The sequence below is a fragment of the Staurois parvus genome, unplaced genomic scaffold, assembly GCF_062004578.1.
Source record: "Staurois parvus isolate SC_StPar_1 unplaced genomic scaffold, SC_StPar_1.0 ptg000261l, whole genome shotgun sequence".
NCBI lineage: Eukaryota > Metazoa > Chordata > Amphibia > Anura > Ranidae > Staurois > Staurois parvus.
In genome coordinates this window covers 5,493,672-5,637,850 of record NW_028318057.1, presented here as the reverse complement: position 1 = coordinate 5,637,850, position 144,179 = coordinate 5,493,672, and the positions used below count along the sequence as shown (strand labels likewise).

General features: G+C 43.2%; 2 protein-coding genes across 2 annotated transcripts; both read left to right on the top strand.

Moving 5' to 3' along the window:
- The first annotated feature begins 40,544 nt into the window (after nt 1–40,544).
- Nucleotides 40,545–100,243, top strand: PPARD (peroxisome proliferator activated receptor delta). The gene is made up of 6 exons (XM_089681200.1): nt 40,545–40,661; nt 52,176–52,321; nt 83,791–83,929; nt 92,570–92,766; nt 93,637–94,087; nt 95,286–100,243. Exons 1-6 carry the CDS (start codon nt 40,652–40,654, stop codon nt 95,531–95,533), a joined length of 1,191 nt encoding a protein of 396 aa, XP_089537326.1. The 5' UTR covers nt 40,545–40,651; the 3' UTR covers nt 95,534–100,243.
- Nucleotides 100,244–108,849: 8,606 nt separating this feature from the next.
- On the top strand, nt 108,850–142,922 carry LOC149459439 (putative E3 ubiquitin-protein ligase makorin-1). Its single transcript, XM_089681114.1, has 8 exons — nt 108,850–108,896; nt 110,615–110,734; nt 114,624–114,856; nt 135,759–135,874; nt 135,975–136,159; nt 136,250–136,360; nt 139,888–140,026; nt 142,463–142,922. Exons 1-8 carry the CDS (start codon nt 108,850–108,852, stop codon nt 142,631–142,633), a joined length of 1,122 nt encoding a protein of 373 aa, XP_089537240.1. The 3' UTR covers nt 142,634–142,922.
- The last annotated feature ends 1,257 nt before the right edge of the window (nt 142,923–144,179 follow it).

Below are 144,179 nucleotides of genomic sequence, written 5' to 3'. Positions count from 1 at the left end.
TTCCGTTTGCCCGTTGGTCTGTGGGTGGTAAGCGGATGACAGTGACAGCTTGATTCGCAATGCTTCACATAAGGCTTTCCAGAATCTTGAGGTGAACTGGACTCCCCGATCTGATACTATGTCTTCGGGAACCCCATGTAGCCTCACTACTTCCTTAATGAATATCCGTGCAGTCTCCGGCGCCGACGGTGTCTTTTCCAGGGGCACGAAATGAGCCATCTTTGAAAAGCGATCCACGATCACCAGTATTGCAGTGTAGCCTTGAGATGGTGGGAGTTCGACTACAAAATCCATGACAATCCCCAGGCCTTGGTTCTGGAAGGCTTATTCCTTTGGCAGGTGGGACAGGTCTGGACGTAGCGCTCGCAGTCCTTGACCATGTTTGGCCACCAGAACGAGCACTGCAGAAGCTCCTGAGTCTTCGTCACCCCAAAGTGCCCTGCCAATGGATGGTCGTGGCAGTGCCCCAGGACCAAAGTTTGAACTCCTTCTGGCACCACGATCCAATTTTCCTTCCAAAGCAGTCCATTGCAGTTCTGGAGGGGTGACCCAGGCGGGACTGGCAGTCCAACGGAAGCGTCCATCAGTCTGGAGCGAAGTTCCGTTTGCAGGGCGAGGAAACTTCCGGACGGTAAAATTGTGTCAGGTAACACTGTATCGTTGGGGTCCTCAAACATGCGGGACAGAGCGTCTGGTTTCGTATTCTTTGACCCAGGTCGGTGCGTTATATGGAAAGTAAACCGAGAGAAAAAAAGAGCCCATCTCGCCTGGCGTGGTCTCAGTCATTTTGCCGTTCTTAAATACTCAAGGTTTTTGTGATCCGTGAATATTAGGATTGGGTGTGTGGCTCCTTCCAGGAGATACCTCCATTCTTCTAGAGCGGACTTAATGGCCAGGAGTTCCCGATCTCCAATATCATAATTGCGCTCCGCCGGTGTCAGCTTCCTGGAGAAGAACGCCACAGGATGCAGTAGCTCCTTGGTACCATTCCTTTGGGAAAGAATTGCTCCTACCGCGTTTTCGGAGGCGTCCACTTCCAAAACGTATGGGAGAGAAGAATCTGGATGGCAGAGAATGGGAGCAGAGGTAAACAATCTCTTGAGCGTGTCAAACACGGTCTGAGCTTCGGAAGTCCATTTAAAACGGATCCCTTGTTTAGTCAGTTGCGTGATTGGGGAGACCAGCCCTGAGAAGTTCCTGACAAACTTTCTATAAAAATTTGAGAATCCGATGAAGCGCTGTACCCCCTTCTTATCGGTGGGTGTTGGCCAATCTAAAATTGCCCTGACTTTCTGGGGATCCATCGCGACCCCCGCGGGAGAGAGGACCAGTCCCAAGAACGTTATTTTACACTGTTCAAAGCAGCATTTTTCTGCCTTGGCGTAGAGCCCGTGTTGGCGTAAACGTGCTAAGACCCTTGCCACATGATCCCTATGAGCCTCCAGTGAGGGTGAAAATATCAAGATGTCGTCTAGGTAGACAACCACGAAGACATCGAGGAAATCACGAAAAACGTCATTGATGAAGTGTTGGAAGGTGGCCAGTGCGTTACAGAGCCCGAACGGCATCACCAGATATTCGAAATGACCGAATCTCGTACGAAAGGCTGTCTTCCATTCATCCCCCTCCCTGATACGATACGAACAAGGTTATATGCCCCCCGCAGGTCTAATTTAGTAAAAATTGTTGCTGACCCTAATCTCTGGAGGAGCTCGGGAACCAGAGGTAACGGATAACGATTTTTTACTGTGATCTTATTCAGATCACGGTAGTCTATATAGGGCCGTAACGATTTGTCTTTTTTTTCAACAAAAAACAACCCGGCCCCGGCTGGGGACGTGGACAGGCGAATAAATCCCTTCCGAAGATTGTCATCAATATACTCCCTCAAAACTCCTGATTCTAGTTCAGATAAAGGGAAAATGCGACCAAACGAAATCTCAGACCCGGGTAGGAGGTCTATGGGGCAATCGTATGAACGGTGCGGGGGAAGAATGTCTGCTCCTCGCTTACTGAACACATCTAGGAAATCGTGGTAGGCCGGAGGGATAACCTGAGAAAGATCTGTATCACCATCCATGCACAGAAGAAACCGGGGGGCCACGGACCCTGGGACGTGGCAGTGACCCCGGCAGTATGGTGACCAAAATTGAACCGTTCCCTTCTCCCAATCAATCTGGGGGTTATGGGCCCGCAGCCAAGAAAGCCCCAGAATAATTGGGAAAAGGGGGGACGCGATGGCATCCAGACGGAGGAACTCCTGATGATGGTCAGCCACCGTGGTAAAAATAGGGGGCGTCTCCTGATCCACCACTCCCGATTTTATGCTAGACCCATCTGCCAGGAAGATGTTAAACCCCCTTTCTTTGGTCTGGAGGGGGATCTTTTGTCAGTGAGCAAAAGTAAGATTTATAAAACAACTACATGCTCCCGAATCAATGATAGCGGTCACCGACAAGGTTCCTCCGGGGAGCTGTAAAGACACAGGGATTGCCAGGTAACTAGATTGATCACCCCTTTCTGTAGGTAGAGGAAAACAACAGGAAGCAGACTTACTCATTTTTGCAGGACAGGAGCGCACCTGGTGACCAGCTTCCCCACAGTACAGACATCGGTTCTCTATCATCGTCTCCTCTGACGTTCCTCGGCCGATAAATTGGAACGGGCCAGTCCCAGTTGCATGGGTTCCGAGGTGTCCCCTGCTTCCGTGCTCCGGGTATGGTTCCCTGGGGTTGGAGCTGCTTCTCTTGGTGGAATTCATGCCACCCTTTGACCCTGGCTGCTCCTTTCCAGGCGACGCTCTCTCAGTCTGCGGTCAATTTGGATGGCCAACTCTATCAGTTTCTCAAGAGAGTCAGGTAGGCCTACTCGTGCTAATTCATCCTTTAGCGACTCAAACAGCCCGATGCGGAACTGGTGACATAGTGCCGCATCGTTCCATCTGGTATCTCCCATCCAACGCCTAAAATCGGACGCATACTCTTCGGCTGCCCGGCGGCCTTTGCCGCAGAGAGTATAGGGTAGCCTCTGCGGAAGCAGCCCGCTGGAGGTCGTCATATAGGACAGCCATGGCCTGAAAGAACTCAGTCACAGAATCAAGATGGGGGTCGCGCTTCTCCATCAGGCGGTGAGCCCAATCCTGGGGCTCATCCTGGAGGAGAGAGATTATAAACCCCACCTTGACGGTCTCAGCGGCGAATGTGCGGGGCTGCAAGTCAAAAAATAAAGTGCATGCGTTCCGGAAGGCCAGGAAGCGGCTACGGTCTCCACGGAATCGTTCCGGCAGGGGAACGCGGGATTCGGGAGCTAGGGGTGCGGCAACTGCTCCCGATGCTGGGGTAGCGGGTGACTCCGCAGTCGTGGCACTTGGAGCAGGAGGAGTCTGGGTGGCTAACGTCTCCATGCGGTCCTCAAGACGGGTGCAGCGGCTGTGAAAGTTCTGTACGGCCTGGGTCAGAGTCGCCAGGTGCTGGCATATATCCTCTAGAGACACCGGTCCTCTTCCTGGCTCTGTCATGGCCGCAAGGTACTGTTATGATCCGCCAGGTGGTGCCTCTGGCAGCCCACTTGACAGACCTACCCAAAGCGTGGAGTCTAAGTCCCGGTCTGTGCTTTCACCAGGGCCCCTGATGGTGGGGATGGACTTGAAACAGACCAGGACCAGGTCACGACCTCTGAGCAGGCCCACCAGTGGCAGAGGGAACCTCCGGGGATGTATAGGTACCGGGAGAGCCAGATGTGAGGAGGATGGCGGGACCTAGCAGGATAGGTCACGAGCAGTGGTCCCGTGGGGTAGGCGAGGTACAGAATCGTCAGGCAGAGAATCGGCAGGTCACACGCAGGGTCAGCAGGATAAGTCAGTCCGTAGGTAGGTCAAAACAAGCCGGGAGCCAGGAGGGGAGAAGGCAGAGTAGTCAGGACAATCCGGGTCAAATACAGGAGAAGGCAGCGTAGTCAGGACGATCCGGGTCAAACACAGGAGAAAGCAGCAAAATCAGGGTCAATCAGGGTCAATAACTAGGTACAGGATCCAGGAACACAGATAGACCTTGCGGCGATAGTGACAGTGCAGGGCATCTTTAAATATTTCGCCCTGCACTGTCATTGGCCGTCCAGGACGCTCCCCCGGGCTGTCATTGGCCGCCTGAGGCGCGCCCGCGGCTCCTACTGCGCATGCGCGGCGTCCTGTCATCTGCAGCTCGCCGGGACCTGGTGCTTGTGTCCCGGCATGAGCCGTTGCCAGTGCGCGTGCGCCGGCCAACAGGACGCCACGCTTCCTGACACAGTGATTTCACTGGGGGACATTGGGCAGCCGCTACCAGAACCGGAAAGCTGGTCTTCCGAAAGCTGGTCTTCGGATGGTACAGCAAACAGAGGATTCTGAGCCAGCTGTGATGCTACCACAATGTGCAGGCAGTATGGGTTACAGACTCCCTTGGATGTAGCCTTTCAGAGCAGCCCAGGGGAGCTGTCATTCCTAGGATACCACCTCCATGGACGGTACAGACCGGCAGTCTGTGTATCCTGGTCCGCCCACTGCAACAAGCAGGGATGGAAATACATTCCAGCTTGCTGGAGAACAGAACTACAGATAGGACGTACCAAAACTGGTGTCTGTGGGAATAGGAGGCATAGCAGTGATTGGTCTTACTAGAAGGAAACCACTGGGAATTAAGGGTTTGATTTAAATATACCCAGGCTATTTCAGAACAACTACTCAGATAACAAGAATATGGATTACATATTCAGGGAAGGCAGGAGATAAGCAACAAGAACATGTAAAAATATTTTTGCCCAGAGTTCTCCTTTAAATGTTAATAATCTTTAGTCTGTTTTACCAAACAACCTGAGAATTTTATAATATGTTGGCATAGATAGTCTTCTATTGTATACATTTTGAGGAAATTGGATAACATCAAAGCTCTCTTTTGTACTTTAAGCCACAATTAGTTCCCCTAAAAATCAGTACAGCACCCCCCTGACCCTCAGAGGCATAGCGCTGACCCTCAAAGGCAGGGAAGGCTGACATTTTGTTTTCGTGCAGATCCTAGACCAGTGAAGAAATGTGCGATTAAAGAAAAGTTGGGCGCCAGTCAGTTTAAGTACATCTTTGAATTCTTTATTGGGGAACTTCATAACTGGGAGATAGGACATAGGGTTTAGAACATTAATGTCAAAACTATATTAGAAAAGAACTCCAGACTCACCAGACCTTTTCAGTATTTCACAGTGCAGAATCAATAGGAGCACAAGCCGGCACTGGTTATTAGAGGAACAGGTAAATATGGATAGTCATGTGATCTTCAATAGGTCAGACAGACTTGCCCCTTACGTACATTCTAGTACCAGGTGCCTCCAGTAGCCATCCAGCTTCTCTCATTCTCCTCCTCAATCAGCATGTGAGTCCCCTTCTAGGCTTGAGGCCTAGTCAAACCTTTCCCGCACTTAAGCATTACCGCTCCCAGGCCAAGCCTGGAGGTAGACTGTACTAAGATGGAGCACATAGCAATTCTCATGAATATATACAGTGGATATAAAAAGTCGATATACCACTATTAAAAAAGTCAGGTTTCTGTGATGTAAGAAAATGAGACAAAGAAAAACAATTTCAGAAAAATTTCCACCTTTAATGTGACCTATAAACTGTACAACTCAGTTGAAAAACATACTGAAATATTTTCGGTGGGGGGAAGTAAAATTAAAAAACTAAAATAATATGGTTGCATAAGTGTGCACACCCTAAACTAATACTTTGTTGAACCACTTTTCATGTTATTACAGCACTCAGTCGTTTTGGGTATGAGTCTATCGGCATGACACATCTTGACTTGGCAATATTTGCCCACTCTTCCTTGCAACAACACTCCAAACCTGTCAGATTGTGAATTCATCTCATGTGCACAGCCCTCTTCAGATCACCCCACAGATTTGCAATCCGATTCAGGTCTGGGCTCTGGCTGGGCCATTCTAAAACTTTAATCATCTTCTGCTGAAGCCATTCCTTTGTTGATTTGGATGTATGCTTTAGTCGTTGTCATGCTGAAAGATGAAGTTCCTCTTCATGTTCAGCTTTCTAGCAGAAGCCAGAAGGTTTTGTGCCAATATTGACCAGTATTTGGAACTTTAAGAATGCACTTGCCAAGCATGCACCACAAGACAAGAATTCCCCAGTGATTGGTTGGTGAGCTACAAACACACACTCATAATATTCCCTCATTAGCTGTCCCACGCTACGGCCACTACACAATGTGGTAGGGTCTACTCAAGCTTAATGTCACTCACTTGCTTTGTGGGAGATCAAAACCCATGAAACGTCTAGGACATGTTTGGAATGTTGAGAACTTGGGCTGTGCAAAGTTTCAAGTCAATTGATTGAGGCACATTATGGTACGTTAAGCTCTTTTTACATTAAGCTATTCACATTAAATGTTTTAGCACTGTAAAATATAGCTTAATGTGAATAACGTTTGGTGTGATATACTAAATGATCTAAAATTTTCAGAATATGTTGCTCTAGATAGAGTCTTCTATTGTGTGAAGTTTGGGGGAAAATGGTCAACATCTAAGCTCTTTTTTGCACGTTAAGCTACATTAAGCTCCACAAAAATCAAGCTTAATGTCAGCCATTTTCTTTCTGGAAGGCTGAAATCTATGAAACTTCTAGGACATGTTTGGGATGTTGAGAACTTAGGCTGTGCAAAGTTTGAAGTCAATTGATTGAGATTTAGGCAGTTTATTACACGTTAAACTACATTTAAGCCATTTTCACATTAAATGTTTTAGTCTGTCCCCAAATTTAATCTCCAAACACGGAAAGGTTTCTTCCCAGTAAGAGCTGTGAAAAGGTGGAATAGACTCCCTCAAGAGTTGGTTCTGGCCAGCTCAGTGGATTGCTTTAAAAAAGGCCTGGATTCTTTCTTGGATACACAGAATATAACTGGTTAGTATTTATAGGTAAAGTTGATCCAGGGAATATCCAATTGCCTCTCGGGGGAACAGGAAGGAATTTTTTCCTCTGCAGGAGCAAATTGGATCATGCTTTGCTGTTTTTTTTTTTTGCCTTCCTCTGGATCAACTGTGGGTGTAGGATTATAACTTTTTTTTTTTTCTATGGTTGAACTGGATGGACTTTTGTCTTTTTTCCGCCAGACTAACTATATAAAGATAGTTGTTGGTCCCCACTACTGATTGGTAGCCAGCGAGATTGGCTCCATTTCATGTGACAATATGACAGCCAACCACAATGGCCAAATGATCACGTTTCTGCTCCCCAGGCATAAAGACCCTATTGAACAGACCCTGGGGCTGGGCAGGAAGGGGTTAAGGGTTTGTTTACTCTATATGAAGTAGTACACATTTTTAAAAGCAGTATATTCAAGAAAAAACAATACACTGGCACATAAAGTTCAGTGAGAGAAAAAAAAGGAGCTCTGTGATGTGCTGAATCGCGCACTACACCACTTCCTACTGCAGTTGGAACAGAAAGCTGCTGGAGAGGAAAACGCTACGCTTTACCTCTTCGCCAATTTTCCTTTGTGTGTGAATACAGCCTTAGGGTTTGTTAAATATCACTAACATAATTAATTGGGGCTCATTTAATCTGGCTGATACCAAAGACTTGGGCTCATTTAATTCTGCTGCTAATTTGGGGCTTATTTTATTTCCCTGAGACAATTCATTGAGTCCTATTATTCTACTGACACCGATTGGTGCTTATTTTGCTAACACGGACACCTCTTTGTGTTTATTTTACTAGCATTGACCCAGACAATCAGCCCTTGTTTTAATACCATTGACAACCACTGTGCTGCCTGGGTCGCTGTACAGGAATCTAACAAACGTTGACTCTTGGGCCAATTCTGACATTTTTTCATATATGTAAAAATCTGCATTTTTTCCTATAAAATTATTTAGAACCCCAAGCATTATATATTTTTGAAAGAAGAGACACTAGAGAATAAAATAGTGGTTGTTGCAATTTTTTATGTTGCATGAAATTTGCGCAGTCATTTTTACTACGGACAATTTCAGAAATAAACACTTTAATGAATTTTAGTGCAACTAAAAACATAATACCCATTATTTTAAAAATATTAAATAGGATGTTATGCTGAGTAAATAGATACCTAACAAATCATGCTTTAAAATGAAACCAGCGACAAGCTATGGTCCCTAACAAACTCAATAGGTGATATTTTAAAAGCATTTACAGTTTACCAGTTTAGCGTTACACAAGATTCTGGTGCTAGAATTAATGCTTTCACTCTGATGTTCATGGTGATACCCTATGTGTGTGGTGCAATCACTGTTTACATATGCACATGGGACTTAGGTATGTGTTCACATTTGTGTGTTAGCAAGGGGGGGGGGAGTAGTACTTGTTTAAAATGTTTACACTGTCCCTTTTATTTTTTTTATCAACTTTATTGCTATCACAAGGGATGAACAACATCCCTTTTGATAGCATGGGCAGTGAAAGGTACTCCTTACTGAGAGATCTGGGGTCTGTTAGATCCCATATTTCTCCTCTGCCCTCATTTGATCAAACCGAGATTGATTTGATCAGATGCTTTATAAACCAGTAGCGGCTTGTAAAGATCAAAAATTGAAATGGCAAAATCCTTGTCACTTTGGGGTTCTTACATCACAGAAGGGAGGTGGGTACTGATGTACCTTCCTCTCCTCCCACTTCAAAAGAGAACCAAGTGGCAGTGGTACCAGGCTCTCCGATCACATGGGAGAGCCCTGGGAGAGCCCTTTAAAGGAGATGGGTGATGGCGGGAGGGGGGTCCCCTTCCGCACCCTGTAGAAGTGATCAAGCAACTGTATAACTGCTGGGATCACTTCTACAGTACTGTCCATTTTGGGTTGAAATTTTTACAGCTGCAACTATCATCCCAGTATATCGGCTTCAATCCAGGCATGTACAGGTACGTCCCATGGCATTGAAGTGGGTTAAATAATGTTTATGTGCTACTTTTTAATGCGTAAATAACTGAATCTCTTGTACTTGAATTGAATTTCTGTGTACATGTTATGTCACGTACCTGGTTGGGGAGCCTGACGTGGAGAGAGGGCGTCCTCTTGCAACTCCTGCTTGGAGCCCCTGATAGTGGGAACAGAGGGCGCAGAGCCAGGAGTGGCACGAGTGCCGAGTGAATCTGGAGCTGGTGGCAGGTAGCTGGAGACCCCGGAGATCCGGATGCAGGCCAGGTGCGGGTGCAGGAACGTACGTGCAACACCAGGCAGGTATGGTGGCAATCAGGATGCAGACTGGGACTGGACACCGGAGCGTGGATGCAGTGGCAGGCAGGTATGGCAGTGACCAGGATGCAGGCCAGGTGCAGGACCGTTCGTACAGCGGCAGGTAAGTATGGCAGCAGACAGGATGTGAGCCAGATGCAGGACCGTGGGTGCAGCGGCTGATAAGTAAAGCAGCCATCAGGATGTGAGCCAGATGCAGGTGCATGTAAGTGGATGTAGAAGAATCAGACAAGCCGGGTCAGTATTAAGCAGGCAGATCGAGTATAAGGGAGCAGGCAAGCGGATGGTCAGGGATAGCCGAGGTCGGTGCAGGCGGAATTCTTAGTCAGGATCACATCAGAATACAGCAACAGGATCAGGTAGTGCAGGGAACATTGTAGACCAGAAGGCATTGATCTTACTGTTCTGCAGGTTTAAATAACCCGCCTGGCATGACGTGTACGCTTACTGCGCATGCGTCAGTTTCCGTGCTACTGCGCATGTGTGGCCACACACTCCCACGCCTACGCACTTGCACCGCCGTGGCTTGAGGGGATCCATTGCCGTCCCACGGCTGCATGGCAACAGGATCCCTGACAGTGCCCCCTCCCTAAGGGCAGCCTCCGGATGCCCAACTGGGCCAACTTCTCTGGATGCCTGCGCTTGAATGCCTCGATTAATTCTTTAGCATGGATGTTAAACTCCGGCTCCCAAGAATTGTCTTCAGGACCATACCCTTTCCATTTAATTAGATATTGGAGTTGGTTCCTCCTTTTTCTGCAGTTGACAATGGTTTCAACCTCATATTCTTCTTCGCCGTCGATGATTACTGGTTCAGGTGGCCCCAATTCCCGTCCTGGGAAAGGATTCGAGACTGTAGTCTTGAGCAGTGATACATGGATACAGTGATACATGGCTTTTCAGTTAATCTGGTAATATGAGCTCATATGCTACGTCATTAATTCTCCTCTTTACGGGGAAAGGACCCATGAATTTGGGGCCTAACGTCTTTGAGGGACAGGTTAACCTTAGATTGGCTGTTGACAACCATACCTCTTCTCCATGTTCTAGGACCAGGTCTCCTTTCCTTTTTCTGTCAAAGAACTTCTTATTATCCAGTTGGGCTTTTGAGATTGTCTCCTTTAGCATCTTGTTATTCTGCTGCAGGAATTCAAAGGTATACTGGACTGCTGATATCACTGATTCAGGTACTAAATTGGAAATAAATGCAGGATGAAATCCATAGTTCAAGAAGAAGGGAGATTGTCTTGTGGCCGAGTGTTTTGCATTATTGTAGGCAAATTCCGCCAAGCGTTAAAGTGATACCCAGTCATCTTGAGAAAAAGATGTGAAACATCAAATATACTGCTCCAAGGTCTGGTTGGTTCTCTTTGTCTGGCCGTTGGTCTGACGGTGATAGGCAGAAGAAAGTGAGAGTCCCACCTTCAACTTTTCACAAAGGACTTTCCAAAATTTTGAGGTGATTTGCACCCCTCGATCACAAACGATGTTCCCTGGAACACCATGGAGCCTCACCACCTCTTTTATAAAGACTTGGGCTGTTTCCACTGCAGATGTTACTCCTCTCATGGCAATGAAGTGGGCCATCTTGTAAAACCGATCCACTATAACAAAGATGGCTGAACATCCTTCTGATGGTGGCAGCTCTACAATGAAATCCATCGATATCATCCTCCAAGGATGGTCAGGGACTGGTAGAGGCCTCAATAATCCCCAGGTCTTGCTCCTATTGCCCTAGTTCCAGATGCATGTGGTACAGGAGTTCACGTAGGCCTTGCAATCCTTCTCCCACTCAGGCCACCAGAACAGACGCTGTACTAAGTCTAGGGTCTTGTGGACCCCAAAATGTCCTGCCAGCGGATGATCTTGACATAGCCCTAAAATTGCCAGTCGGGTAATTTCAGGTGCAAAAATTCTGTTTCCTGACCATAGCAATCCTTCTCTAGAGGACAGGGTTATTCCTGGAGGGCATAGAGCCCCAAAAGATGCCTGCTGGATCTGTGAGAAAAGATCAAGTTGTAGGAGGCAGAAGTTACCTGTTGAGAGCACTGTATCAGGGGTAGGTGGATCCTTCGGGTCATCAAACATCCTAGACAGGGCATCAAGTTTGACATTCTTGGAGCCTGGTCTGTAGGTGATGTGGAAGCTGAATCTAGAAAAGTAGAGTGCCTACCTTGCTTGTCGGTGTTTTAGACGTTTTGCCGTCTTCAGGTACTCCAGATTCTTGTGATCGGTGTAGATTAGGATGGGATGTGCTGCTCCCTCTAACAGGTACCTCCATTCCTCCAAGGCTGATTTGATGGCCAGTAATTCCCAGTCCCCTACATCATAATTTCTCTCCGCCGGGGATAATTTCCTGGAAAAGAAAGCAAAGGGTGAAGCAAAAGTTTTAGACCTTGTCGCTGTGATAAAAATGGCCCCAGCAGCACTTTCCGAGGCATCTACTTCTACCACAAAGGGTAGTACTGGATTTGGATGGCTTAATATACAGTTGCAAGAAAAAGTATGTGAACCCCTTGGGATTACGTGGAGTTTTGCATGAATTGGGCATAAAATGTGCTCTGAACGTCATCTACAGTAAGTCACAACAATAGAAGAACACAGTCTGCTGAAAATAATACTACACAAACATTAGATGTTGCCATGGTTTAATTGCACATAACATGTAAACATTCACAGTGCAGGGAGAAAAAAGTATGTGAACCTTTGGACTTAATAACTGGTTGACCCTTCTTTGGCAGCAATAACCTCAACCAAACGTTTCCTGTAGTTGCAGATCAGACCTGCACAACGATCTGGAGTAATTTTGGACCACTCCTCTTCACAAAACTGTTTCAGTGTAGCAATATTCTTGGGATGTCTGGTGTGAATCACTGTCTTAAGGTCATGCCACAGCATTTCAATCGGGTTGAGGTCAGGACTCTGACTGGGCCACTCTAGAAGGCGTATTCTGTGCTGTTGCAGCCATTGTTTTGTTGAATTACTTGTATACTTTGGGTCATTGTCCTGTTGCATCACCCATCCTCTGCGGAGCTTCAGTTGGCGGACAGATGATTGTACGTTTTCCTGCAAAATGTCTTGATAAACTCTGGAATTAATTTTCCCATCAATGACAACAATCCGTCCAGGCCCTGAGGCAGCAAAGCAGCCCCATTGCAACATCTAATGTTTGTGTAGTATTATTTTCAGCAGACTGTGTTCTTCTATTGTTGTGACTTAGATGACATTCAGAGCACATTATATGCCCAATTCATGCAAAACTCCACGTAATCCCAAGGGGTTCACATACTTTTTCTTGCAACTGTAGGTGCTGATGTAAAAAGTCTCTTTAATGATTCGAAAGCATCTTGAGCTTCTGGTGTCCAATGGAATCTAATTCCCTGTTTGGTCAGTTGAGTGATAGGAGTGATGATGGCCGAGAATCCCTTGATGAATCTTCTATAGAAGTTGGCGAAGCCTATAAAGCGCTGTACTCCTTTTTTATCGGCTGGTGCAGGCCATTCCAGGATGGCAGAAACTTTCTGGGGATCCATTTTGAAGCCTTCAGTGGATATAATTAGTCCGAGGAACTGAATGCTCTGGTGTTCAAATTTCTCTGGTTTAGCATAAAGTCCATGTAACCAGAAGCAACCAAGGACCTTCTGCACATGACCCCGGTGAAGCTCGATGGATGCAGAAAAGATCAGGATGTCATCGAGATACATGATCTCGAAAACGTCCAAGAAATCCCTGAAGATGTCATTCACTAGATGTTGGAAGGTTGCGGGAGCATTGCATAGTCCGTAGGGCATAGCTAAATATTCATAGTGCCCGAACCTGGTATGGAAGGCTGTTTTCCACTCATGCCCTTCTCTGATCCTTACGAGATTGTAGGCTCCTCTTAAGTCCAGTTTGGTGAATACAGTCACCACTCTGAGCCTCTGGAAGAGTTCTGGGATTAGTGGCAGAGGGTATCTATTCTTTACCGTGATATTGTTTAATTCCATTCACACATGGACGGAGGGAATGATCTTTTTTTTTCAACAAAGAAGATTCCTGCTCCAGCTGGAGAGGTGGGAGGGCGGATGAACCCGTTTTAGAGGTTATTGCCAATGTAGTCTTTTAATGCCTCCAACTCACCCTCTGACAGCGAAAAGATCCGACCAAAGGGAATCTCAGCTCCTGGTAGCAGTTCGGATGGGCAATCGTAAGGTCTGTGAGGTGGAAGACTGTCTGCACCAGGTTTACTGAAGACGTCTAGGAAGTCATTGTATGCTGCCAGGACCATCTGGCCTACTTCGGTATCGCTTTCCATGCACAACAGAGGTCCGGACTCAGCAGGAATTTGAGGAAAGCAGTGCTCATGGCAGTAGACCACTTCACCAGATACCCAATTTACACCAGGGTTATTGGCCTGTAACCATGGGATCCCCAAGATGACTGGAAATAGTGGTGAGGCAATGACGTCCAGGCATAAGAGTTCCTTGTGACCAGATGGAGATATTATCACAGGGATTGGGATCGTTTCCTGTGTGACTGCCCCAGATTTAATGTTGGATCTGTCAGCTAAAAATACTGTCAGTCTCTGAGTTTTGACCCTTAAAGGTATCTGATGTTGCTGAGCAAAAGTTGTGTCAATGAAGCAGCTGCAGGCCCCAAAATCAATTCTAGCGGTTACTGGCAAAGTTCTTCCCGAAAGCTGAAACGAGATGGAGATGGTGAGCTGAGCAGGGTTGACAGCGGGTATTTTAGCAGGCAGGGTGGTCAGAGACTCACGTGATTTTGCAGGGCAATTCTGCACATAGTGTCTGGGTTCTCCATAGCAGAGGCATAGGTTGCCCTGTCGGCGGTGTTGCCGTTCCTCTGGAGTGAGTGTGGTTTGTAGCAACCCTATTTGCATGGGCTCAGATCCGTCCGAATTAAGTGTGGCAGGGCTGGTTGATGCCATGCTTGTTGGAGGTGGTACCCTGGGCAGCATCCATGTGGGTCGGACTTGGCCTGCGGATCTTTCCAACCTTCGTTCCCTAAGTCGGCGGTCAATTTGGATGGCCAGATTGATAAGTTCCTCCAATGTATTAGGTACTCCGACTCTAGCTAGCTCATCTTTTAGGGGTTCGGCAAGACCTAAGCGAAACTGGTAACATAGGGCAGCGTCGTTCCAACTGGTATCAGCGCTCCAGCGCCGGAACTCGGTTACATAGTCCTCAGCTGCCCTGCGACACTGCTGGAGAGCGTGTAGTGTGGCTTCCGCAGACACAGATTGCTGGGGATCGTCATAAAGCTGTGCCATAGCTTCAAAGAACCTGCTCAGGGAGGTCAGTTTGGCATCTGCCTTCTCCAGCAAATGGTGGGCCCATGCTTGTGGTTCGCCTTGGAGAAGTGAGATCACAAATCCCACTTTGGTTGCCTCTAGGGAAAAGGTGCGGGGTTGCAACGCAAAATACAGTTCACATGCGTTGCGGAAGGCCCTGAACTTGTGGCAGTCACCAGAAAATCTCTCGGGTGTAGGTACCCTAGGCTCAGGGGGCAACATCATCACAGTAGGTCTTGCCATGGCTCCTGGAGTGACAGTTGGAGAGGGTGTCGCTGTGGTGCTTGCAGAGGATGCAGGTGGAGATAGGGCCTGGAAACTGTCCTCCAGATGGTTGTATCCCTCTTGCAGGCCCTAGACGACTTGTGTCAGTGCCGCAATATTATGGCAGATTTCTTCCAGAGGAGAGACCCCTCTCTCAGGCTCTGACATGGCCTTCTGATACTGTCACGTCCCTGGTTGGGGAGCCTGATGTGGAGAGGGGGCGTCCTTTTGCGACTCCCGTTTGGAGCCCCTGATAGTGGGAACAGAGGGCGCAGAGCCAGGAGTGGCTCTAATGCCGAGTGGATCTGGAGCTGGCGGCAGGTAGCTGGAGACCCCGGAGATCTGGATGCAGGCCAGGTGCGGGTGCAGGAACGTAGGTGTGTAGGCAGGTATGGCGGCAATCTGGATGCAGACTGGGACTGGACACCGGAGCGTGGATGCAGTGGCAGGCAGGTATGGCAGTGACCAGGATGCAGGCCAGGTGCAGGACCGTGGGTACAGCGGCAGGAAAGTATGGCAGCCGTCAGGATGTGAGCCAGATGCAGGACCGTGGATACAGCAGCAGGTAAGTAAAGCAGCCGTCAGGATTTGAGCCAGATGCAGGTGCAGGTAAGTGGATGTAGAGGAGTCAGACAAGCTAGGTCAGTATTAAGCAGGCAGACCGAGTACAAGGGAGCAGGCAAGCGGATGGTCAGGGATAGCCGAGGTCGGTGCAGGCGGAGTTCTACATTGTAGACCAGAAGGCATTGATCTTACTGTTCTGCAGGTTTAAATAGCCTGCCTGGCGTGACGTGTATGCTTACTGCACATGTGCGAGTTTCCGTGCTACTGCGCATGCACAGCCGCACGCCCCATGCGCCTGCGCACTCGCACTGCCGCAGCTCGAGGGGATCCGTCACCATCGCACAGCTGCACAGCGACCGGATCCCTGACATGTTACTTTCAACATCACTGCAGAACTGATTGTATTTCTGTGGATTTGTTACCGTTGGTGTCAGTGTGGAACTTATGGTATTTCTGTGGATATGTTTTTTGTGGTGTAAGAATGGAACTGAAAGCGTCTCTGTACTTGTTGTGGTGTCAGTGCCGAAGTGAAGGTATCTTTTTGCAGTTGCTGGTGGCGGTGGAGGCTGGAACATCTATCCTATGAAAAAGAGGATTTAGTAACCCCTGTACTTTCAGAGATGTTGGTTACTAAAAGAATTGTCTGCATAAGAAAATCTGCATGTTGATATGGTGAAGTGAGTTACTTTTATCAAATTAGCCACACCCTTTTTAAATAAGACACACCCACGTTCACAACAGTGTGGTTTATGCACCACTACTCCATTGTCCTAGTAAGCTTTTTCCTGGGTTTACATCTCTGCTCTTGTACCGTATATTTCTTAGTATGCAATTTTATTCTCGATCTTATAAACACTGTACAGTGCATTAACACTTCTCTTGTTCTTTTGCAGTGATGCAGTTCCTAGTGGCTGCTCCATGTATGAACACTGTATAAATGTTGTACTGTTGCTCCGCTTTAATGTTCACTGTTGGCGTTTATTCCCTATGTATGGATGCTACACATGCTTGTCCCGTTGCCATGGTCTAATTTTTAGGGTCCTTTTTCATTTTCCCTGTATGGACAATGCACATTACCATAGTCCTTGTGGATCCTTCAGTGTCTGATGTTATTCTCTATGTATGGATGCTTTACGCTATAATTTGTCATGTTCTGTTGCCATACTGTACTTCACAGTGTCTGATTTTATTCTCTAGGTATGGACATTGCATGCTAACATGGATCTTCTTCAGCTGCTATGGTATAAATTTGAGTTTCTTGTCTTATAGTCTATGTATTGAAGTTGCACACAATCACTAGTTCTGTTATCATGCTGTAGTTTTAAATGTCTGCTGTTATTCTATATGTAAGGATGGTGCACAATCGCACCATTCTGGTTCTAAGCCTTTGAATGCTACACAATATCCACTTCATTAGTTCTGTTGCCATAATACCCAGCATTTTTTCCTATTGTCTACGTATGAAAGCGGCACTATCAGTTCTCCTGTTCTGTTGCCATAGTGTAATTCTCAGTGTTTGCATTAATTCTCCATGTTTGGATGATTTATACTACACGACTTTAGTTCTGTTGCCATGGTGCATTCCTCAGGGTATGCATTTACTCTCTATGTATGGACACTGCACAGTGCAACTTCTCATGTTCTGTTGCCATTGTATAATAGTCAGCATCTTTTTCTTATTATCTATGTATGGATGCGGCACAATATTAGTTCTCTTGTTCTGTTGCCGTGGTATATTTGTCAATTTTTGTTCATCTAATTCAAGCAAGAGAAATAAGTAAATAAAGAAAAATCCACTGCTCAGCTGCCTGCTTTTATCTATTTTGGCTGCCCGCATGAACAAGCCCTTAAACAAACTAGAAGATTATTATTATTATTAATATTATACAGGATTTATATAGCACCAACAGTTTGCTCAGCGCTTTACAATATAGCGGGAGACAATACAGCAACAATAGTTCAATACAAGAGGGTTAGGAGGGCCCTGTTCCTTGGAGCTTACAATCTAAGAGACTATTCCCTTGTCTCCAAGACGATCTTTATTGGCAACAGTCAACTCATGGAAGTCCCTACATGCATGTCTTAACAGTGGATGGTACAAAAAAATAAAAACAGTGCTGAATACTGAAATATAATATTCTATCTAGTGTTTTTTATTATGTTTGAAGTCAGTAATTGCATCTTATGTCTGCATGGGGTCAGCACTGTTCTCTTTCCAGTTCCAGTTAATAACAAAAAAGATATACTGTATGTAATCGTCATAGAGGCTATGTTGTATCTTAAGGTGGTTGTAAAACTTGGCCATTAAAAAAAAAAAAAAAAAAACCATTGCAACGCAATGGCATAGTGTGCTAGTACTAGTCTTGTTAGGGAGATTCGCAGGTCCTGTTTACCTTTATCATTGAAAGTGAGAGTAAAAGAAAATCCCAAATTTTGGCTTATCCTCAGAAAAGTAACAGATGGGAAATCTTCCAATGGGGACACTAATTCTGGTGACCTGGGGATCCCCAAAACATTCCCTTAATTTGGAAGGATTTTCTCTCACTTCCTGTATTGGCTATGGGACAGGAAGTGAAGGTAAATCTCCCCAATGGGACACAGCTGGTAAAAATTAACCTTACTTTATCCAGATTAAAGAAAAACTAAACTTTTTTGCCTATAATTAATTTTCAAGGCTAGGATCACACTAGCTCACAGCATAAAATTCAACATTTTACTGTGCGGGCTAGTGTTGATGTCAGTTCCCACAGTGTATCACACTGATTACTTGTTTTTTTTTTTCATTGTTTTTAACTTCATCTGCTATGTAACACTTCTCTCATGTGTGGTTCATTGTGCTGCTGTTTGTTTGTCAACTTTTTAAGAACTCTACTTCATTAGAAAGAGATAGAGGAAGTTTATATATGTAGATTCATAGTTGCCAATATTTGGAAATAATTAGGAGGGACATTCGGACATCTTGAAGGGCACATGAAGGAAAATGGCGGTGTTGTATTTTGAGCATACCAATGCAGGCTAGATATAATCTTTTTGCAGTCTGGATGAGACCCGCGGGCTGTAGTTTGGAGACCCATGATCTAGGGCACCAGGGCCACTGGGGGCAGTACTTGGCTGCCCAGACCACTATGAAATCCAGGCCACCCATTGTCTTTAATAGGCTTATAGAGCCTAATAGTTATACACTGCCACCCCCTCCACCCACCTTCCTTAGTTTTTACATGTTAACTTGAGTATCACCAAGCACACTCTTTCTGCCAATAATGCTTTCATACATCATTCATTGCGCACAATGCCACCCTCACATGCCAGTGAGTTGGTCTATGTACCCATTATCAGCCTGCACACCACTTTGCTTGGACCTCTGGATCCAAAGTCTGCATTAAAATGTACATATATTTACATTTATTAAAGCTAACTACAGACAAATAGCTCAATACACAAATAAAATAATCATATGGGAGCTGTTTTACCTGCCAAAGTGTTTGTAGGTTGTCTATCTAGTTCTGAGATTTACACAGCTCTGCCAAAGACATTTAAATTAACTAAGGGCAAAACCTTTTTATATTAAATTTTATAATCCCTGTCAGATTTTTTTCTATCGCCCTCTCTGTCCCATTGTAGAGTTTTCCCTTCACTTCCTGTCCCATAGCCAAACAGGAAGTGAGAGGAAATTCCTGCAAATTAAAGAAATTTATTGGGGACTTCAGGTCACCAGAACTAGTGTCCCCATTGGAAGATTTCCCCCCTATTACTTTTCTGAGGACAAGCCAAAATTTAGGATTTCTTCTACTTTCAATGATAATGATAAGCAGGACAAATCAGGAGGATAAATCTCTCTAAGGGAAACACAGACAGCAATACAAAAATGTCCTAATCTCCACTCTAGCCAAAAATTTTTAAAAAATGTTTTGCCTTTAGTTGTACTAAAACCGGGTACACACTTTAAATTTTTTCATTAAACTCAGCGGGTTGAACAAAAAAAAAAAACTGAGAAGGTTGCTGGACTAACTTTGCAATGTTAGTACAGCAAGCAATCTCCCCGCTGTGCTATTGTGTTCTGACTGAGGGGGAGCACCCCCCCCCCTCCAACAGACCATGCAGCCATTGGTTCTAAGCGCTGATCAGATGTCGACCGCCTGCTAGTTTGTCAGCATGCTCATTTAACAGAAGCCAGTCATGATATTGTAAGCTCTAACAAGCAGAGCCCTCCTCTTGTACCAAATTGTATTGTAACGTCTACCTTCATTTTGTAAAGCGCTGCGCAAACTGTTGGCTTCTGAGATTGGCTTCTGTCAGACAAGCAACTGTATTCATGGGCTGAAAGTTGGCAGTTTCTACTGTAACAGCTGATTTCGGCCGATGTTTGTCTCATATGTACCAGGCTTTATGTCAGAGCCTGGGATTGAACCTGGGCCTTCTGCAGTGAGAGGCAATGTTTCGCCTCAATGAGCTACCTGGGATACTGGACAACACTCTGCCTGATCTATTGGACAATCCTGCCTTGTGCCTTGTTGAACCTTGAACTCCTTGCTCCTCCTATGAACTTCCAGATAAAAGCCATGTCCATGCACTTCCTCCTTGCCAAATTATTTTGCCTTCCCAGCCAATATCCTGCTTATCGTTCCTGCTGCCATCTACATCTTTGCTACTGACCTTTGGCTTGCCACTGACTACGATTCCGCCTCATCCTCATCTGCTACCATTTGTGACCAACCCTTGGCTTGTGACTGACTCCGCTTCTGTTTGATCCCTAATCTGTTTGATCCACTATTGGTTTTCAGCTTGCTCATTCCCTGGTGGAGTGATCCTGAGATCTGCAGCCTGGTATTAACACGCAGCCAAATTCATCTCCACCACTAGGAGCTCCGGTGAAAACCGGTTAATACTTACACCCCGCACCTCAGATGAGCCTGCGATATTTCCCAGAGTGACCCGCTGGTGCACCGATCCTGCTGATTTCAGGTAAGCCTTTTACTGCTATAGAAACTGGTCTCTGAACCTGACCCAGACCGTGACACTTTAGCTCTAAGTACTTATACCACTTGCAAATACAAAAATGATGTAATAAACAGCATACACAGTTGAAATACACATATGTGAACGGTCTTATGTGCCAAAAGATTTGTAATTCTGTCTAGCCACTTTGGTGATTTGTATATCTTTGCCAGAGTTAAGGATTATACTGGTGTCACCTCCATGGCTGTAGCCTGATGGTTAGAGAATTAGAGAGCAGCAACACAGTGATAAGTTACCAAACATGTTATCTCCTCCTGCCAGCATGTTTCTAGTTACCATTCATTCATGCAGTAGAACATGAATATCTCCTATGGCTCATGCAGACTGGGCATTAACAACTCTTCTTAACGCCATTCTCCTGGTAGGAGAAAAGAGGTGTCAAAAATGTTCCTAAAGCTGCATTCTTCAAACGCAATTAGATAGTCTCAGGGGTGTCAAGCATTTTGCCATTCATTAATTTCATTGGCCAGAATAATAATTTATTCTGACTTTTGAAATTAATGAATGCTCAAGCACTGAATATGCTTAAATTGTATTTTTTGCTCCCTCTTTTGATCCCTAATCTGTTTGATCCACTACATTTATTTACATTACATTTTTTTTAGAGGCCCCTGCCTCTAAATGTCTGTGAATGCATAGGTGTGCACGGACACATAGGGGGTAGATTCACTGAAACTGGTGCTTTCCGAATCTGGTGCAACTGTGCATGGTAGCCAATCAGCTTCTAACTTTAGCTTGTTCAATTAAGCTTTGGCAATAAAACCTAGAAACTGATTGGTTTCTATGCAGAGCTGCACCAGATCTTGCATGCTACAGTTTTACCCATAGTGTGTACACACATCTTCTTTCCACTTTTCTCTGTATTTATTTTGGATCACTACAACCAACTTCAGTAGAACCATTTGTTTCCTTTTTATCCAGATTGCATCCAGCCACACACCAGATGAGGCACCTTTTGGTTACTTTGTTACACTGTTATCTTTGTGATTATTCTTCAATAGCATCTCTTTATCTTGGGAAGCTAAAAGCATCTTTAATGACCATTACCTGTGTATACATGAAATTTAATCTGAGATTTTTAGTGTGAAATGGTGCTACCTTTTATTCTTGTACACAGGATTATAAAATAGGAGGTGCTTGCTTAAAATAATAAAAGTCCAGTGGAGTGCCTTTCCCTACACCATAAGAGCAAATGGAAGTCTTATAAGAGGATGCTGGAGGATGCTGGATAATGCTTATTTTTCAATCCAATCTTCTCCACCACTGGTGTTAAATAGTTGAATTCCACACTCACCAGAAAGTTTTGACCCCCTGTTAGGATGGTCAAACAGAGATAAGTTCTCCAAGCCTATCCTCTCATGGGGTAGATCTTCAGACTTTCCTTCAATCAACAATATCTGGCAAACTGACTCAATAAAACAGCAGATAACCATAAAAATCAATTAAGTGTAGTGTTTATTAAGATCCTTGGTACCAAACAAAATGTATTAATGTCACTCACATGATCAGGTGCCTAAAAATCCTGGCACCAGTTAATACATCCTAGATAGATTAATGGAGATAAAACAAAGAGCAAACAAAAATGCTCCTGCGCTTTTGGATGGACTCGATGCAGGCTACAACCACATTAAGAATGTCCTGGAACATGCACACCTTGCTGCCCACAATAGACCGGGGAAATCCAAATATACTGAATGAGGAAAGAACAAAGAGAGGGAGCACGGGCCTAGTGCATTACCATGAAAAATGTTTAATAAGAAATAAAGTAGGTGTTGTACTCACAAACAACAAAGTCAAGGCACGTCATAAAAAAACAGCTGGGTCAACACCGCGCTGAGTAACAGTCCGCAATAGGAAGTGTAGACATCCAGTAGGCTGCCGCGTTTTGAGGGCTTGCCTCTTCCTCAGAGCCAACTGACCAAATGTCTGCTCCCTCTTTTATATGCTCACTACTAGTTGAACCAAAGGTCACATGGGCCGTCCTGGACACTCCCCTATGCAGGTGGAGGAGTCACAGGGGCAATTGACATAGTATAAGTAAACACAAAAGATCTCTAAAAATATATAAATAAAATAATTGAAACTAGTGACAATCATAAAATCATAAGAACCATAAGAAGTGTGCAAATAAAAAAAAAAAAAATAAGTAAAAAATTACACACATATATATTAAAAATCCTACCCTGGTGATGCACTGCACTGCTCGCATTTAAATAAATGGATGGATGAATGAAACTACGATGCTGCCTAGTGCTCTGCTTGCCATAGACAACCATGGGACATGGATTTAATGGAGAGAGTAGAATCCAGCAGTGACACTTATCAATTCATAGAAATGCAGCCTACAGGGTGTGTACTATTATTCTAGTATAGTCATATGTGATGAAACTTAAGCATGTGTGTCAATGCAGTGCACCATGGATTGATATGCATATGCAATACTATATACGGGGACAAAGGAGATGGGTCACTAGTATAAACATAAATGTTACTATAAAATGTTACAAAAAACTTCTTAATATGGTTTACAAAGTTTAAATGAAATAAGTATTGTTACAAAATAGTATAAAATCTGGTAAAATTGGTATAATGTATGGTATACGTGTGTATGCATAAACATGGAAGCATAAGAAATATAAAATATATAGGAAATAAAAAAAAAATATGTAAAAGATATATACTGTATGTGTGTGTGTGTTATAAATAAGAATTATATATGGATGTCAAAGGTGTTATGGAAAAGGCATCTGTATGATGAGAAAGCAGTGCTTGGAGAGAGCTCCCTGGACCACATACGTGTGTGCGCGTGTGTGTAACATGTACATATAACTTTTCTTGTAAAAAACATGTATATACATACATACTGTAACGGGGTTAGCTCGGCAGCGGGTGTGTGTGACCCCCTGGATGGGTGCACAACACAAAAAGACAGGCACAGTACAACAACAGTGGAGGTGAAAACAAACAGGTGCAATTTATTTACAATATTTACAGAAAAATGGTAAACCAAAAAGAAACATCAAAATAAATCCTGGCCAACTTGGCTACTTACTGCAACAACAGCTTTCCCTAGCTACCCACTAGGTACAGCCTGCTGCTCTACCTAGTTGCTAGTACTTGGAGGCTAGCCACACAGGCTTTGGTCTCTCTGCACACAGATAACAGGTCAGCTCCCCAGACAGTTCAGGCACAGATCTGGTTCCAGGTTGGAGCAACTCCCTAAGCACACTGGGAAGTTTTATACAGGTGTTAATGAGCCCACTACCTTCAGCTGGGCTCATTACCTCAGTGCTAAAGGACTCAGCACTTCCCTCTAGTGGTACAAATCCCCATAAAGCTTGAACCTCGGACAAATATATCGTCCATCCAGGACACAACCAGGTGATTTCACCTGCCTACTGTCACATACCCCCCCCCCCCTCTTGTTTCAACCTTGGGGTTGTAACACCAGTAGCCAGGCAGGCATGTACCCGGGATAAAGCATCCACATTTCCCATCTGAACACCAGGGCGATGCTTCACCGTGAAGGTAAATTCCTGTAGGGCCAGAAACCACCTATTTACCCTTCTATTGGTCTCCTTATTTTGAGCCCTCCATTTCAAGGGAGCGTGATCTGTGATCAGGTCAAAATGTCTGCCCAGCAGATAGTACTGAAGGGAATCTAGGGCCCACTTTACCGCTAAACACTCCTTCTCAATCGTGGCGTAATTTTCCTCGTGAGACTTTAGCTTTCGGCTGAGATAGATTACTGGGTGCTCCTCCCCCTGCCAAACCTGGGACAGCACTGCTCCTAAGCCAACATTGGATGCATCCGTCTGGACCACAAAGTCTTTTGAGAAGTCTGGTGAGTATAGGACTGGCTGGCTACATAAGGCCCTTTTTAAAGACAGGAAGGCTGCTTCAGCATCAGGGGACCACTTAACCATGACAGACTCCTTCCCTTTTGTCAGGTTGGTTAGGGGTACTGCCATAGAAGCAAAATGGGGAATGAATCGCCGATAGTAGCCAGCAATTCGTAGAAAAGCCCGTACCTGCTTTTTGTTATTTGGGCGTGGCCAATTCTGTATTGCTTCCACTTTGTTTATCTGAGGTTTTATTACCCCTCTCCCAATAGTGTACCCAAGGTACCTGGCCTCCTCCTGTCCAATCGTACACTTCTTTGGGTTGGCCGTAAACCCAGCTTTCCGTATTGAGTCTAGCACAGCCTGAACTTTTGGCAAATGTGAGGCCCAATCTGCGCTATGGATAATCACATCGTCCAAGTACGCTGCAGCATACTTCTGATGGGGATGAAGAATCGGATCCATTTTTCGCTGAAAGGTGGCCGGTGTATTCTGTAACCCGAACGGCATTCTTTTATACTGGAATGACCCTTCTGGGGTTACAAATGCAGTCTTCTCCTTTGCTGACTTAGCTAGGGGAATTTGCCAATAACCTTTTGTCAAGTCTAGCATTGTCATGTACCGGGCTGCTCCCAGTCGGTCAATTAGTTCATCTATCCTTGGCATGGGGTAGGTGTCAAATTTTGTAACTTTATTCAACTGTCGAAAGTCGTTACAAAATCGCCAGCTCCCATCTGGTTTGGGCACCAACACTATGGGGCTGGACCAGTCACTTTGGGACTCCTCTACCATCCCCAAATCTAGCATTCTCTGTACTTCCCCACGTATTGCCTCCCGTCGAGCCTCTGGGATTCTGTAGGGTTTCAGTTTTACCCTTTCCCCCGGTGGGGTGATAATGTCATGCTCCACCCCCGAGGTTTGTCCCGGCAGCTCAGAAAAAACATCTGTGTTGCGGAGCACAAACTCTTTAGCCTCCTGTTTTTGAATTGTAGACAGCGTGACTGCTATTCCAACCTCCGGAACCAAGCAGTTAGATGGCGCTGGTGACAAAACCTCAGCAACTAGGGATTCCCTGTTCCTCCAGGCCTTTAACAGATTAATGTGGTAGATCTGCTCCGGTTTCCGCCTTCCTGGTTGTCTGACCCTGTAATTCACCTCACTCACTCTCTCAATCACCTCATATGGGCCATGCCATTTGGCCAGGAATTTGCTTTCAACCGTAGGGATTAGCATTAGCACTCTATCTCCTTCAGCAAACGACCTGGTCTGGGCCCCCCGATTGTACACCCTCTGCTGCGCTAACTGTGCTTGGGCCAAATGTTCCTTTACGATAGGCATGACCTGGGCAATTCTATCTTGCATTTGGGCGACGTGCTCAATCACACTCCGGTGGGGAGAACTCTCACTTTCCCAAGTTTCCTTGGCGATATCTAACAGCCCCCTTGGGTGTCTCCCATAGAGCAACTCAAATGGTGAAAACCCTGTGGAGGACTGGGGTACCTCCCGGATGGCAAACATCAAATAGGGTACTAAATAATCCCAACCCTTTCCATCCTTATCTACCACCTTCCTTAGCATTTGCTTCAGGGTTTTGTTGAACCTTTCCACCAACCCGTCAGTTTGGGGATGATACACAGAGGTGCGCAACTGTTTTACCTTGAACAGTTTGCACAGCTCTTTCATCACCCAGGACATAAAGGGGGTTCCCTGATCCGTAAGCAGTTCCTTTAAAATACCCACTCGGGTGAACACAAGGAATAGCTCCTTAGCTATTGTCTTGGCAGAGGTATTTCGGAGTGGAATTGCTTCTGGATAGCGGGTGGCATAGTCGAGTATGACCAACATGTACTGATGCCCCCTAGCGGATTTCACCAGCGGACCTACCAAATCCATGGCAATCCTTTCAAAGGGGACCTCAATGATGGGAAGAGGTACCAGTGGACTACGGAAATGGGGCATAGGGGCCGACTTTTGACACACAGGGCAAGAGGAACAGTAATTTTCTACCTCCTTAATGACCCCAGGCCAATAGAACCACTGCAGTACTCTTTCCCGTGTTTTCTCTGCCCCCAAATGACCCCCAAGGATGTGTCCATGGGCCAACTCCAACACCAACTTCCTGTAGGGTCTGGGCACCACCAGTTGCTCAATGGTTTATTCTGCCCCTTGAGCAACTCGATAGAGTAGGTCCCTTTCCACAAGGAAGTATGGATAAGCAGCAGTTTTCTCAGGACTCACTAGTTGGCCATCTACTTTTACTACATTTTCCCGGGCTTTTATCAGCGTGGGGTCTTTCAGCTGTTCGGTGGCAAAATTTTCCCTATGCACCTCTAAGTCCGAGAACTCCACAACCGGCAGATTTTCATCTGAGGAGGCGGGCTCCTCCCCAGTTCCTTGGGTCTCCCCAGCTAGTACCGACAAGGGGAACTTGGGAGAGACCTCACCACACTCAGACGCTTTCTGGGATTCACCTTCCTGGTCTGCAGGGGAGACAGTGGGGGGGGTCAGAACAATCCTAGAGTTCCCAGAATTTTGGAAAATCCCTCCCCACAATGGCATCATGTGGTAAGTGAGGTACCAATCCTACCTGATGAGACAGGTTACCTTTGGGGGTCTCAAAAAACACAGCCACGGGATACTCCCTAGTGTCCCCATGCACACAAATCACCGCCACCTTTTTATGCCCAGAGACCTTTGTAGTGACCATCTCCTCTCTTATCAAGGTTACTAGGCTACCTGAATCCAGCAACCCCACAATATTATTTCCACTAACAGTCATTTTGCACAAATGTTTCTCAGTGCCCAGGCTGGCCGTGCATACTACTGTCGCAAACAGCGACTGACGTCTATTGCTCAAAGTCACACTGCATAGGCTCATCCACCACTGGGCAATTAGCTGCAATATGTCCCGGCAGCGGTAACAAATAATTTTTTTCACCGTTTCTTGCGGCCTTGGCCTTCCTGGCCGCTCTTGCCAGACATTGGGTAATACTCCCACCCTCTCACTCTCTCCACCCTCACCCCTTGTAGTCATCTTACCCGCCGCTGGGGATGGTCTGGTCTTAGAGTGGAAAGTCCGTGAGTCTCTGGAAGAGGAGGTCAGGTTCTCAGTAGCCAAGTATCTCTCCACTAGATCCACCAGCTTGTCTGCGGTTTCTGGGTCTCCATGGCTGACCCACTTTTGAATAGTATTAGGCAGAGACCTTAGGAACCGATCCATAACGACACGTTCCACAATTTTTGGGGCGGTCAAAGTCTCTGGCTGCAGCCACTTCCTGCTCAGGTAAATGAGATCATACATCTGTGACCTGGGAGGTTTCCCAAGCCGAAAAGTCCAATTATGTACCCGCTGAGCACGGACAGCGAGGGTAACACCCAATCGGGCCAAAATTTCCGCTTTTAGCACATCATAGTTTTTGGCCTGGTCTGGCTCCAGGTCATAGTAAGCTTTTTGCGACTCTCCAGTTAATAATGGGGCCATCAATCCAGCCCACTATTCTTTAGGCCACTTTTCCCTTTCAGCAGTCCTTTCAAAGGTGGTTAGAAACACCTCCGGATCATCCTCTCCAGTCATTTTTGGCAATAAACGGCCCACAAAAAATGATGGTGTTTTACCAGAATCATCACCAGCCTCAGTCTGCTGCCTCTGCTGGAGCTGCTTCAAAACAGACTCAATTTGTTGCTGGTGTTTCTGGTCCTGTTGCACCAGCAATTCCCTATGGCGGACCTCTGCTTGTTCCAAGGCCTTCTGCTGGGCTGCAATGCTCTGCTGGAAACTTGCATTTGCCTGCTGTTGATTGGCATTTGCCTGTTGTTGATTGGCATTTGCCAGAGCCAACTGTCTGATTATCTCCTCCATGCTGGCCTTTAGTTACCACAACTGCCCGCATCCTCCAGCATATGTAACGGGGTTAGCTCGGCAGCGGGTGTGTGTGACCCCCTGGATGGGTGCACAACACAAAAAGACAGGCACAGCACAACAACAGTGGAGGTGAAAAAAGAAACATCAAAATAAATCCTGGCCAACTTGGCTACTTACTGCAACAACAGCTTTCCCTAGCTACCCACTAGGTACAGCCTGCTGCTATACCTAGTTGCTAGTACTTGGAGGCTAGCCACACAGGCTTTGGTCTCTCTGCACACAGATAACAGGTCAGCTCCCCAGACAGTTCAGGCACAGATCTGGTTCCAGGTTGGAGCAACTCCCTAAGCACACTGGGAAGTTTTATACAGGTGTTAATGAGCCCACTACCTTCAGCTGGGCTCATTACCTCAGTTCTGAAGGACTCAGCACTTCCCTCTAGTGGTACAAATCCCCATAAAGCCTGAACCTCGGACAAATATATCGTCCATCCAGGACGCAACCAGGTGATTTCACCTGCCTACTGTCACAATACATACACACACATATATGGAAACTGAATGAAAAAATGGGTGACCAATGAATGACCCATAGGCACAAGCCCCTGGGAATGCGGTCAAGCGCATGCGCCTAAGGGTGACACAATAAGTGTGAAGTGAGCAACCTAATGTGTAAGGATGCAGGGTAATGGTAGCTATACTAATAATACTATAGTAATCATAGCTGATGAAAATGAATATATCTATAGCATACATCTGTAGTGGATGGTGTACCCACTATAGGTCACAAGGGAAATATTGGAACTAGCACTAAAGAGGGGGGGCGGGAGAGAGAGAAAAAAAAAAGGAGAAAGGGAGGGGGTTTAGGAGAGAGACAAAGGATGAGAGTAGGACTATAAGGAACATGTACAGCTCAGCAGAACGTACCTATACAAAACATGGGGTCAGTGAATGACCCCATGTATCTCAAGATCTTCATTAAGCCCAGTGGGTGAGAGGGAACCCAGAGTAAAGATCCAATAGATCTCCCTCTTGCATAGTCTCTGAAATTTTCTTTCACCATCTGAATCTCCTGTGATGGATTCAATCCCAAAGACTTTCATGGCTGATGGATCACCACTGTGTGCCTCCCGAAAGTGCGTGGTACAGAATATTTGTATTTGCCTTTATTGCTCTCCTTGTGATTAATGATGTTACATTTGTGTTCGCCAAACCTGACCCTCAATGGACGCATGGTTCTGCCAACATATAGGAGGCCACAGGGGCAGATGAGCCCATAGATCACAAAGGAAGTGCCAGAGTTGATAAACTGCTTAATCTTATATGTATGGCCATTGATGCCAGCCACCTCTTTCTTTCTGTGGCACACTGCCAAAATATTTAACACCAGTGGTGGAGAAGATTGGTTTGAAAAATAGGCATTATCCAGCAGTCAGTTGGCTCTGAGGAAGAGGCAAGTCCTCGAAACGCATCAGCCTATTGGATGTCTACTCTTCCTATTGCAGACTGTTACTCAGTGCGGTGTTGACCCAGCACTGTTTATTGTCGTTTGTGAGTACAACACCTACTTTATTATTAAACATTTTTTATGGTAATGCACTAGGCCTGTTTGCCCTCTGTTTGTTTTTTCGTCATTCAGATTAATGGAGTTGTCACCGCATCTCCTAGACTAGCCAACGTGAGCTCCAAGCATCGATCTGGCGAGATATGACGTCATAGGGACCCTACATACGTTTCACCTGGCACTGTCTTCAGAAAGTGACAATCTGCCATCTCCGGGTATTATTTATACAGAAAAATTATGATTGGGTGGCTACACCAACATGGCGGCCACTAAAGAGCCAATGATATACTATGGATGGCAAAATCTGTAAAGGTGCACATACAGCTGCGGTTCACAAAAACAAGATATAAATCAAACTTATAAAATTACATATATATACAAAAAGGTACATATATCAAATGGATGCAGTAAATAGAGGAACACAAAACTATGTCACACTATCATGCGACTAAATTTACTAAATTATAGCTCCCTACAGTGGTAGTCCCCCCTCCATCGATAATAAACCAATGACAAATAGGGTGGGATTTAATCCAACCTATTAAACCTCAGAAAAAGTGGAATAATGGACCATCAGGGGGGTTCCACAATCACCCGGGGGAACCAAAGAGACCCCTCCATTGTTTCCACACAGATCCTATGTGTTCCTTCTAACAAAATTGGAATATATATAACCAATCTGATTGGCATCGAAAATACTATAAATAAAAAATACTAAGAATAAAATATGGAAGTATATATTTCAATTCCAAGGGCCTTACCAGCCCTATATTAGTGACCACAGAGTAGTACCATAAAAAAACATGAATGTAGCGAGGAAATAGATGTTAAGCCATAATGGGTGTAAATGCCTTGATAATCTGTTATGAAGTAGTTCAAATCTATCAAATCTATATCTAAATTTAACCCCATTGGATCCAAGGTTTGTAATTTGTAAATCCATTGGGTTTCCATTTGGGATATCTGTACCTCTCCAGTGTTTGGAAACCCTATCTATTCCCCAAAATTTAAGTAAACTGGGGTCACAATTGTGTTTCTCTCTGAAATGATTGGACACACTATGTTGCCTGAACCCGTTTTCAATATTGGTGATACTGTATGTTCACCAATTCTGGTAGAGTTTTCCTAGTAGTCCTTCCAATGTACTGCAATTTACAAGGGAATGTTAGCAAATACGTGACATACCTAGTGATACATTGCTTAATGTCATTTTTTTTTATCTGTTACCTCTGATACAAAATATGCTGTTTTTTTTCTGTTTATCTCCAGTTAATCTACAAGTTTTACACCTCTTGCATCTGTAAAATCCTATAGCATCCAGGAATGTGGGGGCCTCTTGGGCAGATCCACCACATTTCTGGAAAAAATATTCTTTAGGCCTGGGACCTTCCTATGAATGAACTGAGGTCTTTTTAGGGAGACTCTGTTTAAGTGTCTGATATCTCAACAAGATGGGTCAATATCTACAAATACTTTTTTTCCACCTCCTTATATTGTAAACCAGTTACGAAGGCTGTATAGAGATTATTAACCTTTCTGGGTTTAGGTACCAGACGTTTATTCCACTCCATGTTCATAACCAAATTTTGTGTCTTTTCTAATTCTGATTTTTTTTTTTTTACCCTTTTTCCTGTAATCTATTTAGCAACTTGCTGGATTGTAACACGTAATTCTCATTGTTATTGCAATTGATGATGGCAACTTCTGACAGAAATGTACCCATTTCTGTCAGTTTCCTAAATCAGTTTAATTTAAAAAAAATTCCAATTCTAGAAATTGTATTGCTTGCTCATTTCTTGTACTTGTGAATGTAATCCCATACTGCTTAGAATTCATATGTTCCAAGCAGGGGCAGACTGACAATTTGGAGACTCAGGCACTGCCTGAGGGCCTGGGGTCAGTAGGGGGCACTATGAGATGCCTCTGGTACCTTTTTCATAGGCATTTTTGATTTAGGGCAAGGACACAGGGGCCCCATGATCCCCTATTGCCCGGGGGCCCCATGAGTTATCAGTCCACCCCTGGTTCCAAGAGTATCTCTTACTTTTATCCTTATTTTTACATAGTCAAGCTGCATTTCACTCTGGTTTTAGGGTATATGTGTTTTTTCCCTTCAATGTTTATTATTATTTGTTATTACCTTGTAAAACCCATAAAGTTTAACTGGTTCCCTGCTGCCCTAGGGCGGCAGGGCTGTGCAAAATCACAGATCTTTATCCGTGATTTTGCATTTCCGGGTAGGGGGCACGTATGTGCTGCCCTACCTGCGCCGCCATTAGCGGCTACAGATGTCGATTACCGGGTCCCGGCCAGAGATTCACCACCAGCACCCAGTGATTGCTGAGGAACAGTGAAAGGGGAGAGGTCTGTGTAAACAAAACAGATCTCTCCCCTGTCAGCACCAACATGCTGCTTTGTATTGCTCTGCATGCAAAGGCATACAAAGCAGCATGTTTCCCTAGTAAAACACACACAGCACACACAGTAAAACAGCACACAGTTAACCCTTTGATTGCCCCAGATGTTAACCCCTTCCTGCCCAGTGTCATTAGTACAGTGTCAGTGCTTTTTATTAGCACTGATCACTGTACTAATGTCATTGGGATGTCAGTGGCAGTTAATCAGTTCCCCCCAGTGTCAGAATGCCCGCTGCAGTCCCGCAGTCTCGCTATAAGTCGCTGATCGTGACTAGTATAAATAAAAAATTTGAGTATATATACCGCCTTTTGTATACACTATAACTTTCACATAAACCAATTAATGTATATGTATTGGAATTTTTGTTAGCATAGACATGTAGCAGAATACATTTTGGCCTAAATTTACGCTGAAATTTGATTTTTTTAATTTTTTTCTACTGGATATGTTTTATAGTAAAAAGTAAAAAAAACTTTTTTTTTTCAAACTTGTCTTTTTTTCAATTATAGCACAAAAAATAAAAACTGCAGAGGCAATCAAATACCACTGAAAGAAAGTTCTATTTATGGGAAAAAAAGAACATAAATTTAATTTGGGTGCAGCGTTGCATGACCACACAATTGTCAATTAAAGTAACGCAGCGTTGTATCGCAAAAAATGGCCTGGTCAGGAAGGGGGGTAAATCCTCTGGAGGGCAAGTGGTTAAAATATAAGGTAAAATATTTGTATGTAGACATAGAAAAAATTATAAATTTCTTTCTCTTTTCCTTTTCCTTTTTTTTTTATAAGTGTTCAAATACACTCTGCTCTTAGCTGCATAGAGAGGTGAGGATGGAGAAACGGCAGCACTCTGATCTTCCCAGAGAATGGCTGTGCAGTGGTTGATGTGAAGACAAGTTTGATCATTTGCGGCGTATAGACTGAATTCCAAGCACAGCTAGTGATCTGACCACTGCTGTGCTGTCATGTCTAGTGTGGTCAGTTGGGATAGGAAAGCAGAGGGACTGGCAGGAAGACCAGGGATTTCACACAAAGTAAGCAATACAAAGAGAACAGGATACTTTTTCACACAAGTACATGGTACAGCAGGCAAATATCAGGAATATGAAATGTTGGGTTTGCATATTCTGTATGGATTACTCACACTGGCAGTTTAAACTGTAGCTGGACATGGTTCCCCCCTTGCTCTGGTTTGTTTGTGTAATGTGAGGGACCTGAACCATGACCAGGAACAGCTAGGTAAACTATATCTGTCCAGGACCACTTGGAAAAAGGTGGTCCTAGGCACAAATCAATTTTATTCTGGTATGGTTCACCATGGCCAGTTCTATGGGGGTGCTGGGGTGGGCACCCCAGATTTTAGTTGTGCTAGGTGTGACCTGTCCTCCGCCCTGCTGACCCCCTGTACAGTGCCATGCTGACTTCCCATTTTCCACCCCAGTGACATTTTTTATTGCACACCCACATCATACAGGCTAGATCCGGCCCTGTGGTTCATTGTGAGCCCAAACTGCCTGAGCACAGAACTCTCCATAGATCACTGAACAGAGAAACAGGGATCACTGTGGACTGATTTGTCAAAGGAAATGATGTACGCATGCCCGGGATTACTTCTTTTAAATCAGTGTGCGTGCAGTCCGTCAGAGGAGTGGGGACAACCAAATTATGGCACAGTTCAGATCAGCTACACCCTGTGTGATATACACCCTTAGGCCTCATGGACACTTGAGTTCAAAGACTCCACTTTTATAGGCATTTTAACTTTTTCTCCTCTGCCTCTAAACTCCCATCCATTTTAACCTACATATGTGTCCATACACATTATAAGCATTTTCAGGAGTTTAGAGGCAGAAAAAAAAAAAATCAGTTGTGCGTTTAAAAGAGGAGTGTTTTGATACGCCTAAACACGTTCGAAACTCCTGCCAGGACAAAGCATTTATTAGAGCCCCAGTGTGTCTCTATCAATGTTTCCCAAGCCTGGCCCTCAGGTTATATTTTTTGTAATTCCATTTAGTGATGGATGTGTTACATATATAACTTTGCAAATTAAAAATACAAATAATTGTTATAATGTAGGAGGGAATTACAGAACAGGTACATAGACAGCCCAACTCCTACTGTACACAAATAATCAGCAAACACAAATGCTCCTGCGCTTGGGGATGGACTCAATGTAGGCTAGGACCACATCATGCATGTCCTGGAATATACACACCTTGCTGCCCCCAAAAGACCAGGGAAATATACTGAATGGAGAAAGAACAGAAGGCGACCCGCCTAGTGCATTACCATAAAAAATGTTTAATAAGAGATAAAAATAGGTATTGTACTGACAAACGACAGTAAAGTCAAAGGCACATCATAAAAGAACAGCTTGGTGAAAACCGTGCTCTGTGACTGTCCGCAATAGGGAGTGTAGAAATCCAATAGGCTCTGAGGAAGAGGCAAGTCCTCGAAACACGTTAGCCTACTGGATTTTTATCTCTTATTAAACATTTTTTATGGTAATGCACTAGGCCGGTGCGCCCTCTGTTTGTTCTTTCTCCACTCTGTACACAAATAATGACTGTGACTTTATCTGTTTTTTAGTTAGGAGACCCCCACCAGAAATTCTTATAATCATCTTTGCCATACACCCTCTTCACTCTGTTTGTCTGTCCTTACCTGTTACTTCGGATATGTGGAAACATTTGACCTTCTCTTTCTTTCAATATGCAGTGCTAGGCAAAGTGGGGAAGGGCCAAACTTGTTGTTTTTTGTACAGAGCGCTTACCAAGGGATTAGACTCAGGGCTTTGAAAGATGACCAGAGAGGTGGGGGAGTCCTGAATGGGCAAAGTGACAGGCACTTTAAAAACTGACCTGCAGATGAAAAAAAATATGTAGTTATTATTATCATAATACAGGATTTATATAGTGTCAACAGTTTGCTCAGTGCTTTACAATATAACGGGAGACAATACAGCAACGATACAGTTCAATACAAGAGGTTTAGGAGGGCCCAGCTCCTTGGAGCTTACAATCTAAGAGTGGATATTCCTTTAAAAATAATCAACTGTATTATATATATACAAGTGGTATATGAACCCCAAAAGTCTTTAAATGAGCCTCTTCTCATCTTATGCACATCAGTCTTTAGACTTGTTGAGGAAAAGGCAACACTAAGACCTCATGAACATTGGGCGTGAAAGTCAGAGAGCTTCCCCGCAACAAAATTAAGTCGGGCTGAACACTGCTTGGCCATTCATAAGAAGCATTGTATTTCACCAATGAATACAATGCTTCCTAGGTAGAGCTCACAAGATCATCCTCCCATCTCTCCATCTCAGCCTATAAGCAGGTGCAGTGTTTCCTCCAATGTATGTGGCACTCGACCCAAGCGGTACCACGGCCTGGAGAGGAAGTCAGGAGAAACCTGGTTTATCTATGGCTTCCAGATCTCTGATGGCAGTGTTCTAGTTGGTTACACTGCATTCAGGTGACCCCAGGTGGCCTTCTTTGGTCAGCAGAGTCTTTACCCCCAGGCTTTGGCATGCATTTATTTATTTATTACAGGTACTTATATAGTGCTGTCAATTTACACAGCACATATATTATATATTCACATCAGTCCCTAACCCTCAAGGGGTGTACAATCTAAGGTCCCTAACTTGCATTCATACATACACATACTAGGACCACTTTAGACAGGAACCAATTAACCTACCAGCATGTCTTTGGAGTGTGAGAAGAAACTGGAATACCCGGAGGAGACCCACGCAGGCACAGGGAGAACATACAAACTCCAGGCAGGTGGTGCCATTGTTGGGATTTGAACCAACGACCCTAGTGCTGCCAGGGAGAAGTGCTAACCATTTAGCCACTGTGCTGCCCGCATTTGCAAAGTAGTGAGAGTAGGGAAAAAGCACCTATCTATCAGGGAAAGTGACAGCAGCAGGGAAAGATAGCAGATGAGTAGGGACATGACAGGGGCTTGCAATCCTTCACCAAAGCCTCCCCTTTGGGACTGGACTAGCCTGGCTGCATTCCGCCCTCTGAAAACAGATGCTGTCGGTGCATCCTTACCTACTGTATCTCTGCATTGAACTGAACTGTGAGTGTTGCCCGAAGTGATGCTGTCCCACTGGAGTTGTTTGTTGTTGGCATTCTCTGCAATGCAAGTTCTGAGTTCATCTGCAACCAGACTCTGTGGGGGAGGTTTACAAAAATCTGGTGCAGCTCTGTAAAAACACCAATCAGCTTAAAGGTTTTATTGCCAAAGCTTATTTGAACAAGCTGAAGTTAGAAGCTGATTAGCTACCATGCACAGCTGTACTAGAACCTGACAGTACCAGTTTTAGTAAATCTCCCCCTGTGTCTTTACTGCCACTGCACCACGCTGCACCTACTCACAAGACAATCAGAGGGAGCCTTGTATTCATTGGTGAAATATAATGTTTCCTGCGAATGGCTGAGCGGTGTTCAGCCTTACTTGATTTTGTCCCAGGGACAGCAAGTCCCCATCCTGTTGGCCCTCAGTGCTCCCCAGTGCTGTGTTTACAGTGCTGACAGCAGGAGTATCTGTTAGTTAAGAAAATAGTTTATGTGGACCAGCTTGGTTATTTTTATATATCAATTCTTTATGGACCACGTAACTGAGGACATGGCAAGGAGTGCATCTTTTGCCAACACATTTTGTGGAAAAGGGTGTCCCTCTTTTCTATCTCAGATAGTTGGGAGGTATGAGAAGGAACTTTTTGAGTTATAGTGTTCCTTAACCCAGGACCCTGCATTCACTATATCTGGTCTCCCACAGTGCACACAACATGGAAGTGCAATTATTTTAGTAAATATAAACTGCTAAATACCTTTTCTCATCAGCAGTTAGAGCAGTCTTGTGACTTCACCAGAGCACTGGTTAAAGCTTGTAGGAGGAGTTTTCTTTCTGCTCTAGGAGGATGCAGAACCTCTAACCTCTGTCTGGACAGTGCTGATTGGCTCTGTGCTGATCACATGCACTCTCCCAAGAAAAAAAAAACCTTGCTAGCAATACACACCAAACTGAACATGTGCATGTGGCTACAGGTTCTGCCTGTCTTATCAGGAGATAAGACATGTCTATTTGAACAAGAAGTGGGGCAGAGAAAAGAGGATCAAATGGCCTTTTTACACAATGTGGAGGAATAACCCCTTAGGTTCCACAGTGAGTATAACAAGCATGCTTTACTGCATATACAGACTGATTTTACTATTGTGGGTTTAGTAACACTTTAAGAATACATACTTGATTGGATTTATTTTGAAACCAGAGTTTAGTGTCACTATAAAGCCCCATACATTTGAGCCGAAATCATCCGTTACAGTACTAACCGGTCGACTTTCGGCAAGTTTGTACAGCTACTTGTCCGAGAGAAGCCAGTCGTGAGATCGGCTTCTCGTTGAACAAGCAAGCTGGAAAACCAACAGCCGATCAGCATTCATTCAGCACTAACAGCTAATGGCTGAGAGTGCTGAACAGTGTTTTGGTGGGGGTGCGATTCCCCTGTCAGAACAGAATAGCACAGAGGGGGTGATCGTTGTGTTACTGCATAGTTAGTATGGTGACCTCTTTGTTTTTTTTCATTCACCTTGCTGGGCCAAACAAAAATCAAACTTAATGTGTGTACCAGGCTTAAAGTGTTACTAAAACCAGGACACTGCATTCACTATATCTGGTCTCCCACAGTACATAGAACACGGAAAAGCAATTATTTTAGTAAATATAAACTGCTAAATACCTTTTTCTCATCAGCAGTTAGAGCAGTCTTGTGACTTCTATCAGTGTTCAGCAGAGCACTGGTTAAAGCTTGTAGGAGGAGTTTTCTTTCTGCTCTAGGAGGATGCAGAACCTCTGACCTCTGTCTGGACAGTGCTGATTGGCCTTGTGCTGATCACATGCACCATCCCAAGAAAAAAAAAAAAACCCTCTTTAGCAATACACACCAAACTGAGCATGTGCAGAGAATCTCCACATGATATGTCTTATCAGGAGATAAGAGGGGGACGCTAGAAGAAAGGGAGGATCAGAGAAGTCAGGATCAAACAGGCTTTTTGCACATTGCAGAGAATTAACCCCTTAGGTTCTTCAGTGAGTATAACAAGCATGCTTTACTGAATATACAGACTGACTTTACTGTTGTGGGTTTAGTAACACTTTAAGCCTGGTCTGCATGCACATTGTGCAAAGTTCCTATTATTTACATTTGCCTTTTGAGCTCAAAAGTTATCAGATGCACCAGTAGCTGTAATACCCCCTAAAGCTGGCCATACATGGATTGAAATTCGGCTGGTTCGGCAGGGACTGGCCGAATTTTGATAAATGTATGGGTAGGCTGGTTGTACAGAAGTTGGGCTACCGAACAACTTCTGCACAACTGTCCTGACAAACTTCCCCAGCTTGATCAGTGACACAGGCAGCTGGCAGTGCTGATCAGTCTATTCTGACAGCGGGCAATAGCTGAACAGGGAGAATTCCCCCATTCACTTCAAATGGTCCTTTAACCAGCTGACTAATCTATGAGCTGCTTAACAATTACACATCACCTGCAATTCAGCATACTAAGGGCTCATATACACGAGGCATTTGGAAAACTCTTCTGAAGGATGGAAACTGACTGCTGGAAAACGTAGGTTAAAAAAACATCAGTTTAGTAGCGTTTGAATACCGCATTTATGAGCGCGTTTGCGTTTAAAAGCATTTTTAAAAGATAACCTCAGGAGACCTTCCCAAATGCCCAGAATGGACTGAAAAATAGTAAAGAATTAACTATTTCAGACATTTTGAGAGTAATAGAGAGAGCAGAAGCAGAGAGAGCAGTATGTGTTGAGATTGTAAGCTCTAACGAGCAGGGCCCTGTTTCCTCTTGTACCAAATTGTATTGTAACTGTGTCTACCTTCATTTTGTAAAGCGCTGAGCAAACTGTTGGTGCTATATAAATCCTGTATAATAATAATAATAAGATTACCTATCTTTTCTGGTTGTATTCACTATGGATCCCATCACTGCGCTGGTGTACTAGGTTCATTTGAATACATGGAAAATGCTTTGCATGAATTTCTGATGATGAAAAAGGCTCTGGACAGCATCTGGATATGGAACAGTTAAAAACAAGCTAAACACAAACGCTTATAAATGCAGTTTGGCATTTGAAACGCTGGCAAAATCTACTCCTGAACGCAAGTTTGGTGCGTTCAAAAAATGACTGTAAACTCAATTGCCTGTAAACGACTATGTGTACATGGACACATAAGAAAACATAAAGGAGAGTTCAGGGGCTGCTGAAAAAAACGCTGAACAGCGCCTGACCGTCTGTTTAACAGCTGCAGAGCCCTAACCGCATTCCAGGTTATACATTTTAATTTGCAGATTCCGCATTCCAGGTTATACATTTTAATTTGCAGATTCCGCATTCCAGGTTATACATTTTAATTTGCAGATTCCGCATTCCAGGTTATACATTTTAATTTTCATATTTAGGGCTCATGTACACGGGGCCATTGGAAAACTCTTCTGAAAGATGGAAACTGATTGCTGGAAAACATAAGTTAAAAAAACAGCAGTTTAGCCGTGTTTGCATACCATGTTTATGCGTGTTTGCATTTAGAAGCCTTTTTAAAAGATAACCTCAGGAGACCTTCCCGAATGCACTGAAAAATAGTAACTAATTAACTATTTCAGACATTTTGAGAGAAATAGAGAGAACAGAAGCAGAGAGAGCAGTATGTGTTGAGATGACCTGTCTTTACTGGTTGTATTCACTATAGATCCCATCGTGAGCATAATGCAGCGCGTTCTATCATTTTTTCCTTCACGCTAAACCTGGAACTGACTGCGCTGGTGTATTGGTCCATTTGAATACATGGAAAATGCTTTGCATGCATTTCTGATGATGAAAAATAGCACTGTACAGCATCTGGACATGGAACAGTTAAAAAATGCATCTAAACGCAAACGCTTATAAACGCGGTTAACTGTGTTTACACGCATTTACAAGCATTTGGTGTTGAAACCCCAGTAAAATCTACTCCTGAAATTAAGTTTGGTGCAGTCAAAAAAACGACTGTAAACTCAACTGTCTGTAAACGGCATAGTGTACATGGACACATAGGAAAACTTCAGGGAGAGTTCAGGGGCTGCTGAAAAAAAACGCAGAAAAGCTCCTAAACGCGAGTTTATCAGCTGCAGTGCACATGGAGCCCTTACTGTATAGTCAATATATTTTTGTTTATCCTCTATTTGTTTCCAAATATCTCTAGTCATCTTGTGGATTGTCCAGTACTGAAATGGTGCAATGTTTGATGGGAAACAGTGTGTCAGCGGGTATCATAACAAGCCTGTATACACCAAATGATATGGAAAGGATGCAGAAGACTGGGGAAGGGTTCAAGAGTTTGCAAAGAATGCATGTAATACTCTCCACCCCCACCACACACATTCCAGCTGCCTGCTGTGATGTCATCTGAGTCACAGGAAACAGCATAGCAGGAAGGGGGAGGGGGGGCTCTTTAAATCCTGAATAATAAAAAAAAATCCTGTCACATCGCAGACAGATGAAAGACGGTAAATGATCCATACTTTTATACTTTTACTACCTAAGATTGGCTGTAAATATGTACTGAGCAATGTATGTGAAGGTTCAAGAGGTCTGTGTGTGGATGGACTGACTCCTTGTTATAAACATCATAGGAAGTGTGGAGAAGTAGCAGCTACTTGATGTGTTTGTGTGCCTGTCTGTGTGATTGGATGTAGAAATGTGAAAACAGCGACATCCTCTACCGATACAGCAGAAAAGAAATAATGCGGATGATGTTAGTGCTTTGTTTACATGTTTATTTACAAGGATTCCTTCTTCTCTCAAGACTTTCTACACAAGCTGGATTATGAGTTTGTGGGATTCAAATATGAAATGTTTCATTGCACAGAGAAATGTAATATTGCATCTGTTGTAGCATATGTCTGAGATGAACTAGGGTTGTTCTTCGATTCGGGTGATTGTGCATTAACCATTTGCTGGTAATTATTATTATACAGGATTTATATAGCGCCAACAGTTTACGCAACGCTTCACAAAATGAAGGTAGAGATTACAGTTAGGCTCCATGTACACTGCACCTGATAAACAGACGTTCAGGAGCTTTTCTGCGTTTTTTTTCAGCAGTCCCTCAACTCTCCCTAATGTTTTCCTATGTGTCCATGTACAATTTGTTGTTTACAGGCAGTTGAGTTTACAGTCGTTTTTTGAACGTACCAAACTTGTGTTCAGGAGTAGATTTTATCAGAGTTTCAAATGCTTGTAAACACGGCTAACCGCGTTTATACGCATTTGTGTCTGGAAATTTTTTTTTAACTCTTCCATTTCCAGATGCTGTCCAGAGCCTTTTTTTCATCATGAAAAATGCATGCAAAGTGTTTTTCCCGGTACTCAAATGGACCTGGTACACCATACTTTGAGGTTTTCGCATGAAAGAAAATATGTTACACTGCTGCAATAATTTCTGCACTGAAATGAGCTGGAACACATCCAAACACCACAAAAAAAAAGACAGCTAATCTCAACAAATGCAAAAATTATGAGTGCAGCGCTAATTAGTATCTAATAGAACCGTAATACAATATATACTCAATCCCCAAAATAAATCCAAGATACTCAATACATATACAGTGTCATGCATGTATTCCCTCAAGGGGAATATCTCGTGCAAAAACGTGAAAATAAAGTAATATATACTATAATAACATATATACTAATAATAAACAGTGCCACACAAAAAGTGCACAAGGGAATAAACGATAGTTCAAATACATGAAAAGTCCAAAGTAAATAATAATAATACTGATGATGCTGTGCTTAATGATGAACTTCACACTCCACTCTTCATGCAAAATTATGTGCAGTGTATGTGATTCACACGTGACAATCCTTAACAGCCAAAATGCCCCCTCACCTCCTTCCTTAGACCCCAAGGGGCCAGCACGCTTTCAGGATCACACGATCCTATCAGTATGGATCACTCTCTAGAAAATATCTTCCTCCTCCAGCGTCCACCAGTTTAGCAGCCAGCTCCTCCCAGGGTCATAGTAAGACACAAGCAGAGACCCTCCATAGTGCAACCAGTAATTTTATTGGTAATAGGTATAAAAAGTAGATTTCCACTCACAAAACAATGAATCTTCCAGCCTCCTACCACATGCTATGGGTGTACTGCATTGGTAATACACAGGGTGTTCCAATATGGCCCCCACGCCGGAAATGACATCACCACGATTACAGGAAGCTCCTCCCCACGTACCGACTAGTTGCGTCACGCCCACTTCGTGACTTCATCAGGGTCTGATGAAGTCACAAAGTGGGCAAGACGCAACTAGTCGGTACGTGGGGAGGAGCTTCCTGTAATCGTGGTGACGTCATTTCCGGCGTGGGGGCCATATTGGAACACCCTGTGTATTACCCATGCAGTACACCCATAGCATGTGGTAGGAGGCTGGAAGATTCATTGTTTTGTGAGTGGAAATCTACTTTTTATACCTATTACCAATAAAATTACTGGTTGCACTATGGAGGGTCTCTGCTTGTGTCTTACTATGACCCTGGGAGGAGCTGGCTGCTAAACTGGTGGACGCTGGAGGAGGAAGATATTTTCTAGAGAGTGATCCATACTGATAGGATCGTGTGATCCTGAAAGCGTGCTGGCCCCTTGGGGTCTAAGGAAGGAGGTGAGGGGGCATTTTGGCTGTTAAGGATTGTCACGTGTGAATCACATACACTGCACATAATTTTGCATGAAGAGTGGAGTGTGAAGTTCATCATTAAGCACAGCATCATCAGTATTATTATTTACTTTGGACTTTTCTTGTATTTGAACTATCGTTTATTCCCTTGTGCACTTTTTGTGTGGCACTGTTTATTATTAGTATATATGTTATTATAGTATATATTACTTTATTTTCACGTTTTTGCACGAGATATTCCCCTTGAGGGAATACATGCATGACACTGTATATGTATTGAGTATCTTGGATTTATTTTGGGGATTGAGTATATATTGTATTACGGTTCTATTAGATACTAATTAGCGCTGCACTCATAATTTTTGCACTGTTTATTCACTTATTTTGGGTATAAGTTTAGTGTCAGCAGCTTATGGTTATAGGGTAGGAGTCCTTGTGAGCGCAGGAGGTTTTTTGTAATAATCTCAACAAATACTGCTGTCTCTGCTTCTACTCTCTTTATTTCTCTCAAACAGTCTGAAATAATTAATTTACCATTTTCCAGTGCATTCTGGGCATTTGGGAGGTTCTCCTGTGCTTATCTTTAAAAAACGCTTCGGAACGCAAACGTTCATAATTGCTGCTAAACACGCATAACCGCAGCAAAACTGACCTTTTTTAACCTGCGTTTTCCTGCTGTCAATTTTTGTGCTCAACCTTTTGAAGAGCGAGGGCCATTTAAGTGATTTGGTAACCTGTTGAGGGCCATAATGAAATGAAATGGTTCAAAATTTTAATTTTTTTTTTTATATTTAATAGCATACTGAATATTTTCCTCTTGCAGCCAATAAATGTGAGCGGGTGGGAGAGACAAAGAAGCCGGCTTTCAGTGGTTGCAGGAGGAAAATGGAGAAGATCGGGTCCTGTATATGCTGCCCCTCCTGTCCAAGTGAAAATTGCGACCCCCAACACTACATAAGTGGTTAGGGGTCTGTGGTAAAAACTTGTCTCAACTATGGGGTTTTACTGCCCCCAAAACCACAAATGTAAGTGAGCCCTTACTGTTCTGAGCCCCGTTTAAGGCTGATTTCAGACTGATGTGCTGCGGTTTACCTGCACCACGAGTGCAGCACAATGCACCTGCGGGTTAGCTGCGGTTTTCCATAGACTTCTAGTATATTTTGTGTGTGTGGTCCACCAAAACTTTCAGAAAGCACACCGAACCTGCAGGATATAATAGAAGTCTATGGCTCAGTGCAGCTAACCCGCAGGGAAGTTGCAGGTGCAATCCCCTGCACCCGGGGATCAGTGTGAAAGCGGCCTAATAATTGTTAACCCTTTTACAAGTGCTAATATGCCCATTTGTATGTTGATGTTTAGCAACCAGCTATCTGCAGCTATCTGCACATGAACATCCATGTGAAGGTAGCCTAAGAGGGGAAAACTAATTAAAGCTGGCCATACAGCATTCAGCCTGCTGGCTGAAGGAAAGAAATCTAAAAGATTTCTCCATGGATGCATGGATGGACAAATCCCTAATGCCAGGCTATTACATTTTCACACCCGTGAGCGCTGGCTGTCAGAATACCCGACCAGTGCCTGCAGCTGATTGGCTGCAGGTGCTGTTTGGTCAACAATTATAGGCCCAGCTCCTTTGACAAATGTTGATTCAGAAATAGACTTTTGTTGAGGCAGTAAGGTCACTTACTGATAGAATTTCATCTAATCCCTCTTAATTGGCAAAAATTCTAACAGTGTATGGTCAGCCTAATATAGGCAATAAGCAAATTGTTTTACATGTCCATGTTATGTATAGATTGGACAAACGGGTCATAGTGATGGTCTACATGTTTGAGTCGAGCATGGGTCGTTCGTGTGTTCTGTGAACACATGAACGGCATGGTCATTTGGCGGTTTGTTCGCGTCCCATGCCCCACAATGCACTGCTCCATGACAGTGCATTGTGATTGGCCAAAGCATAGAACCTGACCACAGGTTAGGTGCTATGCTTTGGCCAATCATGGGACATGATGAGGTCATAAGGGGGCAGGGGTGATCCCCTTGTGACATCATCACCCTATTTAAGAACTGTCACCCCGGTGCAGCTGTCAGACGGTGGGAGCCAGCTTTGAGGGCGGATCGGGTTTTATTTCTTTTTAGTTTTTCAGGTTGACGGTGGCGCCAGGCATCCCGCCCGCAGACCCCCACAACCACTGGCCAGGGTTGTGGGGAAGAGGCCCTTGTCCTCATCGACATAAGGCACAGGGAAGGGGGCACTCATTCATCCCCCCCCCCCCTTTCCTGGCCAGCCAGGCCTGTATTCAAATCTTTAAAGACTATGTCACAGTTCACACTAGTGTGACGTCTTTTGTGACTTGAGTTCCACAGAATCATGTGAAGGGAAATGTCATTGTTTTCGATTATGCCCATTCTAATCAATGCAATTTATCATGGTGCAATTTTGCAAAAAGTTCTTGCACTAGTTTGTGTTTTACAGTGTGACTTAGAACACTTACAATAGATTGTGCAAAGTCGTAGCAGTCACACTGTAAACTGCATCAAAGTCGCATTGCAGTAGTGTGAACCAAGCCTAATAGGCAAAATATTTTTTTAGTTTTGAATAGAGTAGAGAGGGATTAGAACAACTGTTTATATTGCAGTGTGTTTACTGTAGCAATCGTGCACACAGAGATGGACGCGATGCTCCATTTTGTTAAGAATCTTCCATTTTGTACCATCTCTCACTCCCAAAGCAGGCTTCCTCCTCTTTCCTCATCCCCCTCCCTCTCTGTTGAGTGACATGTGGTCGATGTGTGTTGGCAGAGATCACAGGCAACACACTCAGTGGGAGGGCGTCCTGGCTATAAAACCTCACTAGCTAGGTGTCCCCTTGTCTAAGAAACTCTTGCTTGGAAAGGGATCATAAAAGCGTAAACCGAGTCCTTCACTGAGTTCAAAGACATTCCAGAGAGTCGTAAAAACAGACTTACATTTAAGAACTCCTTTTTTCAAGTTTATATCTTCACACAGGACATAATTACACAAACATGGAGCTCATATTTGGACGGCTGGTATATTACACCCCCTATCTGACATATACAGGAGAGCAGAAAATTATATCTCCTGAAACATTCACGCGAATATTTCATATCTAACCGTTCTGCAGATGCATCTGCATATTAATCTACTAGGAGCACGGCTGCTAAATGCCCCGAGAATAAGTTCTCAATCATAATAAAAGCTATGAGAGTTTCTTGGTCATAACTTAGGTCTCCACCTACACCTCCCTCCCCAAATGAGGCAATTGGTTTACTGCTCTAGGGAGATACCCTGTGGTTTTACTAGAAAAGCTAAGCTAGGCTGAGTTGAGCGGTGGGTGAAGAGTTGAAGAATCTCGCTGCTGTAACATCAAAACTGACAGTGAGAGATAAGAAACCCTGCTCTGAAACCTGATCTGCTTAAGCCAAGGCTGGCGGCAAGTACTTTAACCCTCTAACTTCTCTCTGTTATCTCTTTGCTATGCTATTGTTCTCTGTATATTTATATATATATTGGCTTTACCTTTTTCTGTAAATATTTTTATTGCACCCTTTTGACCTTTTAGTAATAAATCTTGCTTTCTGAAAGTGCTGAACTGTTTCTAAAGCCTTTAATGCAAACTACGAATTCCTGCCTCTAAAGAGCGCTACTGTGTGTGTGTTTTAAACTTCGGTAAATTTCTGCCTGTGGTGACAGTGGTATACCGACGATTATTCAAACATCATAGTTTTATTGCTAATATTGCTGAATTTCCTCTTTCTCTGTACAAAAAGGAGGTGGTGGCAGTGTGAAGGGTTAATTGCGTAATTAATCTGACCCAGTAACAATCGCGCTCAGGCTGAAGGTACATCGATTGTGGTCCATTAGCTGGAAAATCGTTGTGCAGGGTGCAGCTGGGAGTGGCATTGTTACGCACATGACAGCGTGGTTTTAGATTGGCTAGTCCTTCGGTCACGAGTTTGGTGAGAAGGGCTGGGGTCTGACGCCATGATCGTCACATTTACCATTAATGAAGATCTGCCCTCTCTATTTGTCATGTTTACTGTTATCACCAAGAGTTAATGCGAAAGAAAATCACGAATTTTGAGCTGTCATCCAATCGTGAAAAGGGGTGAAATCTAATGGGCTCATTAATACTGATGACAACCAAGGATTCCCACCTCTTGGGGTGATTCCTCACACTTCCTGTCTTGGCTATGGGACAGGAAGTGAAAGGGAAATCTCAATGGAACACAGATGGCAAAAAAAAAGAAAACTAAGAGGGGTTTTAACCATCTTTATCCAAAATGAAAAGAAAAACTTGCCTTTTGTTCTACATTAATATGCAAACCTTTAATATGTTAATTTCTAATTGTAATCCTAGGAATGTCATAGTTTATTAATTTACTATACTTATACTGTTCAGTATGTTGAGAGACCAATAAGATGTGCAGTTCTCAAGACTAAGATTCTACATAATGTAATGTAGTATAATGCATATCATATAAAATTTGCTTTACTTTCCATAACATAATTGTGAACGTTGCTGTTTTCTTAATTATTTTAAATGTACAAAAGCACTTCTGTATAATGTTCTTTCAGCAGTTGTTCTCAGCTGAGGTATCATGTGGTGTTTTGCAACATTTGAAAGGCACAGTTAAATGAATATGTGCAAGTCATGTTTGTCTACTCTACACCAATTTATACCACTTCCGTTATAGTCTGTGGTTGAAACTTTTCGGTTTTCATTTTAGTCTGTCTCATTTTGCCACCAGTCTGGCATCCTTAGCTGACAAGGATCTCTTGAACAAGCATTGTTTTGTCATTTTTTTTAAATAAGCTGGTAAGACATAATATTGGGTGATAGAACCACAATTAGTAACAAGACTTCTATGCTGAATATGTGCCACATTTTCCATTATTCACGGATATTCAGTGATGGGGAAAGAGGATACTGCTTTTATACTTTTTCTGGTCACTGTGAAAGGGACAAAAATTTGTGGATTTTTTATTTAATCATTTGCTTAGTGTTTGATTTACAGTAGGTTCACATTTATGCGGATTTCAGTGCATTTTCCAGCTCGCAGAAAATGCACTACAGTCCATTTAACATGATTTCCTATGGATTTAGTTCATATATGTGTGTTTTGAGCCGGTGCATTTTTTTTGGAAAGGGTCAGGGACTTTTTCTCACAGCAGACTGCGTTTTTTGTGTAGTAAACTTCAATGGACCTGCACCAAAAAACGCAAGTGTTGCCTTTTTGTTGCGTTTTTTTTGTTTTTTTTTCTTGGTTAATAGAAAAGTATGACAGTTCTGTTCATGTAGAGTGACTTTTTTGTGACTTTGATGCAACTTTACACTCTCTGTCATTCAAGTAGCATCAAAGTAGTGCAGGAACCTTTATGTGACCAAAGACACATGTTAGGGTTAAGGGCAATGGTTAGGGTATAAGTTAAGCAGGGGTGTCCAAACATTTTTCAAAGAGGGCCAGATTGGATGAAGTGAACATGGTGGAGGGCCGAACATTTTTCCGAACATTCTTTGAACCATTACAATGAAATGCAAATAAATTATTTTATGCCAAGTTAATTGCAAACGACATACTTTTCATTTCATAACATTAAGATCAACTGACAGCTGAGTTTTCACAATGTATTGAAAATAAATTTAAAAAAAACTTACCTGCACTAATGTGAAGGGTGAAAAAGGTAGCTGGAGCTGAAGTCTCTGCTCGGCAGCCGGGAGGGGAAGAGAAACACACTTCACGCTGGAAGCCCGGCCCTGACGTCACCGCCCTCTGTCGCTCCCAGCGCGGCGCAGTCACGCATGCGCAGTGCTCTCAAGCAGAAGACTGTCTGCCACAGAAGGGAGGGCCGTGCGACAGCCGCATTTACACAGACCAGGGAGAACGCGCCGCAGTCAGGCATGCGCACTGCCCTCTGCTCTCAAGCAGAAGACTGTCTGCCATAGAAGGGAGGGCCACATTACACAGAGCAGGGAGGGCTGTTGGAGGGCCGTATTAAACCGACCCCCGGGCCGTAAATGGCCCGCGGGCCGTACTTTGGACATGCCTGAAGTTAAGGGATAGGCTTAGGGTTAAATGTTAGAATTAGGGATAGATTTAGGGTTAGGGATAGGGTTAGAATTAGGGTTAGAGATAGGGTTAGTGTTCGTGGAAATTGTTAGAGTTGAAACACTAACCCTGACAGTTACCACTAACCCTAAGCCTAATGATTACCGCTAACCCTAACATAACCCTAGCCCTAACATTTAAACCTAACCCTAGCCATCAACCCTAATCCTAGCCATTAACCCTAACATGAGACTTTGGTTACATAAAGGTTCCTGTCCTACTCTGATGTGACCTTGATGCTACTTTGAGTCTACTTGAGTGCCAGAGTGTAAAGTTGCATCAAATTTGCACTACATGAAAAGAACTATCATACTTTTCTATTACCAGAAAAAAGCCTCACAAAACAGAAACCGCATCAACCGCAACCTGCATAGATGTGAAGCTAGGTTTAATGAATGGATATTGCTAATCCTTTTCCATTTGTAAAGGTTTGCTATCTTCAGAATCAACATGTTTTAATGTCTGCAGCTGTTCTTGTTGCAGCTGTTCAGCCTCATGCACTTTTGGCATTTAGCCCTGGTGCAACAGACTCTGGTGTGTAGGTGCAAGTGGCTAATGAGCTTTAGGCCTAATTCTTTGCATGTGTGTTTATTTGTCAGTAATGTTTAGATGCTCTAACATTCTGTTTGCTGGTGCTAAGGAAAAATGCTGCTAGACACTTCCAATGATGTCATGTTTGGAAAAGATATTTAAAGGTAAACTCTTGACACAGCTATTTTTTTCTGGTTTTTTTTAAATCTTTAATTATCACATTACAGGTGTCATTAATTAAAGAGCTCTTTAAGCTTCAATGACTACTGCTGCTATACAGTGAGTGTGAAGCTTCTGGCTCCCTGTTGCATTGTAATGGTGTTTGTGAAGAACACCAGTTCAGTTTTGTGCCTTCATGCCATTGCAGTGCAGAGCCAGTCACGTAACACAGCACAAATGTCACTGCTGTGCTTTGTGAATGGTACAGCAGGGCGAGAGGCGCAGAAGCCCTTTGTTCCAAGACACCATTCCAATGCAGTAGGAAGGTCCTGTTGTATACCAGCAGCTTAGAAAGAACTCTGAAGGGAATAAAAATAATGACACTCATGAGAATTGAAGATTAAATAAAACAGTAGAAATAACTGTGTCTTGAGTTGGGCTTTACCTGCTCAGTTCAGTTGGAAGTTATCCAAGCAAAGATCACTTTGAGTATCTGTTCCCAGGCTTTTGCACTCATGATCTCTGTTCCGTTTATGATTCTCATTTATGACATCTGCCTGTTCCTTGTTATCCCCCTCTCCTGAACTTTTGTCTGTTTCTCCAGGTGATTGTAGCTATATTCGTGCACTTGCGACACAAACAATTGAGTACTGTCCGTGATACTTTTTTTATTTGCACTAACATACAATTTTTCAGGACAAGCTTTTGGGGTTTGTCCCTTTCATCAAGGTCCAAGTAGTACAAAGGGGATCTTGATGAAGGGGACATAACCTGAAAGCTTGTCCTGAAAAATTGTAAGTTAGTTTAAATAAGAGTATCACGGACAGTACTCAGTTTCAGTTTCTCCATGACTAGGGTAGTTCAGATACACCTGTTCCCTATACCCACTCTAAACCGCCCCCCATTTCCATCTCCTTGTTTCCTTAAATAATGACACCAACACCCCAAATGGATTAAATGGCCAAATTGGAACCTTTTTATTAAACAAAACCATAAATAACAAACAAAACAAACATTCACTATTATAACAACCCAGCTCCAAGAACAGTTGCGGATTCTTACACCATTTTGGAGTCCGTGGTACCATTAAGCTAGTTTCTATCCCCAGCCACTAAACACCGCCTCGGGGACTATTCTAACTGACCACAGACCCCTACCAACCTTACCTCATTGACGATTTCCAGCTTGCAAGTGATGCCCCTTACTCTATCCCCACCAACTATTTTCTCATCAGCTCCTCTCATCACCCTGTCCACTCCACCAAGACAGTAAGTGTGCTCGGATTTCATATCTCAACCACACCCTAACCCTAAATTGTCAGGTTTGCTTCCACCCTGTCATGTATGCCCTGCGCTTATTCTTCTTTCAAAACTCCAGGCATGTCTCAACTCTTGTTATCCCCGCTTTAACAATTTGCCTGTCTGACCATGACTTTGCATCCCAATTTTGTACTATGCCTTATTTCTGCCTGTTTTCAGCTCTTTTTGCTCTGAGTGTAATTGGGGGCCTCAACCTGGAAGCCTTTGGCAGCAAAGCCCATCATCCCTTGTGGAGTTCTCTGGTGAACATCAGGCACTTCCTTAGATCCTGCACCATGGTACTCTTTAAGGCCTACTTTTACCTGGTAGCACAGAATCTCCTTCAACACTGTGACACCATTATACTCTATACAGTAATACCATGGCCTGCATTTCACAGCCCCTTCAAAAAATGCAGTCCATGGTATTGAGCCTACTGTATTCTACAAAGTTCTGTCTGTCAAATGCAGATTGGAGGAGAGCCAGGCATATGATTTTGACAGGTCACATGTCTAAGCTTTCAGTAAACATTGAAAAATATTTATCTGAAATGTGAGGTGTTGAAGCAATCTTTTGAGCATCCCATTAATTCAGTAAATGCATGATCCCATGCTGCATACTTTCTTAGAGCTTCCTGAAGAAAGCTATATAACAATTAGTGTGCATTCACACTTGCAAATGCACCCTGCCTGTGATCTCATGTGAGAACCCCAGCAGGGGTTCCTGTGATTAGCTATGACTAGGCAGCCCCCTTAAAAGCAACCCTGAGGTCTCACATGTAATCGCAGGTAGGGTGCACTCACAAGTGTGAATGCACCCTTATGAGCTAAGAATCTATCCCAACATGGTTACCTCCAATGAAATAGTTTGAAACATTGGAGGACAGCTGTCAATGCACCCAGACTGCAGTATGAAGTAGAGGAATCAAACTCTACGTTTTACAAGCATATTAGGTCATTAATATGATATGAGTGAATTAAAGCTAATCATTAATAGATTTGCACATTGCATGAACCGCTACAATCCAGTCATATCATATGCATTCAATTGTATCTCACTGTTACAAATGCTTTCTTATAATTTCTATAAAACTGCTATTTCCTATGAAATAATTTTATAAAAATTTTTAACTCGGTTTTTAAATTACTTGAGATGCATTTTCATAGAACTGAACTGGCATGCAGGAATTGTTTACCACATGAAAATGTTTCTTGATCATATTGCAGAAAGTCCACCTCGATCTCCTTCTTCAGATGAGCAGATTTCAGGAACCCAACAAACTCAGGATACCGTGCATACTGTGGACTGTAAAATTTGTGGTGACATAGCATCTGGTTTCCACTATGGGGTACATGCATGTGAAGGCTGCAAGGTAACACATTTGATTTTTTTCTCAACTAAAATGTGGACCTGTCACATAAAATTTGCTTTGCTAAACGGCAGCATTTCTAAAAATGGGATACCTAAAATAACTGTTTGGGCTGAGGGAACCCCTGCTAAAAGAATTCTTATGAGATCAGCAGAAAAAATGCCCCTCAAATTGAGGGTCAATGTGAAGAATTCCCCCATTACAGCGGTGGTTAGAATGCCACCCTTACAAACAGCTAAAAGATAATTTATATCATGCAGTTGGCTCTGCTACATGGCCCCAGAACTATGCAGGTACCATCAGCTAGGCACCACAGCACAAGGACCCCCCCCCCCCCCCCCAGAGATCTCTAGAAGGACCCTGGTTGAAAATGGCTGCTGTAGGATATTTTTTTAAACATTGAGTATGTCCTACAGGCTGAAGGATATTTAATATCCTTCTATGTAGCAGACCTGTAGTATGCTAGTTTATCTATGTTAATTTCTTCTATATTATCAGAGACGAATAGCAAAGCAGTTACAAGAACTCAAACATAATATTGTTGCAAAAAACAAACAATGAATGGCCAGAAAGTCGAACTTTAATACTGCACTGCTCCATATCATGATTCCACAAATGGCCCAATCACAGTATGCTTTCTTCATAGATGTTAGAGTAACATGCCATTGCTCAAGGCTTATGGATGAAAGTTTCCTTCCGTGGATTCTGTGTCCTTCCCAAAGGTTTTATGCTACATCCTGATCCTATGGACATAGTGGTGTAATTGGAACTGCAAATCATCAGCCCAGACTATGCTTTCCCTGCCTCAGTAGTCCAGTCCTGTATTACCTAAGCCCACTGCAGATGCTTTTGGACTTTACCATGGCTAGGAGTGCTACCCAGCAGACCATTCCACCAAGAATGCAATGCCTAGTATAATGTAATGTAAATTGATGTACCTTGCTATGGCTTTTTGCCATTGTATCCTAGGTCAAACAATACGTCTCACATTCATCCACCAAATATTGCCTCCCATGGAGTATAGATGATGAAGAGATATTTGGATTTAGATTTATCCAGTGAGAACCTTCCAGACTGCTACGTTTAATAAGCCCAGGAACTTGTAAAAATTAGTATACCTTTTTTTACACCACTGTTTTTCCCTTTTAAAAAGCAAGCTATTATTGTGTTTCAGTCCATTTCATTTAACTTTTTTACTTCATATGTGTTATGATGTTTTATATGAGCATTTTCTGCTTTCTTTGTTTTACACACAAACACATTTAATGCATGACAACGAATAGCTGTGGATTAGCTAAAGATACAGCACACAGTTATCTCCATGAAGACAGGATCTCTATCACCAAAACGTCCGAATGAGGTGTCTCATTAGGGAACAAGTCACTGTTATAAATCACATTTTTTATTTCACTTTTTAGTTCTGACTTTAAGAAATGAAGAAAAGTGCAATACATGCAGTATCTTTTGCGCCTGTGTGATATGGATCATCTCATTATTCTGTATTGCATAGCACCTATTACACTCCATGCACCATGACTCTTTATTGTGTGTTATACCTCATGGCTGTTGATTAGATGCAGTGCTTCATATCTCCGTTAAACACAGTGCCCCATGTCTCTCTATTACACAGAGGGCCTCATTTCTCTCAGCTGCATGCAGTGATTTATTCCTTTTGTGGAGCAACTTATGCCTCTCTTATTCAAACTGCAGGTTTTCCTGCTGGCTGCATGTGAGAAATATTCAAAATATTCATATGTAGCGTTTCAGATAGCTGACCAAAAAGAAGAGAAATACTTTGGAGGATATTACTATAGTTAGTCCTGATCACAATAAAAAGCTTAAATAATATATTTATGTATAAACGTCAGTACGCATTAACGTCTGCCCCTTTTTCAGGCATAAACTCTTGCCCACCTAAAGCCAATTTATTTGACAGTTAAATGACAGGAGCAAGACGTAGAGCTGAAAGGGGCCAGATATTAATCTCAAATTGGACAGATGTCATGGTTGCATGTACAGTCTGGTGTAAAGTGTATGTATCTTAAGCTAAAACTTTTTTTTAGTTTTGTAAATACTATGGAATGTTTAAACCATCTTTCAGGCACAAAGAAACACAAAAGGCAAACTAAGTGCGGTATTAGGTACCTTTATTAAAAGTGAAGCCGTATCTCAACGGAGAGATTTGCAGGCTACACACTACACCAGTCACTGGCTCACAGGAGAGTAGAGTGGCGCTGCTGTGATGGATATCTATCAGTTATGCTCATGACACTTTCTTTACATGTGAGTGGACAATTTTTATTTAATCACTTTTAATAAAGACACCTAATACTGCACTTGGCTGCATCCTTTGTATTCCTTTGTGTCTCACTAGTTGAAGATTACCTTGTCTTGCTGAAGAGCCGAAGTTTAGGCAGGACAAGTGTGCCTTCACGATTCACATTCTCCACACCTTTTTGAAGAAATACTGTTTCTTATCCAATTGGACTTTTCATGTTGCCTCTAGTTACACACATTTGCATTTATTTGGATTCCTTATTTAATTTTATTTTTAATGTATTGGTTATCAGTAATATAGTTTGTGGAGATGCTGTATGTTGTGTAAATACATAATTTATATTGTGTTAAACTATCTGTCAGGATTTTTCTTTTTGCTGTGTCACAGTTGGGAGAATTTTCTCCACTTCCTGTTTTGAAACCTAACAGAATGCAAGACAAGATCTCTCCGATAGAAGGGAAATGCTCACTTATACAGTTGTTACCAGGACAATGTCTCCATTGGAAGAACCCCCCCATCCTTTTCTCTACCAATGAAGTTTGGATTTTCTTTAATTTTCAGGCCTTGTTCAGTTTACCTGAACTGAGCACTAAAACAGAAAATTGTATACTCACCTTTCCATAATTTTGTTTTCCTGGGGCATCTTCCTTGCAGCATACAATGGGTTGTGGCTCTGCCCCCACAACCTGATAGGGCTGGTTAACTATATATCAAAGATAGACCTGGCTCACAGTATTCTCTGTTACTCTAACCATTTGGGTGGGAATCTATGCTGCCATGGGAAGGAAATTTACAGAAAGGTGAGTATACAATTTTCTTTTTTTTCCCGGTAGAATACAATGGAAACAGCTCACAATATGGGAGGGTGCACGAAAAAATTTGTAATGGTCAGTAGCGCTAAGTATGCTCCTGCACAACAAATTTTCCAAATTTTACTGTCGTGAGCTGAGCTGGGTTCACCTAATAAAGCGCAGTGAAGGTGTTCTGGGAGGACCATATTGCTGACTTGCAAATATCCTCAGACACTCAGCATATCCAAAATACCCCCAAGAACTTTGTTCATTGGGCTGGGCAGAAGAAGCTCTTCCAAATAATTAGCTTTCAAAATGTTATAGATTGTGTAGCAGAGCATCCCGGTGCTCGATAAGTATCTTCCGATTGCTGGCTACAAAAAAGATGCTGTTTCTAGCCATGTATTCTCATCCCCCTCGCTATTGCAGACAGTAGGACTTTTGTGAATGTCCTGGGGGAGGTAGACAAACCATAGGGAAGGCACAAAAACCAGTAGTGGAACTGAAAGGCAGGATGGATTGGGACAAGTAAGTAGACCTCTGATAAATGTACAGAGAGCATCCAATCTCTCAGATTTAATAATAGAATTGATTGGAGATAACAACGCCAACTTTCTGTGCTTGTTGAGCTTTTTTAAAGTTTAGCACTGGGCACAGATGATTTTGAGATTTTTTTTTTTACTAGGAACAGAGGTGAACTGAATTCTTCATCTCATCTGGGCACTTGGAACCTTCATGATCGCTTGTTCTTGAATGCATTTGGCTACAAACTGGACCAGAATTTTTTGCTTTTCCATCAAATCTGGTAGCCTAGCTGGCTGGAAGTGATTGGAAGGTGGACATCCCTTAAACTTCCACCAATGTCGCACTGATAAGGCCGATATGGCCCACTGATCCTGAATATTTTCCATTCAGCTGTGTGCAGAAAGCTTCATCTAGCTCCCACAGGCACAGCCTGGATGAGCGCACCCTTAAAAGGACTTCTGCTGTTCTCCCAAGATAGGTGCCTTAGATTTTTAAGGCTTCAACAATGAAGATTGGGTACTTCTTAAGTTCCTTTTGTAATCTTTTCCTGGTCCATAGGACTTTGCCTCCTCATATCTACCCAAGAGTTGCTGCCTGTATGCTGAACCTTTCTGATTCTTCTATTTTTTATCAGATGGTATCCGCTCTGACCTGCCAGTGGTCACCCTTGAGATGGCTGCATCCATTGTACTCCAAAATGGATTGGGGCCAACGTCTTGTAGCAGTTCATTTCTCGTGAAGAACCTAAAACGACATTTACTGATGCCTCCGCCACAGAGTCTCCCACCAATTTCAGCTCTTACAAAATGTTACCACCTTGCCCCTCTCCACTTCCTCAAGGACTTCTTTAATATCAACTGTCCAACTAGATATTGCTCTGTCTACCACTGCAAATGTTATTGGTGGTCTGCAGGCACCTGCAGATACTACAGCACATAAAAGCACTTTAGATCTAGATCTAATTTTCGGCCTAGAGCGTCCTTGAACGTAACTGCAAAGTGACATGTCTTGCCATTAGCATTAATTATGCATCCACCATCAATCTGCAAAAGCAGCAGATTGAACGTTGGCTCTTTCAGGGGGTACAATTTTGAGGTTTGGGAAGTACTTTCTAACCTTGTGGAGAATTTCCTTCACTTCACTTCATCCCAGGCTTGGCAGGACTTGACATTCTAGCTTGTCAGGCAATGACTTTCCACCACAAATGCAGCAACCATTGGAGCTGGTAACCTGTGGTGTTTGTAGATGGGGAGCAATAATAATGAGAGGTGGGATGATGACCTTGATCAACATTGCTTGAATGTCTGCTTTTAAATGGCGACTTGTCTTGACCTTTAGAGTGCTCCCTCCATCTTGAGGTTCATACAGGGCTGTAGATATTATGACAGTATTGGCTCTCTTTTTCTCAACATCTTCACTACTTACCTAATCCCTTTACCTTACAGGCAATGGGTGGTCTGACTGGGCAATGTTCCCCATAGAAATAGAGCAAAATAGCAGACTGAAATGAAAAACAGGAACAGTGATCCCAGAGCAACACTGAGAAGGAGATAAGAAAAGCCCAGGTGAATGCCACAAAAATGGAAAACAAACCTGCAAACAGTGACCACATGAGCATCCAGCATGCATGAGTAGAGACCACCACGTGTTGCCCAAAAATGCCTTAAAATCATTTAAAACTGTCACCCTTGGCCATTATTGATGATATAAGCACATGAGCATGCTCAGATGACAGTCTGAGGCTCCCAGCTCTATCTTAGAAAAGGTAAGCCAGGAAACTGGCTGTGGCAGCCGCATCACTTTCTGCCATGCATGCTCAGAGTGTACTTGCAGGGCTGCAGCCATCTGGGAAATGGCAAACGTCCACAACACAGACAGGTACAGGAAAGTACTGACAAACAGAGAAAAGATGGGAAAATCATATGGAAAGCAAAGGGAAAATGCTACCACTTACGCCAAAGCTTGTTTAAAGCTTTCTTTGACAGGTCTACACCACCAGAATGGGGTTCCAACTATGTAACTCATTTGGAGGCTGTAAAGGAAGGACTTCCACTCAGGAAAGGCTGAACCATGCCCCCCAGAATGAGGCTTCGACCATATAGCTCATTTAGAGGCTGTGTAGGAAAGACTTTCACCCAGGAGAGGCTGAACCTGGCTAGGGCAACAAATGGTAAGCGATACCTCACGACTCCAGTCCTGATCAGGTGAGGACAAAAAGGAGAATGCTGAGAGCTGGGTCTGTCTTTGATTTATAGTTAACCAGTCCTATCAGGTTGTGGGGGTGGAGCCACAACCCATTGTATGCTGCCATGATGGACCAAGAAATATTGTTTCAAAAACCAGACTGAGTAATAACTAAAGAAAAAAAGAATATCTTATTTTACTTTAATTTCCATGATCTGCATACTTGTTCTAGGTCACCAGTGTCCTGCTGAAATGTAAGGAAAGGTCATTCTATGTGCAAAGCAGAGCAATTTTCCTCAAAGACCCAAGTAAAAATGTAGTCACAATTAATGAGGCAGGAATGATAATCAAGATTTCAAAAAACAGTCATCTCTTTCTGGTATCAATATCATGGACCCAGACTTTGAGAAACCGTATGGATTCTGCAAAAATTGAACTTGCAGCTGGAAGAGCAGCCAGTGCAGAGCTTAATATTTGCTTCTCAACAACAATATGTGTGCCTATATAACGCACCCACACAAAAAAATACTTAGGGGTTGATTTACTAAGAATAAGGTGAAGCAATAGATGGTAGACACCAAATTACACCTAACTGAAACAAGACCATGCCGTGGTGAATGGAAAAGCTTCTTCACATAACAAAAATGAAAGTTGAATCAACTACATTTTGGCCTAAATTTATGATGAAATTAGATTTTTTAAAATTTTTTTACTGGACATGTTTAATAGCAAAAAGTCCAATATATTGTTTTTTTATTAAAATTGTCTGTCTTTTTTTGCTTATAGCGCAAAAAATAAAAAACGAACAGGTGATCAAATACCACCGAAAGAAAGCTCAATTTGTGGGAAAAAAGGACATAAATGTAATCTGGGCGCAAAGTTGCATGACCGCGCAATTGTCCGTTAAAGTAACGCAAAAAATGGCCTGGTTAGGAGGGAAGGGGGGAAAACCTCCGGGAGAGCAAGTGGTTAATGATTGTTACAGAGTAATCCATACTATTTTCTAATGTAAAATATTATATATGTATATATAATGTAATTACATTTATATCTCTGTTATATGACAAATAATTTTTAATGCCTGATTAAAATGTTCTTGTAATAACTGCTTATAATTATATAGCTCAATTTTTGAATCATGCTACAAATATATATTCTAGGTACCATTATGATCAGCATCATGGTTTAGTGGCTAGCACTTCTACCTAGCAGCCCTAGGGTTGCTGGTTCATAATCCCAGCCATGACACTAAATGCATGGAATTAGCATATTCTGGCTATTTGGGTTTCCCTTTTCAAAGAGATGCTGGTAGTTGTTTGTTTTAGCCCCTGTCTAATTTGTCCCCAGTATATGAATGTGAGTTAGGAACTTTAGATTGTAAGCTCCTTGAAGGAAGGGCATGATGTGAATGTACAATATATATGTAAAACGCTGTGTAAATTGACATATAAGTACCTGAAATAATTGTGTGGGTGAGGATTCACTCTTCCACCCGTCTTTCCTGGCCTGCAGGACTGTATGCTCAGATAAGGGCATGTTTGTGATTTTGGGGGAGAAGCCACACTTATTTAATTTTTTTGGCCATGGGATTCCCCTTCAAGTCCATGACGGTTATATCTCTGTTATGTTATTATAAAGGATTTATATAGCACCAAATTATATATATTACAAAATTATATGACAATTATATGAAATGCAAAATGACGTAAACACACGTGATTTTGCACACCCGTGCTGCCGTGTAGCAGTAGATTTGCTATACAGCGGCGGGTAAGCGATTAAAAATGCATTTGCTTGCAGAACAACACGCATAAAGAAATGGGATCTTGGCTTAATCCTGCACTCCTACGCCCTCTAGGGACCAAGTTTAGCCTTTCCTATTATGTTGATTTAACATTTACTAAAGGCATTTTTGTTATGTGAAGAAGCTTTTCTAGTCACCACGGCAAGGTCTTAATTGTTTCAGTTAGGTGTAATTTGGTGTCTACCATCTAATGCTTCACCTTATTCTTAGTAAATCAACCCCTAAGTATTTGTTTTGTGTGGGTGCGTTATATGTCTAATTAGAATTTTCTTTTAATATCTACTAATTATATATCTTAATTCTTGAATCATGGTACTGCTATATATTCTAGCTAACGTTATGGGCAGCATAGTGGCTTAGTGGTTAGCCCTTCTGCCTAGCAACACTAGGATCACTTCAAATCCCAACCATGGCACCATATGTCTGGAGTTTGCATGTTCTCCCTGTGTCTGTGTGGGTTTCCTCCCATGCTCAAAAGACATGCTGGTAGATCAACTGGCTCTAGTATATATGAATGTGAGCTCCTTGAGGGTAGGGATGAGTTTATAGAGGTGTATGATTGCTTCTTTCCCTAAACAAAAACTCTCTTTGCAGAAGGCTCTGGCAAACATAGCCAGCAGCAGCACCACCTCCTCCTTCAGCCATGATTGCAAGAAGTGGTCATTGGTGCAAATACACACAACTGACACCTCTTTGGGTTTCCTGTGTTTTTGAGTTTGGCAAGTTTCACGTGCCTCCAGCTGCTGTGTGTTTACTTTTGGCCAAGGGGCTGATCTTTTGTTCTCATGTCTCTGGGTGCATGCAAACATCCGTCTGCAGATGACTTTCGTTTCGGGAGCTGGTCCTGGGACCATTTGTGTGTGATAACTAGTTTTTATACCAGATCATGTCTCCAAATAGATTTCCTTTTGCGAGCAATACATTATGAAAACTAAATAAGTAAAATAAATATTTGACTTTATTTACAAATTGATTTGTGTTCCTCAGATTGCAACTGGTGAATTAAAAAAAAAAGCCCCATGTTGACATGTTAACCTTCCTGATGGTATTCCTGAGTGTAGCTCGGGGTAAAGTTTCAGTACCACAAGTGGTAACCCCGAGCTACACTCGGGCTTACTATGTGGCACTGCTCCGGGATCTGTTCTTCACTTACCTTGTCCTGCGCTCCCGCGATGTCCCTCCTGCAGTATCCCCGGCTATGTCCTCCGGCAGATGCCGGCATCTGTCTTCCGGGTTCCGTTCCCTGCGAGCGCCAGGACGTACGGGGATGGAATGGCGGGAAATTTGAAAATGACAAATAGGGGTTTATTTACTAAAGCTGGAGAGTGCAAAATTAGGCTCACTTCTGCATAGAAACCAATCAGATTTTACTTTTAGCTTGTTCCATTAAGCTTTGGCCATAAAACCTGGACGCTGATTGGTTTCTATGTAGAAGTGAGCCTGATTTTGCACTCTCCAGCTTTAGTAAATAAACCCTATAGTGACATTCACTAAATTCACTAAAATTACATAGTAAAACACTACTGTATCAAACCATTTCACATACATTTTGTCCCTAGTGCTTTGTCCTGTGCCCTGCCTACATTTTTACTGTTCTTTCTGCCTGGAAACTGAGAAATGTCCTTGGTGTCCAAAAAGCGTCCCTTTAGGTCAAAAGCGGTTTTAGACCAGCTAGAGAACAGCAATAGTAAATTAGAACCACTTGCAGAATTGAGTGATAATGATTCGTGGGGAAATTCGTCATCAGACATTGAAAATGATTTTGCAACTTTGCTCAGTGATGTGTGAACTTGGCGCTATATTTCAAATTTCACTGTTTTTGGTTTGATTATATTATTGAATTAAATTTATTATTATATTATTTTTTTTATGATTATTTATTAAATTATAATTTATGATTTCGTGGTTCAAATTGTAACATACCCAGGATGTTTACTAGACTCTTATTCCTAAAAATTACAGGCCTACAATAAAAAAACTACATATTTCCATGCAAAAAAATGTACCGTTTTGAGCACAGAAATATGGACATAATCAGACCGCTAGGGAGGTCAAAGACTTTACCTGTCCACCAGCTGAATTCAATGGTCCCTGAAATTTAGCTTTCGAGCGGTTAAAGTTTTTTTTTTTTTTTTTTTGTAAATATATTTGGGGGGGGGGGAGTTATTTAACACCTTGCATGTGTGCAGAATAAAATGTTTATTTTGTAGATTATTATTTGTATGGATGTTAATATATTCCTCTTGAGAAAAAAAAGATTTATTGATCCAACAAATACAGAAATAGCTCAATACTCTACATTTATTTTGGCAGCAGCAACACAATTAGGTACATTCATTTACTTGTGTAAAAAGAATCAACAGTATTTATGGTGCTACATTTTGCACAGCACTATACAATAGGGTTAGAAGGGCCCTGCTCTCAAGATCATACTCTCTAAAAGGGATCACAACATAACTTTCACAATGTACAGCTGGGAACAAAATAAGGTTAATGTTAACCAGGTAACACATTTTAAGGTACAAAAATCTGACCACATTAATTTGTTAGGTGCAAGATTCCCAAAAACAAGACTAGGGTAAAAAAAACTAACAAAACCTAGCACCAACACCCCCAACACACACATACATTTCTGATTATGGTAAGAAGGAAGCTGTATTTCTGTCTACATGATTAAGCAAGCTGTGTCAAAGTTAGGAGTTGTAAGAGAACAAATGACATTTTTTAATAACAAGGCTTAGCAGATGCTCACAAACCATAAATGCATGGTCAGACTGGAAAAATGCACACAAATTTAAGCAAATGCACAATTATAGCAAACACACAATACAAACCTAAAAAATGGGGTGTTTGTCATTATGCACAATATTTCTCCCACCCCCCAAAAAACACCCACCAAGGACTGACAGCTGTGAAGGAACACGGTGCCCGACCTCTGCCCTTCTCACCAACTCATGACAAAGGACCAGCCAATCTCACACCGCGCTGTCACTTGCCACTTGCGTAACAATGCCACTCTCAGCTACACCCTGCACAAAGATTTTCCAGCTTGCGGGACCACAATCTGTGTGCCAGCAGTCTGAGAGCAATTGTTACAGGGTTAGGTTAATTACGCAATTAACCCTTCACACTGCCACCACCGCCTTTTTACAGAGAAGGAGGAAACTCACAAATCCTAGCAATCACACTATGATTTTAGCATAAGGGTCTGCAACACACACTGTCACCACAGACAGATATATTCAGAGGATTATTATATACAGTAGCACTCTTCAAGAGACAGAGGTTCTTTAATTTGCATTAAAAGCTTTAGAGACAGTTTCAACACTTTTCAAAATAGGATTTATTACTAAAAAGGTCAAAAAGGTGCAATTAAAATATTTCCAGAAAAAGATGTTAGAAAGACATAAAGAGAACAATAAAGCAACAGAGAAATAAAAGACAGATGTTAAGAAGGCAGAATGCTTGCTAAGTCCTGGTTTAGCAGAGTCCAGTTGTCTGAGCAAAAATGATTGCCTAGGCTCTCAAGTCTGTTAAGATGTTTCTAATTGATGTTAAATGAGAGATCTCCTTCACCAGGCCTGTAATCCTTTTCTATGATATTAAAGGGGTGTCGCTGGAGAACAACTGACCAATCATCCGGTTTAGGGGATGGGTGCAGGTGGTATTCTAGAAACTGGCAGATTAATATTCAGAATTATTTTTCAAACCCAGGGATACCAAACACAGCTTACCCTTGTCACCCAGGAGGAAAACGACTGCTTTCTCCCCTTTCCTATGTGCTAACCTAGTCATGTAGGACCTTGATTGGTTATGATTTGCTCTATTCAAATAAATACCTAATATTAATGTGCCAAGTTCCTGTTGAATTCTATTAATTGTATGCAGAATTGTTACATGTGGAATAGACGTTTTATGGCAGGCTCTGCATTCCCAGAGCTCTAATGGCTCTAGTTATTGTTTTACAATAGGACAGAGGAAAGTGTTTTTCATGGTTCCTGAAAAATAGATATCCTGCCAAGACTAATTAGTGGTTTACAGCTCTGGCGTTGGCCTCTATTTGTGTTTTATTTAGGATAGGAGGCTCTTTTGAAGCTCCTTACAACTTACAGCCACAAATTCCATTTTCAATAGGAGGGAGGAGGGAAGAAAGATGATACATATAAAAGATGCAGCGCTAAATATATAAATCAATAAATAAAATATTAAAAAAATACTGAAAATATATGTATATAAAGCAAAACAAAATGGCAAATGACCCAAATCCACAAGGGGATATAGGAGAGACCGTGACCCTTAACAGACAAATAAAAGTGGCTTAGTGCAAAATAAAGTGTCCACAGTTCATATTTCTAAGATGTGCAGGTGAATCACAGCACACTCCCAACGTGATCCCAGGCAGTCTGGCTGCAATGGCCTCTCACCTCCACTCTATGACCCCACAGGGCCACAAAGCATAATGTAGATCACCTCTGGATCCCTCCAGCCAGTAGCTCCTCAGATAAAAATGGCATGGGCAGTCATCGCATGAACATGAACAGTATTCAGCCGGACCAGTGGGCAAACGGAATGTACCCTCCTCAGATGTCAAAAAGCTCATATGCTCATAAATGAGGAAAGAAACACAATCCTCATAGTGTATTACTGCTTTTAATGGCCAAAAAGACAACAATAAGCCAAGAAAACAGAGATATATACACTTACATAGCAACAGCCTGTTTCCAGTTAGTTTCAATAAGCTGGGTGTACAGCATGATTAAAAGGTGTTCCAAGATGGCGCCACGCCGGAAGTACGTCACCACGCTATTGCCGTTGACGCGTTGCGTCACGTAACTCGTGACTTCGTCTCCTGTCCTGACGAAGTCACGAGTGCAGTTTAGTAAGGAGGAGCGGGTGGTCGACCGTGTCGAAGGCCGCGGAGAGGTCGAGGAGTAGGAGGACAGAGTAGTGGCCATAAGCTTTGGCGGTTAGCAGGTCGTTAGTGAAGTAAGGCAGTTTCATTCCATTTATCCTTGTGCTTATGTGAGTAGATGCACAATATTTTTTACACTAAATTTGTGAGTTGCACTATGGAATGTTTGGAATACTTGCTTATCTCTTGCTTGGCTTATTTTACATGGGGAGAGTGGAGTTGCAAACAGTGAATCCCTGCTGATGTACCCTGGAGTTCCTGTGTACCTTTGAACAACCTGTTGCTGTGAAATCTCATATGGTCCCAAGTCTGGGGATGGATGATTACTGAAAACATGCTGCTATAAGACCACCTATAATTTGGGGTCTTATCGCTTTCTAAGAGGCTGCAATTGGTGCTGGTGTGGAATTCACAAGGCTGCTTATTGACATTCACGAGTGAAAACATATGGCAAGATTTGCAATAATGGTGGAACCCTACACATAACTATTATTTTATTTGGACATTTACATATAGATGGTGGACTTCCATCATGATCTATGTTTATTGATTTATGAATTGATATTTTTTCTTTTTTGGTGTGTCATTGTGGAATAGTGGTCACCCTCTGAATTTTTTTCCCATAATTTTTATGTGTTTTTAAGATGTTGGGACACATATCACATTTTTTGGAATAATTTTTGTTAGATGCTGAGCACCAAGTGCAGTTTTTCTACCATTTGGTTATATTTTAAAAGTACAAGTCCCTGGGCATGGTTAATGCACATGGCAGTACATTCATAAGCATATATACTGCAGAGAATATATGCTCCAAAAAAAAGAAGAATAAAACACAGTACCAGCATCATTTAAAAGACTAGAAAAGATAAATATTAAATAGGAAGCAACAAAACACAGCTAAAAAAAAATTAGAAAGGAAATGAAAAAGTTCTCAATATCTATGTTGGTGTTTCTGTGCATAGTAACAGTTCTATAGTTACAATTATTGATGTGTACCGTTATATATATATATATATATATATATATATATATATACAGTCAGGTCCATAAATATTGGGACATGGACACAATTCTAACATTTTTGGCTCTATACACCACCACAATGGATTTGAAATGAAACAAACAAGATGTGCTTTAACTGCAGACTGTCAGCTTTAATTTGAGGGTATTAACATCCAAATCAGGTGAACTTGGTTGCAAATCCTTTGCAGTCAATTACAGCCTGAAGTCTGGAACACATAGACATCACCAGACGTTGGGTTTCATCCCTGGTGATGCTCTGCCAGGCCTCTACTGCAACTGTCTTCAGTTCCTGCTTGTTCTTGGGGCATTTTCCCTTCAGTTTTGTCTTCAGCAAGTGAAATGCATGCTCAATCGGATTCAGGTCAGGTGATTGACGTGGCCATTGCATAACATTCCACTTCTTTCCCTTAAAAAAACTCTTTGGTTGCTTTTGCAGTATGCTTTGGGTCATTGTCCATCTGCACTGTGAAGCGGCGTCCAATGAGTTCTGAAGCATTTGGCTGAATATGAGCAGATAATATTGCCCGAAACACTTCAGAATTCATCCTGCTGCTTTTGTCAGCAGTCACATCATCAATAAATACAAGAGAACCAGTTCCATTGGCAGCCATACATGCCTACGCCATGACACTACCACCACCATGCTTCACTGATGAGGTGGTATGCTTAGGATCATGAGTAGAGATGAGCGAATTATTCAAAAATTCGATTCGGCTGATTCGCCGAATTTCAGGAAGAAATTCGATTCGATGCGAATTAATTCGCTACGAAGTTAACTTATAAAAAGGGTTTCTAGGCTTCAGAGAGCCTTTAAATTAGTGCAGAACACTGTACCTTTAATTTGAATGCCCTTGGAGATGAGGAAGGAGAAGGAGAAGGATGAGAAGAAGGAGAAGGAGAAGGATGAGAAGAAGGAGAAGGAGAAGGATGAGAAGAAGGAGAAGGAGAAGGATGAGAAGAAGGAGAAGGAGAAGGATGAGAAGAAGGAGAATGAGAAGGATGAGAAGAAGGAGAATGAGAAGGATGAGAAGAAGGAGAAGGATGAGAAGATGGAGAAGGAGAAGAAGGAGAAGGATGAGAAGAAGGAGAAGGAGAAGGATGAGAAGATGGAGAAGGAGAAGGATGAGAAGAAGGAGAAGGATGAGAAGAAGGAGAAGGAGAAGAAGGAGAAGGAGAAGGATGAGAAGAAGGAGAAGGATGAGAAGAAGGAGAAGGATGAGAAGAAGGATGAGAAGAAAGATGAGAAGAAGGAGAAGGATGAGAAGAAGGATGAGAAGGATGAGAAGAAGGAGAAGGATGAGAAGGATGAGAAGAAGGAGAAGGATAAGAAGAAGGATGAGAAGAAGGAGAAGGATGAGAAGAAGGAGAAGGATGAGAAGAAGGAGAAGGAGAAGGATGAGAAGAAGGAGAAGGATGAGAAGAAGGAGAAGGATGAGAAGAAGGAGAAGGATGAGAAGAAGGAGAAGGATGAGAAGAAGGATGAGAAGAAGGAGAAGGATGAGAAGAAGGATGAGAAGAAGGAGAAGGATGAGAAGAAGGATGAGAAGAAGGAGAAGGATGAGAAAAAGGAGAAGGATGAGAAGAAGGATGAGAAGAAGGAGAAGGATGAGAAGAAGGATGAGAAGAAGGAGAAGGATGAGAAGAAGGAGAAGGATGAGAAGAAGGAGAAGGATGGGAAGAAGGAGAAGGATGAGAAGAAGGAGAAGGATGAGAAGAAGGAGAAGGATGAGAAGAAGGAGAAGGATGAGAAGAAGGAGAAGGAGAAGGATGAGAAGAAGGAGAAGGAGAAGGATGAGAAGAAGGAGAAGGAGAAGGATGAGAAGAAGGAGAAGGATGAGAAGAAGGAGAAGGATGAGAAGAAGGAGAAGGATGAGAAGAAGGAGAAGGATGAGAAGAAGGAGAAGGATGAGAAGAAGGAGAAGGATGAGAAGAAGGAGAAGGAGAAGGATGAGAAGAAGGAGAAGGAGAAGGATGAGAAGAAGGAGAAGGAGAAGGATGAGAAGAAGGAGAAGGAGAAGGATGAGAAGAAGGAGAAGGATGAGAAGAAGGATGAGAAGAAGGAGAAGGATGAGAAGAAGGAGAAGGATGAGAAGAAGGAGAAGGATGAGAAGAAGGAGAAGGATGAGAAGAAGAAGAAAGATGAGAAGAAGGAGAATTCCAAGCCGGCAAAAAGTGTATCTGCAGAGCTCCGCTATTTCTTAGCAGAGCTCTGCAGATACACTTAGCGGAGCTCTGCAGATACACTTTTTGCCGGCTTGGAATTCTTCTTATTTTCATCCTACTTCTTCTTCTTCTTCATCCTCATCCTCTTCTTCTTCATAAATGGAACCATTTATGGAAACAAATAGATACAATGTTTCAACCGCTGTATGGAGGGAATGTCACAGAACTGTCAGAAATAGGCTATTTCTGACAGTTCTGTGACATTCACTCCATACAGCGGTTGAAACATTGTATCTATTTGTTTCCATAAATGGAACCATTTATGGAAACAAATAGATACAATGTTTCAACCGCTGTATGGAGGGAATGTCACAGAACTGTCAGAAATAGCCTATTTCTGACAGCTCTGTGACATTCCCTCCATACAGCGGTTGAAACATTGTATCTATTTGTTTCCATAAATGGTTCCATTTATGGAAACAAATAGATACAATGTTTCAACCGCTGTATGGAGTGAATGTCACAGAACTGTCAGAAATAGCCTATTTCTGACAGTTCTGTGACATTCACTCCATACAGCGGTTTCAACAACATTCACTCCATACAGCGGTTAAAACATTGTATCTATTAGATACAATGTTTCAACCGCTGTATGGAGTGAATGTCACAGAACTGTCAGAAATAGCGGAGCTCTGCAGATACACTTAGCGGAGCTCTGCAGATACACTTTTTGCCGGCTTGGAATTATTCTTATTTTCATCCTACTTCTTCTTCTTCTTCTTCTTCATCCTCATCCTCATCCTCTTCTTCTTCTGAGGATGAAGACGAGGATGAAGAAGAAGAAGAAGAAGTAGGATGAAAATAAGAATAATTCCAAGCCGGCAAAAAGTGTATCTGCAGAGCTCCTCTAAGTGTATCTGCAGAATAGAGGAGCTCTGCAGATACACTTTTTGCCGGCTTGGAATTATTCTTATTTTCATCCTACTTCTTCTTCTTCTTCATCCTCATCCTCATCTTCTTCTGAGGATGAGGATGAGGATGAAGAAGAAGAAGAAGAAGTAGGATGAAAATAAGAATAATTCCAAGCCGGCAAAAAGTGTATCTGCAGAGCTCCTCTAAGTGTATCTGCAGAATAGAGGAGCTCTGCAGATACACTTTTTGCCGGCTTGGAATTCTTATTTTCATCCTACTTCTTCTTCTTCTTCTTCATCCTCATCCTCAGAAGAAGAAGAAGAGGATGAGGATGAAGAAGAAGAAGAAGAAGAAGAAGAAGTAGGATGAAAATAAGAATAATTCCAAGCCGGCAAAAAGTGTATCTGCAGAGCTCCTCTATTCTGCAGGTACACTTAGAGGAGCTCTGCAGATACACTTTTTGCTGGCTTGGAATTATTCTTATTTTCATCCTACTTCTTCTTCTTCATCCTCATCCTCTTCTTCTTCTTCTGAGGATGAGGATGAAGAAGAAGAAGAAGAAGTAGGATGAAAATAAGAATAATTCCAAGCCGGCAAAAAGTGTATCTGCAGAGCTCCTCTAAGTGTATCTGCAGAATAGAGGAGCTCTGCAGATACACTTTTTGCCGGCTTGGAATTATTCTTATTTTCATCCTACTTCTTCTTCTTCTTCTTCATCCTCATCCTCAGAAGAAGAAGAAGAGGATGAGGATGAAGAAGAAGAAGAAGAAGTAGGATGAAAATAAGAATAATTCCAAGCCGGCAAAAAGTGTATCTGCAGAGCTCCTCTAAGTGTATCTGCAGAATAGAAGAGCTCTGCAGATACACTTTTTGCCGGCTTGGAATTATTCTTATTTTCATCCTACTTCTTCTTCTTCTTCTTCATCCTCATCCTCATCCTCAGAAGAAGAAGAAGATGAGGATGAGGATGAAGAGGAAGAAGAAGAAGTAGGATGAAAATGAAGTAGGATGAAAAGTAGGATGCAGATACACTTAGAGGAGCTCTGCAGATACACTTTTTGCCGGCTTGGAATTAATCTTATTTTCATCCTACTTCTTCTTCTTCTTCATCCTCATCCTCATCCTCTTCTTCTTCTTCTGAGGATGAGGATGAAGAAGAAGAAGAAGAAGAAGTAGGATGAAAATAAGATTAATTCCAAGCCGGCAAAAAGTGTATCTGCAGAGCTCCTCTAAGTGTATCTGCAGAATAGAGGAGCTCTGCAGATACACTTTTTGCCGGCTTGGAATTATTCTTATTTTCATCCTACTTCTTCTTCTTCATCCTCATCCTCAGAAGAAGAAGAAGAGGATGAGGATGAAGAGGAAGAAGAAGAAGAAGTAGGATGAAAATAAGAATAATTCCAAACCGGCAAAAAGTGTATCTGCAGAGCTCCTCTATTCTGCAGATACACTTAGAGGAGCTCTGCAGATACACTTTTTGCCGGCTTGGAATTATTCTTATTTTCATCCTACTTCTTCTTCTTCTTCTTCATCCTCATCCTCAGAAGAAGAAGAAGAGGATGAGGATGAGGATGAAGAGGAAGAAGAAGAAGTAGGATGAAAATAAGAATAGTTCCAAACCGGCAAAAAGTGTATCTGCAGAGCTCCTCTAAGTGTATCTGCAGAATAGAGGAGCTCTGCAGATACACTTTTTGCCGGCTTGGAATTATTCTTATTTTCATCCTACTTCTTCTTCTTCATCCTCATCCTCAGAAGAAGAAGAAGAGGATGAGGATGAAGAGGAAGAAGAAGAAGAAGTAGGATGAAAATAAGAATAATTCCAAACCGGCAAAAAGTGTATCTGCAGAGCTCCTCTATTCTGCAGATACACTTAGAGGAGCTCTGCAGATACACTTTTTGCCGGCTTGGAATTATTCTTATTTTCATCCTACTTCTTCTTCTTCTTCATCCTCATCCTCAGAAGAAGAAGAAGAGGATGAGGATGAGGATGAAGAGGAAGAAGAAGAAGAAGAAGTAGGATGAAAATAAGAATAGTTCCAAACCGGCAAAAAGTGTATCTGCAGAGTTCCTCTATTTCTGACAGTTCTCTGACAGCTCCTTCACATGTACAGCGGTTGAAACATCTGTTTCCGAATAAAAACATCTGTATCCTAAATGGAAACAAATAGATACAATGTTTCAACCGCTGTACATGTGTTCCTTCTGTCAGAGAACTGTCAGAAATAGCGGAGCTCTCTGCAGGGACACTTTTGCCGGCTGATCGGGAAAAATCCGATTCGCGCACCCGAAGTAGGCAAATATTCGGATTCGACGCGAATCGAATTTTTCCTGAAATTCGTATCGAATTCCACTTCGCCTGGTTCGATTCGCTCATCTCTAATCATGAGCAGTTCCTTTCCTTCTCCATACTCTTCTCTTCCCATCACTCTGGTACAAGTTGATCTTGGTCTCATCTGTCCATAGGATGTTGTTCCAGAAGGCTTTTTTAGATGTCGTTTGGCAAACTCTAATCTGGCCTTCCTGTTTTTGAGGCTCACCAATGGTTTACATCTTGTGGTGAACCCTCTGTATTCACTCTGGTGAAGTATTCTCTTGATTGTTGACTTTGACACACATACACCTACCTCCTGGAGAGTGTTCTTGATCTGGCCAACTGTTGTGAAGGGTGTTTTCTTCACCAGGGAAAGAATTCTTCGGTCATCCACCACAGTTGTTTTCCGTGGTCTTCCGGGTCTTTTGGTGTTGCTGAGCTCACCGGTGCGTTCCTTCTTTTTAAGAATGTTCCAAACAGTTGTTTTGGCCATGCCTAATAATTTTTCTATCTCTCTGATGGGTTTGTGTTGTTTTTTCAGCCTAATGATGGCTTGCTTCACTGATAGTGACAGCTCTTTGGATCTCATCTTAAGAGTTGACAGCAACAGATTCCAAATGCAAATAGCACACTTGAAATGAACTCTGGACCTTTTATCTGCTCATTGTAAATGGGATAATGAGGGAATAATACACACCTGGCCATGGAACAGCCGAGAACCCAATTGTACCATTACTTTTGGTCCCTTAACAAGTGGCAGGCACATATGCAAACTGTTGTAATTCCTACACCGTTCACCTGATTTAGATGTAAATACCCTCAAATTAAAGCTGACAGTCTGCAGTTAAAGTACATCTTGTTTGTTTCATTTCAAATCCATTGTGCTGGTGTATAGAGCCACAAATGTTAGAATTGTGTCGATGTCCCAATATTTATGGACCTGACTATATAAATATAGTCATATATTTATATAGTATATATAAATATTAGCGTGTGTAATAATCACGTTTGCACAAAAACAGGTTCACTCTTTTCAACGACATTTCCAGACTTGCAAACAAAGGCATTAACTATAGCATTTCCCCAAAAACAACAAAGTGAAGGCACTTTTTAGGTTTCCTAGTCTGCGTATGCTCAGTCATGTGAATACTGAGATATTTGAACTAGGTGAAGTCAATGCCCATTTGAATAAATTGCTTGAGTAAAATGCCTGCTGAATAAATTTTGTATAAATTGTTTGAGATCATGTTATTAAAAACATTTTTCTTTGCTGTGCACCTGAAGAGCTGAACTCATTTAGACGGTCGCTAAGTTTTGTGACCATCAGTAAATTCTGACTTGTGTCTATTTTGTTGACTGAGTGCTTTAGCAAATCTTTTCTCTGTCTTAAAGTAGACGGTCAGTCAAAGAACCGTGACCATTTGCCGACAAGGTGCTTTAGTAATCAACCCCTTAGGGACAAACTTGTCATTTATCCAATTAGAAGCATAATGAATAATTTAATATCTAATAAAATGGCAGGATGCAGTAATCAGAAAACAATCCCAATTAAACCAATTTTATAAAGGGTTATTCATTTGCTACTAGCTGATCATCAGTATGAAAAGCAATAGGAAAATCACTTTACATTGTTACTGTCATAAGACCTGATATTGTAACAGCAGTGAGTGTTTTAAATAGAAATATCCTTGAGACAAGTCTAAGAGATATTGTAAAAAGTGATTTACATTGTTTGAAGAGACCCATGTGTAACTGGGCTGTTACCAATTGCAGAACTCTACCTGCACACAAGATGGCGATGTCGGCTAAGCATTATGCAGCTATAGCTGGCTTTACACAGGAGCAGTCTGGGAGATGTAGTTTTAAAGAGGAATCAAACTATAACCATGCCTGGGCCATAACTACAATGCCCATGAACACCTGAGAGCAGGAGGGGTCAGATATAAGGAAAACCAGGGAAAGTGTCGGGGCAGTTGGTGAGCGTGCCAACCAGAGCAGAACTGGAGAGAAGGTACTATGCTGTGTCCAGGTGAGTGGGCTGCTGCACTGGATTTTGCTGGATGCTGGAGCCCGGAGGCTGAATTGGAGGTCTGCTATAGGACCCGGGAACTAGTTCCTGATAACACTGTTCAACAAATTTTTATTTTATGCCAGTTTTGGAAACAAAAGGATCCATTTCTTAATGAATTTCACATTCTGAGTTCAAATATAACAATGAAATTTGTCAATTGGCTCTAGTTTTTCTGTAAACGGAAAGTTTTCTACTATAGGCGTAATGACTACATAATGCACAATAATTATATAGATAGATGTCTTTCCACAAATATAAAGCAAGTGATATTGACTACATAACAAAGCCTAAATGGCATAATATATTGCATAGGATTACCAAGAAAAATTATAGCCATAAGCTAAGTTGAATCATTTTAATACTTAGGATTCTCACTAGTTTTGTCTTCAGTTTGTGTCGGTTTTGCTTCTCTTGGCTTTTCTCTTGTATTCGAGGAAAGGGCTATCTCTTACAACTGCACGTGACTGTCAAGGTCCTACCTTTCTTCAGAGCTTGTGCATCTCCATGAGCTGGCATCCATCTTGGTTTTCTGCAAAGCATGGTGGGAACCTTTATGCCTTCAGGCTTCTGCGGCTCCTCCTCAGAAGGGTGTGGTTGAGCACATTTAAACCTCCTGTCTGCAAGTGTGCTCTGCACTTGTGTCCTGTATGTTGCCCTGTTGCAAGCTCTTGTGTTGTTCCCATTGCTCTCCTGGTAACCGACTCGGCTTGGACAAGACTACTCTCTGCGTTAACCCTTTACCTGACCTCCCGTTGCTGAACCCGGCCCGTGACCTGAGTATTCTTTGCCTACCGTCTAGTACTGTCTGCTCCATTGTTATTGACCCGGCTTGTCTGACTACTCTACTCGTGTTCCCATCTAGCTCCCACCAGCTGTACGCCATTGGCGGCAGTCGTTATCGCAGCTGGGGTCACTCGGGGGCCGCGACCTGGTCTCAGGCTGCGTCAAGTCCATCCCCACCATCAGGGGCCCTGGTGAAGGGTAGCCTGGGGCTTAGACTCCGCGCCCTGAGGGACTCTGGTCTGTGGGTAGTGGCTGTCGTCAGTCGCAGCGTGACCGTACCATAGGTCTGCCTGCCCATTCCAGCGTTCCTGCCCTGACATTACACAAGTGCCATGAATCCTGACGGTGCAGGTACGCCTTCGATCCCTATGTTACTCGCCAGACTTGACCAACAGGATCGCTTGTTGGATCAGTTCGCTCAGGCGTTGCAGGCTCTGCTTGCACGCACAGCGCACCTTACCCCTGGGGCTATTAGGTCAGTTGTTACTCCGGTGGACTCTCCCACTGTTGCTCCGGTTGTTGCACCTACCTCCGCATCTGTTGCAGAACCCGCGGTACCCAGAGGTATGACTGGTTCTGCCCCTCTTCCTCAGCGCTTTGGGGGGGAACCGAGTCAGTGTCGTGGTTTCCTTAACCAAGTGGGGATTTACTTTGAGTTAATACCTCACGCTTTCCCTACTGAGAGGGCAAAGGTGGGCTTCCTAATCTCGCTACTCTCTGATAGGGCCTTGGCCTGGGCTAATCCCTTATGGGAGAGGAATGACCCAGTGATTCACGTGTTTACCCGTTTCGTTGCCTCCTTCCGTACGGTATTCGACGTACCCGCTCGCTCCGCTTCTGCTGCCAAATTGCTCATGTCCATGCATCAGGGTTCACGAACCGTTGCCGAGTACGCCATCGAATTTCGTACTTTGGCGGCAGAGGTGGGTTGGAACAATGAGGCTCTAGTAGCTGCTTTCTCTCATGGTCTCTCTGATGCGTTGAAGGACGAGATCGCAGCCAAAGAACTGCCTGTGGAGTTAGAGGCACTCATCTCCTTCCTAATCTTGATTGACACCAGGCTCAGAGAGAGGCCTTCATTTAAGGAGCGTCTGCGGAGGCCTCCTAACCGTTTGGCGCCTACGTTTTCTGTCCCACCCATGCCTCCCTCTCCTCCCAAGCCTCCTGGGGATGGTTTGTCTGGTAGTGAGCCCATGCAGCTGGGGTTTGCTCGCCTTTCCGAGGGGGAGCGGGCCTCTCGGCGTCGGGAGGGTCGCTGCCTGTACTGTGGACTCGGGGGGCATTTTCGGCAGTCCTGTCCGGTCCGTCCGGGAAACGCCCGCACCTGAGATCCTGTTGGGGGCAGATCTTGGGTGGAGTTTCCTCGTCCCCGGTTTTCCGTAAAGATAAACCGCTTATCACCGTTGTCCTCTCTTGGGCAGGAGGCTCGGTGACGGCCCAGGCGTTGGTAGACTCTGGGGCTGGCGGTTTGTTTATGGACAGTTCGTTTGCTGCCCATTACTCCATTCCTCTGCAGGCTCAAGAGACTCCATTGGTTCTCGAGGCAATAGATGGCAGGCCCTTGCAGCCATCGCAGGTTACCCACGAGACCCTGTCGGTGGAGGTAGCTATTGGGGCTGTTCACAGGGAATTGGCCTGTTTCCAGGTAATTTCTTCCCCGCACTACTCCGTGGTTTTGGGCTATTTCTGGCTTCAGAGGCACAATCCGACCTTTGATTGGCGATGGGCCGAGATTCTCTCATGGTCACCACGGTGTGGGGCTGGTTGCATCCGTGGTCCGGTTAAGGTGCTGTGCACCTCCTCGGACTCTGTGCTGCCCACTGAATATGGGGAGTACCTGGACGTGTTTGACAAGGTGCGCGCCGGTGCCCTGCCTCCTCATCGTCCATACGATTGTGCCATAACCTTACAAACTGGTGCTACTCCTCCGCGTGGCAGGGTGTATCCTCTTTCGGTGGCAGAGAATCAGGCCATGGAGGAATACGTTGCGGATGCTCTTTCCCGGGGGCACATTTGCAAGTCTACGTCTCCAGCATGAGCTGGGTTTTTTTTCGTGAAAAAGAAGGGAGGTGAGCTGAGACCCTGCATTGATTTTAGGGGTCTCAATCGGATCACGATTAAAAATGCTTATCCTATTCCGTTGATCACCGAGTTGTTTGACCGTCTCAAGGGAGCAACGGTCTTTACTAAACTCGACCTTAGGGCTGCCTACAACCTCGTACGGATCAAGGACGGTGACGAGTGGAAGACCGCGTTCAACACCAGAACCGGCCACTATGAATACCTGGTTATGCCCTTCGGGTTGTGTAACGCACCCGCGGTCTTTCAGGAGTTTATTAACGATGTCCTACGTGACTTGTTGCAGCAGTGCGTGGTGGTTTACTTGGACAACATCCTGGTTTACTCTGCGTCTATGGAGACTCATATCCAGGATGTTAAGCGGGTGCTGCAACGGTTACGTGAAAACGAGCTTTTCTGTAAGCTCGAGAAGTGTGAATTTCACCAATCCCAGGTTGCCTTTTTGGGCTACATCATTTCCCCGGTGGGTTTTTCTATGGACCCTGAGAAGGTTTCAGCGGTTCTGCAGTGGCCTCGTCCCAGTGGTCTTCGGTCCATTCAGCGCTTTTTGGGAACTATTATCGGAAGTTTATCAGGAACTTTTCCACACTGTCCAAGCCTCTCTCAGATCTGACCAAGAAGGGCAGTAACCCTCACGAGTGGTCACCCGAGGCCATCTCAGCTTTCAAGGCTCTGAAAGCCGCCTTCACTTCGGCCCCAATTCTGTCTCATCCCAATCCTGGGTTGCCTTTTGTTCTCGAGGTTGATGCATCTGAGACAGGAGTAGGCGCCCTCTTGTCCCAGCATCGGTCACCCGAGGGACCCCTACTTCCTTGTGGGTTCTACTCCAAGAAGCTTTCCTCTGCAGAGTGCAACTACCAGATTGGAGACAGGGAGTTGTTGGCCATTATTCTGGCTCTCAAGGAATGGAGGCACCTGCTTGAGGGTTCTGTGGTCCCGGTCCTAGTTCTCACTGACCACAAGAACCTCACATATCTCTCGGAGGCTAAGAGGTTGACACCCCATCAGGCCAGGTGGGCTCTGTTTTTGTCACGTTTTAACTATGTGGTCTCTTACTTGCCTGGTTCCAAGAATGTCAGGGCTGATGCCTTGTCGCGGCAATACTCTGAGCTGTCCAGGGAGGACACTGAGCCGACCTCGGTCATTCCTCCAAACCAGATCCTGGCTAGCATTCGTACCAACTTGACTTCTCCCCTTGGGGAGCAGATTTTGGCGGCTCAAACTAACGCTCCCCCTGAGAGACCGGCTGGAAGATGTTTTGTACCTGAGGGATTGCGTACCCGCTTGCTACGTACCTACCATAATTCCAAGACTGCCGGCCATCCTGGTAGGAACCAATTGTCCTGGGTCGTTTCTTGGTTATTCTGGTGGCCATCTCTCCGTTCTGACATCGCCTCATATGTAGCAGCTTGTTCGGTCTGTGCCCAGAATAAATCTCCTCGGCACCTTCCATTGGGCCTTCTGCAACCCATTCCCAATGGGGAGCGTCCCTGGTCACACCTGGGCATGGATTTTATTGTGGATCTTCCTGCGTCTCAAGGTCATACGGTCATTCTTATGGTGATCGATCGTTTTTCTAAGATGTGCCATTGCGTTCCGTTCAAGAAATTGCCGACTGCACAAGAACTGGCTACGGTTTTCGCCAAGGAGATCTTTCGCTTGCACGGGTTGCCCAAGGTGATTGTCTCGGACCGTGGGAGCCAGTTTGTGTCCAGGTTCTGGCGCGCCTTCTGCTCCCAGTTGGGTATCGAGCTTTCCTTCTCTTCGGCCTACCACCCTCAGTCCAATGGGGCTGCGGAGCGTTCCAACCAGGCCCTGGAACAATTCCTTCGTTGGTATATATCGGATCATCAGGACAACTGGGTCGATCTCCTGCCATGGGCAGAGATTGCGAGGAACTCTGCTGTCAACTCCTCCTCTGGGATGTCCCCCTTCATGGCCAACTATGGGTTCCAACCCGCTGTATTGCCTGAGTTGTTCTCTCCACAGGACATTCCGGCTGCGGATAACCACCTGGCTGCTCTGCGCTCCTCATGGGGGCAGATTCAGAGGTCCTTGAAGGACTCAGCACAGCGCCAGAAGCTCCAGGCTGATCGTAGACAGTTGTCCGCTCCCTCATACCAGGTCAGAGATCGGGTGTGGTTGTCCACTCGCAACCTCAAGCTTCGGGTGCCCGCACCAAAGCTGGCCCCCCGTTTTGTTGGTCCTTTCCGCATTCTTCGCAGGGTGAACCCGGTTGCCTATGCCCTTGCTCTTCCTCCTGGGATGCACATCTCCAATGTCTTCCACGTATCCCTGTTGAAACCTCTGATCTGTAATCGCTTTACTGCCTCTCCGCCTCGGCCTCGTCCTATCAGGGTCGACGGCCATGAGGAGTATGAGGTGAGCCGCATCTTGGATTCTCGGTTGGTCCGCGGTCGGGTACAGTTTCTGGTCCATTGTCGTGGTTATGGTCCCGAGGAACGTTCCTGGGTTCCTTCCGCGGATGTTCATGCTCCTGCCCTCCTCCGCGCTTTTCACGCCCGATTTCCTCAGAAATCTTTTGTTGAGCTGCGGAGGGGGAAGGGGAGGGGTCCTTGAGGAGGAGGTACTGTCAAGGTCCCACCTTTCTTCAGAGCTTGTGCATCTCCATGAGCTGGCATCCATCTTGGTTTTCTGCAAAGCATGGTGGGAACCTTTATGCCTTCAGGCTTCTGCGGCTCCTCCTCAGAAGGGTGTGGTTGAGCACATTTAAACCTCCTGTCTGCAAGTGTGCTCTGCACTTGTGTCCTGTATGTTGCCCTGTTGCAAGCTCTTGTGTTGTTCCCATTGCTCTCCTGGTAACCGACTCGGCTTGGACAAGACTACTCTCTGCGTTAACCCTTTACCTGACCTCCCGTTGCTGAACCCGGCCCGTGACCTGAGTATTCTTTGCCTACTGTCTAGTACTGTCTGCTCCGTTGTTATTGACCCGGCTTGTCTGACTACTCTACTCGTGTTCCCATCTAGCTCCCACAGCTGTACGCCATTGGCGGCAGTCGTTATCGCAGCTGGGGTCACTCGGGGGCCGCGACCTGGTCTCAGGCTGCGTCAAGTCCATCCCCACCATCAGGGGCCCTGGTGAAGGGTAGCCTGGGGCTTAGACTCCGCGCCCTGAGGGACTCTGGTCTGTGGGTAGTGGCTGTCGTCAGTCGCAGCGTGACCGTACCATAGGTCTGCCTGCCCATTCCAGCGTTCCTGCCCTGACAGTGACTACACGCTTCAGGTTCTTCCTCACTTGACTCAACCACGAAGGATTCTGGTGCTTTAGGAATTGGTAGCCCCTCTCCATGAGGAACTGGACGTATTGCCGATGGAATATTTGGATAGTGCACAGATAACTTTTTCTTCTTATTTAGCCCTTTTACAATTGGAGGCACCATACAAAAGTAACAATTACTAACATGATCTGTTGGCTCTCTCCAAATCATTGGCACAGCGAAAGGCATAGATGCCTTTTTTCCATTCAACCATTGCTCCAGTGCCATCCCACAAGAATTGCAGCATATATGTGGTGCCCAGCTCTTGTCCTGGTCTCCTATCTTGCAGCCAAAATACAAGTTGTAGGCTTTCTTAATCATTCCTGTTATCCTCCTTTTTTGTGAGATAAAAGTTATTTCACCGCAGATATAGCAGAAATTATCTGCTTTATTCACACAAGTTCGAGGCATTACTGAGTAGCCTATATAAGCATAAAACGAAATGTAAAGATGCTGTCGAACTACAATCGGCTACAGATACTGCAGCTTTTATGCAGTGAAGTGATGCAATTAAAGGCTAATATTGCATCATCTCAGTATACATGCAATTTTCTATTGGTCACCAGTATCAATTGCGCAATATGCAGCTGAAGTTGCATCATAATTTTGAATGGCTTACGTCATTAGATGGGTGAATATATCATGGAAACTAGAGCCAATCAACATTTTTTTAGGGTCATTTTCGTTTTCAGCACCCCAAAATTATGTAAGATTAGCTAATTTTATGCCCAAAACTTTTTACCTGTTGAACAGTGTAATTAGCATTGCTTAAACACTCCCATTTCTTGTCATCTCTCTAAGACTAGGTTCACACTATTGCGGTTTCCCTGTGGCAACATTTATGTTGGCACAGCAGCCCATTCATTTATATGGGTTGCTGTACCTGCAGGAAATGCAGAGAAAAGGTCCCTGCACCTTTTCTAAAACATCAGCTGCACAGAAACCGCATAGTGCTATGGGAAAACACATTTTTTCTAAAGCATAAGAACTTTTTCTAAGTCATTAAGAATTAATGGCACCTCCACACGTCTGCTAAAAAAGGGGCATGTTTTTGCTGCGGGTGTAGGAAGGCATGCGATTTACATTTTAAAGTTGGAAGGTATGGAATACTAGTATGATTAAGGCTGCAGGGGAGGAAAGGTGCCAGACAAATCTAGTCAGATAATCAGGCAAACTCAAAATAATTTGCAACACGATACAAGAAATTGGTCTATCTAATAAACCTGGTTAAAAGCTGAACTCTAACGCTGTACAAGCTTAGAAGGGAAAAATCCAAATTCAGAAAGCGTTCAATACAGATTAAAAAAAGGAGCTAGATTCAGCTCAAATAATAAGCCTGCATTCAGTGCTAAGGGAAAAACTCCTAAATGGTCATAAGTAATAATAGATAAGAAACAGGTCTATAAAAAGTGGAGACACTAGTCAAGTATGGGAAGACAGGTGATAAGACAAAGCAGGAATAGCTACAGACTGCCAGAATAGATAGGTGGTAGGGTGTGCTGTTCTATTCTGTTCTATTGAGTTTTTGTATATCCATGTTACTGCTGTTTAAATAAAAAATTCTTCCACAAAACAACCGGACAATTTAATGTTGTAGATGTAGCACCTTCTAGATAGATAGGATTTTTTTTTTCTGCATGCTTGTTAGAAGCCTGGGATGAGTCAGCCTGGGAGTGAGGCAGAGAGATTATGCACTTATTTTATGGCCTTTGGATTGCAGAGTCTATCAGCTACTAGGGTGTACCTGTTAAGTGCCGACCATATGTCATTTTTTAAGCTCTGATAACAGCCTTGTGAACACATGAGAAACAGAGCACACTACTGAGTTAAATGAGAACTTTTATGTGGCACACAGTTGCCTTGCTGTTTTTCTCCATTGGAATACTTTGTGGAACTGATATCACTGCTGGCTTATTGAGATCTGGTTTACAGCATATCTATAGCAGGATTTGACACTTGCTTACGTATTATATAGTTTACAGCTTCATTTAGCAGGGTCCCCGTCAGCACAGTGAGGGAGGACAGGGAGAGGTGTGGAGGGCTGGCCCTTGTCACCCACATCTCTTTCTGAGATGGGGGATGGTGTGGGTGTGTGGGGGGGAGGGGGAGGAGGGGTCTGCTTTGGGGGTTGGGGGTGTACTGGGGGGGGGGGGTGGAGGAGGGGGATATTGTTGGGGTTAGGTTGTACCTTCTGAGGGGTTTTCTTTGGGGGTGGGGGCCGGTTTTTGGGCAGACGGTGGGGGGAGGGAATGTATGGAATGTGCATTGTCACTTTTTACGTCCAATAAATATATCCTGTTCATTAGCCATTGAGGTGCTGTATGTTTTCCTTTCTTGTGGGTTTTTTTGTAGTTTATTGCTTTTGGATACACTTCCCCCCTATTATATGTTGTTCAGGGGGTATGGCATGAGCTGGTGTACCACTCCCAGGACAGGCTGTTTAGCAATTGGGGGTTTCTTTAGGTAGAGAGATTACCTCAGGACAGGCTGGGGGCTCTACATTTCAGGGCTTCTGGAGCCCTCCCACCCTTTTGAGAAACTGGATGAACTTTATAGAAGAGAGATGGAAGAGGGAAGGAGGCCTAGATTTGCATGTTTAAGGGAACTTGGCAAATCCCTAGGCAGGAGGCCAGGCATGGTGGCTAAGAGCAACCCTTAAATGTGGAAGAGTCTGAGCAGCATATTAGAGTGTGTTGGAGTTAGGTGGAAGATGGACTGAGAGAAGGTGCTGGAGTGTGGAGCCTGGGAGGGGGCCCCAGGGGGGAGGGGGGCTATCTACAGGCTGGTGCTGGACGGAAGGATCTCCACTGTACCACAAGTCTCCTAGGGAGGACAACCTGTTAGCAGGGAGGGACCCAGCCCAGCATAAGGCCTGAAAGCAGTTGCAACTCATCAAGTTAACAGGACAGGACAGTGTGAATACTTCTACACCCCCTGGAGGTTAGGTGCAGTACCCAACTAGTTCTCTTCCGGGACTGCTTAATTGCAGATCTTGGAATCCCAGAGATACCCTCAGGACAGCAGGGTGAAAGAGGAAGGATTCATCTGGGTGTCTGAGGTGGTACACCAAATGGGACTCAGTGCTCCTTAAAGAGACTTTAGCTTATTTTGGTCCATGTTTTTTACAGTGTTTGCTAAGAAGTTGTCCTCAAGTTTTACAGTTCCTTGGGCATCCCATATACCCCAAGACCCCATCCAAGTTGTTTACCCTTAATAGAAACAAAAACAAGCTCAAGTATTTTTTTACTGACTCAGCGAGAAAATGTGGAAAATGCATGTTGCCTGGCTGTGCAGAGCTTAGGGGGACCCAACTAAATAGCGCTACATAAACATCCAAGTAACTAGCATTCTACATACTGTACATGGGGTGAGTTGGTGCAAAATTAGATGTCCATAATTATTTCCATATTCACACGGGGGGGGGGAAGATAAAAAGGGGCATGATGGAGGGGAGGGGGAGAGGGATAGGGGGACAAAGGCCACTTGGTGGATCTAGTAGAAGGACCACGAAACGGTTAGTACCTCAAGGCAGCCTCCAAAATAGAGCAGAAGCAGATATCCAATGTCACACAATGAATGAAAGAAGGTACCACTGAGTGCAGACTGTTAATATTTAATTGTAAACAGTGGTGTAAATGAACACTCACATTTTAAAGATAGATTACGGCACATCTGTAGTCCAATGCAATGGTATCCGGGAGCAGTTAGCATGTGGTGCAGGTGATTGACATCCAGTTCCTAGGTCCAGAGACCAGATGTCAGAAGTGAAGTAACAACATATTGGAGCATGCCCACTGATCAGAGGGCATGCTCCATTATCAAAAGTTTTGATAAAGGAGCTCGCCCTCTGGTCAGTGTGCATGCTCCAGGAACACTTTGCATTTTCTAAATGCATATAAAGCATTCTGTAATTGGAGGAGGTGGAGAGGTGACATTGCAAAGTCACAATCTCCACCTCATCCAATCAGAGAACACCTTGCATTCATTAAGACAATGCAAGTTATTCGCTTGCTGATCAGGCAAGTCTGTATTCAGTAAGCAGCACTGCAGCTACACGGCACGGAACCCAGAAGCTAGCAGCAATTACTGTAGTAGTGGTGCCTACTACAGTGATTTCCAGCTTCCACAGTGATCCCATGGGTATAACACATACATACTTACATCCAAGCTGGACCAATGTAGCTATGTTAAAAATTGCCATACCTGAAATTCAGCTTTAAAGATGATGTATAGACCTCTTGTAACTTTATAACGTGAAGTGGGTTGGGCTGATGTTTTTGAGATGTTAAGGGCTATAAGAGATTGCTGCTAAACAACAAAGCTACCAGAACCTAGTATCTGTGTTTTAACCTTCACAGGGTTTCTTTCGCCGAACATTACGGATGAGGCTTCAGTATGAATACTGTAATCGCAACTGCAAGATACAAAAGAAGAATCGAAACAAATGCCAGTACTGCCGATTTAACAAGTGTTTAAACCTTGGCATGTCCCATAATGGTAAGAAAAGTGTACATGATGCTGAGCTAAGGTTTCCATTTATGTACTGTATTTTCATACTCAAAATGCAAGTCTGCATTTAGGTATCAAAGCATTTTCTATACACTGGAACAAATGGCTTGATTTTGTATATGACCAGATATCAGATATTTAACCATTCTCCAGTTCACTTACCACCATTTACTATACCATGAGGATTTTAATACAGTTGGACCACAGAATGGGGTGTAGCACATGTTTCTTACACTTCTGCTTGCTATGTTAACTCCAAAATTATTTGTTTTGTAACTATTTATTGCAGAACCAGTTGTTAGATCTGGTATCCTATGCAGGTTCATGACCCCTTTTTGGTGGCAAAAGCACTAGGAACACTTGCACCTGATACTTGTATGCATGAACCCTTAAACATCAGTAAAACAAGTATTAATATTATTAAACAGGATTTATATAGCACCAACAGTTTACAGTTTATGCACCACTTTACAACATAAGGGCAGACAGTACAATTACCATACAATTTAACCACTGTCCCACCGCCCTATAGCAGAAATACTGCTACAGTACAGGGTGGCAGGGCTGCGCAAAATCACATGTATATATATATATATGCATGTATGTATGTATGTATGTGTGTGTGTGTGTGTGTATATATATATATATATATATATATATATATATATGTGTGATTTTGCATTTCTTGGCAGGGGGAGTGTGCGCCCTACCCGTGCCGGCATTGGTGGCCTCAGCTGTTGATCACCGGGTCCCGGAAGGTGATTCCCCGCCGGCACCCGGCGAGTATCACTGATGTGGGAAAGACCTGTATTTAAACAATACAGTTCTCTCCCCTGTCAGCTCCTGCATAGCAGAGCAATACAAAGCAATGTGCTGACAGTGAAAGACACAAACAGCACACAGTTGGGGCTTTGATCGCCCGAGATGTTAACCCCTTCCTGCCCAGTGCCATTAATACAGTGTCAGTGCTTTTTATTAGCACTGATCACTGTATTAGTGTCACTGGGGATGTCAGTGACAATTAGTCAGTTCCCTCCCAATCTCAGAATGCAAGCCGCAGTCCCACAGTCCTGCTATAAGTTGCTGATCGGCGCCATTACTAGTATAAAAAAAAAAATTCCTGCATACATATCACCATTTGTAGACGCTATAACTTTCACATAAACAAATTTATTTCCACGTATTGGGATTTTTTTTTTAGCAAAGACATGTAGCAGAATACATTTTGGCCTAAATTTATGCTGAAATTAGATTTTTAAAATTTTTTTACTGGACATGTTTAATAGCATAAAGTCAAAAATATTGTTTTTTTTCTCAAAATTGTCATTCATTTTTTGTTTATAGCGCAAAAAATAAAAACCACACAGGAGATCAAATACAACCAAAAGAACCCTCCATTTGTGGGGAAAAAAGGACATACATTTCATTTGGGTGCAATGTTTCATGACAGCGCAATTGTCAGTTAAAATAACGCAACACCGTATCGCAAAAAAATGGCATGGTCAGGAAGGAGGGTAAATCCTCTGGAGGGCAAGTAATAATACAGTAGGAATTGGAGCGCCCTGATTGTTAGAATTTACAATCTGAACACTGGCAGAAACAATACAGGAGCAGGATAATAGGGAGACTCTTGTGCTGGTGCGTCTGGATGCGTCTGGATGGGGCCTATGATGCAACATTACAAAGGATCTATGTGTGTATAGGTATGACTCTGGCGACACCTTGTGTTATTATCATTATAATGATAGCTCCTCCTGTTGCATTCTCCAAGATAAAACACAAAGAAACCAACGCAAGGCTCATAGTGCAGTATATAAAACCAGTGATATTAATGAAGAATAAAAGAGATGCGCTCACAAAACTATTAGCAGAAGGGCAATACATCCATTATCTCTGATACTATGAGCCTTGTGCTGGTTTTCTTTGTGATTTTTCTACATGTTCCTGAAGCTCCCCCCTCTGGCAACCTGGCAGCATTGATTCTCAGGAGCTTTTGAAGGGATACGGATACCTCTGTATAGAGCCAGGGACAGGCAACCTTTGAGAGGTGGAGATCTACCTGAACAACATGAAAGAGGTCAAAGATCACCGGGGTTCAGCACCATTTTTAAAAAAATGAATTAGCAAGGCCTAACTAAATAGCAAGAAAAATGCAGAAAAATATAATAAAACAAATGTATTTAAAAATACAAACTTAGCCTACCTTAAAAATTGATGGTGTCAGTCATTAGGGCAGTGGACAGTGTCAGTCAGCAGGGCAATGGACAGTGTAAGTAGGGCAGAGGTTGGTGTCAGTCAGTAGAGCAATGGATGGTGTCAGTAGAGCAGTGGACAGTGTCAGTAGGGCAGAGGTTGGTGTCAGTAGGGCAGTGGATGGTGTCAGTAGTTTTTATTTTTACATATTTAATTTTTTTATATTTTGCACAATTTCTTTAGGAGCCCCGTTGAAAGGGGAGCACTTGGGTAGCGGCCAGGCAGCAGAAAAAAAGAAGGAACAAGGACGCGAGAAGCAGCAGGAGAAGCGTTTATTAGAACCGATCCCCTGCAGTAGCTGTACGCTGGTGGGAGGGCAAGGAGGAGATGCTATCTATTAGCTGCTCCAGGAGGACAATAAAGGGGATCGTCGGAAGGCAGGTATTTTAAAAATCTGAGCTCCCAGCAAGTGGCTGGGAATTGGGATTTTTCTGCCCCCCAGCTACCCTGGTGTGCTAAGGCAGCTGCCTAAGCAACCGTATTCCGGGCACCAGAAAAATCTTGATCCCCGGCCACTTGCTGGGAATTCAGATTTTTAAAATACCTGTCCATGGGAGGGAAGGGGGGGGAGTGGGCACTGCTGGGAAGGGGGGCTAGAGTTCATTGCTATGGGAGAAAAGGGGGAATAGGACAATGCTGGGGGGGGGGGAGAAGGGGGCCAGAGGTCACTGCTATGGGGGGGGCAGAGGACACTACTGTTGGGGGAGTAATGTGAAGGGCAGTAGAGCACACTGTTATGGGGGTGGTCCTGGCCATAGCAGTGTCCTCTGCAAATCACCTCCCCCCCACCCCACCCCCAGTAGTGTCCTATGCCCCCCCTTTCCCCATAGCAGTAACCTCTGGCCCCCTTCCCCCCCTCCAGCAATGTCTTCTGCCACCCTTTCCCCCAGCCTCCTCCACTGCTGCCATTCTCAGTGCACAGTGAAGAGCGGAGGACAGCATGGCTCAGGACGGAGGGCGGGAGGAGGAGCTGGCCAAATTAACTTTTCATATTAACAAGCTGGTAATTGGTGGCTAGGACCGACCTAGCAACCAGTCACCTGTGGGTTAATATGTAAAGTTAATTTGGCCAGCTCCTCCTCCTGCCCTCCGTCCTGAGCCATGCTGTCCACCGCTCTTCGCTGTGCACTGAGAATGAGCGCTGCAGAGAAGGAGGCTGGAGGAAAGGGGTGGGAGAGGGATCTGTTGCGGTCTACCTGTCACCTTCCTGCGGTCAACAGGTAGACTGTGATCGATGTGTTGCCAGCCCTGGTATAGAGTATGGGTTACCTGTGACCTCGTTTGATCTCTTTGCATTAATTGATTTCTTTTTTTTTACTTGTTGAATTATTTATTTATGAATCCATTCTGATGTTGATTTACAAACATAGTTACATTCACATAACCTATTGCTGTTCCTATACCATCACATTTAAGTAAGAGTTAAGCACTCTGTGAAGTTTATGTTTGTTACATTTTCCATTACAGGCATGTCAAACTCGAGTCCAAGAACAGGCCACAAAGGTGGTTGCACCTTAATCCGTGGGCTGTACTTTAACAGATAAATATGATTACTGGAAATTTTTAATATGAACTTTTGCTTACCCACATTCTCTAGCTTAATTTCACTGTACCCCCTTTATGAGTAGTAATACAACTTCTATTGTATTATATCAATTAATTGTTACTGTTCATTGACACTAAATAGTTTATTGATATTCTTTTCTGGTTGGAGGAGGAGGTGCTTTGCAAACCAGGGCTCGCAGCACTATCAGCAACTTAAAGTGGTTGTAAACCTCAGTCATGAAAACTGAACAAAGCACATACAGGTGAAACTCGAAAAATTTGAATATCGTGCAAAAGTCCATTTATTTCAGCAATGCAACTTAAAAGGTGAAACTAATACATGAGATAGACTCATTACATGCAAAGCAAGATGGTTTAAGCCGTGATTTGTCATAATTGTGATGATTATGGCTTACAGCTCATGAAAACCCCAAATCCACAATCTCGGAAAATTAGAATATTACATGCAATCAATAAAACAAGGATTGTACATAGAACAAGTATAAGCATGCATTTGTACTCAGTATTTGGTTTGGGTCCCTTTTGCAGCAATTACTGCCTCAATGCGGCGTGGCATGGAAGCTATCAGCCTGTGGCACTGCTGAGGTGTTACGGAAGACCAGGATGCTTCAATAGCGGCCTTCAGCCCTTCTGCATTGTTCGATCTCATGTCTCTCATCTTTCTCTTGACAATGCCCCATAGATTCTCTATGGACTTCAGGTCAGGCGAGTTTGCTGGCCAATCAAGCGCAGTAATCCCACGGTCATTGAACCAGGTTTTGGTGCTTTTGGCAGTGTGGGCAGGTGCCAAGTCCTGCTGGAAAATGAAGTCAGCATCCCCATAAAGCTCGTCTGTGGAAGGAAGCATGAAGCGCTCCAAAATCTCCTGGTAGACGGCTGCGTTGACCCTGGACTTAATGAAGCACAGTGGACCAACACCAGCAGATGACATGGCTCCCCAAATCAACACAGACTGTGGAAACTTCACACTGGGCTTCAAGCATCTTGCAGTGTGTGCCTCTCCATTCTTCCTCCATACTCTGGGTCCTTGGTTTCCAAATGAGATGCAAAAGTTGCTCTCATCAGAAAAGAGGACTTTGGACCACTGAGCAACAGACCAGGTCTGTTTTTCTTTAGCCCAGGTAAGACGCTTCTGACGTTGTTTGTTGTTCAGGAGCAGCTTGACAAGAGGAATATGACATTTGAAGCCCATGTCCAGGATCCATCTGTGTGTGGTGGCTCTTGATGCACTGACTTCAGCCTCAGTCCACTCCTTGTGAAACTCCCCAACACTTTTGAATGGCCTTTTCCTGACAATCCTCACCAGACTGCGGTCATCCCTGCTGCTTGTGCACCTTTTTCTTCCACACTTTTCCCTGCCACATAACTTTCTATTAATGTGCTTTGATACAGCACTTTGGGAACATCCAAGTTCTTTTGCAATTACCTTTTGAGGCTTTCCCTCCTTATGGAGGGTATCAATGATGGTTTTCTGCACAACTGTCAGGTCAGCAGTCTTTCCCATGATTGTGATTCCTACTGAACCAGACTGAGAGACCATTTAAAGGCTCAGGAACCCTTTGCAGGTGTTATGGCTTAATTAGCTGATTAGAGTGGGACACTTTGAGCCGAGAATATTGCACCTTTTCACAATATTCTAATTTTCTGAGATTGTGGATTTGGGGTTTTCATGAGCTGTAAGCCATAATCATCACAATTATGACAAATCATGGCTTGAACTATCTTGCTTTGCATGTAATGAGTCTATCTCATATACTAATTTCACCTTTTAAGTTGCATTACTGAAATAAATGAACTTTTGCACGATATTCTAATTTTTCGAGTTTCACCTGTATATCTGTAGTGTTTACTTGTCTCTCTCCAAAGTCCTAAGTGTAGTTTCTCTCTAAGGTTGCCACCTCATCCCTTTAAAACTGAACACTTACTATTTACACACACAGTGTGGTTGACAGTTCTGAGGCAGTATTTGGACCTGCTTATTTATTTATTAGACCTCATTTACAGCTGAGACTAGGGTGGTCACCTCATCCCTTTAAAACCAAACACATATTAATTACACAGGTTCTTTGGCTGATTAAGATGGTACTACACTTAGGACTCAGAGCCTTATCTGCATTAAATTAGCCTCATAACCTGTGTAATTAATATGTGTTCGGGTTTAAAGGGATGAGGTGTCAACCCTATTTCTCTCTGGTACTTCATTCCTTTGTTATCAGCATATGTCACCTCTAAGAAGTTTTCCAGACACATGAGATAAATTGTATTGGAGGAGCTCAGCACACAGTGTTCAGAACACACTTCTGCAAGTTCCTTTGTTCCTGTGTGTTGTGTGAAAGGGGCGTGTGTCCCTTTCCTCCAATCATCTCTCACACAATGTACAAGTTCTTTAACCACAGCTCCCCGCACCCTCCTCTGTGTGACTGACAGATGAAGGATTTTATCACAATTCTGCACTTTTGAAGGGATGTAGAGAAGAGAAGACTGCAGATAAACAAGTAAAAATATGTAGAAGGATTTTTTTAATCTCTGTGTAGCATATGAGGCTATTCACATCACTGGACATATGAGAGGGTTTACAACCACTTTAACTCACCTACATGCAGTGATTTCTCCTTTATCTGTGACCAGGCCTCCCTCTCTCTCTTTTGACTGGGTTTCTCTAACTGCAGTTCTGTTTGCTCATCTGTAGCAGATAGGCTTAGAAATTCAGAGGGAGATTTCACTAAATTCCCTGGCCTCCGGGTTAATTGGTACAAATAGAATATCCTCTCCCTAGATCCTGGGACCAGGGGTGCCACTGATAATACCCTGAAGATTCAGTGGGTATTGCAGTTCACATATCTGATTATATGGCCCTTAGTGTTACGCCCCTAATAGATTTTCTAAAATGTAAGATAGATGCATGGCAGAATCTGTCATTGTCACATTTGGGGGGAATTTATCTTATGAAAATGAAAATTCTACCGGTATACCTTTACTTTTCGTGAAATGCTCCTATATGGGTACCATATTCCTTCTTTTAAAAAGTTCGTAGCTTGCTCAGCTCCTTTATTTGGGACGACTCTTCCCCTAGGATTGCTTTGGGGCACTCCAGGAACCCTGTGGTCAGGGGGGGCCTAGCCCTTCTGAGCCTCCATAAATACTATCTGGCGGGCCAAGGGGCTTTTGCAAGACGATGGCTCTTGGAGATGATGGGGATTCAGCCATCTTGGAGGCTGCTTTACTAGAGCCCTATGCAGGCCTTTTTTTCTCAGAGAGTAGGTGCAGGAACTCCCCCCTTCCAAGTCACCCCTTGTCTTTGCCTCCTACCCACCTACGAGCACCATCCTTTGGTCCACCGCCTACCCACCTACCAGTACCACCCCTTTTAGTGAATACAGAACCAAGTATCATTTTGTGGTGTTATGTAATTTGCATGGAATTTGCTAATGATAACATAAAAAGCAGTAAAATAGATCTCTGCTGCCTAGCAACAAAAGCGCCCAAAGCAACAATAGACCCCTGCCAGCAATAATGGATCTCCCAGCAGCCAGAATCAATAGACCCTCCAGCACACCCGAGCACCCCTTGCAATTACATACATGCAGTGTTGGAGGTGTTAGGACTGCATTTCCACGCGTTCCCGCTGAAAAAAAGCTCTGGTCATATGAGAACTTGAAGTTTTTGGTCTACAGACAACTCCATACTGTTTCTTTTTACCACTACAATGAGAGTTACACTTAAAGCCTGGGAGCAAATTCAGCACCTTCTCTCGCTACTATCCACTTGTACCTCCCTGGCCTCTTCACTCTTGCTGAACCCGTCTCCCCAGTTTTTTACCCAGCCATTTGGGCCAATAAAGTAGTTAAAACACTAGGTGATATTACCTGGGGCAGTGCATTATTGAATTTTGATTACCTGAAAGCCAAGTTTACATATTTACAATTGTACCATACTTTTGTTACTTAGTTTGTCCCCACTCAAACAGAGGCTCAACCTCCCGTGATTGGGAACCTGCTATTAGTAGACTCCTTAACAGTGGCGGACTGACTATTTGGAAACTTGGGCACTGCTGAGGGCACGGGGTCAGTAGGGGGCCCCATGAGATGCCCCGGTACCTTTTTCATAGGCTTTTTTTAGTTTGGGCAAGGACACAGGGACCCCATAATCCTCTATTACCCGGGGGCCCCATGAGTTGTCTGTCCACCCCTGCTCCTTAAAGAAACCATCATCTGACATTTATAAAGATCTGTTCCCAGCTTCTCCCCATTGGTGACCCTGTGTCAGGCTATCAGTTGCTGATCACAGCCATTTCTAGTATTAGAAAAAAAAAATAAAAACAATTCCAGTATATGTCCTATAGTTTGTAGACACTATAACTTTTGCACAAACTAATCAGCATACACTTATTGGTATTTTTTTTTACCACAAATATGTAGCAGAATACATTTGGCCTAAATTTATGAAGAAATTACTTTTTAAATTTTTTCATTGGATATGTTTTATAGCAGAAAATAAAAAATATTGTTTTTCCTAAAATTGTCTGTCTTTTTTTGTTTATAACGCAAAAAGTAAAAAATGCAGAGGTGATAAAATACCACAAAGAGAATGCTCTATTTGTGGGAAAAAAATTATATAAATTTAATTTATGTACAGCGTTGCATGACAGTGCAGTTGTCAGTTAAAGTAATGCAGTAATTGTTAAAGTAATACAGAGCTGTATCGCAAAAAATGGCTTAGTCAGGAAGCAGAGTAAAACTTCCGGAGGTCAAGTGGTTAATCCAGTTGTGTTATTCTTAGTGCTTACATTTCTCTGTTACTCTCCTTCAGCAATTAGATTTGGTCGAATGCCTGAAGCAGAGAAGAAGCGCCTGGTGCAGACATCAGCAATGGATTCGGGAAAAACTGACTCCCAGGTGTCAGATCTGCTCGCACTAACACAGCAAATCCACTCCTCTTATATGAACACTTTCACTATGACAAAGAAAAGAGCACGGGACATTCTAACTGGCAGGAGTAGCATATCGGTGAGGACGAGAGAAATTTGCTGACTAAACAGAAACTGCAAACTAACCTACTAACCATGGGGCAAGGTATTTACATAAATCAATAGTTGCATTGCCTAATTAATATATAAAAATACCACCTCAGTAGAATGTATTTCTCTGTCTAGTTTTTGTGTTCTTCAAACTGTCTTAGCACACAGGAAATTGGCAATTCTAAAATCTAAAAGGCTTTCCATTTAACAACTTTGGTATTTTACATTTTCTTTTTAAGGTATTATCTAGCTTTTATTACTTGGCTTTTATTTTCTTTGCAATTTATAATGCATGTAATGCATAGTAAAATGTAGTGTCACCTCTTGCCTTGGTTTGATTAGCTTTCACAAATGATGTTCAAGATAGGAGAGGCCTAGGTTCCATCTATGAGAGATTGGTGAGGTCCAGGTGTCTTCCATAAGAGATAGGTGAGGTTCAAGTGTCTTCTTTGAGAGATAGGTGGGAGCCATGTTTCATATGTGAGAGGTTGGTGCAGCCCAGGGGTCATCCATATTAGCTAAGTAAGGCAAAGGTGTGTTCTGTGTGAAGCTGGAAATGCCCAAATGTCTTCCATAAGAGAGAGCTGAGGCCCAAATATCTTCTTTGAAGATATTTAGGACCTAGGTGTCCTCTGTTAGAGACTGGTGAGGCTCAGGTGTCTTCCACAAGAGATAGGTGAGCCCCAAATGTTTTTGTGAGAGAAAGGTGAAACCCAGTAGGCATCTAATACAAGCATGCAAAGCCTTGTGAAAAAAGTCTAGTAAATGCTATAGTAGATGACAACACAGTCAACAAAATTTCAAAAAAGTACACCTAACAAGATTGTTAACATCAATTACTACATTTATTTTTTTTCAGCCCTTTGTGATACATGACATGGACACACTGTGGCAGGCTGAACGTGGAGCAGTGTGGGAGCAGTTACCAATGCAGGATCCTCCTGGAACAGAAATTGGAGTTCATGTATTTTATCGCTGCCAATGTACTTCAGTGGAGACTGTACGTGCACTTACTGACTTTGCAAAAAGTGTTCCAGGCTTCAGCTCTCTCTACCTCAATGATCAAGTCACACTACTAAAATATGGAGTCCATGAAGCAATATTTTGCATGTTAGCCTCCCTTATGAACAAGGATGGGCTCCTGGTAGCTGGAGGTCGTGGCTTCGTTACTCGTGAATTTCTCCGCAGCCTTCGTCTTCCGTTCTGTCATATAATGGAACCCAAATTCCACTTTGCCTCCAAGTTCAATGCACTGGAACTTAATGACAGTGATCTGGCACTCTTCGTAGCTGCTATCATCTTATGCGGTGGTTAGAACCTTCCCATTATTTAATCATGTCCTACTGTTACATTTCTCCCTCTATGTCATGTTTGTTTTCATCATTTTAAAAAAAAGGGGTAAACCTATAGGATAGTTGAACTACTGGCTGTGTAATATAATAATATGTTGACATCAAAACATATTCTTTATATAGAGGTGTTATCAGCATCATCAATGCATTTTTCAGGGGGTGGTGAATACACTAAAATCATTGTCAGTTTGCTGCATATCAAAATGCCACACTTCTTGCTGCTGACATCTCTAAAAATGCAGATAATTTCTGTTTTGCGTCTCTCCAGTGGAAAGATGTAGCAAGAGCAATATGTTTGTTTAAAACAGGTACCTAAAACTTTGCTCTTGTGTTTTAGTGTGAATAGTTTTGTTTCTACCAAATTGGGACATCCAGTTGCAGTGAATGAGAAATGCATTCATGTGGTGTGCTCTCCCTACCACCACCACAGACATAAACATACCGTATATATTCAGGAAAATTGAACTTGCATGTTAATTCACAGTCTTGAAAATGCCCAGGTCCCTTAACACTCCAAGTCAACTTAGAATGAATCAGTCAGTGATTTGGTCTTGTAGAACAAAAGGCACAAGATCCATTTGTCTGCTTTATTACTCATAAATTACTAATGAAACCTGGGCTTTCTGAGTAGGGGAAATATACTGTAATTTAGTTTGCACAAGCTCAGGCACCTGTGTATAAGAGGCCTAAGGATGACAGTGTACACCAGAACTTTGTAGAAAACACTAGCACAATATGCAAGAATGTATTTACTGTCTCCTTAGGTCCTAGTTAAAATGGAGTGTCAGGACATTTCAGAAAACCATAGCATAAGATGCTGTTCCTTTCTCTCAAAATTCTCTTGGGAGAACTTCCAGAACAGTAGGATTCAGAAATGTGACTGGCATACATACAAATTAATTCAGTCTGATGAATATTGTGACTTACTGCCTCCTTGTTTCCCCTCAGTCTGGCACCTCTGGAAATATCACTTTTTCATTGTTATACGTTGTATGGCATGTTACACCTTTACAGCTGGTTTTTAGAAGCTCATGCTGCTTTCAGTTAGGTTCTCTCATCTGATGTATTTTAAACCTAATTTGTTCTTCTGCATTCAGTATTTTCAAGTCTTATTTCAGTCCACTTTTTAACATTGTGTTTTCTCTTTTCTTGCTAGACCGTCCAGGCCTTATGAGCCCTTCCCAGGTAGAGAACATCCAGGAAAGAATTCTAAGCGCTCTTAGGAGTCATCTGCAGACATCTCACCCTGATGCACCTTTCCTCTTTCCAAAACTCCTTCACAAGATGGCTGATTTACGACAACTGGTGACAGAGCATGCTGAGCTTGTTCAGAGCATCAAACGTACTGAATCCAGTGCATCACTGCATCCTCTTCTGCAGGAAATCTATAAAGACATGTATTGATCTTACTTAGACCTGCAACTTGTTATGACTACCTGCTAATTTAGAGAGTAACTTTATAATCTGTATAGATATTACTGATATATATGTTAGATGTTTTGTATGTTAAACCAAAAGGCACTTAAATATGTAAAATCGTTTCTTAAACTCCTGTTCACTATAAATATATAGTTCAAGTGCACCTTGAAGTATAGTGAGCCTTCAAGGAGATACAACATGTCCATAATTTAAAGAGCAATTCCACTAAAATTCTATATCTCTGGTTTTCCTGGAATTGGGAAATTTGATTCCTCAATGGAATTGCTGGATGGGACACATGCAATTGCTTGCCCCTACAATTAACACCGCTGTTAATGGCCAAATGCTGCTTCTCAGTTGTTCTACTCTTGTCACCAGCCTTCTTGAATTCTCTTTATATACAGTACCTACAGAGAATGCACTAGGGAGAACAGGGTACAGAAATACTGTATCATGCGTCCTCTGGTAGATCCACCATGGAAATAAACAGAGAACTTACAAGCCAGTGACACAAATAGCTTAACACAAAAGCCAATCTGTTAGCCTTTCACAGCCATTTCAAGTGTCAATAGAGATCTTCTTTTCAGGAAAGACCCAGTAAGGGATCAGGTCTGATTGTACCCATCCAAACTGGTCTGGTTTTATCCCAATCTACTGGTCCTAACTACAGTAGAGGCACTCTCCTTGGTGCTATGAGTAACTGTACTTTTTACCTCACCTTAGCAGCCCATGGACATTAGTGGACAGTTGCATTTATAAGCACCGTTGGGCAACCCTTACCCCCCCAAACCACCTGAAATAAGCCCAAGAAACTACAATCTGACACCTCAGTAGGGTGGTACTATAGAGAATGGGGCCCACCTTGTGATTCCTGTGCAAACTTTAGGCTATGAGCAGGCTGTGCAATAAAAATCAGGGATTTCAAAACATCTGTGGTGTGAAGCATTATAAAATTTACTGTGGCACAGGCAAGTGCAGCCTTTCTTAACCTGGGTTCCTCTATAATTTGCTAGAGGTTTCCTGAGCTGTGGCAGACTTGATTTCCCACCTATGCCTATCGCCATTGCTAGGGTTAGAATTTTCCACTGACATCTATTGTAATAGGCACGTCTACACAGACCACGAATGTAAGGGGATACCTTTTTCACTGATCCCCCAATGTATAGGTGGGCAACTCTCCACTGTCCATCAGTGCAAGGGCCCTTCTTCTGCTGAACAACAATGTAAGAGGGCATTTCTACTCTGACCAACATTTTTCTACTGACCACTAGTAAGAGGGAACACTAAAAATGTCATTATCTGTGTTTCTTTTCAATATTCTTTGTTACATTTCAGTATTTTTACTGAAGATAATTGCAGGATATATTGCAAGATGGAGTTAAAAAATGATTCACTCTGGGAGTCAAATACACTATAATACCTGTATGCCAAATTCTATATTATTTTCTGGATCTTACTGATAACGCTTATGTACATGCGCATAAAATCATATTTAGCAGGTTTCCCTAAAACCTAAAAATAATAGAAAGTGTTTCCCTGGAGTAAAAAGATTGGGAAAAGACTTGTCTATACAGTGAAGGAGTTGGTTAATATGATATCTAACATACCCTTATTCTTTAAATAAGCCTGCCAAAGAATATCCACTTAATGGTGACTTTCTATGTAATGACTTCCCAATTCCATTATGTGAAACTGAAACATCACTACCAATGATTTAGACTTTTGATAAGCAAACATTTGTTTGAGGTTCCTATATCTTTACATACAACTATAAGGATTAGATTAGAAAAACATATAAGATATAATATGTTTATCTACTGTAGTCCTTATAGTTATTTACCTGAACTATGAGGGGTGGTAAAATCAAACCAGGACTTTTCATTTTACAGGTTTAAAAAGGCATTCCAGCATGGTTGTACTACATACAGTAGTAAGTGGCAAGTGTGTCCTATTACTGATAGGCAGCACACAGCCAGTCCAGAGACCGTTAATCAAGATGACAGACAGCAGTATTAGTGTGTGCATGGAACAGCCTATGGTGATGAAGTTTCTTGTGAATGAAGATTTAAAACTCATGGATATCTACAGAAGACATCAAGCACAGTACGGCGATGAGATGCTCAGCCACAGTAAGACATTTGAATAAATGTTTCAAAGATGGCCGTACATCCATCAGTGGTGACCCCAGTCATGGTGGTTCCCAGCCCACAGCAGTCATTCCTGTGAACATTCAGTGCGTAGAATGCCTGATCCTGGATAATCGACGCATAACCTGTCGTGAAATTGCACAAGAGACGAATCTTTCTCTGCTTCACCGATGACGAAGTGAAGCATGCTGTCCTAGGATGGTCCAGGCATACTGACAAATCTTTCTATGCCGAACCTTTCCAGGCATTAGTTAAATACTGGGATAAGTGTATAAATGTAGCAGGGGAGTATGTCAAAAATAAATGCAGTTTCCACTCCTTAAAATTTTTTCTTTTATTATATAAACTCAAAAGTCCTGGTTTGACTTGAACACCCCTCATATTTACATTGCAATATTTACTGTTTACAGACATGATCTATATACAGCACTTATTTACATAAAATATACATTTGCATACATACACAGATGAAAGAATGTATATTTCTTACAGTATGTAGTTGTACCATGTAAAGGTGATAATCACAATGTTGATTTTGCATCACATACTGTACATAAAGTTTACCTTTAGTAAAACAATATTTTTCCTTTTTCTAAAGTAGTCTTTAAGAAGAAAAAGTGAAAAATGTAACTTCAGAAAACAACCCTTTCTGTGAAAAAGCTGTTTTTTTTGCTAGTTTTTTTTACATATGGAAACATTTAAAAATAGGAGGCTCTTTGTGGCAAATACTCCTCAGTATGTCATAGCTGCCAGTAATCAGGGACATAGATGATCTTAAGGATGAAGCACAGATAGAGAATAAGATAGTTGCGGGCTCCTGAGTTGGGAAACTAGCACACGTGCATATTAACTTCACTTTAAAGGCTTTTGAAAAAAATAAATAAATGCACATTTTTTGTTGGTAAAAAAATATGCATTTATTATTTTTTTCTTAGCAGCCTACAGAGCGTTGCAATTAGCCGATTGAGGTTGCAATTTCAGGCTGCTGCAAGATACTCTGGGGATAGCTGTCTGTCCATATCTCATAGTTACTTGAGATCAGGAAGATCAATGGATTACCAGAGTGCTCACCGACTGAGAACTATAAGCCATCAGCTGCAATGGCTAAAGGTACATGTGCTCTATTTATTCACAGGAAACTGTGAATCAGTGATCCGGCCATGTGGGCAGAGCCTCACACAGCCTTGCTGTTTTTAAATGTGACAGTGAGTGTGGGGTGCTGTCACAGGAAAGGGGATCAGGGGTGCAGGGTGCAGATGTGGGAACATGTTATATGTTGCACACTAAAAATGCGTGGTACATGTAACATGTTTCAAAAGTGAATTTATCCTTTAAGCTTTAAAAACTTTGAATAACTAAGACAAAATTGTCTAAACAATAAGAAGATAACAGATGGGCTCAGGCCTAAACACTTGCTTGCATTATTTTCTTCTTAATGTGTTCTAAGAGGAGACTTGGGGGCTGCCATTGTCATCTAAAAGTACTAATTCCCTGGCTGCCATTCTGATGCTGTAGCTTAAAACATTCAGAGTCAATGATCCAGAACATGTTTAGAGATAAGTAATATTCCCCTGACTTTTGCTTGCTCCAGTTTTGGGGCTATATAGCAGTGGTTGTCAACTTATGAGCTATAGGGGGCCTCAAACGCAGCTTCTGACATCACCAAAGTGCCGCACATAGAGGAAATGAGGGTCAGAGAGTGTGAGCATGCTATATTTTTGGCTGGGTCTATGCTACAGAATACAACATGAAACTGTGAACATGTTACATGAGGCTAGTAGAGATCAATGCTATTACTGTAATCAATGTTCTCACTACACATTGCTGAGGTCTGAGAGCCACACACTATATACCAAAGAGCCATATGTAGCAATGGCAGTCTCTATATTCCCAAAGCAGTGCAGTGTGACATACTACTAGTACACTAAGCACATTGTATTGCAATTTGAGAGCAATTAAAACTACAACAGTGTATACTAGCATCATAACTATTCATCTGCACTATCCTGTGTCTTAATTGTTTTTGGCTGGCACATTTTCATATGTTGAGGTACACTATCATTCTGATCAATAGGTCCATTACCAAATGTTGATTCCTCAAAATGCACCTGAATTGTTTGTTTAGTTCAGCATGCATAAACACAGCAGAAATGCGAACTAGCATGAAAAATAATTTGAAACACGTTATTGTGTGTTAAAAGGCATAGATGCGATGGGGCCCTTATGTGCGTTACACTGTGGTTTATGTGCTGATTGATCTGATTGTGATATAAAACTCTAATATTTCAAATAACCTAATATGTGATAGTTTACACATTACTAATCCAATATGTTTTCAATGCATTGTTTTGCAAAACATTTTCTTAGATAAACATGGACCTATTTCTCTGTGCTCAGCACACCTATTTGGTGCTTTTGGTGTACATTACATTCTTTGTACAGTATACCAAAGAGGTAAATTTAAGAAGTTGGAAAACCTCAATATGCATGTTACAGCAATGGGCTGAAAATGTGTGTAAACATACTTTTAATAGATATATTCAAAGAACTCATGTATGTACATTTCTGTTTAAATTGTTTAAAATTTAGAAGTTATATAAGATATTCAGAAGTGATATAAGAGTACATTACTGCCTACAAACACGAGGACTACTGTGCTAAAATGCTGCAAGCAAGTCTTAGATTAGCTGATGGCGACTTGAGAAAAATGGGCTAAGCCTGGCCACACATATTGCAATCTGAATGTGCAATCTCTTTTATATTTTCCCAATAATTCTGTAAGATAAGATGTTCTACTTGCTCAGGTACAGTATAACATGAATCGTTTTTTTATTTTTGTGAGATTTCACTGAACACTTTTTGGTAAGTGATTGTATAATCAGATTGCAGTGTGTTTGGCCAACTTAAAAGAAACCTGTCATGGTAGAAATGTGCAGGCTGTGATTGTTGACTTCTTGCTACAATATTGGGTCATTGACTTGAAACAAGTGTGTAGATAAGGGTTTCTTTACCCTGAATTTCTTTATCTACAAACCTTTCCAGATCAGTGATTCAGAAAGTGTTAAATCAAGTTGGTCGGTATAAATAAGATCAAAGAGGTCAGCAATGGCATCTGCCACGTTTGTCTCATGCCAGGTTTGTCTGTCTGATGTCAGATTTAGTACAATGCTTTTAGTACTCTTTTATCTTTTATAGTAGCTATTTGTTAGCTGGTTTAAAAAGTAGACACCCACATACTTTCAGATATCAGATAACATTAAATGAGCTCTGAAACCTGAAAGGCCTCATGAATGCTGGATGGTTTTATTGCCACTTCTAGGGATATCTGGCATTTTTTTTCTCTGCCTCTAAACACCCCTGCATGTTATCCTATTGTCCATAAACACATAGGCATTTGGAGTAGTTTAGAGGCAGGGGCATTTAGAGGCAAAAAACCCCACACTGCTAGTGTGTCCAGGAGCAGTGATGTTTGGGCAGAAAAAATGTTTGACACCTCTAAATGTGTGTAAATGCATGTTAACGCTTGGTGCATTTAGTGCTTGAGTGTTGATTTATTTCAATGGCCAGAATAAATGATTATTCTGGTCAATTAATTAAATTAATGGCCAAGCTCTTAAGGTGCCTAAAAGATACAAGCGTAAAGTGTTTTTTCTGCCAAATTCTGCTACTAGGAGGAAAGGCGCCTAGGAGAGATGGCAAAATCTCCCATGTGTATGAAGCCTAAAACTCAATTATGCAAATTTGACTTTGATGTTAGAACACTAGCCCACCTCATCTGATTACTGCATCTCTTGGTCCCTCAATGTGGTATGTGATCTCAGTGAGCAGCAATGAGATGCAAGAGGATACACTATGTAACAATTGCTATGTCAGTGTCTGTCTTGGTCCCCTCCAAATTGACATGGCTGAAGAGCATCTATATTCAGTCAGATGCAGAAGCCCTGTAAATGTTTTGACAGATAGCATGGTTGTGCATAGAGGAATCTGTTTTAATTATTTTTTTTTTTCTTTCAGCCCACAGGCTGAATAAAAAAACAGATAATTGTCAGAATTATTCTGGGTTCACACTACTTTGTTGTGGTAAAGCTTATTATGAAGTTTGGTTGTGCAAGATGTGTTAGCAGCATTCAAATAAACAGAATGCCTTAAAGTGGTAGTAAATGCCGACAAAGTAAAATCCAGGCCCCCTGCAAGGTTATGTCATAATGTGCTAGTATGCATCGCATACTAGCACATTTTGAAAGACTTGCCTTAAAACGAAACCGGCCATTTGAACGGCTAAGTCGCGATAACCTTGCTCCTGCACATGTGCGCAGAAGTCACAGCCCCAGCTCATAGCTCTGAAGGGACAGCATGAGTCTAATGTCCCTTCAGAGCACATGCACAAGTGACATCACTGGATGCAGAGACAGTGAATATCTCCTAATCCTACTCCTTGTCCCTACAGGCAGAGCCTGGACAAGGGGTGGCTGGCAGGGATGGCTGCCCGGGGCGCAAAGGTTTGCTGTAGGGATGGGGACGCCATTCTTCTGTTACAAGGCTGACAGGAGAAGTGACAGCTGCAGTGATTTTGACAAGTAAGTGACTGCTGGGTGTAGGATCCCCTAAGCTTGCACATCATGAACCAGGAGGGAGGGGCGCAGTTTGGCATCTTTGCCCTGGGCGCTGGATGACCTTGGCCCAGCACTGCCTATAGGTACTGTAAGCTTTAACATCAGCTTACCTGTAGGTACAAGTGCCCCTGCAATGTTTGCTACCACTTTAATGCAATGCACAATAACATGGTTAATGTACCACAGAAGTGTGATACCTGCCTAGCTTGATACTTGTTTGTACCTACTTTACTGTACTAGCAGCAGTGTATTACTTTAAAAAGATAACTGACGTCACAAAGTAACCCCCCTCCACACCACTAGTCCTTTTGCCCTTGTGAGTTTTCATTATCTTGTCTGTGTAGGTCTGATTTACGTGCAGGTACTGTTGAATTACTTGTACATGGGCAATTTATTCATGTCCTCCAAACATTCACTATGCACCTGCAATGTGTATGCCTACACACAGTAGGCTACCATGTACATACAATACATTTACAGTATTACAAAGTATGTTTTGCTATGAAGTATACACATTTCAGCATCCGAACATACCCCAGCTAAGTGGCTTTGTGTCGAAAATGTGTCATGTGAATTTCACTGTCTAACCGCTGTTAGCAATTTTACATGCACATCTCATGTAGGAAGAAAACTGCCTAAAGCACATAGATGTATAATGAAAGGCAACTGAAAAAAAAAAATCACCAAGGGTGATGCAGACAAACTCTTGCATTTTTCTGTGTAAAAAATGATGTCAAGTAGAAATTATTTTCTTTCTTAGGTGGCTTGTTCACATCTTCATACTGTCTTTTAGTGTGAAAGACAAGAGGAAACTCTATGGGCCCATTCACACCTACACATTTTACCATATACACTGCAGGCACATGGAACAGTGTAAATCCAGCCTAAGACTACATTCACAGCAGTGATTACGGCTCTCAGCGCCTAGGTGGCGATCTGCAGCTCTCCGCACAGCCAGTGATTACCTGCAGTGATTGCTACTGGAAGCACACCAAGTGTAGGGTAATTGCTGGCTGTGCAGAGACTTGTGAATATCTGTGGCCACTAGTGACCTATTATTATAGTGAACAGGTCTGGCCACTGACTAGCCACTGGGAGCCAACAAGAGACACAGCAGGAATCAAAATACTCCTGCCTCTATAATTCGCACTGGCCTTATTTGCTGGTGTGAATGTAGCCTAATATAACTGTAGAGTGCTCTGTGTAGAGGGTATTAGGCCTCATGCATACAAGCACAGGAGGCTGTACAATATAAATTGCACTAAGACATTAAAGCGCTTGTGGTACAAGGTCACTGAATAGACAATTACCATTCCAATCCTTTGACAAAGCGCAAACTGTGCGAAACGTGTCATTATGGCAACCAGCACTTCCCAGCAAAGCTCTCTGCCTTCCATCCTGTATGGTTGAGAAATGATAGGCACTGTTGGCTTGCTTGTGATCCACTGATGTCACTTCCGGGGCGCTGTGACATCACTTCCGGTGTGCGATCTCCTGTGACACCGCAATTGTTCCGTTCTGTAACCTGGGAGACACTACATCTCTCACATGGCTTTCCACCTCCAGTCCATATAGAGGACCTCACACAGCCGGGATGCCCATTATTAAACCGTCCTGTTAACCACCACCAGCAAGGTTTGGAGCTGTTATGTTGAATAAGTTTTATCTTATTATTTGCCATTTTATTGCATCATTAAAGCTGTGCTCCAGTCCCCAGAAGAATTTTTTTTTAAAAGCAGACCCAGGATTGCCTTTTTGTTAACATTAACAATTGGATAAAGTTATCAGTTATGGCCTTTTAATTACCTTTAAATATGTTAAAGTTTACTTTGATCTCGGAATCAGGCACCATGATGGCTGTGGGCATCTGAAACCCACAAGTCTTTACTTCCTGGATTTGGTGCTACTGACTATCCCAGCATCCACCACTCGATCTCGTTTTCCCTTACAGGACTCCAGTAAAATGGCACCAAACGCCTCCCATTCGTGTCATTTCTGGTTTCGAAGTGCTGCGATAGTCAGTCACTAGGAACCCAAAGGACTCCTAAGATACAGGACCCGACATCCCAGGAGACTTTGCGATTCGCCTTAACACGTCATCAGCTAGACGCCCAGGACCGGAAGTGCAGTCCTGAAACTTGATTTTAAAGTATTTATAATATGAAAAAAAAAGGTTTATCCAAATCGTGCTGTACAACACAGGAACAATGTAAACAGAGGCACTTTAAAAAATGGGTGGAACTCCGCTTTAAACTTTCTTTCCTGGATTGGAATGTTAATTGTCTACTCAGTGACCTCGTACCACAGGCACTATACTGTCCTAGTGCTTCTTATCTACTTATCACTCCTGATGGTTGGTAGAGCAGCTGCATGCTAAACTTTATAAAATCAGTGCCCGAAGTTTGATATAATTTCACAATATAAAATGTATAGCTTCATGTGAACATGAGATCTTACAGTGTGCATGTGAAGATATGCATGCTGTGGTGACAGCAGGTGTGAGTACGTATTTTCAAACGCTGATGTTTGGAATAAAGGTTGCAATGATAAATACTCATACATATGCTGCCATGTTTTGCTCTGACATCATGGTGTACAAGCCTTTTAGACCAGTTGGCACATTTTATTCCACAGTGAGCAACCATGGTTCTTGTTACATTCTTTTTTATTTAATTTTTTTTATTTCCAGGTAAAATGTTGACATGCACATTCCTTAGCACACTTTTTTGGAACATAAGGCACAAATGCAGCACTATTTGGAAGTTTAACAAATACTGCAAACTGGAACTGCACTTTATTCACAGAACTTTGTTGTTTGATTGCTAGGGTGTCAAACTGGTGACCGTCCAGCTGTTGCCAAACTACAAATCCCATGAGGCATTGCAAGATTGACATTTACAAGCATGACTCCCAAAGGCAGAGGCATGATGGGACTTGTAGTTTCGCAACAGCTGGAGGGCCACCAGTTTGACATCCCTACTAGACAGATCATGTTTGCTATGCCTGTGTATGTAAGCTCACTTACACCTCTGAAATGCAATTCACAGTGGATCACTTTTTGAAGGGGCTTTTGACAGGAGGTATTATGTCACTTCTGCGCTACCTGTTTTAAACATTAAAGGTCCATGCCACTGTGCTGCAACTGCTCACATTGCATGTGGGCATGGGACAGTTGTGGTGGGCCCTATTCATTCACTGCTTGACAAACTCAATAGGAGGTTAAAATTTCTGTATCAGGGCAACAGCAAGGGCAGACCCTCCATATGGCTGCAGATTGTGGGCATGGAGGAGCAGTAAAATGCAGCTCCATTGCCTTTTTTTACACCCCCCCCCACACACACACACACTGCGAGCGTGAATGAGACCTATCTGCAAAGTTTGATCACACAGTACAAGCATATCATAGCAATTTATTCATGCACTTGATTGCTTTAGTAAATCAGACCATTGTCTTTGTCTACACATTTCACAGATAATAACGTTCATTTATATTTGGTAGGAGGATAAGAGAGCCTGCTGGCTAAAACCTTGTTGAAAAGTTTCAATAGCGGGTTTTAATTGGCAGACATGGTGCCAAAAGTATATCATACTTTTCAAAACAACAAAAATAGTCATGGTGTTGTTTAGCTGCATTTGAAAAGTCATGTCAAGCACAGATCAGGAGATTCCCATTTACCGCAATGAATGGTGCAGTGTGGATGACAGTTCCGAGGCAGTGTTTGGACCTGCTTATTTATTTATTAGGCCTCATTTACATTGGAGCTGAGGCTAGGGTGACCACCTCATCCCTTTAAAACCAAACACATATTACACAGGTTCTGTGGCTTATTAAGGTGGTAATTAAATTCACTTAGTGCTTTATCTGTAAAAAAATGGCCTCAGAACCCGTGTAATTAATCTGTTCGGTTTTAAAGGATAAGTTCATCTTTGAGAACATATTATTATTATTATACAGGATTTATATAGCGCCAACAGTCAGCTCAGCGCTTTACAATATAATGGGAGACAATACAGCAACAATACAGTTCAATACAAGAGGGATAGGAGCGCCCTGCTCCTCGGAGCTTACAATCTAGGAGACATGTTACATGTTCCCATAGCTGCAGTCGCTCCCCTCCCTCCCTCTGACAGATAATACAGGGAGCAGTTTCTCTGTACTATCTGTCAAATTTGAAAACAGCGTGGCCATGCGGGGCTCCGCCCACACGGCCACATCATATATTCACAGACTTCTATGAATAAATGAACTGCAAGTCATGGCAGCCTTAGTGGCTGTCAGCTTCTCAAAGAACTACCATGGCGCTCCACGGTTCATTGAAGCTTCCTGTCAGTATATCTGCTTGGCCATATATCCCGCACGACAAGCAGATATTCCAACAGGTCTGCAGGAGACCTGCATGGCATTAGGGATCTACTGATTGCTGGTGCAATGCTTTCCAGGATCCTTTCGATAAAAATAATAAATGCACATTTTTTTATCTGCAAAAAAATGTGCATTTATTATTTTTGTCTAAAAGTTGAACTTATCCTTTAAAAGGATAAAGTGGCAACCCTAACTGAGACCCGTAGTCCATGAATAGGCTGTGTGATTATGTTGCATGCAGATAGTCCATGTAAATGTATAGGGACACAGCAGCTTGTTCCAATTAATATGTATGTGGGTGAGCGGCCTTCAATGTACATGGTCTACATTTGGGGCACTGACCTGCACAACTGTCAAATTGGGATGAGCAGCTTTGTCTGTACAGCCACTGTTTCTCCATTTACTTACATGGGCTGCATACATACAGCAGGCTCAAGCCGCAGAAACATTCGGGCTAGTCACAGTGCATGGGGCTCAGTGCCTGTGTGAATAAGGCCTTACAGGTATTTATATAGCACTGATTATACTAAACATTCACATCAGTCCCTGCCCGCAAAGAACTTACAACCTAAGGTTCCTACTTTACATGAGAAATGAGCATGGGGGTTCTCTGAACTCAGCTCTAGCCAAGCTTGACTCTCTTTTTTTTTGGCCAATCAGTGATCACATGAATAGTAGTAAGCAAGATGTCACTTCTGACATCATTGCTTATTATTAGTGAAATCTGTGAATGATCACCAAGGTCACATGATACAAAGCTGTTCACAACAGCCTTGTACCATGTGACAAGCTGTGACCAATCACAGCTCTCACAGTATTGCTCAGTGGCTGCAAGAATGCAGCCAGAGAGAAGGAGAAATGACTGCTTTTACAGCCTTTATGGGTGTAAAAGCAATCAGTGTAAAAAAATAATCTTTATCACCTCCCACAAGTAGTACAGTGTCACTATGGTGATACTGTACTGCTAGGGTGACAGTATGTTAAAAAAAAACCCATAAATAATAATATAAAAAATAAAATAAAAATGTAAAAACATTTTTTTGAAAAATTATAATTTTTGGTTATAAACTAATTTGTTTTTTTTTACTGAAAAGATAGCTGAATACATTTTGGCCAAGATTTATGAAGAAACATTATTTATTTGCAAAATTTTATAAGAAAAACACTTTTTTTAAAAAAAGTTTAGACTTTTTCATTTATATAGCAAAAAAAATAAAAATGCCAGTGGTGAATAAATACCACCAAAATAAAGTTTTATCTGTCTCAAAAAAATGCCAAAAAATTCATATGGGCACAGTGTTGCGCGTTTGTCATTCAAAGTGTGATCGCACTGAAAGCTGAAAATTGGCCTGGACAGGAAGGGGGTGAAAGTGTCCGGACTTGAAGTGGTTAATTATACAGGTTCTGAGGCTGATTACAGTGGTAATTACACTCACCTAGTGCCTTATCTGCATTAACCAGACACAGAACCTGTATAATTAATATGTGTTCAGTTTTAAAGGGATGAGGTGGCAACCCTAGAGGAAACCGGGATGCCAGGGTTTGCGTTTTGTTTTTTGGGCACAGTGTAAATAACGGTTACGGTTCAGAAGCAGCGTCCAACCTGCTTTGCGTCCCATGTTTTCATCCTATTGGCAATGCCTTTGCAGACAAAGCACTCCAGACACACCCACCTGCATTCAAATGTAATCTCCTGTGTTTGATAACAACACCCTTTTTACACCAGCTCTGAGGCTGCCTTTCCTCACTGTAGAGTAGAAGAATCAGCATTTATACCTTTCCAATAACTGAAGTGATTTTTTTATGGTAAATGAATATATAACAGGTATAATAAATACAAATTGTATTTTCCTAATGACTTCTTTTTGATACCTATAGATTTCTATGATATTGTATATATTATTTCATGTTATCAAAGCTAACAATGTATATTAATGTGACTATTTAATACGGATAATAAACGTTCTAATATGCTGCGTGAGCCTGCGTACATTGGACACGTGTCTGTGATTAGTGAGCAGGGTGGAGGCAACTAATGAGTGGCTATAAAGGGAGCCCCCTGCTGGAGAGGCTCATAAGCAGCCTATCAGAAAGGGGGAAGACTGAGCGCGCTCATTGGGTAGGGCGGCCTCCTGCGGGTATAGGGCTCACATAGCGGCTGTGTTGTGTCTAGAGGCAATGGCTACAGCGAGCGGCAGAGGAGCGACTCATAGAGCCCCGTGCAGGTAAGTACACACTGGGTTTCTTATGAAGGGTCTCTGCTGAAAACTGTGTCCACGGCTTCCTGACCTGAAACCACACACGGGCACGAAGTGACCACCGCTTGTAGGATGCGGGGGGGGCTGATCAATCGGGAGCGAGTTCAGCTCACATGAGAATCCAATGGTTCCCTGTAGGGGGAGCTGTGCAAATATCCTGGATCGGGAATGGGGCTGTCTCCTTTTCATGGAGGATGATCAGGGAAGGAGGGTGTGTTTGCTTTATTAAAATCTGGGCTGCCAGGTGATCCTTCTAATGAGAACTGCAGATAAGTGCTGACAGTTTGCACTGCCCTTTGTAAAATAAAGGGAGACTGTACTACTCCATACCATTAGGATGAGATTACAAGGGCCCTGCTTGTGGAAGCTTACAATCTAATATACCGATTCAAAATGAAATGCTTATTTGTCAAATAATCCATACACCTCCCCCTACCTAATGGCCAGGCAATGCTTGTCTAACCCTATGTTGTGTGGGGTGTTTTTTTTTTTTTTTTTTTTTCTTACTGTTTCTGTCCTTTAACAATCTTTTATGAGCTCCAAACCTCATTTTCCCTCTGAATTTCCATTTGTCTGGATAGGGCAGTGAACATTCTTAGTACTCATGTGCAGTGCTCCAAGAACACTACACATGCCATAGTTCACGGTTACTAGTCTATAAACATAGCCACCTTGCAGTTAAAAAAAAAAACTTTGGAGGAGGCTGAGGGCAATAGAACTTTTTTTGAGTATCTATTCCTGCTTGAAGATTGATTTGTGAGATATCATTTTTTTTTTTTTGGTGGGGGGGGGGGTGTGTGTCTGTTAATAACCATGCCTATGTTCTAAAAAGGAATAAATTAAACAATACAGAATAAGCACCAGTTTGCGCTGCTGCTAGATGAACTGTCAGGTCTAAAAGACTTCAAAATTACTTTTTCTAATCAAATAGCTTTTCACAAACTTTTTTTTTTTTTTTAACCCACTACAACTCAGGAAAAACGAGGTTGGTCACCTATTTAGAAAATTACCTTCCTGCATCTTTTGAGCTCCTCTTGCACTTTAGCACTTTGTTTTATTTATTTCAGGTACTTTTCTAGTGCCATCAATTTGCACAGCGATGTATATTACATTCACATCTGTACCTAACCCTCAAGGGGTGTCAATCTAAGGTCCCTCACTAACATTCATACATGCACATACTAGGGCCAATTTAGACTGGATCAAATTAATTTACCAGCCTGTCCTTGAAGTGTGGGAGGAAACTGCTGTACCCGAAGGAAACAGAAGAACATGCAAATTCCAGGCAGGTGGTGCCATGGATAGTATTTGAACCAACAGCCCTAGTACTGCACCGCCCTTTCTATTTGGCCTGTTAGAATCTAAATCTCTAGGGACTAGCACTTGAAGCAGAAGTACCTTTTTAATATCACACTGCGGATATCTGGTACTATGAGGCTTTTTTTTGTTCACTGGACCATCACATATTGAGCAGTGTGTGGGGTGTTGTGTGTACGGGTCCCTTCCCATCCAAGGGGAATTCCATACAAAATGTCAGCTTCTGGGTAAAACTACTTTGGTACAAAAAAATTTAGATGTTCTCTTTATGAGAGAGCACTTTAAACTCTTTTTTTTTTTTTTTTTTTTTTTTTTTTTTTTTTTTTTTGTGAGGCTTTTTAGTCTGACTACTTTTGCTCACTCCACAGAGCATTCCTCCGGGGTGTCTGTCGTTGGGGCACAAACTGCCATTTCTCCCATGAAAGGAAGCCTGCTCCACTCTGCCGACATTTTCAGAATGGGTTCTGTAGCTATGGTGACAAATGCAGGTAAAGTGATATTTAAAGCTACTTTGAAGGATTGGTATATGTGGGCTTCTGTTCACCCTTTCTATTCGATGGGATAGCAAAATCTTTTTATTGTAGGTGAGGAAGTTAATTTTGTGTCATAAGCTCCTGTGAAGCCCAGATTTGCCCATCTATACAAGCCTCAAGGCGGTGGCCATGTACAGGAGGTGCGTTCCACCCCCCCCGTAACATTTTATATTGTCTGATTTTATTTTGTGTGAATCAAACCTTTTTTCCATAAAATTGTTCCGATATTGTAAACCGGTTGTACTTGGGCTATATATTCTACATTGACACTTAAGCATTCAGTGGGTACTTCACAGTAGACCATAAACTCTCAAACACAATTGTGTTGGATGGCTTTATGGCTTTCATCTGCTATGCCTTCTCTAGTCATTTCATCCCTTGGCATCTAACTGTATACATAGTTATTAAAGCCAGGAATGTATTTGCTACAGCATAACCAAGGCTTTAATGGAAAGCACTAGTCCTTCTACTACAGTAGTACTGCCTTGTGACTCTGGAGAAAGATGTCCAAAATTAAGGTATACATTTTCTGCTGTAGTTCTAGGAAGATGTTTCTTTGTTCATTTTAAATGTAGTAAGTGTGGTAACTTGGGATTTGATTGTAAGGGCTCATGTACACAGGGTGTTTTTGATAAACTCTTCTGACTGCTAGAAAACGTAGGTTAAAAATGTCAGTTTAGCCGCATTTATGCATGGTGGTTTTTAAAGAGAACCTCAGGATACCCTCCCCAATGGCCAGAATGCACATTAAAATAGTACATTCACTAAAAAAGGCTACTAAAATATCGCATGAGCTATTTTATCAAATATGAGTTTTTTTGGTAGTGAAAACCATGCAGTAATGTTTCAGCTGTCAGCGGGATTCCCCACTGAACAGCTGAATGTAAGAATGGATTGCTGGCAATTAAAAAAAAAATAAAAGAAAAAAAAAATGGCATGGCCCTTTGGGTCTGGTATGGATTTTGAAGGGAAGCCGCACGCTGAAATTTAAAACAAAATGGTGTGGGGTTCTGCCCCCAAAATCCATACCAGACACTTATCCAAGCATGCAACCCCCCCAAAGCACCTTGTCCCCATGTTGATGGGGACAAGGGCCTCTTCCACACAACCCTGGGCTGTGGTTGTGGGGGTTTTAGCAAGGGGGCCCCCTTAAATATGTAAGGGGCGGGACCCTTGCGTATGTGACGTCAGTGACCAGCATGCCCTGGTTGATGTCAGTGGGCTCCACCCCTTACATATTTAAGAACTGTCAAACCAGCTTGGAGGTCAGCGTCGGGAGTGGAGCTTTTTTAATTTTTCTCCCCAAATATATAGTGGTACCATGTACCCCAATGCTCATTCATGTGGGGGGCACTGTATACTCAGATAAGGGTTGGGTGTGGATGGGAGGGGGACCCCGATGCTTTTTTTTTTTTTTTTTTTTTTTTAAATATTTAATTGCTGGTAATTCTTTTCCATTCTGTCAGTAGGTGTCCCACTGACAGCTGATACATGAATGCATACTTTTCACTACTAAAATACCGCATGACTTGATAAAATAACTCTTGCTGTATTTTAGTAGCCTTTTTTTAGTGGATTCAAATGGATTTTTTTTTTTTTTTTAAAGCCTACCACATACTTAGATGTGGTGAGATACCGCTTAGTGGATTGTGCCCTGGATATGGAGCAGTCAAAAAAAGCCTTAACGCAATTAACCATGTTTACAAGTGTTTCACATTTGAAAAGCTGGTAAAATCTACTCCTGAAAGCAATTTTGCTGTGGTCAAAAAAAAGACTAAACTCCATTGCCTGTAAATGACTGTGTACATGGACACATAGGAAAACATTAGGCAGAGTTCAGGAGCTGCTGAAAAAAAGCAGAAAAGCTCCTGAACGTCAGTTCATCAGCTGCAGTGTACCTGAGCCCTAAGTGCGCACTTCAAATGGGGAAAAAAAATTGAATACTTCACCTTCAAAGTCAGTAAAAGGGTTAATTCCACAAAAAGCACATCAGCAGACACTTCCTAAAGTGTATTTCTAGTTTTGTTCTTGGTTGTGGGGCATTTTTGAGGGGAAATGCAGTTCTTGTCAGGTTTTACTGCTGTCAAATGCTGTGTTGGAGAGACTTTCAATTAGGTCTGCTAAAAGTTGACCCCACTACAGGAAGTAAAAAATCGATCAAAACAGACCCAGTAAAAATGCGTTTTTGTTGAAGGTCAAGTCCAGGTTTTTGCATGTATGCTCTGAGTACAAACATAAAGGTGTTTTCCTACAATGGTTATGATTTCAAACATTCATAACTCTTTGAACAAAGACAATGGGTAGGGTAAAAAGGAATGGAGTTGTATGTACTATTGGCTATGAGGTTGTATGTTAATTTATGGTATTGCATTAAAGGATCAGTTCACCTTTTGGACAAAAATAATAAATGCTGTGGTTTTTTTCTTTTTTTTTTTTTTCTCTTTTTCCCGGCAGGTAAAAAAAATGTGCATTTATTATTTCTGTCCAAAGGAGCCTGTAAAAAATTATTGCTCTAGCTATCAGTAGATTGGTGATGCCATGCAGGTCTCCTGCAGATCTGTCAGAATATCTGCTTGTGGTAGCAGATATTCTAATAGGAAGCTTCAATGAACTACCACGGTGTGTTTGGGGGGGCGCACAAAGCGGGGGTTTTAACTCTTTTCTGCCCAGTATATTGTAATTGATGGCTGGGTGGGATCCCTATCTTCCTGCGAGGACATCGTCCTCCCAGGATGGCACCTCATTCGCATGCCCCATTGGCCTTGCTGTGGCGCGATCTGTCACCGGCTGTGTCTGTGCCATTGACTGATCACTACACTGGCCCATGGAGACATTGGGGTCTATTGGACCCCTAATGTCTCCATTAAGAGTACCTGTCACCTGACTGATCACAGCAGATCACATGACAGTTTTAAACAGTGAATGGCTTCCTTTCATGCCATTCATTGCTTACAACTGTGTTGTTATAACTACTGAAGGAATCCGTTTTCATTAAGTAAAAATGGTTGTTTATACCAGTAAAACTCACTGGTGTGTGCAATCCTAATGTGTGATTGAAAAAAGTGAATATTTTTTTTTTATGTTTTTTTTGTGGGGGAACCCCCCAAAAAAACCCTTAAAACACACCGCACCTGACTGTCTACTTTCCGTTAAGCGGTCATTTGGGTGGGTACTTGTAATGTCCTGGCATTTTTGGACCTCAAGGAATGAGATTAGCCATCAGGATTTATCAATTTTCAGATGTATACAATGGTTTGTGGACTCCATAGCTTTCCTACAGACTAAATGATAAATGCTGATTTGTGTTATTTTCAACAAAGTATAGCGGAATAACATTTTTGTAGAAATATATTTTTGCTAAATTTTTTATAACAAATGAAGAAATGCATGTTTCAATGCAAAGGATAAAACTTTGTGTTTAAATGACACTAGAAGAAATCTCTTTTGGGGAAAAAAAATTTCATATAGGTACAGTGTTGTGCAATTGTCATTCAAGTGCAACAGCACTGGAAGCTGAAAATTTGACCTGGGCAGAAAGGGGGTAAAAGTGCCTGGAATGAAGTTGGTTAAATGCACCAGACCACAACTGATCAGTGTGATGCGTTCCATAGGCGTACATGGTCACAGGTTTCTCTTCCACTTGCACTAAAACAAGCAGATCAGTGTGAAAGCAGCCTAACTGTCTTTTGGGCTGGCATGGGGAGGCATGAAAGCCTTGATAGTATTTATCATGTCTGGCACACATCTGGGGGAAAACTTTTTTATAGGGGTATGGGGGGTTTTCCCCTTCTGACAATGTTTTGCTGAGGTTGACTAAAACTTATTACATTTCTTGTCACTGCAGTTTCCAGCATGCCACAGCTCATCTGCCTCTAGATGCTTCTCACTACCGCTCTGGCCGCAGAGTTTCTGAGCCCTGCATTGTTCCACACATCGCTGAACCTTCTACAGGACGCAGGGGCTCTGAGCCATCTGTTTCTCCTCTGCACACACCTGGTTCAGAAAGCCAGACAAAAACTATGCAGTCACCGGTAGAAAACTGGGCTCTTGCTGCCGAATTTATACCTCGGAATGCAGGTAACAAAATGGTGTTTGTGTGTCCTTGTGCGGCCCCCACCCCCCCTACTCGGGGACACAATCTGGCTGGAGGATGGTTTCAGATGCACCCTTTCCTGGCCAGTACAATGGAGGGGACACTTCTAACAGTTGGGTGTGATTTTTTTTTTTTTTTTTTTTTTTTTTTTTTTTTTGTGTTTTCCCCAGTTCAGTCATGTTTTTTTTTCAAAGAAAAAAAATGGATGAGTTTATGGAAATTTTTTTTTTTTGTGCATTTTACATCCGTTCCTTTTTGTTTGCGGAAGAAAAATAGGGTTTTCTTCTGTTGAAAAAAGGATGTTAATGGATGTGAAAAGGTTCATCCGTTTACATCCGCAAGTCCATAGAAATACATGGGGGTCCAGTTTTCATCCATAAACGGGCAAATGAAAAACTGACATGGGGAATGCCCGTATGAAAGGACCCTAAGGCTTAGTTCACACTAGCTTTGAAAGCAGGCATTTGAGGGGCATTTTAATGCTCCTCAATCACCTATGGAAATGATACTATACGCAGCACACAGTGCTGTTCACATTGGTAAAACATGAAGCGTTAGCATCACGTTGCTTCAAAATTGAAGCCTCCTGTCGAGTCAGGAGTTGAAGCCTTTCAAGTGTAGGGTGACGCTCCTCAAACGCCTGGCAGGCATTTGCAGGGCGTTAATACAATTAGAGTGTATTATAGGTGTTTTGTAGTGTGGTTTTAACACTTATAAAATGCCTCAAAACTGTGCATAGGGCGTTTGGGGAGCGTTTAAAGCTTGTAGAATGCCCATACTAAAGCTCATTAACACCTGTCTAGCACTTTAGGTGGTTTTTTTTTTTTTTTTTTAATGGCTTAACTGAACACACTGGAGTTAGAAGCTAATTTGTTATACTATGCACAGCTGTAACAGATTCTGTGTGCACCAGTTTTAGTACATAATCCCCATGGTGTTCTGTGTAATGTAGGCCATACATGGGTTGAGTCAAATTCCGAACAATTTTTTTTCCAAAAAGCGAAAACGCCGTTTGCTCGTTAATCCAATGGTGCCATCAATTATTTCGAAAATCGGCCAACCAAGTCATAAAGTTCACCCCATATAACAGGTGAAACTTCTGTTCCTTCCAAGTCACGGCTCATGCGCATATTCTTTTTGGAAAAAATGATCATACAATTTGAACATCATTGAGTCGAAAATCCGCCGTTTTTCACGTCCAACATGCCCGATCACTGAGAAGGGGAGGAACCACGAAAATCAGACAGTGCCATTGACCCACTAACAGAGTGAAAATCGGCTGATTATTCTTGGGTCTGATTTTCGGATGAAAAATTGGTTGAATTTCGACCCGTGTATGGCTGGCATAAGGTGGTTTCTAGAGCCTGTTCTGGTAACATGAGCTGAGCGTATTCCAGAGCCAGTGGCATTGCTTCAGTGCTTGCCCTATTTCTGACACTTGGAGTAGGCTGAGCATCAGGAGCTACCGCATTGGTTCAGATTGCGGTGCAACTTTAAAATTGGCGTTTTCAAACCTTTTTACTGGTTGGGATCATATTTAAAATGGTTCTAAAGCTTTAAGGTTTTTTGTTATTTATTTATTTTTTTTTACCTCTAATGTGTTTTGTGCATTAATGTGAAAAACCTGTATCCAGGATTCAGCCCTCCACACCCTTTATTTTCCTGTGCCCAATCCTTTTTTTTTTTTTTTTTTTTTTTTTGTTTACAAACGGTTTTATTGTTCAAGAGTAGACTTTAAAACAGTACAGTTACAAGTAATGCGTACATTAGTAACAAGGCACATTTGAAGAGTACATATATGTAAAAAAGATGAATAGGGAGGAAAAGAGAAGATTTTCAAGTAAACAATAAAGTGGGTCGAAAGATACATCTGTCAATAGCATATGCCAAATAACCTACAAACGGGATGTTTTTTAGGTATGTAATGTCTATGAACCTTCCATAATTCCCATTTTTTTTTAATCAAACAAGTACATCTTGTCCAGCAAAGTATAATGAATACGCTCCATAAGCATCACAGCGTCAACTCTATGTAAAACAGAGGTCAAGGGTACCGTGGTGGATTTCCAATGTAGGGCAATAGCCCATAAAATGGCAATACAAATGGTATGTATCAATCTCATGACAGCATCAGTGGCCCCTGGGATAAGAGCTCCCAATAAACAGGACTGTATAGTCAGACGTACCGGGGCGCCCACCAAGGAAGCAGCTACTTCGATATCCTACGCCAAACCAAGGATATATTTGGGCAAGCCTAAAACATGTGAACTAATGTACCTGTAAGGCCACAGCCCCGGAAACATAAAGGACGTTTGTGGGTACAATACATGTAGCCTCCTAGATTGTAAGCTCGAAAGCAGGGCCCTCTAACCCCTCGTGTAGTGTATTGTTACTGTCTTGTCTCATGTTATGTCCCCATTGCTACTGTACAGCGCTGAGCATACCCTTTGGCGCTATATAAATACTGTATAATAGTCTTGATGGGGTATAATACCATCTGGTTAATACCTTGAGGGCAGTCTCACGGACAGAAAGGGATCTCGAACTCTTACATATGTTATCCACCATAGAATCCCATTCCTCATGCGTGAAAATGATACCACTATCCTCCTCCCACCTTTGTCTATATAAAGGGGGTGTGGGAGAGAAGCTGATCAAAAATTGATGATACAGATCTGAGATAAGACCCCTAGGAGAGTCATGGCTAATACGTTCAAAAAATGAGATCGGAGAGGAGGGTAGGAGGCCAAAATGTGACTGAAAAAAATGCCTAATTTGTCTAACGGTGGTAATCGTGAAGCGGAACCTCAAAAAGTACTCGCAGCATATCAAAAGTAATATAAGATCCTCCCCTTTGAAAATCAGATAATCTAATAAGAGATCTATCATAACACCAAAAAAACATTTGAGGGGACGAAAATGCCGTAATAAAATTTGGATCACCAAAAAAAGAAACACCCGGAGGAACTGAAGAGACCAGATTTAAGTGTGTATTTGGACCAAAGTGTCAATGAATGGGTAACTATAGAATTGTGAAAAGTGAACGATCGAGGGGGAATTTTGGATCACAAAATACCCGGTAAATAAAATGGGCGTATAGACTGAGATTCAACTCTAATCCATAGGATCTGAGAATTTACAGTAGCCCATTGTGATAATTGTGCAAAAGGGGCTGAGAGGTAATATAGCCAAAAATTGGGAAGACCTAGACCTCCCATCCGTTGTGAGCTGTACAGAACAGATGAGGTAAAGCATGGACATTTATTACACCAGATAAAATTAATAACCCGCTGAAAGTGATCCAGAAATGTTTTCGAAACTGGGACTGGAAGTGCTCTAAATAAAGTAGTTTGGGCAAAATATTCATCTTGACCGCCGTGACTCTACCCAGAAAGGAAATGGGGTAACCATGCCAAATCTTCAATAGAGTAGAAAGGCGAGACACACATGGTGGGTAATTAGCAGCAAATGTATCTGGGAGTGAGATTGATACCCAACTAGGAAATCCGATCCGTGGCCCAACAAAATGGAAGAGCTATGGAGAGATGCACTTATTGAATCAGGAATATTAACAGGCATAATCACCGATTTGGTAAAATTAACAGTAAGACCTGACACTTTAGCAAAGTCATTCAATACTGTGCATAAATTAGGCAATGAAGTTAACGGGTTAGTGAGGAAAAGCATTACATCAGCATACATGCATATTTTGAAATGTGAGACTAATAATGGGTAACCAGAGATATGAGTGTGATCTGATTGCAATTGCCAAGGGTTCCAACACCAGCGCAAACAATAGGGGTGCGAGAGGACAACCTTGACAGGTACCTATACCCAATGTAAAAAAGTCAGTTACAGCCGGGAAGCCTTATTCTTGTTTTCGGTGAGTCATATAGGGCGTGTATACCAGACAAAAACTCATCATTGAAGCCCATTCTCTGCAGCAATGTAAACAAGGCCAAAGAACACTATCAAAGGCCTTATTAATGTCCAGACTTGGCAACAAAACCTCTTTAGAATGCAAATTGGCATCTTGAATAACGTTTAAAGTGAGGCGAATATTATCAGTGATTAATCTGTCCGGGATAAAACCTGATTGGTCTGGAGAGACCAAAGAGGAGATGACAGGGGCCAATGCGGCTGAATATTTTCAGATCGTTATTCATTACTGAAATTGGCCTATAGTTTTGTGGTAAATGGTGGTCTCTGTGGTTTGGGCAGTAAAGACATATTAACCAGCAGCATCTCCTCAGGAAACTTACCTCCCTGCAAAACATCATAAAGTTATGGGATAGGGAGCCAATGTAGAAGCAAAGTGCTTATAATAATGAGCAGTACATCCATCAGGACCCGGTGCAGTGGAGCTTTTGCGCATGTTAATCGCACAGGTTATTTCCTCTAAAGTACAAGGGACATTAAGAGAGGCTAATTGAGAAAGCGAGAGAGCAGGGAGGGGTATAGAATCCAGCCACGAGTTGGGTGGTGGAACAGATTTCGACCGTGGAGAAGATAATAGATTGGAATAAAAATTTTCAAAAATACCCATAACTTCTTGAGGAAGAGACGATACAGCGCCAGAGTTAGTGCGTAACTTATAGATATGTGGGGGGCGCAAAGAGTGATTCAACTTCCTTGCAAACATAGTGGATGCTGAGTTGCTGTGTAATAAAAACAAGGCCTTCGACCAGCGAAGAGCTTTTTCGGTCTTTTGAGAAAGTAGAGTATTCAATTCTAAATGCTTTTGAGATAATAGCTGTTTATTGAGGAGAGATGGGTTCCCAATGTGACTTCTGTGATGTGCTTCTAATTCTCGGGTAAGTTGTAGAATTTGCTGCCATCGCTTTCTATTTCTGGAAGAAGCCATGGAGAGAAGGCGGCCGCGTAGGACCACCTTATGTGCTACCCAAAGTGTGGCTGGAGATGTATCAGGAGTAGAATTAGATTGAAAATATTCTTGAATAGAAGTAACCACCTCTTGGCGAGAGTTAATATCAGTGAGCATAGTCATTAAGTCTCCAAGAGGTGCCAACCCTATAAACGTGATGGATAAGACTATTCTATTGTGATCCGACCAGGGACTCAAGTGAATGCAAGCTTGCCTAGAATTGGCTAGTAAAATGGGGGTACAGTAGATATAATCTAATCTAGCATAAGAGTCGTGTGGGTGAGAATAGAATGAATAATCCCTAGCTCCCACATTATGTGCCCTCCAGGCGTCCACCAACTGGAGGGCATCCAGTTTTTTAGTAAGGGATTTTGGGAAAGCTTGGGAAGATTGCGAGGGGGAGCTACAGTCCAAAAGCGAGTTTGCTACCAGGTTAAAATCACCACCCACCAATAGATGGGGGGGGGGGGGGGGATAAAAACCTATCCAGAACATTAAAAAATTGAGGAAAAAAAGAGAAGCTTGTGCCGAATTAGGTGCATATATATTAGCGATCGTAAGTTCATGATCCGAAGGGGTGCCTTTAAGAATAATAAACCTACTGTCCGGATCACGGTATACATGTTGAACCTCAAAAGGGAATAAATTATGCAAAAAATGGGTACACCTCTGCTTTTAGAGGAATGTCAAGTGTAATAGCCCTGCCTATAGGATTTATGAAAATATGTCGGGTGTTTTGCGGCTTCAAAGTGGGTCTCCTGTAGTAAAATAATTTTAGCCCCTAATCGCTTGTATTGAAAGGCTGTTTTGCGCTTATTTGGTGAATTGAAACCCTGGACATTATGCGAAATACATTGAATAACCATGGCAAACGGAAATAATACCTATCAGCATAAAAGTACATATTGACAGGACATCTGAGAACTATTTGGTTAGACTTTAGAATCTGCAGATCCATAACAAACAGAACAATAATCTGTAGTGACAATTGAAGGAGCATCCAGACCCCACCGTGCGCGCCAGGACATCCACAAATCATCACAAAACAAATATCTACTAAAGCTTTGTAAAGAAAGCAATAGAGGTAAAGCTTTAAGAGCTTCTACAATTAAAAGGTTAACTAGAATCCTGTGCCCAATCTTGACCCGGCACTGTGCATAAGGGATGCCAGTTCTCTGTTCGCTTCATCCTCAGAGCATGGTGGTTAAGAGCAGAGCCCTTCTGTTTGTGTTGATGGCCACAGGCAGCAGGGTTCAGTAGTGGGCCCACAGGCTGCAGGGTTCAGTAGTGGGCTCACCAGAGTATCCCCTTTAGCTTTTTTGCAGGGGAGGAGACAGGAGTGCCAGGAGAGTTGCCTAAGAGAGAATTGGGGCTGCCCTGTGCAAAACCATTGCACAGAGCAGGTATGTGCAACACAAAAAAGGTAAAGGTTTAAAATTTTGCTGAAAGGCCTTAACTGAAACTGAAATTTGTTGCCTTAGCAATACACAGTTGTACCGTATCTGGTTTTAGACATGGGGGACAGACCCCTAGCTTGCTTTTAATGACTCAAAGTGGTGCTTGCAGTGTGTCCATGTGGATGCTTGGAGTCATGTTGCCCTCTGCTGTAAGAGTCTGTACCAGGGGTCTCCAAACTATGGCCCTCCAGGTGTTGAACTGCAAGTCCCGTGAGGCCTTGCAAGACTGACAGGCAAGGATCAGAGGCATGATGGGACTTGTAGTACTTCAACAGCTGGAGGGCCATAGTTTCAAGATCCCTGGTCTATACCATATTCTCAATCCAAATCTGTTGGTTGTGGTGGCTTCTCTGTTCTTTCACAAGGGTTATTACTACAGTTGGATGTGACTTTATTGCCAAAATTGCCCTGTAATTTGTCTCTGAACGCAGAGGCCACAAACACTCTGCACCTTTCTGCAGATTCTGTATTTAATCTACCTGCAATCACTTAAGTCCTTACTGTATGAGCTCACCTTCACCTGAGGATTTGCAGTCTTTGCCATTACCCTTTTAAATTGAAAGGGCCTGTTTTAAAGTATTTTCCACTTTGCGTTTACTGACTGGAGGATCATACTTTTGCTTCTATTAGTGCTGCCTTTTTTTTTTTTTTTTTTTTTTTTTTTTTTTTTTTCTTTTTCTCTTGCTTAGTTTGCTCTTTACCTTTTTGTCCTAGCTGTGCCTTTCCTTTAGCCAAACTCTGGTTGACTGGTCTAAGGTAATTTTTAAATGAATTTTGGTTACTACGTTGCCTGATCCATTGACAATAGAATGTTAGAGCAGATGGCAGTAGCTTTAAGCTACAGTAGTGATGGGCTGCTGGAGTTTTCCCATCACATCTCCTGTGAGGTATGCTTTTTGACTCTAAGTGTTTGAAAGCAGAATACATGTCTAAGTGCTTGCACCGCATAGCCTTCAGCAGACCTACGACTCTTCAGATCTTCTCTTCTGCAGTTATCAAGGATGCTGCTAATGGCAACAGTACCCATCTCCTCAGCCAAAAGTCCTGGGAAGGTGATCCCTCACTGGAGGTTACCAAGTCAGGGTTTCTCTCCCCCCCCCTCCTGCACCCACAATGTCCATACCCAAGCTTGGTTCCATCCCACCTTCAAGATCTGCAATATAAGTTCAGCAAACCCTCACAGACCTTACTATGCATGGTGTGCCCCTGCATTCTAGAGTTGGACTGTCGGCCTTTGTGGACACTTGGATAGCTTTTATCTCAGATGCTTGGGTATGGGAGCTGGTTTCCAGGAGCAACAAGATAGTGTTTTGGTCACCGACCCCTTAGATTGTCAGATTTCCAGGTAGCTATCTCATGTTGCTGGATCTCTAGGTAGCAGTCTTGAATCTTAGAACAAGGTATCACTGCCCCAGTTCTTGTAGCAGAACAGTTTCATGGGGTTTACTCCAGTTCTGTTTCCAAACCCAAAAGGGCATCCATCCTATCTTGGATCTCAAAGCAGTGAATGTCTTCATTTTGAGCTCCTATATCATGTCATCCACTAGGTATTGTATTGCCACCCTTTGCCAGGGAGACCTCCTGGCTTCTGTAGATAGAAAAGATGTGTAACTACATGTCTACAGTACCAGTGCTTTCTCTGCTAAACTCCGTGTTCCCTGCACTCTGCTCTTGACTCTAAAACTGTTTTCTGCTGGGGTTCTTGGGCCCACTCCCTGTTAAAACAGCTAGTGGAGGTTTACTCAGTGTAGCTTTGACTGTCCACCTATTACAGCATTTTGGATGAATCCTGAGCATTCAAATTGTCACTGAAACAGACTTCTTGCTTGGGATTATCTGGGTCTGGCTTGGGCGCAAGTGTGAGGGGGTGTTTTTTCTTTATATTGTAAAAGAGGAACAATTCCCCGGTTTTCTGTCTCTACAGTATTAGGACTACCTAGCTGAAGGGCTATCTGTTATAGATTGAGTCAGACAATGTGGCATACAAAAAACCATAATCGAGAAACCAGAGATCTTTGAGAGGTAGAACGGATCTTGTCCTGACAATAATTTAAAGTTCTAGCCTTATTCCCAGGGGTGGGTTGGTGGGCAGACCTCTACGCAGTGTCTTGACTGGGGGGGGGGGTGTTGTGTAGGACAGGTGGGGATCCTGGATGTGGACCTCCCAGATTTTAACAAACTCTCCTGTACCAGAAGGCTAACCTGTCATGCTCTAGCAGAGGCTTTGGATGTTCTGCATGTGCTCTGACCACCCCAATCTGTGCCTTACCTTACGTTTCACATCTGCTTTTGCAGGATTGTGAAGGGCATTATGGTAAACCTCAGTTTTGGATTGAATAGAAAATAGCAGCACTTCCTCTGGTATAAAGCAAACCCTTACTGACCACTAATTAAATGCAAACAATGCAAAACTATCAGAACTTAATCCAGTGATTTAAGTGATAAGTAATATGTAGTAATGTGCATATTTTACATTAATGTCCAAAAGTATGTCAATCATAATTCATGTCTTCAAAAAGAATTTGTGCAGTAATTTTGGACAGAGCATCTAAAATTACTCTCTTCAAAAGGCCCTGTCCACCAGGACCCTATGACTAATGCAGGTAATACATCAAAATTCTGAACTAATTTTCTTTACAAAAACACACAATTTTCTAATCTGATGGTGCCACCATTTGCTTTCGAAATTTGACCACCAAGCCTTTAATTTAACCTCATGTTACAGAAAAGAACTTTCATGGCCAAGAATTTTTCTTTTCAGGTCACAGCTCATGCTCATTTCTCTATCAATTACATTTCTAGCACAATTCTCCCATCATTGATTAGAAATTAGTTAATTTTAAAAAAAATTTCAAACATGCCTGATCACTCAAATTCAACGGTCACTTGAAAATTGGTCCCACTAATGGTGTGAAATTCGAATGAAAATTCTTAATTTTGGAAATCTTTATTATACAGTATTTTATATAGTGCCAACAGTTTGCTCAGTGCTATACATAATGGGAGACCGTACACGAGACAGTAACAATACAATACACGAGGGGTTCGAGGGCCCTGCTCCTTGGAGCTTACAATCTAGGAGGGAGGGGAGAGTGGTACAGGAGGAAATAGCTGTGGGGGATGGAGTGGTGGGAAGAGCGGAGGAGATGAATTAGTTGAGGGTGGGATAGGCTTCTCTGAAGAGATGGGTTTTCAGGGTGCACCTAAAGGTAAGGGTAGGTGACAGTCTGATGGATTGGGGTAGTGAGTTCCAGAGGATGGGGGGGAAGCCCTGGAAACAGGCATGGGAGGAGGAGACCAGGGAACTAGAGTAGGAGGTCTTGTGAGGAGCGGAGAGTACGTTTTGGGTGGTATTTGGAAATCTGGTCGGTGATGTAGTTTGGGGCAGTGTTATGAACAGCTTTGTATTTCAATGTTAATCATTTTAAATTTATACGTTTGGGCAGTCGGAAGCCAGTGGAGGGATTGACAGAGGGGGGGTGGCGGATACGGAGTGGTTAATAAGGTGGATGAGTCTGGCCGCAGAATTCAGGATAGATTGAAACGGGTATAGCCTGTGTTGAGGTAGGCCAGTGAGGAGGGAGTTGCAGTAGTCAAGTCGTGATAAAATAAGGGAGTGAATGAGTTGCTTTGTAGTTTCTGGAGTTAGGAACGTGTGTATTTTGGAGATATTGCGAAGGTGGATTCTGCATGAATTTGTCAGCGATTGGGGCTGGAAAGACAGATTGGAGTCTAGAATGACACCTAGTACTCTGGCTTGGGGGGTGGGGCTGATGGTGGCGTTGTTGGTCAAGATGGAGAGGTCGGGGGGAGGGGTTGGCATGGGCTGAGGGGAAAACTAGGAGCTCGGTTTTGGCAAGGTTTACTTTGAGGAAGTGGAGTGACATCCAGTCTGATGTCATTCAGAAGGCTAGTGATTCGGGCGGAGACTGAAGGGGTGAGGTGGGGGGTAGAGATAGATTTGAGTGTCATGGGCATAGAGATGGTAGTTGAAGCCGTGGGAGTGTATCATTTGACCAAGGGAGGAGGTGTAGATGAAGAGAATGGGCCCAAGGACAGAACCTTGGGGGACCCCAACAGGGGGAGGCAGCGTTATAGGTAACACTGAAGGAGCGTTGTGATAGGGAGAGAGGAGTCTCTGAGGCCAAGAGTATAGTTTTTTTGAGGAGGGGGTGGTTGACTGTGTCGAAAGCCACAGAGAGGTCGAGGAGTAGTAGCACTGAGTAGTGGCCATTGGCTTTTTTAAGCATGGGAGTGATGTGCGTGTGCTTCAGAGTGGAGGGGCATGCACCAGTAGAAAGGGAGAGATTAAAGATGTGGGTGAGGGAGTGTAGGATGGAGGAGGTGGGTGATCGTAGGAGTTGTGTGGAGACAGGGTCAAGGGGGCAGGTGGTAAGGCGAGCTTCAGAGGACCTTGGTGACCTCTTCAGTGGTAGCAGGGTCGAAGGAGTGGAGTGTTGAGGGGGTTTTAGTGTGAGGAATATTGGGCGGGGTGGAGGTCTGGACCATGGCGAGGTCAAAGGAGAGGAGAGTTGAGGGCTTTTCGTGTGAGGGATGCTAGGTGGGGCAGAAGTCTGAGCAGTGATGTCCCTGCGAATTGCGTCGATCTGAGCAGTGTTGATGTCCCTGCGAATTGCGTTTGATCTTGCTTTGGAAGTGGTTAGCAATCTTGTGAGTGGTGAGTAAGGTACTGGGTGGAGGTGGGGGCGGAGTGAGCAGGGAGTTGAAAGTGGAGAAGAGCCGGCGAGGACTGGAGGAGAGTGTATTGATGAGGGTTACAAAGTAGGCTTGCTTGGCAGCGTGGAGGGAGGAAGTGTAGCTGAGGAAGGCGGATTTATATCGGGTGAACGCTTGTTGGGATCTGGTTTTGTGCCATAGTCGCTCTAGTGCACGACTGCGTCACTTGAGATTTTTGGTATGGTCATTCTGCCAGGGTTGAAGTGGTTGGGGTCTAATGTTGTGTGGTTAGGGGTGCTAAGGAGTCAAGAGCGGCTGACAGCGAGTTGTTATAAACAGTAGGTCAGGGCAGGACAGGGGAAGGATACTGTCATAAAGTTGGTCAGCTGCAGAGTGGAAGGGGGCAGGGTTCAGGTTGCGGAGGTTTCTGCTGGTGGTGGTTTGATGTTGGGAGGGGTAGGTAAAAGAGGATGAGGAGACTGAGAAGGTGATGAGGTTGTGGTCAGAGGGGGAAAAGGGGTGTTTGTGAGGTTGTGGGGGTGCAGAGATGAGCGAAAACAAGGTCCAGGGTGTTCCTGTCGGAGTGGGTGGTGGACTGTATGCACTGTGTGAGTGCAAAAGAGGTTAGGTGGAAGAGTTGGGATGTGGCTGGGTTATTGATAGGGATGTTGAAGTCTCCAAGGATGATGGTGGGCAGCTCGGAGGAGAGAAAGAAGGGTAACCAGGCGGAGAAGGCGTTGAGGAAGCGGGATACGGACCCAGGAGGCCGATGGATTACTGCAATCCTCACGGGGATTGGAGAGCATAGTCAGATGCAGTGGGCCTCAAAGGAGGAGAAGGATAGAGAAGGAGGGTTTGGTAGGACTTGGAAGGTGCTCTGTGGTGACAGGAGCATACCAACCCCACCACTTTTTCGACCACTGGGTCTGGGTGAGTGGGTCCAGGTGAGACCTCCATAGGAGAGTGCCGCAGGGGAGGTAGTCGGTGGTTTGGATCCACATTTCAGTGATCACCAGGAGGTTGAGGGAGCAGGGGACAGAGGTCGTGGATGGTGGTAAGTTTGTTGCAAACCGAACGGGGGTTCAGGAGTGCACACAAATGGTGGGGTGGTTTTGGGGAGCAGGGGGACCGGTATTGGGTTGAGGGGGTTGCGGCAGTTTGTGGAAGTAGGTGGGTGCCTTGTGAGTGAGGTGGTGGAGGACCAGGGTTTGGGGAGATGTCCCCTGCGGTTAAAAGGGTAAGAAAGGTGGCATGGGAGCGGGATTTACAAGAGCGTGTGGTTATACCATTGGTGGCGTTTGGGTCAGTGGGAGAGTAAAGTAACAGGAGGAGGTGGTGAGAGCCATAGAGGGGAGATGGAAGCAGTGAGGGCGCGATGTATAGTTTGGGAGGACCAGGGGGATAGAGAGAAGAGATTTTGGGGACGGAGGAGTACAGGTGGCATTTTAGGGAGGTAAACTAAGTGGCAGACAAGTGAGGTGGAAAGTCTCTCGGGGCGCTTGGTTGTAGATGGTTGGCGTGCAGTGGCATATCTCGTAGTTGTAACTTTCTGTGACGAGAGTTCTTGTGCTTTGGATCAGGATGGGTAGAGTTCAGTTTGGTCAGTTGTGGTCAAGTTGCAAGTTAGTTTGTCAGTCCCAGGTTGAGGGGTGAGGTTTGGCTTGAGGAGATGCGGGGTGGACGCCAAAAGAGATTTCTTTTGGAATTCAACCCCTGTATGGCCGGCTTTAGCTCCACTTTTATTTACCTGGGCTGGTTGGGAGTAGTGACAGTCCTTTTTTCCTCTTTAAATTTACTAGACCTCTTTATTGGTACAAGTCCTGCACCTCATGTCCTGTAAAGGCACAGGTATATGCTTGTGCTGTCAGTTGTGTAGCAATATAGTGTAATACACATTTATGGTTAATATGCTGCAATCTTGTGTATATTTTGGTTATTGCACTTTTTCTTTTCTGTCTTCCACCTGGTGTCCCTCCCACTAGCTATTGATGTACTGTATTTTCCCCTCTCGTCTTTCAGGACAGCACCTTGAGACCTCGGCTCCTCCCGACATGAGTAAACACCTCCACCCTAAATAAAAATACTGTCTGAGGTACCCTTCAGACCTCAGTTTTGTGTTTCCTCTGGTGGGGAGACGTCTTTAGGAGGCCTCTCCAGGTGCTGTCAGGGGACAGCAGTACCTGGGGTCAGGAGCGAGTAGGAGCAGTGTGGGGTGAAGGCCGGAGAGCCGGCTGCTATCCCCCAGGGAAGCCGGGGCATCCTCGGTGAAATCTGGAGAGGATCGGGGGAGGAGTCCCGCTCCTCCCATACGTGCTGGCATTGGAGCGGGACAGGCGATACCGCAGAAGAGGCGACCACCCTCCTGTACAGATGTCCGGAGCAGAGGCACCAGGACCAGGCGAGGCCAGCACCAGCCACACAGGTGACTCAGTCTTTCCCATACTTATGGGCCCCTAGCTCCAAGGAGTGTTCCCGGCCCTCTTCGTGGTCAGAGGGTCCAGGGCAGGGGGGGGAGGCGGTATTTACAAGGTCAGGCTCTTTATCCCTGCCGGGGGGGGGGCAGGTGGCTTGTTTAAGGGTTAATAGGTTCCCTGGTTCTCCCCCCTCTTGTCTTTTCAGGGTAAAGCCTGTGAAAGGCTTATACCAGGTGCCTAAGCGGAAATGCCCGTCATCTCCTAGATTGTAAGCTTGAAAGAGCAGGGCCCTCAATCCCCTCATGTTTTGCCTTGTATCTGTATTGTTCTGTCACATGTTCTGTCCCCCTTTGTAATGTACAGCGCTGAGCGAACTATTGGCGCTTTATAAATACTGTATAATAATAATGTAATGCGTCCCTCAAAGCCATGAAAAAAGGTGCTATGTGGGCCCTGTATAGAGGGGTTAGTGAGGGAGGAGAGTCTGGTACAGGGTGACTTGGTTAAATCAGTGGCTCTGAGGAAGAGGTTGTGTCCTCGAAACGCATTAGCCAGTTGGTCATTCAGGGTTCCATCGTATGGACTCGGATGTTTGGATCCTACATCTTGTTCAGTTTGACATGCCTGTGTTTTTATTGTGAGTATGATACTTACTTTTCTTCAATAAATCTTTAAACGATAATGCACTAGGTCGGTGCGCCCTTTTTCTGTTTCTCTATTTGCATCCAGTGTATTTGGACCACCCCGGTCTGTTGAGGGCAGCAAGCAGTTCATATTCCAGAACATTCCTATTGGGTCTACTGAGTCTTTTCCTAGCGCAGGAGAAAAGTGTTTGTTGTGTTAAATCAGTAAAGGCACTAACCAGCACCTTTTTGACTCCTTCAAAACTCTGGTTGAGAGTTTAGCCTTTACCCCAGGTGGCGCCCTGTCCCCCCCCCCCCCAGCAGGCTACCCCATCAACTAGTCCAAGGGAGGACCAGGAGGCTGGGGAAGGTGAGCCATCCTTGGATTCCCAGTTGGAAGAGGATTCAGAAGGGGAGGGCCCCTCAGATGATCCCAGAGGCCCCTCTAGATACAAACTGTCCCTGGAAGAGGTAGACTATTTGTTGGGGGCAATTTATGCCAAGCTTGACATTAAGGAAGACAAAAAACCCTGTCTCTACACGATCAGATATATCAGGGCATGGAGGAACAAAAGCAGAGTGTTTTTCCCATGCACAAAGTTTTGGTGGATACAATAAGGAAGGAGTGGCAGGATCCGGAGAGGAAGCCTTCTTCTTTTTTTTTTTTTTTTTTTAAGTCCCTCAAACACAGGTTTCCGTTGAGGACCCGTCTGCCTTGTGGAACAAAAATCCCAAGCTGTACACTGCATTTTCCCAGATCGCCGGAAAGATGGATTTAGCTTTTGAGGACATGGGAGTTTTGCCAGATCTGATGGATAGGAGAGCTGAATCTCTCCTTAAATCGTGGGACTCGACCCTGTCTAATTTGAAGCCCGCCATGGCCACCACAGTAGTAGCCAGGAATATGGAGTACTGGCTCACGCAGTTACAGGCACATAGTCAGGCCCATAAATATTGGGACATCAACACAATTCTAACATTTTTGGCTCTATACACCACCAAAATGGATTTGAAATGAAACAAACAAGATGTGCTTTAACTGCAGACTGTCCGCTTTAATTTGAGGGTATTTACATCCAAATCAGGTGAACGGTGTAGGAATTACAACAGTTTGCATATGTGCCTCCCACTTGTTAAGGGACCAAAAGTAATGGGACAATTGGCTTCTCAGCTGTTCCATGGCCAGGTGTTATTCCCTCATTATCCCAATTACAATGAGCAGATAAAAGGTCCAGAGTTCATTTCAAGTGTGCTATTTGCATTTGGAATCTGTTGCTGTCAACTCTCAAGATGAGATCCAAAGAGCTGTCACTATCAGTGAAGCAAGCCATCATTAGGCTGAAAAAACTAAAACCCATCAGAGATAGCAAAAACATTAGGTGTGGCCAAAACAACTGTTTGGAACATTCTTAAAAAGAAGGAACGCACCGGTGAGCTCAGCAACACCAGAAGACCACGGAAAACTGTGGTGGATGACTGAAGAATTCTTTCCCTGGTGAAGAAAACACCCTTCACAACAGTTGGCCAGATCAAGAACACTCTCCAGGAGGTAGGTGTATGTGTGTCAAAGTCAACAATCAAGAGAAGACTTCACCAGAGTGAATACAGAGGGTTCACCACAAGATGTAAACCATTTGGTGAGCCTCAAAAACAGGAAGGCCAGTTTAGAGTTTGCCAAATGACATCTAAAAAAGCTTTCACAGTTCTGGAACAACATCCTATGGACAGATGAGACAAAGATCAACTTGTACCAGAGTGATGGGAAGAGAAGCGTATGGAGAAGGAAAGGAACTGCTCATGATCCTAAGCATACCACCTCATCAGTGAAGCATGATGGTGGTAGTGTCATGGCGTGGGCATGTATGGCTGCCAATGGAACTGGTTCTTGTATTTATTGATGTGACTGCTGACAAAAGCAGCAGGATGAATTCTGAAGTGTTTCGGGCAATATCTGCTCCTATTCAGCCAAATGCTTCAGAACTCTTTGGATGCCGCTTCATGGTGCAGATGGACAATCACCCAAAGCATACTGCAAAAGCAACCAAAGAGTTTTTTTAAGGGAAAGAAGTGGAATGTTATGCAATGGCCAAGTCAATCACCTGACCTGAATCCAATTGAGCATGCACTTCACTTGCTGAAGACAAAACTGAAGGGAAAATACCCCAAGAACAAGCAGGAACTGAAGAGAGTTGCAGTAGAGGCCTGGCAGAGCATCACCAGGAATGAAACCCAGCGTCTGGTGATGTCTATGCATTCCAGACTTCAGGATGTAATTGACTGCAAAGGATTTACAACAAAGTATTAAAAAGTGAAAGTTTGATTTATGATTATTCTGTCCCATTACTTTTGGTCCCTTAACAAGTGGGAGGCACATATGCAAACTATTGTAATTCCTACACCGTTCACCTGATTTTGGATGTACCCTCAAATTAAAGCTGACAGTCTGCAGTTAAAGCACGTCTTGTTCATTTCATTTCAAATCCGTTGTGGTGGTGTATAGAGCCAAAAATGTTAGAATTGTGTCGATGTCCCAATATTTATGGATCTGACTGTATAGTAGCTGATTCCCCCAAGGATAGGATCCTAGCGTCGTTTGAGAAGTTATTGCAGGGGGTGGGGTATATTGCGGATGCTTCAGCGGAATCGGTGAGGTGGTCAGCGGCCCTTACCAACTCAGCCCATAGGGCCCTTTGGCTAAAACATGGCAGGGGGATGTTGCTTCTAAAGTGAAATTACGTGGTATCCCCTTTTCAGGTGACCTCTCTGGACCAGGGTTAGAAACGGTGTTAGACCGCACGGCAGACAGGAAGAAGTTCTTTCCCCTGAAGCGGAAAATGCACGATCAAGGGGGAAGGAAGTTTCGTCCCCCAAAGACAGGTCCCTACACCAGAGGTTCAGAGGAGGACGGGGGGAGGAGATGGAGGGGCAAGGAAGGAGCGATATTCCATCCTCAGCAGCCCCAGAAGCCGCGGTGACTCGTTTCCCCCGGTGAGGGGAAGATTGGGGGTCTTCCTCCCATGGTGGGAAGCGGAGGTCTCCAGCCCCTTTGTACTGGACATCGTGAGAAGGGGGTACCGCCGCAAAGGCTATTGGTAACAAGCCTGCCCAGTTGTCCACAAAAGGCTTCGACCTTACTAGCCTCTCTACAGGAGCTGGAGGAGCAAAAGCTGGTTGTAAGAGTCCCCAAGGCAAAGATAGGGGAAGGTTTCTGCTCATGTGTTCCTGGCCCAGAAACCTTTAGGGGTGTACAGATTGATCTTCTATTTGAAACCCCTGAATGAGACCATCCGATACAAAGTTTCGGATGGGCTCAATTTCACAGTCAGAGCCCTGCTTCCACCGGGGGCCTTCCTAGCCTCAATTGATTTTAAAGGATGCCTATCTGCACATACCCATCGTGCAGGGGTGGAAACTTGGGCACTGCCTGAGGGCCTGGGGTCAGTAGGGGGCCCCATGAGATGCCCCTGGTACTTTTTTTTTTTTTTTTTTTTTTTTTAAGGATTTTTTGAGTTTGGGCAAGGACACAGGGGCCTCATGATCCCCTATTGCCCGGGGGCCCCCTGAGTTGTCAGTCTGCCCCTTCCATTGCGGAGGCATTTAAGAAATTTCTCAGGCTAGTGGTTCAGAGTCCAGGAGGGACGTGTCTCCTACAGTTCCGGGCCTTGCTCTTCCTTGCCTCTCCAAGGATTTTCACAAATTTATGTCAGAGGCACTGGTTCCTCTTCGGCTGAAGGGAATTTCAATGGTAGCCTATTTAGACTATCTCCTCTTGTTCGCAAGCTCGGCCGTTCAGCTTGCACAGGACATAGCGGTGGTGAGGAACCATCTGGGGAGTTTGGGATGGCTGCTGAACCTGGACAAATCCAGTCTTGTCCCATCCCAGAGGATGACTTATCTGGGGTATATACTGGACTCTGCTTGTCAAAAGACCTTCCTAACCCCAGAGAGGCTCACCAAGTTAGATGGGGGGGATCAGGCGGCTGCCGGGGAATATCATTGAGGCAGTCTATGTTGGTGTTAGGGCTATTAACCTCATCCATTCTGGCGGTACAGTGGGTAGGGTTGCTTCTACGTCCCCTGCAACTGTTCATTTTGAGCGTTTGGGACTGCAATCATTGGATTCCTGGGTGCAGATTCCCTCCAAGGTAAGGAGATCCTTTGGTGAAGGAAGATAGCCAACATAACTCAGGGGCTGCTGTGGAGTTTTCTGGTGGTCAGGGAGATCAAAACACGCGCCCAGGGATGGGTGCACCTGGGGGAATCGGTGGTACAGGGCGTGTGGTCTCGAGAAATTAGCAATAAAGGTGATCCTTAGGAGATCGTCGGGAGGGTATTACAAAGTTGGCTGGCCCTTGTGGTCACTGCAAGGAGGTGAGGGGGCACTCAGACCATTTTGGGATCCTTGGCACATATGGCACCTTCATGTTTATGAAGATTTTCTCACTTGTGTGCAAAGTGGACTGATACATCACCATTTGTCACTGACTGAGTGTGTTACACGTACACTAGTGATTGTTAATTCTATGGTATGATTCACTGACGTGAATTTATGTATATTGTGTGTTTTTTATTTCTGATCTTGATGCTACCTATGAGATTATGGTGTATTTCTCATAGTCACAAAGGAGTATTTCATTTCTGTCACAAGTATATATACTAGCTGTATGATATTTCTGATTTGAGTATCGGTGCTACACCATTTATATTATTTTTCTATGCTATTTGTTTGTACATTAGTAGGTGTTGGCAGCTTTTACTGTTTATTTTTTATCCATCTAAGCCAGGGGTGGGCAAACTTTTTGACTTGAGGGCCGCAATGGGTTCATATATTGGACCCGGGGGCCGGACCAAGAGTAGATGAATGATGTGTATGTGTCATCCATAGTAAGTATAGTAATATTCCCCCATAGTAAGCATAGTAATTAATCCCCCCTATAGTAATTCATCCCCCCTATAGTAATTCATTCCCCATGTCCCCCCTGTGTCAATTCACTTACCTTTGCTCCGCGCGTTCCTCTTGTTCCCGCGCCGTTCGGTGTAGCATGAAAATCTGTCTCCTATGAGGATCTGTCCCCCTCGACGTATCTGCCCATGTGCCAGTTTCAGGCATTAGCAGCCGATGGGCAATCTCTGGCACATGCGCAGATACGCCGAGGGGGGACAGATCCTCATAAGAAACAGGGCGGACTGTGAGAGGAGCCTAGCGGGAGCCTAGCTCCGCGGGCCGGATTAAAAGGTCCGCCGGGCCGTATACGGCCCGCGGGCCGTAGTTTGCCCTTTGCTGATCTAAGCGCAGGTGTTATACATTACTGTAAGTAACTTTGATTTTTTTGCTCCATAAGACTCGCCTAGGTTTTAGAGGTGAAAAACGAAAAAAAAAATATTCTGAACCAATGGACTGCGGACATAGTACAGGGGATGACCTAGAGACTTTGGACCTTTGGAGAGGGAGCAGGTACTTGAATGACAGGTATGCACTCCCACTTTTGCTGAGTTACCTTTAGTGTGAACATCCAGCTGACAGCCGTGTGCCCACTGCGCATGCGTGAAAAGAGCTGCGCTTTGTGAATGGCCCGGCATCTTCTGGCACCTGTCACGTGTCCCAGGAGACGCCAGGCCATTCACAAAGCGCAGTGCTTCTCGTGCATGTGCAGTGGGCACTCGGCTGTTACAGCCGGGTGCCCATACTAAAGATGCTGACACAGGAAGACTGTACAGTGCTGGACCAAGGAATAGGTAAGGTCCTGCTGCAGAAAGAGCTGAGCAGTCGGCCCGGTATTCTGACGTGAAAATACTGGACCAGCCGCTCCATAAGACGCACTGACACTTCCCCCCTTTTTTGGGGGGAAAAAAGTGCGTCTTATGGAGCAAAAAATACGGTAATTCCTTCCTGTCACACTGCCGTTTTGTGATGAATATGGCCACTTGTCTCTAGGCCACATGTAATCTGCTGACATCTGGGAACACCTTACCATGTTTTGACCTGCACATATCTTTTCAATCCTTTCAACGTCTTGTCTGCTGTACCTTCTGCATTGCAGTAATATCTGTGGATGAGAAAAAGGTGTTTAGTAAATTCACATACTGTTGCTGCTGACAGTCAGATTATATCTGCTTATACAGGCCAGGCATAGAGGTTTCAGCAAGGGATAAGTCGCTAATACAACAGTTGGGAGTCAGAACAATGCTTTCACCTTTTTTGCTTTTCACACCTCTCAAAAGTAGTTTTAACAAGTTGACATCCAACACTGCCCTCCCCAAAGTAGATTTAAATACACTAACACATGAAGCCATACTCCAAGCAGTTACAGCAGTTCTTTTTTTTTTTTTTTTTTTTTTTTTTTAAATCTTTTCATAAAATCTGATCACTGTGCTCCTGTCAGTGGTAAATGGTGTGCCTCATCCCTGTAATTGATGCATTCTGCTTTTTTTTAAAAACACTTACTGGCCTATATAATAAACAAATGCAGCTGTCAAATATTTGCTTTTGGGATGAATGGCACTTTAAGGTGGAACTTCACTCTTGCAATCAACACTGACCATTTTTAATCCTTGTACCTTCCTAACTACTAATGCTAGCAGTATATCATATTTACTTGTGTTAAATTTGCTGGGGTGTCTTTGCAAAGTGATTTTTCAGCAAAGTAAAGCATGGAGACATGGATGGGGAAGCTTGCTTTTGAATATAATTGTTGGTGTTTGTGGTGCTCCAATGCTGTGTAGTTTTGCTTTAACAAACTAAAAATCCAGTTTTTTGATACCTGAAGTCTTATAAATAAACTGCATGTGATGTGTAGCTTTGAATGTAATGTGTATGTATTATAACATAGGCCTTGTGAGATCTGTGTCTAGTCCTGTCCTAATGGATGGGTCTGTGCCCAAGAAAGCTGAAGGCCATGATGGCAAAAAAACCCAAGCATCTATGAAGACTATGCATTCAAAAATGGTAAGTAAACAAGAATACAAATCGACTGTAGCTGGTGTTCACTTAAGCAGTCCTTGCAAGAGGTTGTGTGTTTTTTTTGTTTGTTTTTCCCCCCCTGGAGGAGGATCCAGAGCTTCAGTACGAACGCAGCAGGAATGTGATCTGTGGCATCTGCATGGATAAAGTGTATGATAAGCAGGTAGCTGAAAGAGTGTTTGGAATCTTGCCCAATTGCAGCCATGCTTATTGTGTTGGCTGTATTAAACGATGGAGGAAGACTAGAGAGTTTCAGAATGAGGTTATAAAGTAAGTTCATCTTTAATTTGCTATACTGTTCTGTATATTACATGCCTGAATACAGGGCACTCTAATATTTAGTTTTTACTTTTATTTCAGAGGCTGCCCGCAGTGTCGTGTGAAGTCAAGTTACTTTATTCCTCATAAATACTGGATTGGAGATTCCGATGAGAAACTAAAGTTAATTGACGCTTTTAAAGCAAAGACTGGGTATGTGAGATCTGTTGTATTGTCTCAAGGCAAATTTTTATTTTTTTTTTTTATGCTGGACTTCCCGATTGGAAGGTGCAACAAAGTAAAAATTCAGTCACAGCTGTGGTCTGTCGCTCGTCAAGAAGTTGTGCTGCTAAAAGGGAGACTCACTCACCCTGCCTGCTTTCTGCATCCCAGCAGTGGAAAATTGACCAGCTTACTTTCTCAACAGTCTGTGTCTGAATCCGAGAAGAAAGTAGGCTCTCCATCCTTAGGTGTTTTAAAGCCTTTTGCCTCTGAATCTGGATATCAAGATATCTACATCCAGCATCAACCACAAACTGTGGACCGCTTTGTTGCCAGTTAAGCCTGATCTACACTTCCACCCTTTAGAGATTCTCACTCACTTTCGTTGTAGGATTGAGATGGGAGGGCATGCCTGTGATATTGAATTGGTCCAAAAGAACATGGTACTCTAACATATGCAGACACTCCATAGGCCTTCCCAGTTCACCTAGACATTCTGTCGCTAGCCTGCTTATCTATTGCTGGCTATACATGCAAGCCACAGCCCTGAGAGATGGGGATCCTTTGAGAAGTCAGCTTTTTAGCCTTCAATAGGCTAGGGATGACTAAATCCTACAGTCTATAATTGCAACTGAAAGGCCTATTTTTAGCTTGTGTGAGTTGAACATTCTATAATTTACTCCATGGGATGTGTTCTGTCTTCTGGCCTAGATTAACATTTGGCTTAAAGTACCATCAGAGGACAAATCTCTGCCTATAGCCACCAGAAGTCGATCTTTGTGTTCTGCCAGCAGAACACAATAGCACTGCAGGAAGCATTTCCCCATTAACACTGACTTTAATGGGCAAATTGTGCAATTTTCTTTCCTTCCACGGGTGGAAAGAAATTGCTCAATCTATTTGCTGCTTAAGTGGGTTTTACCTTACCACACTTGTGCCCTTATTGAGAGCTACAGTGCCTATAGTTTGGTGGCAAGCTGTGGACTGACCAGGTTTCATGTTACCACCCAAATGGTATGAAGGGTGGGGTTTGCCCTTTAACCAGGATATTGTCCTTCCCTCTCCACTGCTCTGAAACACTCTTGGTGTTTATCAGATGCCCACCCTTATAAGGGTTAAAATATAGAACGGTATAAGATCTTGCTTGTTGGACAACACGCTAAACTTGTTTATTGTGCTATGATCATGATCTATGTGTTAATGAATCTGTGTACCTTCCTTATTGGACATGTATAAAAGGGAAGTCCTATTTATTGGTGGAAAGAGAGAAACACTGCCCAGTTACCATTCTACTGTGTGTATGTAGTTAAGATCAAAAGGGTAACCAATAAAGTTGAATATTGCTTCGTGATACCTTGTGTTTAAGTGCATTCCTGAAGCTTAGTGTCTGGTGTGGAATGCAGGTTGCCAGCATAAGATACAGTATAGGTTAAGAAATTAATCCTTTTAACTGGTGTTTGGAATGGTTGTCGCCATTAGGGGATGAGCTGTTAAGCAGCTTGATCCTGATGGCTGAATTAAAGTGCATATTGTCGTGCCCAAATTGCTCTCCATTTCAAACAGGAGCCTCAAGCAGTTATGGTACTGCTGAGATGAGCACTTGAGCTGTGGGAGCTTGTGCAGGTATTGGGCACTTGAGCTGTGGGAGCTTGTGCAGGTATTAAGAAACCTAGGCAGATAAGGTAGGCAACTTGGATAGTAGTTTCTCATTTGAGAATCTCCCTTCCACACGTTCAGACAATTTGCATGCTTGTAAATGGGAAAATTTTAAGTAGATGTATTAGAAGTCTCTGGACGACTGCAAGACACACAATCATCTCAGCGAGGGCATTGCCTTGTCACAGCATGGTGCCAGTCAGAATAGGGGTGTATTTGTCCAGGTGATTTTAAGCCTTGAAGCGCTAGTGCAGTTGAAGCATTTTGTCTGACCTCTGTGAGTTCAGTACAGATTCACCCTGCACAGAGTAATCACTGGGATAAAGGCGCTTGCTTAACCCGCCCTTTTCTTTGTGTAACAGGATGGGAAACTCCCAAGGTAAGGGGAGGATCCCAGACCCACCTAAGCCACTGCATGAAGTGTCAAGAGAAGGGAAACTGTTGAGAAAGTTGTATGCAGCCAAGTCCAACTCCAAACCCCCCCCAATAAAACTTAAAAAGAATATGTAGCTCTGGTATCCCTTAGGAGGACATATCAGGACTGACTGAGACCATGGGTAGCTCAAACCAGTTTTCTAGAAACTGAGCTGATGAATTTCACATGAAAATGAGAAATAGAAGGGTTTGTGTGGAAGATGGGGAATCATTCCCTTTCTTTGGACCTGATCCAGAGTGGGATATGAAATTCATGGAAGGGGGAGGACAAAATTGGTTAAACTATGCCCCGGCTTGTATTTCCCCACCAAGTACACCTTCTGTACCTTGGTGTCTATGGCTTTATTGAGCCCAAATAACCAATTCAAGAAACTGCCACCATATATCCCAATCTATCGAAGGACGATTTGGATGAAATAATGCAGTTCAAGTTACTCCAATGGTACAGGCAGTTCCTGTGTCGCAGCAAGTGGGAGTCAGGATCAAATTCAGTCCCCTGACTCTTAGGCAGATTCAGAACTTGTACTGGATATCCCTAAGTGTTTGAGATTGCTTCTATTTGCCATCTGGGATAGCTACGATTGCAGTTTCTCCTCTGCACACCCCTCCCCTGCCCATCATAACTGTAATTATATGAGTAGTCCCGCTTGAGAGCATTGTGAGAAGAGGTTGCTGGTATAGTATAGGTTAAGAAATTGATCAGTTTACTCACTCTTTTGTGATTGGGCTGTCAGTGGGAGCTGGCATACACAGCTGTTCTGTGTGATAAGTGTAGCCTTGCTTGTAAGAGGACTTGGCACTGCCCCCCTCCCCCTCCTGATTAGTGTAACTAGTGGGCCGGAACAGGAAGTGGCGGCTGGAATGCACAGCAGTCTCTTCTGCCCATCTAGCTTGGCGTGCATTCCAGCATGAATAGACCATTTTGGATTGTTAAAATGTGCTTAAAGGTGCGCTTTTGTGTTCACACATGTGCACGACTTTCCATCAGTAATCTGGATGCAAGCAGTTGATAACAATAGTTCTATGGCTTTTTTGTATAACATTTTTGCATGTTGCAAGTATGTGGAGTTTTTTTTTTTTTTTTTCTTAGCCTGATCTGGTGCCCCTGTGTAGCTACAGTACGCATACAGGAGATTTTGTGGTATTGCAGTTACTATGGTTAACTTAATCTTTTTGCTGCCTGAAGGTTCATGCAGTAGCTTCACTTTGGGGCCTGGAGGATAGGGTTCCTCCCTTGGCACTCTACCAGTTCTGTTTTAGTCCTTCTTGGGCTTCCAAGCACTTGATACAGATTTTGTAAAGCTGTCAAGGAGAATGTGTGGTTCTGTCTTCATAGGAGCATGAAGTACCTGACTAGCACCTAATGTTTCTCCATGGTGAGAGTGCTGCTTTACAATAATATATATATTTTTCTTTCCCCCATGCAGTAAGATACGCTGTCGCTTCTTCCTTCAAGGTAATGGTCGATGCCCATTTAAATCTGAATGTATCTATCTACATGAATTGCCACATGGTCACCAGCGCAGGAGAAGGAGAGATCAGAGACGAGCTAGTGCCTCTGCCCTAGTGAGTATACCTTGCTGGCATGACCTTTTCAGCCATATATAAACACCCTCACATCCCTTGATGTACTTTATGCAACTTAATGCACTTTGTCATGGTGGTACAAGCTTGAGCACTGACATCTTGCTAAAGTCCAATTTGCACAGTATTCTAACATTAAAGGTGTACAGTTACATTTACCAAATGGCACAACGTACTAAAGCTAACTATCAGCCAGGGCTCTTTTTGGAAAGCGTTTTATATTTTTGTATACATTCTTTAACTGAAATCTGCCACCTGTGGTGGTTCCATATCAAGTTGTAGAAACAGCTTTTGGAACCAGCTCCACCTAGTTCAAATTTAGGGAACCCCTTTGGGCCCTCTAGGACACCAGAATGAAGTGTCCCCATTGGAAGATTGCTCCTCTTACTATTCTGGGGACAACCCAAAGTTTTTGGAATCTTTTCCTTTCAGTAACAGATTCAGCAGCTTTGTCCCATTTACTATTAGGACACAGACTGCAATGAAAACCTAATCTCTCTCTCCACTCTCAAACATAAAGCCTTTTGTTATACACTGCTCAAAAAATTCAAAGGAACACTTAGAAAATACATCAGATCTCAACAGGGAAAAATATAATCATGCTGGATATCTATATGGATATAGACTGGGTAATGTGTTGGGAATGTAAGCATGCCCCATCGTTTGAATTCAGTCCTCTGTAGGTTGATAATTTTCAAAGACTTCACAAAAATCAAAGTGAAAAAATGATGCAGCAGGCTAGTCCATTTGCTGAAATTTCATTGCAGTAACTCAAAATGGTAGTTTTGTATGGGCCCCCCCTTCACGTGCTTGTATGCATTCCTGACCACATCGGGGCATGCTCCTATTGAGATGACAGATGGTGTCCCTGGGGTATTTCCTCCCAGATCTGGACCAGGGCATCACTGAGCTCATGGACAGTCTGATGTGCAACCTAATGGCATCAGATGTACCGTAACCTGTTATCACAGAGGCGTTCTATTGGATTAAGGTCAGGCGAGCGTGGGGGCGATTCAATGGTATTCCTTCATCCTCCAGGATGCCTGCATACTCTCGCCACATGAGCCCAGGTATTGTTGTGCACCAGGAGGAACCCAGGCCCACTGCACTAGCGTAGGGTCTGACAATGGGTTCAAGGATTTCATCCCAATAACTAATGGTAGTCAAGGGGCCATTGTCTAGCCTGTAGCGGTCTGTGCATCCCTCCATGGATATGCCTCCCCAAACCATCACTGACCCACCACCAAAACTATTATGCTGGACGCTGTTATAGGCAGCATAACGTTCTCCATGGCTTCTCTAGGCCCTTTTATGTCTGTCACATGTGCTCGGGGTGAACCTGCTTTCATCTGTCAGTGGCAGACCTGCCAATTCTGCCATTCAATGGCAAATGCCAGTCGAGCTCTATGGTGCTTGGCAGTGAGCCCAGGGCCCACTAGAGGACATTGGGCTTTCAGACCATGCTCATGAAGTCTGTTTTGATTGTTTGGTCAGAAACATTCACACCAGTGGCTAGCTGGAGGTCATTTTGTAGGGCTCTGGCAGTGCTCATCATGTTCCTCCTTGCACAAAGGAGCAGATAACAGTCCTGCTGATGGGTTAAGGACCTTCTACGGCCCTCTCCAGCTCTCCTAGAGTAACTGCCTGTCTCCTGGAATATCTTTCATGCTCTTGAGAATGTTGGGAGACGCAGCAAACCTCTGTAGAGTCCAGGTGTTGCCTCATGCTACCAGTAGTGACACTGATCCTAGCCAAATGCAAAACTAGTGAAAATGGCCAGAAAAGAGTAGGGGAAAAATGTCAGTGGCCGCCTCCTGTAAAACCATTCCTGTTTTGGGAGTAGTCTCATTGTTGCCCATCTACTGCACCTGTTAGTCAGTTTCAGATGCTTTGGTATTCATGAAATTAACAACCCCCTCTGCTACTTAAACTCCTGGGATATTGATCTGACCAGTTAATTGACGTAATGCTATACTATGATTCAAGAGTGTTCCTTTTTTTTTTTTTTTTTTTAATTTTTTCTTTTTTTCTCATACTGTATAGTTTAAGTGTAAGCTTAGGCCCAGTGTTTCTATACCCGATTTTGTGTTTTTGTTTTGTTTCCTGATCTGGGACAATTCTGTGAAGCTTTGTTTACATACTGCAGTAATTGTTTTCAAGACCATAGAAATTGTGTGGTGCTCCCCCTTTTTCTTTTCTTGCACATCTGCAGTCACTACTTGGAACAAGTGTGTTGCCAGTGAAGTCCATTTCTGACACAGAACCCTGTTCCTTTAGTCATGATGCCTTGAACTTGCACCTTCAAAATTCAGATGCTGAGCCTGTAACTTGTGAATGGCCCTCCCCTTTTTTTGTGCTCAAATTATTTTACTTCTGCATGTAGAAAAGCTAAAGTCTGCTAATGTTTTGTCCTTCCAGTCATATTCTCACCTGGTGGGAATCTATGAAGAAGACTTCAGCGAGGAAGAGGACATTGATCTTCTGCACTGCGCTCTCACCCTAGCCCTTCTTGAAGATCACTTGGAATTGAGTCTGGGCTTTCCTGAGGAAGTTAACATTTTTGTGGGAGAGTTTAGTGATTCTGATTGAGTAGATGAACTTTGTTTAAAAAAAAAAAAAAAAAAAAAAATCCTGTTTTTGTAAGACTTGAAACTTCTAAGCAATGTGACTTTTTGTGATTTAAATATTAATCTTGCCCTCTTGCCTCTGGGTTTAACCCTTGCAGTGCTTTTCTTAGCAGGCATCTGAAGACCCACTGGAAATATGGGAATGTTTTTGAAATTTTTGTAGGGTTTTTCTAGCTTGACATTTTTAAATTTTGTTACAAAGAAAAAAAAAAAGGTCAGAGTTCATAGAATAAAGATTTTGTATTTTGCTACGACTGTGTGGTAGTGTTTTGGGGTGTGTGGGTTTTTTAAATCTGCTTTTTACAATGGTTTTTGGCTAGTTCACATTTGATGTATGCTATAAATAACTTTCCTCCCCCTGTAATAAAAACAAAACAAACAGCCAAATGACCCCAGCTGTGTGCCACAAAAATCACTTTAGGGGGTGGGTGGTGGTGTTGTGTATAATAGTGTAGTGGCATCTAGTCTGAATGGCCTGACTGGCACCACATTGCACAACCATGCTCCCACACCATTTACTGTCAAAGTGTTGCTAAAAGTATCTATCATACATCCCAGGACATAGGGATATAACTGGTCCTTTATTACCTAGATGATTGGACACTGGTAAAAAGACAGGAAATATGGTAATGTCTGTCAATTCCTCCTAGTTGCCCTCCTGCAGTGTGTGGTGCCAAGGGATGGGGGGGGGGCGCACATGTCCTATGTGAGCAAACAGAACGGCAGCCCCTCAATCAATCTCTCTCTCTCTCTCTCTAATCTCCCTCGCATCTCCCCATACCCACAGAACACAGCATTCCACTGTGACTTGCAGTGCAACAGCTGCCATTCTGTCTGCTCACTTGGGTATCACCCCCCCCCCCCAAAAAAAAAGATAAACCGCCACTTGGCTCTACACTGGCCATCCTGCACAGGCTCAACTTTGCAGTTAAGAGTGAATGCCAGGTGTGAAAAAAATACAAATGCAAAACACCCACCCACTTCTTGCCTCCACACTGTGCCCCTCAGACTACCCCTAACCCTTGCTACTGCTTGGTAATGCTCAGGGCTTTCTAATACCCCCACCTCCCCAAAAAGGGGGGGGGTGGGTGGGTGGTGGAATTTACACTCTGAGCATTACCAAACCGTAGCAGAGACAAAGGGTGCAAAATTCAGCAGGTGTGTTTTTTGTGGTTTTCCTGTTCTGAAGGAGGGCAACTATAGGGAAGGGGGCTGTGGCAGTAAGAGTATGAGCAGGGGGTCCAGTTTCCTACTGCTAGATTTTTTTTTTTTTTTTCCCCTAATCTCCTAGGGCAACAGCACACTCTTCTCAGCAAGGGTCTTTTTGTGTAGTGGGCAGCAGGTCATGTCTTGCCAACAGCAGAGAGGGTGAAGTGTCCTAGCTACCTTCTTATTCAGGTACAGAAGGGAGAACCTGCACAATATATCCCCTGCTGATGGGATTTCCTTCAACTATCTGGTATTTCTGCTTCTGCTACTTCTGGGGCACATTCTTCTAGTACTTGTGT

Bases quoted from the DNA above. Each gene is read 5' to 3' on its own strand.
- PPARD (XM_089681200.1), top strand. The intron at 92,767-93,636 runs GTGAGGACGAGA...ATTTTTTTTCAG, and splicing joins CTGGCAGGAGTAGCATATCG to CCCTTTGTGATACATGACAT. The intron at 94,088-95,285 runs GTTAGAACCTTC...TTTTCTTGCTAG, and splicing joins TGCTATCATCTTATGCGGTG to ACCGTCCAGGCCTTATGAGC.
- LOC149459439 (XM_089681114.1), top strand. From the start codon at position 108,850: ATGGCTACAGCGAGCGGCAGAGGAGCGACTCATAGAGCCCCGTGCAG. The intron at 108,897-110,614 runs GTAAGTACACAC...CTCACTCCACAG, and splicing joins ACTCATAGAGCCCCGTGCAG to AGCATTCCTCCGGGGTGTCT. The intron at 110,735-114,623 runs GTAAAGTGATAT...TTGTCACTGCAG, and splicing joins AGCTATGGTGACAAATGCAG to TTTCCAGCATGCCACAGCTC.